At 38.9% G+C, this 103,457-nt stretch overlaps 9 protein-coding genes across 16 annotated transcripts; 4 read left to right on the top strand and 5 right to left on the bottom strand.

The window, feature by feature from the left end:
• Nucleotides 1-3,039: 3,039 nt before the first annotated feature.
• Nucleotides 3,040-11,619, bottom strand: mtfp1 (mitochondrial fission process 1). Its single transcript, XM_067484596.1, has 4 exons — nt 11,459-11,619; nt 8,049-8,176; nt 5,644-5,876; nt 3,040-5,084 (listed from the first exon to the last, which is right to left on the bottom strand). The coding sequence occupies exons 1-4, from the start codon at nt 11,526-11,528 to the stop codon at nt 5,018-5,020; spliced, it is 498 nt and encodes a 165-aa protein (XP_067340697.1). The 5' UTR covers nt 11,529-11,619; the 3' UTR covers nt 3,040-5,017.
• Nucleotides 11,620-13,210: 1,591 nt separating this feature from the next.
• On the top strand, nt 13,211-20,993 carry lman2la (lectin, mannose-binding 2-like a). Its single transcript, XM_067483719.1, has 9 exons — nt 13,211-13,434; nt 13,834-13,952; nt 14,944-15,061; nt 15,139-15,221; nt 15,361-15,393; nt 16,336-16,497; nt 17,455-17,569; nt 19,419-19,544; nt 19,643-20,993. Exons 1-9 carry the CDS (start codon nt 13,233-13,235, stop codon nt 19,783-19,785), a joined length of 1,101 nt encoding a protein of 366 aa, XP_067339820.1. The 5' UTR covers nt 13,211-13,232; the 3' UTR covers nt 19,786-20,993.
• Nucleotides 20,994-21,236: 243 nt separating this feature from the next.
• Nucleotides 21,237-31,128, bottom strand: wbp1 (WW domain binding protein 1). Of its 2 annotated transcripts, none has more exons than XM_067483720.1 (4): nt 30,911-31,128; nt 29,924-30,026; nt 29,336-29,503; nt 21,237-26,845 (listed from the first exon to the last, which is right to left on the bottom strand). In XM_067483720.1, exons 1-4 carry the CDS (start codon nt 30,971-30,973, stop codon nt 26,298-26,300), a joined length of 882 nt encoding a protein of 293 aa, XP_067339821.1. In that variant the 5' UTR covers nt 30,974-31,128; the 3' UTR covers nt 21,237-26,297. The 2 variants fall into 2 exon arrangements, with proteins under 2 accessions (XP_067339821.1, XP_067339823.1); XM_067483722.1 differs by lacking the exon at nt 30,911-31,128 and adding an exon at nt 30,789-30,898.
• An 8-nt stretch (nt 31,129-31,136) lies between these two features.
• Nucleotides 31,137-34,378, top strand: LOC137103409 (ADP-ribosylation factor-like protein 3). Of its 2 annotated transcripts, XM_067483724.1 has the most exons (6): nt 31,137-31,725; nt 32,987-33,130; nt 33,271-33,387; nt 33,504-33,554; nt 33,744-33,929; nt 34,089-34,378. In XM_067483724.1, exons 1-6 carry the CDS (start codon nt 31,723-31,725, stop codon nt 34,134-34,136), a joined length of 549 nt encoding a protein of 182 aa, XP_067339825.1. In that variant the 5' UTR covers nt 31,137-31,722; the 3' UTR covers nt 34,137-34,378. The 2 variants fall into 2 exon arrangements, with proteins under 2 accessions (XP_067339825.1, XP_067339824.1); XM_067483723.1 differs by lacking the exon at nt 31,137-31,725 and having other exon boundaries at nt 32,316-33,130.
• A 16,426-nt stretch (nt 34,379-50,804) lies between these two features.
• On the top strand, nt 50,805-62,081 carry pax8 (paired box 8). Of its 3 annotated transcripts, none has more exons than XM_067485149.1 (12): nt 50,805-50,910; nt 53,363-53,523; nt 56,224-56,365; nt 56,552-56,749; nt 56,883-56,959; nt 57,125-57,247; nt 57,619-57,788; nt 57,967-58,087; nt 58,314-58,553; nt 58,926-59,027; nt 60,136-60,225; nt 61,143-62,081. In XM_067485149.1, exons 2-12 carry the CDS (start codon nt 53,502-53,504, stop codon nt 61,211-61,213), a joined length of 1,356 nt encoding a protein of 451 aa, XP_067341250.1. In that variant the 5' UTR covers nt 50,805-50,910; nt 53,363-53,501; the 3' UTR covers nt 61,214-62,081. The 3 variants fall into 3 exon arrangements, with proteins under 3 accessions (XP_067341250.1, XP_067341249.1, XP_067341251.1); XM_067485148.1 differs by having other exon boundaries at nt 56,200-56,365; XM_067485150.1 differs by lacking the exon at nt 58,314-58,553 and having other exon boundaries at nt 56,200-56,365.
• Nucleotides 62,082-67,651: 5,570 nt separating this feature from the next.
• Nucleotides 67,652-80,358, bottom strand: LOC137103584 (PH and SEC7 domain-containing protein 2). Of its 2 annotated transcripts, XM_067484069.1 has the most exons (17): nt 80,051-80,358; nt 79,771-79,803; nt 77,730-78,406; nt 77,295-77,376; nt 76,845-77,163; nt 75,744-76,736; nt 73,503-73,583; nt 73,293-73,405; nt 73,139-73,197; nt 72,924-73,013; nt 72,778-72,821; nt 72,476-72,648; nt 72,283-72,353; nt 72,040-72,182; nt 71,802-71,946; nt 70,530-70,676; nt 67,652-70,442 (listed from the first exon to the last, which is right to left on the bottom strand). In XM_067484069.1, the coding sequence occupies exons 3-17, from the start codon at nt 78,249-78,251 to the stop codon at nt 70,155-70,157; spliced, it is 3,270 nt and encodes a 1,089-aa protein (XP_067340170.1). In that variant the 5' UTR covers nt 78,252-78,406; nt 79,771-79,803; nt 80,051-80,358; the 3' UTR covers nt 67,652-70,154. The 2 variants fall into 2 exon arrangements, with proteins under 2 accessions (XP_067340170.1, XP_067340169.1); XM_067484068.1 differs by lacking the exon at nt 79,771-79,803.
• A 1,068-nt stretch (nt 80,359-81,426) lies between these two features.
• On the top strand, nt 81,427-84,946 carry LOC137103585 (zinc finger protein 431). Its single transcript, XM_067484070.1, has 2 exons — nt 81,427-81,752; nt 82,012-84,946. Exons 1-2 carry the CDS (start codon nt 81,554-81,556, stop codon nt 83,631-83,633), a joined length of 1,821 nt encoding a protein of 606 aa, XP_067340171.1. The 5' UTR covers nt 81,427-81,553; the 3' UTR covers nt 83,634-84,946.
• Nucleotides 84,947-86,453: 1,507 nt separating this feature from the next.
• hcar2 (hydroxycarboxylic acid receptor 2-) lies at nt 86,454-88,638 on the bottom strand. The gene has a single exon (XM_067484071.1). It carries the CDS (start codon nt 88,614-88,616, stop codon nt 87,768-87,770), a length of 849 nt encoding a protein of 282 aa, XP_067340172.1. The 5' UTR covers nt 88,617-88,638; the 3' UTR covers nt 86,454-87,767.
• Nucleotides 88,639-92,523: 3,885 nt separating this feature from the next.
• On the bottom strand, nt 92,524-102,386 carry sapcd2 (suppressor APC domain containing 2). 3 transcript variants are annotated; one of them, XM_067484777.1, is made up of 7 exons: nt 102,289-102,386; nt 101,363-102,150; nt 97,935-98,068; nt 95,022-95,168; nt 94,442-94,543; nt 94,151-94,270; nt 92,524-94,052 (listed from the first exon to the last, which is right to left on the bottom strand). In XM_067484777.1, exons 2-7 carry the CDS (start codon nt 102,141-102,143, stop codon nt 93,924-93,926), a joined length of 1,413 nt encoding a protein of 470 aa, XP_067340878.1. In that variant the 5' UTR covers nt 102,144-102,150; nt 102,289-102,386; the 3' UTR covers nt 92,524-93,923. The 3 variants fall into 3 exon arrangements, with proteins under 3 accessions (XP_067340878.1, XP_067340877.1, XP_067340879.1); XM_067484776.1 differs by having other exon boundaries at nt 101,363-102,369; XM_067484778.1 differs by having other exon boundaries at nt 94,151-94,267; nt 101,363-102,366.
• Between the last annotated feature and the right edge of the window lie 1,071 nt (nt 102,387-103,457).

Raw genomic sequence — 103,457 nt, 5'->3', positions numbered from 1 at the left:
TTATTAACTAGTATCAAATCTACTTTTTTATATTCACAAGGTGCAAACGCTAAGGAGAGACATATTTAAACACCAAAATCCTCCACAATTTAATGTAATTGAGTATTGTATATAAGCTCATATTTCCACTATATGCCCTTTTAAGATTCTAATTCTCCAGTTCACAATATTTATTCAGGCAGTATTTTGTTACTTGTATTGGACTCGTAACAGATCAGTGCTAGCCCCCCATGACTCTGAACAAGATAAGCTGTTAAGATAATAGGAATGGATGGATGGACTCTTAAGTGTCAGTTTAGCTTCATCATGCGATAATTTTGCTTGTGAGCCTACATATATTATATAAGAACAAAACTAAGATGCTTGTTTTGGCTAATTTTTAATGCCTATGACAGGATGTTCGATCTGAAATGCAAACACTGAAAGCTACTATGCAGTAGCCACATAAACTGTGTATAAAACAAGGCAAGAGTGACATATTTATGTTTCCTTGTCCCGACTAAAGGCTTGTTTTTCTGCATCTGGCTGTATGGATATGAGTGTGGGCTGGGGGGGTGAAAGCAATTGAAAGGCTGGGAATTCCTGAAAAAAAAGCAGCAAGACAAGTGAGAAGGAGTGAGGGAGGTCTTTTAGCCACTTGTGGCTAAAAGACCTTCACAACCCAGGCACAAATCATAGAGGGACATGGCAATTGGAGTGACAGATGAACAATGCTCCCATTTTCCAACCCCCCGTGAACAGGCCTATCCATCACAGGAGGGGAGATTAATTCAATTCATCAGTTTTTTGTCTCCTTGGGCCCCCTAATGCCACCTGATATTGCTCAAGGGGGACTTATAAATGTTTGCGGATTTGATCCGAGCTTGCTTGCTTGACACTGAATTAAAACATTACTCTTTACTCTTAACACTACATTGGTTTTGCCAACAGCCTGCTTTCAAATTCTGATCGAGATTAATGCTTACGAAAAGGGAAATGTTTGTCAAAGACAGCAAACAAGAACACAAGCTGAAGTTTGCAGAGTAAGGAGAGCTGTGGCAATAAGGGAAAGGGTATTCACCAAATCTTTAATGGAAAGGGCTTTTGAATGAAAAGGCTGAATCATAACTGTATGGATTTAAGTTGTTTGAATTTTATCAAGGAGCAGATCTGATGTTGTCATATACCGTTTATACAATGAACCAGTCATAAAAATCTTTGTTCAACAAGTTTGAGCAGGTCCTCTCCATTTCTAAAATTCTATGCAGATCCACTCTGAGCCCTCCGATTGTATTAAGTGGTTTAGTATCTTCACATTTTGAAAGCAATACTCTCAAATACATAAAGGACCTGAAATCTGAGATACGTTACGTATTTAGTTTTTGTCAGCCAAAGCATGGGCTTTGTGTGGGGGTTAAACAAATATTGAGAATTTACTTTAAATTACCAGTGTGCCACACTTTGCTTAGCAGGACAGGGGCAACAAAGTGCAAAAAATGCCAGTGATGACCTCTAGTGGTCATCACAACAACAAATATAACCAGCATTTGTAATTGAACTATTAAGAACTGCAGTTTTGTTAAAATAAACCACTGCAACTGGTATGATAAACACTGAAGCAATTGAGTCATTAACCTTTTTAATATTAGGCACATTTTGATGTTAAGGGTGAGAAAATTTGGCAGGGGAAGAAACATCTTAAGGGAATACAGAATGTGCGTTTGACAAACATTTCCATTACTGCCCAGACCAACAAATTTCCATTACTACCAAAGGCTATTCAGACCAGCAACTAAATATGTTCCAACATGTATGAATGTTCCTGAACATATCTACACAACCACCAAAGAATCACTTTGATACATCAAGTTCATAAGGCCATTTAATATTTGGCTAAAAGCAACACATTCTACATTTTAAAAAAAGGCAAAAAGATGCAACCTTCACTGCCAGTGCTGGAATACGTGCTTATCAAGAGAAAACTTAACAAAAAAAACAAAAACAAAAAAAAACATTCCCAATACTATTTGAAGCAGTGTCAGTAAAGTATATCTTAACAGTTTCAATACCAAAAAAAAAAAAAAAAAAAAAGGCTGGTTTTCACACAAAATTAGTCATGTTAAGCATAACCCTCTTTTTGATGCTGATAGTGAATTCTGCCTCCTCTCCAGACACACAGGTAATAAGCCATACTCAGAGACCCCACTAAGGACACCAGCAGGACAACCACCACCAGAGCAATTTTCCACACTTCTGATTCTCCTTCAAGGCCTAAAGACAAGAGGAAATAAGAAAGTCAGCACAGAAGTTCCAGGATGGGCAACTTTAAAAACAGACCGTGATGAAAGCCATTTATGAACATTGCACAGGTATTTTTATTTGAAAGAAAACCTACTCACAGCCCACCTTCTTCCTTCATAACAAATGGTTCTAAAGTAGTCAACGAGTTCTGGTTCTCTACCATCTTTAGTTCAACCGTTTCCGGTGGGCTGTCAAGCCACGTGCTCTCCTCTGCTGCCATATATTGTTCATCAGTGTCATCGTACTGTAGAATGTCATCACCAAAAACCCACTGACCCTGGATATATTGAGGGATGCCTATAAAATGTTAATATGTGTCAGATATTTGCCTTGAAGAGTGGCATGAGAATAGGTGTGACAGGATTCTTTTAACTAATAAAGTTAAACCAAACTGGTAACTTTCAGCTACCAGACAGTAAATATTATAAAGCTTTTCTTACCTGACTGAGCACCCGATGTGGCCAAAAGAGCCAAAAACACATTAAGAAGAAACATGGCTACACTCACGACCTTGGATTTTCCTTGCCTTTTATGTGGACACCTCATCTGCACAATCAGCATCAGCTGTGGCCTCATGGCTTAATCAGGATAAATTACTGCAACTGGGCTCTGAAGTCACCTGGTCTGATAAGCACCATTGTATTGGTTAAACTGCTTTCATCTGCATGCAACAACAAGTTACTCAGGAAATGGAGAATTTAACAAGGACTTGACATGCAACTGTGTCAATATCAGGCAAACACACTACAAATTAAGACATTTCTCTTTATGTATTTTATTTCGCCCTTTTTCCAGTGTTTTAGAAACTGCTATACAAGGATTGCTGAAAACGTCCATTTTAATGAATGGAGTTTTAGGTCCAGTTGCTTTCACATTTGAAAAGAAATATCTTCACCTTGTAAACAAAAGTAAAAGGAAACGTTTGAGGTTTGATGAATTATTTTCAGTTAAGGCTGAAAATGTGACTTATAGAACCCAATTCCAAAACCACAGCAACAACAACAACAACAAAAAAAAAAAAACAGAAATGTTCAAAGAAATAAACAATTGTATTTCTTTTGCAGCATGCAATAATAAAAATACATTGACACAATCTGTAAAATTTGAAACAGATTTGTTTTTGTGTGTGTGGGTTCATTGCAGACATGTTGACATATCACAATATAAAAGTGGACTCTACACTATATGTAAATGGGTGACATTACCTAATTTCAACTTGCTTTCTATGGTTTCAATTAAGGAAGTAAAAGTACATTAATACTTTAAAACTTCCCTCTAACTTCCCTATATTAAAATAATTCTAGCTGAAAATCTCCTTCAGATGACATCACCCAGAGGATTTTATTTTCATCATTAGTTCAGATGATGTCATTTGGAGGAGCTCTGGAAAAGCAGGTTAATAATCATTATAAACTCTATAGTATGAGCAAAAAGAAAACCTAATCTGAACTTAAGGTTCCTCCAAGTGAAGTCATCTGTAGGGATTTTTAAGGTAAAAGTAGAGCGATTTTTTGATATAGGGAAGTCAATGGGAAGTTTAACGGCATTTATATACATGTACTACCCAAATTAGAACCAGTGAAGGCGTCCTTTAAGGTGCTTTTCCTGCTCTGACAAATCAAAATTTTCTGACATGAAAAAGGACTAAATGCTTATACAATGTCAATCTTTTCTTTCATTATTTTCCAGCATCTTTTAAGAAACACACACATTAAATTAATGTTATTGCTGAAATGGTACACTGGCAACTATTGTTACAAAAACTGGCAATGATAACCAATTCTGAAATGCTTGGTGTCCTCTTGGCCTTACCGTGAAACTTTGACCATCAAATTGCATTTTCTATCTGACCCCTTATTTTGTGTGAGACTTTTAACATTATGTAGCAACATAGCAAATTCCGAAAATGGTAGAACAACCTTTCTAATTTGCAAAGCTAATATATGTACATTGTGTTTTGTTTCCTTTGCATAGATCAGCTTAAGTTACAGTACATTATTTGGCTCCTCTAAGTAATACGTTCACGACTCCCTTTAACTGGCCTTCTCAAATATGTAGGAAGTGCTACTTTATATTCTATATTTAAATATACTGTGTACTATTTAGATAGCTTTATTATTATGCACAATTTGTACATCCACTTATTATAGTTCATTTTGGTGAGACTAATCCGGTTTCACAGCTGTACTCTATTACATTCAGTAATCTGGATCCAACTATGTAGAGTCAAAACCACTGTGATTATGCCAAAGATTTTTAGACTGAAGTGATAGTATTGCATATTAAGATTGTCTGACTACAAACTTATGGACACACTGTTGCTGCATGTTATTATACAAATATTTGTGACGTTCACTTCAGAAATACTTCTGGTGTGACAGGCCAAGGCCAACAATAAGGCAGAGTGAAAAAAAGAGTGAAACAATGAAAACATGCATCAGAAAACATCTGTTCCACGTACCGGACACCAGAGGTGTGGCTGTGCAGACCCAAGAAACAGCTCACAACTCTAGCCTGCCAGGGCAACCATGAGTCTCTCTATTTACATGATTATAGGAATCCTAACAGTACATCCTGCTAAATAATTCTTTAACAAGGAGGAATTAATTGTGTCAAGTTGAGTATTTATACATTTTCTATACTGTTACATTTCTGTTACAACATTTTTGTTTAATTTTGTTCCCCTGAGTGGTTAAAATGAAGACTCCGCTGACAGTCTCTCCTGCATGATTCTTCTTTATTTGTGCTTCTCTCCACCACTGTAGACCTTCCGAAGGCTAGAGTCCAGCAGGAAATCCACTGACCTACAGGTAAAGAAAATTGATGATGAGAAAGACATTTTAAACTTACAGGGTTAGAGGGCTTTTGTTTGAGCATCTGACACACACACACACACACACACACACACACACACACACACACACACACACACACACACACACACACACACACACACACACACACACACACACACACACACACACACACACACACACACACACACACACACACACACACACACACACACACACACACACACACACACACACACACACACACACACACACACACACACACACACACACACACACACACACACACACACACACACACACACACACACTAATTATTCCGTTTTTGTGATTGTTGGGGCCTAAAATAACTGATTTCATGACAGCTTTTAAAAATAATTGTTAGGGATGTTTTTTTCACATCATGATATGATGAGTTATGGAGTACAGCCTAATCTGGTAATCATGTAGCAGCAGTCTGGCCTCTTACATAAAAGGTTACACAATGGGCAAGTTATGTTATCTATGTAGAGTGCACATGCACACATACAGGAGAAGCTAATACACTTACCTGTCTATAGGAGTAATGATGAAGGGGATTGTTGAGAGGCCGATAGCTGTAGTGGTCCATTTACGGACAGGCAGGGGCCACTTGGTGGCTCTGCCCAGCAGGTACAGTGAAGCGGCACACACACGGTTGATAGTGAAGCCTGGGATCATCACAGAGGCGAGGGCCTGCCACACAAATGTGTCCACCACTGCCACTGCTACCCGTGTTGTCTTCCCTGGGTTGTCCCCATGAGCCTTGATAAAAGGATGAAACCCCAGAAATGAGGGCAATAACACTAACAGTTATTTCAATCAGGTTTTGTTTTGTTTTTAATAATCTCACTGAACGATGACTGTTTGATGGATACTGATCCAACTATTTTCTGTTACATCAAACACAGTAGATAAAAGTTGAAACCCAAAATTTACCTATACTATATATATATATATATATATATATATATATATATATATATATATATATATATATATATATATATATATATATATATATATATATATATATATATATATATATATATATATATAGACAAATAACCTTTTATTCTCACAGTCTGAAATAAATCAGACTAAATAGTTTTAGGTCAAGTAGGATTACCAACATTATTTCTATTTGCTAAATGCCAGAATAATGAGAGAGAGAATTATTCAGATAATTTTTATTACTTAGTCAAAGTCTGAAGTTTACATATACTATGATCACTATGCCTTTAAACAATTTGGAAAAGCCCAGATGATGATGTCATGGCTTGGAAGCTTCTGATTGGTTAATTGACAATATTTGAGTAAGTTGGAGTTACACCTGTGGATGTATTTTAAGGCACACCTCAAACACACTGCTTCCTTTTGTGACATCATGAGAAAATCAAAAGAAATAAGCCAAAATATCAGGAAGAGACTTGTGGACCTCCACAAGTCTGGTTCAACATTGAGTACAATTTCCATGCCTGATGCCTGAAGGTGCCACATTCATCTCTTTAAACTATCATATGCAAGTATAAACACCATTGGAATGTCCAGCCATCGTACCGCTCAGGAAGGAGACAGGTTCTGTTCCCCAGAGATGTACATGCTTTGGTGCAAAATGTGTGTATCAACCCCAGAACAAAAGGAAAACAACTTGTGAAGATGCTGGGTGAAGCTGGTAAGAGAGTGTCATGATCCACAGTGAAAAGTGTCCTGTACCGACATGGGCTGAAAGGCCAATCAGCATAGAAGAAGCCATTACTCGAAAAGCAACATAAAAAAAAACAGATTACAGTTTACAAATGCACACAGGGATAAAGACCTTAATTTTTGAAAACATGTCCTGTGGTCTGATGAAACAAAAATGTAACTGTTGGCCCATAATGACCTTCTTCACATTTGGAGGAAAAAGGGGGAAGCTTGCGAGCCTTAGAACACCATCTCAATTGTGAAGTATGGGGGTGGCAGCACCATGTTGTAGGGGTGTTTTGCTGAAGGAGGGACTGGTTCACTTCACAAAATAGATTACAATAGATGTAGAAATATTACGAAACATCTCATGACATCAGCCAGGAAATTAAACCTTGGGCACAATTGGGTCTTCTAAATGGACAATGACCCTCAGCATACTGTGAAATTAATTACAAAGTGGCTTAAGGACAACAGAGTCATCGTTTTGGAGTGGCCGTCAAAAAGCCCTGATCTTAATCCTATAGAAAATTTGTGGGCAGAGCAAAAAAGGCATGTTCGAGCAAGGCAGCCTACAAACCTGACTCCGTTATGCTAGTCCTGTCAAGAGGAATAGGCAAAACTAAGAGCAAACTATTGTGAAAAACTTGTGGAAGGATTTAAAAAACATTTTGAAGTCATACAATTTAATGGCAATGCTACCAAAATACTAAGGAAGTGGATGTAAACTTCTGACTTTGAAGAAAGTAATATTAAAAATCTCTAAAACATTCTCTCTCCCATTATTTTGGCATTTAGCAAATAGAAAACTTTTGGTAATCCTAACTGACCTAAAACAGGAAACGTTTAGTCCGATTTAATGTCAGTGAGGAAAAAAGGTTAAGTATCTTTTTAAAAATTGTAAGTAAACTTCTGGTTTTAACTATATGTAAAGTCTCTTCTTGAGACTATTTGTCTTTAGCTCCATACTTTACGTCCACTGGCTTTCATCATTTCAGGCACAAAGTGTTTTTGCTGAAGCGGCAAATAATATGCATTTGTAGAAGGAATATTTTTTTTCTATTTTCCAATAATGTATTATCTGAAATCTCAGATTTTTCTTAATCTATTCTAGGGCATCTAATGGGAAGCAGTAGCCCAAGTTGGTGTCAGCCTAATATTTCTTTATACCACATTCCTTATATGAAATAATGATAATGTGCTCAATTTGATTATCAATGAAGGCAACACATACAAACAGTATTATCTTACCACAGATGCTTTCTTCCCTTTGTCCACAGCATCAGCAGTGACATACGCAGTGGCAATAGCATAGCTGCCCCATACCAAACTCACTGGCACCAGAGCACGAAAGGACTCTCCGACCTCATTAGCATAGCCTGTTGGCATACATGCAGAAAGGCTGATAAAGGTAAAATTCTTGGCCTCCTAGAAATGCATAACAACTTTAGTCACCCCAGCTAACAGGCGCTAACTAACCCCTTCAGTGATGTCCCATCAGGGATCACTTGCTGACTGACAAAATTTGATGTGAAACTGTACTGCACAAGTGCATTCATGCCAAAATATACAAGACTCTAATAAGCCCCATCTTTATTCTTGACATTGTCCAGCTGAAAGCACTTAGCAGCATTTAGAAAATTATGCAATATCCATTCCACAAGGGCGAATGACCTAAATGTCCTTGTTCACTTACTAAGAAGTCACCTGTGCCATTCACCAGAGAACATGTAAATCACTAGTTAAATTAACTCCAGTAACACAGGGAGTATTATCTTTGGTTCAGTGGCGACAGAATCATCAGAGCGTGGCAGAGTCCAATTCTGCTGTTGCCGTTTATCTCTATCACTGGTACTGCTGGCAAAACTGTGCTACTGTGCAAACGGTGCATTTTACTGTGCTGCCAGTGCTAAGGAAAGCACTTACAACACACAAAAATGCTAAGAATCAAACAAACACAGCTTGGGGACAATTTTTATCTTCCCAATAATAGTGTTAGCCTAGATATATTAGGAACAATCAATGTGTGCAGCAGTTTGGAGTTAGATGCTGATGATAAATGCACGAGTGCAGGAGGCTCCTAAGTCTTTATTCTGTGCTTAAGGCAATCAATTCAAGATTTAGTGAGGAAACTTCACTGAATGATGAAGCTCTTTTTGAATTTAATGAATCCTCATAACTACCAAGTGAGAGTATCAAAGCATCCAAAGAACAAAACCTGTATGATTTAAACCTCCAGAAGCATCATTAGGTACTTTATCAAATGATAGCACCTATCATGGTTAAAGTATAAATAATACATACTGAAAAAGGACATGCACATGCATAATGATATAATAGTTAATAATGTGGAATTACTTCTGGTGCTGAATTCATCCGAAATCACTATCACATTACAGTTGTGCTGTTCAATAAATCAGCCAGGACTTTATCAAGCCTCAAATTTCTTTGTCATTGTCTTTATTGTTAGTTACAACTGAGCACCATGATCCCTGACATTATCTAACATACAAGTGATCCCACTAATTTACACTCAGTTTGTAGTATACAGATTTTATGCTTGGGGAAAAGAGAGCTTGCGCCGCCTCTCGTCCGATGACAGCTGGAATAGGCTCAAGCCATCTGCGACCCTAAACAAGATAAGTGGTTACAGATAACCACAGATATCTGTAACCGATAACAGATGGATGATTAAATTGTGTCCAAACTTTTCCATGCATTATTTGTGAGGTGAAACACACTGCACTTAGAGAGAATTGTGGATGGTCATCCAAAAAACAACACACTATTTTACAGAAACACACAAGTAAATTGAGTTGATTGAGTTTTACTTTAAGATACAAATAGCTTCATTAATCCTAAGAGCAAATAGCTTGTCTTGTTACAGCTGCTATCTGGTTTAAAAAAAGCACAAACATATATACAAATAACACATTTTAAAGTTAAAACAGTTTTAGAGGAAGAAACATTAAAGCCCCTTAGTTGTTGCTAATATTTCTCATTGCTGATACTACTGAAAAGCTGGTAAATGATATAATCCTGTAACAATTAGATTAATAGTAAATTAAACAACTGGAAATGACTCATTTGTGAGTACAAGGTGATAAGAGCCCTACAATCAAGTGTGATAAGAGGAGGAGATAACAAGATTATCTTCCTGCAGGGCATTTGCTTTATAATAAAATATGCACCAAGCAAATCATGAAGGTGTGTAAGAGAGACTACGTGTGTTAAGAAGATGCTGAAGGGAGAAGGAAAAAAGCAAACTTAGCAAAGTTTCAATAACACTAATGGATATCAAGAAAAGTACAAAGAGATAAATTGCTCCCTTTGCATTCTTCGATTTACAGCTTCATTTTTATTTTATCATTTAATATTAGATTTCAAATTAACCTACTGTAAAAACATCTACAAAGACATCAGAAAAGTCGGCCTATGATCCAATATGAAACCACTTTTTTTCTTAGTTTTTCAACAGTCAAAAAACACAATCATATCCAGACATCCTATACACTTCTGGCAAACAAACACAGCTGCATCACCCGTAACAAACCTAACCAGAAGAATATGCATCATCTATACTAATAAAATTAGTATAAAATGTTAAATACCTAAATGTGCCTTAAAGCACATGTACACTACTCTTTATTACCTGTTTTTAACTTTTTAACTATATAATGATTGAACGATAGTGTCATAACATTGCTCATATTCAAACTACAAATCACACTAACATGAGAGACAGATGGAGGGTTAGGGTTACATTTTTTTAACATGCTCCTCAGTGTAAGAACAGAGATATCAGGCAGTATTTACAATGCATGACATTAAATTACGTTCTTATTGAGAGGATAAACACATCCTCCGGACATTGAATGACCAAGGTAAGACATGGAAAAGCAGGAGATTAAGGCCTTTACACCACGGGATCAGATGCAGTATGAATGCACTTCAATGACCATTCATTGAGAGGACGACTACGGAACGAGTTGCCCTTGCACATTTGACAGACCTCATCCTTGCCTGTTTTTAAATCCCTTCTTAAAACCCACTTGTTTTCATTGGCCTTTGACACCGTCTGGGTTGAGATTATTTTATCTGTTCGTTATTTTATTCTGTTATTTATTGTTATCCGTTGATTGCACACGTTTTATTCTATTGAATGCTTCTTATTTTATGTTTTTAACCTGTACAGCACTTAGTACAGGTTAACAACCTAGCTGTTTTAATGCGCTTAACAAATAAAGTTACAAGTTTCAGGAAATCCATTACACAAGGTGACACAACACCGACGTAATACGTAAGTATTACAACAAACTTCAGGGAAAAGTTGAGTACTGCCAACCGAGCCGAACGTTCCACCATCGTTGCAAACCAATCGCAGTACACGAGTATGTTTAATCTCTATTATAGGGAGAATGTTTAGGAAACAGCGTGAATATCGACGTCCGCTTCCTGAGGTGCATTACGTCCTACCGTAACAAAATGTCCTTCAACACACATTTTGCTATAAATAGATCTTTAAGAAAGTGGTTAGCCAACCATGCTAACTGGTAGCTAGCTAGTGCACAACACCAGGGTCATGCTCTTTCTTTCTGTACAGTTTGCTCAAGAACCAAAGAAAAATGAGTTAAAATTGAAAAAATATATGCGTGAAATACCTAGGAAGCGGACCCAAGTGTCGCGATAAATATCAACGGTTTTGCTGGGTTTTTCTTCAGCGGGATCCATGCCTTGCTTCCTGCTTTCCTTTACGCCATACCCCCGGTGCTGTTACACAGCCGCGTTGGTAGTGTGTGAAACCGACAGACTCAGGAAATGTGGAGGGGCGTGATCTGAACCACAGCATCCAAGTGGCTGCAGAGATCTCCCGATGCTACAGCTAGACACACAAGGCGGCAGCATAAACACGACTTTATATTCTTTACATACTGTTCTTTGCTTTATTTTGCTAAGGTCAAACCGCAACACTCAGCACGGTTCACTCTAAATAAGACTTTGTGGATACAAAGGAATCTAAATAATAAAATAACATAATCACATCTACTATACTAACTTTGACATTTACCATTTTATTATATGGATAAATTGCTGTACTTAGTTGAGTATGGCTGAAATAAGTATCCTAACGTTACCACTTTATGACAGGGGACAATGTATCATTTAATAATCTTCATCCAGCATGTTCATCCTTCATGCTGGAGGTTTTCCAAATTATTGGAATACTAATATTGAACTTAGTAACTAAGTGTGCACTGTTTTTCCTGTAGCATATTACTTTTGTCTTATTTTTTCATTTTTCTGTAGCCACATTTTTTTTAATTAACAACAAGAATGCAAATCCACAATCCATGCAATACTGTAAGGGAGTCCTTGAGATTACACTTCTTACACTTGCAAAGTGCTAAGCTGAAAAAGCCAATGGCCATGGCCATGGTTTAGGAAATTGTTCTTATTTACTTATAAATAAATTTGAGTGGGCAGGGGTGTTTGTGTTACTAAATTTCTCACTCACCTCCATGCCACCTGCTCTCCCTGTGCTGTTAATAGCGTCATGTTCTCTTGCTCCCTCTCTCTCTGTATTCTGAATCCATCAAAGGGAAGGAAAGTAATATCAGTAAACATGATGTTCAGGAATGCCTCTGATCTGAATGGAGCTTGTCCTTCTACTCACTTTCTCACTGCCCTTAAATCACTTTTCTTGTTTTCTAAATCTGCCCAAAAACTGTTGAACGTCACTGCTTTTTCTCTTGCTTATGATAATACTCTCTGTGAATACAAACTGTCACAAAACAGCTTCAACATCATTCAAACAAACACTAAGCAATGTATTGTGAGAAAAGTTTGCTATAGTCTAAAATACAAATAAATGAATAATAAATTAAAGCTTCTACCATCTACTTAAATTAAAAATGGAGTTTAACATAAATGATTGATACTCAGATTTCATGTGGGCTTTCTGACAAATACAGACATTATTAGCGTAGTCTGTGTGCACCCATTGTTGGTCACTTGGTTAATGTGCATAACTAACTTTCCAGGTAATTTAGCTATGATTTCTAAATTAGACATGAGCTCTCCAAGAAACAGCAACATGTTTTAAAGGATTGTGAAAGGAAGCACAGTGTGAATGTTGAAGAAATGTATACTGAAAATATGTCCCCTACAAATAATGAGACTGTATTGGCTTTACTGTTGTAATTTACCATTACAAGTATTTGCTCTTATATAAAAAATGCTTACTATAACCCCGTTAAACTCTACTACACTGTTGTTTTAAATTTTGAGATATATTGTGAACGTTAGCTAAGAAGCGTCCAATAAAAAGCGCGCTTTCTATCTGACACTTGAACAGTCCAATAGGAGGGAGCCATGAAACACAGTGGACCAATGGAAGACAAGCTGACAGTGTATTGGGATGAGTCTTCACCTACGATGGCCGCCGCCAGCTGCAGAAATCATTACAGGGACTTTAAATTACCATTCTGTTTGATTTCCAGAGGGGAGAAAATGCATTTGAAAACATACTGGACTTTCGTTTTTGTTGTTCTTACTTTAAGCCGGTGTTTAGCCGACGATGACCACGAAATGGAAGAGTTTCTAAAGCGGGAGTATTCCCTTTTCAAGCCTTACCAAGGTATCTCCCCCGTTTTAGCCTACACAGGGACGAGCTGAGGGGCGAGGGACAGATGTTTCCAGAATGATGCATGATTGACAAAATACCACATGTGTTTGAATGCCTTTTCATCTTATTGTATTAACATTTCCATACCTCAGGTGGATGTTATCAGCCAAAGCAGGCGCTATAGAACTGTATATGTTGCATGTTTATTTCTTTACATTGTGCTTCATTACACACCTGTTTAATTTCTCTTACACATTGTTGTTTTGTTTCGAGACAAAGCAGAGTCGTTTAACCGCCATGCTTACACAGTACGTACGTGGTATGAGTCGTTTAACCGCCATGCTTACACAGTACGTACGTGGTATGTCAGCCTTTGTCATTATGATTATGGTGTTGTTGTTGTGTGCACAGGTGTGGGATCATCAGGCTCCTCCCATTGGGAGCTGATGGGGGATGTCATGGTAACCACCGATCAGGTGCGCCTCACGCCTGACATGCAGAGCAGGCAGGGGGCAGTGTGGAGCCGCTTTGTGAGTATAAGCTGTATATCTCCTGTTCGGTGTTCAGTGATCAGTAATCCATTTTTGCGATACATCAATAGGTTAGCCATATAGTCCTTGCTACTGCCTGTTTTCTTTTAATATTCAATCAGTTGATTCTAACTATGTGTTCCTACCAATATTTTAAAAGTTCTATTCCTATTTTTTATTACCTTTCCCAGTGTTTTTACCCACTTTCTCTTTCCTCTCCCTTTTACGAATGGAAACCACTGCAGCTCTTTAAAAACTTTCTACCACTTCTCCTCAACAATCACTGTTTTTGTTTATTCTTGGATCTGTCTTAGATATGTTTCATATTCTTATTTGACAAGAGTGGGATTGATTCTACACTGCATGTTACAGAATAATATTCACTTCGCACAGTTCTTTGTTTATATAAATCGAATTTACACTTTACCAACTTACTTCACTGTTTGATTATGCATTAAAGTATGCTGCAATGTAATTTATATGGAATCAGAGGCCTGAGATTAAATGAAATGATAAATGTCTGTTTCAGGTAATGTAGTCTCTCACATTAACCAAATTACTAGAATCAACATCACGTTACCTTAATGTGTTGTCTTTGCTGTGATATTTTCTTTGATGTTTTAATTTGCATTGTTTGCAGAGCACTTCACTCTCACGATTTAGCTTGTCACTAACAATGAGTGTCTACTACAAAACCCACAAAGTGCCTTACACAATTCAATCCTAGACACACACCACAACACAAAATTATATGTTCACAAATCTGCTGTATGTACAAATAAAAACAAAAGATAACTCTTACCTTGACCTGAACACAGCCTTAGCCTTAATCATCTCTCACACCCACTATGACCCCTAAGTTTAGGTTTATTCAGGTCTTCCTTCCTGGTTCATTGTGCCGAGAGCCCCATACCACCCGTCATATATTACCAAGTTGTTGGAGTGAACATTGCTTCTCAGTAGCTTCATTAAGCTTGTTGGTGTGTTTTAGCCTTGCCATTTGAAGGACTGGGAGATGCAGGTTCACTTTAAAATTCATGGGCAAGGAAAGAAGAACCTGAATGGGGATGGGCTGGCCATTTGGTACACTAAGGAACGCATGCAAAAAGGTAAAAGCTACATGACAAAAGTCTAAATGTACTTATGTCCCATGTTATTAATGCTCTGTATTCATCTTATTTTGCAGGTCCTGTCTTTGGAAATATGGACAACTTCACTGGCTTGGGTGTTTTTGTGGATACGTACCCTAATGAGGAGAAGTACATAGAGGTATGCTGTAGTAGTACTGCTTAGATTTCACCTGCTGGGTGAAAAGAAAATAGGGTTAATATGCTTGCAAATTTGTGTAAAGGGGTCATCTGTTGTTTTTATTGTTTTTCTTTTTTTGTGTGTAACTGTATGGAGACAGGCGCAGAAAAAGAGATACACTCCACGCACACAGGTAATCACTCATTTGAAACCCCACCCTATGTCTGACCTCATTATAGAGCCTCCATTGCCCTAAGAGCATGACACTTGACTGAAAACACACCTTTTATCTTTGAAACATTACTGTACTTGTGTGTGCGCTTGTAGTGTGTGACTGTGCAGTGTTTTTGTCTTGTCCCTGCATGGTTGCTGTGCGCTTGGTGTGTTTTTGTTATGTATCTGAAAAAGTGTAATATAAGTTTTACCATGATTGGGAAATTAACAATAACTTCAGCTAATGTTTATATTAAAAGAGCTATTGTAAAGTATAATGACATTTTATTCAACCAAAGTTGTTCCGGTGTCTTTGAATCTTTCCAAAAAGCTCAGATTGCATTCTGTCTACCAGCTGTCTATTTGGACGCTTAACATAAAATATTTATTATTGATGAGCCTCTACCCAATAACCCCCAGCCAATGGGAACACATCCTAATGAATAATACATATGCTCTCACACTGCTGCTGTGGCTATGATAGAGTTCAGTCATTTGACAGTACCAGGGTTCCCATAATCACCTTAATCCACCCCAAATCACTTTGTTTGTTTTCCATCATACAAGCTCTTCAATATAAATAATGAAAAAAGTGAAAAGCCAGTGTAAGTTTGCAAACATAAGCTCTTAAAATTCACAAAATGTAATAATACATTACATTAATGTAATAATTCTTTTACAGTATGACCTGAGTATTTTTTTAAAGCCTGGGTGTCCTACTTGCATAAGCATTATTGTCCTCTGGTTTAGTTTTTTAAACAAACAGTAGGCCTACACCTTTACCCTGGTTCTTGTCATCTAAATTGACAATACATTCTGATTATGACAATACATTCTGTTTTACTATAAATATTTACGGCATGTCTGTGCTGTAAACTAGAAGACAGTTTAAATTTCTCGGTTTTCCTTTTGTGACCACAAGAGGATCTTCCCATTCGTTTTGGCCATGGTGGGCAATGGCAGCATCAGCTACGACCATGAGCGAGATGGTCGGCCCACAGAGCTTGGTGGCTGCAACGCCATGGTGCGCAACCTCAAACATGATACTTTCCTCTTCATTCGATATGTACGCCGCAGGTTGACGGTGAGAAATGCATATTTTGATTTCTCCCTTTTGGTTTTCTAGGTAACTTTGCATTCAGATAGATATTAGCTATGTAACTCAGCCCTAAGTGAGAATCAAAGTGGAAAAAAACAATTCTAGACGGTGTCAGAGGAACTAATGCTTATTTGTGTCATTCAGCCTTGTGTGATTGAGAGGCTCATTTTTGGTTTATAACAAGTGAAATATACTAAATTATAAATCTTTAGGGTTGCACCAGTGCACCCATTAAACACTATTACTGATAATACCAGTTAAGTTAGTGTCTCCTTAGAAAAGGATTATAACTTCTGAAAAGGCTGGAGCGAATATTTTATTTTATACAGTTTGGGTGCATAGTCAGTCATAGATTAGATTATATTAGATTATTATCATATTATCAGGAACAGGACTGTTAAGAATAGTCCTAAAGTTACACAGAGGGTTCTAATTGTTTTGAACTTGGGCAGCCTTACAGATTGTTTCACAAGACTTTTACAGTGAAAGCAGTCTTTCAAAGCAAAGATAAAATCTGGGACAGTTATTTCTCACAAGACCTTTGTAGATAGATAAAATCAAAATTTTATTAGTAGGCAAAATCATTTGACTTTGTCGTAAAATGCAAAAATAAATTGTGTAATAATTCCTAGTAGTGACTCTAAGGTTAGAATAAATGGAAAGTTCTTAAGAGCGTGGACTGTTTACAGTATAAATTGTCTACTCATAGTTCAGGGCTTGTTCCAAGAAGTTTATTGCCCTAAACTATCTGCAGAACTTTTTGTTTAAAAAAATCATTAACTGAATCCACATCCAAGATTTGAGGTGATTCTAGGTTTTACTCAAAAAACAATTTTGGTAAATGATTAAATCTCCCTCCAGGCACAGAACTTAAAGCTAAATGCTAATATTCTGTGACCCTGTGAAAGTCACTGCAGCTCCCTGTTTGCCTCTCCTCTTCAGGTGATGATAGATATTGACGGGCAACATGAATGGAGGGACTGCCTGGACATACCTGGTGTGCGACTGCCCCAAGGCTATTATTTTGGAGCGTCAGCCCTCACTGGAGATCTCTCAGGTAAACAGCTTTTACTTGCTGAACACCACCCTGGTCATGTTGACTGCTGCACCATTATTTTTAGTGTTGTTTCCATTACAAGTTTCTGTGACATCGCAGACTGATATCATTACATCCAAAACTAGTGCATGGTGTGCAGTATTTATTGTTTCAATAGTCAGTTTCTCAGAAACGCCAGCGATTTCGGTGAATCTGCTGAGCAAACGTGATTAATATAAAAGGCACTTTTATATATATAATATTTTCACAAATATTGCAAGTTTTGTGATATACAAAATTTGGTTAGTATTTATCAGTATCCCTGCCAGTGCTAGTTAGTTTACACTTTTTAATGAATGTTCTCTCTTCCCCTAAATCTTATACCCAATGAGAACCTATAGATTTCCCAAGTCTGCGTTTTAAGCTTCTCAATTTTATCTTTTAATAGTTTAAAAGTCTGCCTGTTATATCTAAATCATCAGAACACCTGGAGCTCAAATGCTTGGCTTGTTTGCATCACTGATTTATAAAGGATGGGCAGTCTTTGCACAAAATACACAGATTAGTATCTAGTGTATTGTGCTATGACAAATATTAACAAATAGGAGCACAGAGGATGGTGTACATAAAAGTGTGTTACTGAGACCGAATTTCCACTTTATTTGCATTTTATTTAGTGTTTCATTTATCTGACTGCAGTGTCTGTAGTCAGATAATGTCTACAGTGATTTAAAGTCCACACCTAAGGATCAAACATTGTACTTTAACTGGAGTCTCTACTAAAATGCTGCATTATTTGTTTATATGTAAATTTATTTGTTACTTGGAGTTGAAATTTGCAGCACCTTTGTAATGCCAAATTATTCAGCTTTGTTTTAATAACTGAAAAACATGTGAGTTTTACTTTGGATAGGATGGGGTGACATATCAAATAGATTTCATTAATTTGAATGCAAATTTCTGAATGAGGAGAGATGGCTAAATAAAAAAATAAATAAAAAAAGATTAGTGCTTCCTCTAGTGTCACTTAAATGTCAGCTCCAGGACTCAGAACAGTAATGTCAGCTGTTGCTCTTTCCTTGGAGACACCTGCAGGTGTGTAAGCTTCACCAGTCAACAATTTGGGGTAATAGTGGCCCCCGCAAATAAAGACAATTAAATAAAACCGAAGGTAGTCAGATTATCTCTCTTTAACGCAGTGTGTGCATGAAAGGTGTTGAGTTAGCTAGTTAGCAACAGTCACATTCAGGAGCAGTACAGCATGTAGGTCACCTGTATTTTGGAAGTGTTCAAAGTGCAAATGCATTAACTATGGGTAGGCGTTTTTGTTGCAATGCTCCGAGTGTTATTCTTTACGTTTTAATATGTGTAAGGGGAAAAACTGTGTTGGTGATGTTCGTTTGATATTTTGTTGTTTTACAATATTAATAAATAATTCTATTTTTGAGTCACGTTTTGTTGGTAGTTCATGTAGAAAATAAATTGATTAAAATATTGTTATCCATAACACTGAGGGGAAAAAAACGAAAGATCACCCAGCTTCAAGTAAACATCAAAGTGGAAAACTATATCAATGTCAGAGGATGTCAGAGTGTCAGCCTTCTGTGATGGAAAAGCCCCTTTTTTTTTTTCTTTTTTTTTCTTTTTTTTTTTTTTTAACAGTACGTAAAATAATTTCAAGTTTGACAATTTGGCATTCCACGAGCTCTCAAAATACTAGTTCTGTGAGTGACACCTCTGAAAAGGCTTAAGCTATTATTTCATTTTTGTGAGAACTTTAAAGACTTCTGATTATTTGTCATGTGTTTGTCCTCCTACTTGTTTTCTTAATTTAGTAATATTTCTGATTCTGTTTTTTATTTTTGTAAAGATAATCATGACATAATATCCCTAAAACTCTATCAACTGACGGTGTTGAGGAGCCAAAAGGAGCAGGAAGAGGAGAAGGAGGATGTAATAACCATACCCAGTGTAGACAACATGGAGCTAATCAGATGTAAGACACACACACACACACACACACACACACACACACACACACACACACACACACACGTTATTGATGACTGACTATTTTTTTTTCTTGTCTCCTAGTGGGTCAGAGTGAAGAGGGGATGAGCGGAATAGCTATCTTCTTTACAGTGCTCTTCTCCATTCTGGGTTGTATCTTTCTCATTGTCATCGGTCTGGTGGTCTACAGCCACTGGAATGAGAGCAGACGTAAACGCTTCTACTAAGGAAGAAAACAACAAGGCCTGTGATTGTGATAACCACTTTGGTCTAGTTTGGGCCTAGCTGCACAAAAAGTGAGACGCAGCTTTCAGCCTATAGAGAACAACACTGCTTTAACAGGAGTTTTATCAGCTACTACAAAAAGCCATTCTCCAACTTTGCCATTGGTAGTGATGAAGGAGTAAGACGACTTCATGTTAAACTTTATCTTCAACCCTTGCCTGACACACACCAACTCGGCCTTACCATCTCCAGCTCTGTACTTGCAGTACAGTGTGTTCTTCTTTTGAGCAGCTATGTTTTATTTTGTGTTACTCATTTTGACTCCATGTACTTGATATATAGTATTCATTGCATTTTTATCCTGTAGTTATTGTAGCATGCATGACATTGGTTATATTTAGGCCATTACTAGTCTTTGTTAAATTTATGCTGGACAGTTTCATGTTTGTGTCAAGCTTACGAAGAACAGATCTCTGCCTCGTTAGTGCGTGTTCTCATGACAAAGATTTGGGTGTTTCAGGGAAACATTTAATTTCAATCCAATGGCTTTTTAATTTATCAATATTGGCTTTTAGAGGCTTTTACTTGCATTTAACACTTAATTTCCACAGATTTAATATATTTGAGAAAGTGGATCAGATTTTCTAAGATTCTTCTAAATATGTTTAAAGTAGGTACTTTTAAATGTCAGATGGACCTTTGCACTGAAGAGAGTGCTCAGGACTGTTAGTGATAAATTAAATGACTGCTCATTAAGACTGTCTTCTACTGACATTCTTTCCTTTTTACACTTATTAATGCTTATTTATTCATTTTTTGGTGTCTGTTATATGCACATAAGGTCAGCTATGTTTTTATCTTTAGTCTGTCATACAGTGTGTTTTTGCAACATGCTGGTTTGGCCTCAGGCTGCCTCTTATAAATCTGGGTGTTGTTTTTAACTCAACCTCATTATCTTCTATATATTCATGAAATGATTCCAAGCCTCATGTCTGCATCATATAGTACTTGTGCAATATAACAGAACTTCCTCATTTTATGTGTTCACTTTAACTACCGCCCTAACTTGTGTTTTGCTTGTTAATTTTTGTATGAAAACTGGGTTGCTCTTTTTTTTTTTTCATCCAGCAATTCACAAATTACCGTTTTATTTTGTGTTTTTTATCCTGAGCTGTTTTGAAATGTCCTATTAAAGGCTCAACAAGACCTACACTGACACAGTTTGTGACCTGTCTGGTAAGATGGTGCATGACAAAAACTATTTTTACATAAAACCATAAATCTTCTTATGCAATGCTTCTAGCTGGAGCACAAAGAAGCTGGAAAATTATCCATATTTTTTCAAATACATTCTTATAAAGTCTACTGAACAAAGTTCATGATCAGTCTTTTAAAACTTTCAGTGTATTGAGGCAATTCAGGACATTTAAGTCAATGAATGGCAGCATTCAAGTCTGTTGAGTGCCAATGTTTTATTAAAAAAATAAAATACAAATGATGACCCAAGAAGTACACAGCAGACTTTTTACCAAAACCAACTCATGTTTATCTGTCATTCAGTGCTTTCACTTTTTTAGTTTTTCCACCTTGCTCTTTTGGCTTGTTTTATGTTGTCAGGAAAATGAATAGAGTTTGGTGTGTGTTAGTAGATACCAGCTTCCTTCTCAACCTAGGGCACAACTCAACTTTGAACAACATAAAATTGCTCGACTAATAAATCTTAATATAAGTCTTGAGGGGTAGTTCTGTATGGGCCTAATGTGTCCTGCTCTAATGTAAGCTGTGATCTATGTTGAGGTCTTTCATATGTATGATATATAAAAAATGTAAAATTGAAGGAGCTGTAGTTGTATTAACTGAGGATTACAAGGCAGCAGTTAAGTATTTACTTAGTGAAAATAAATGAAGATGGAAAATGAAGAAAGTTGTTTAAATTGAGGAATCCAATACATTGAATTAGTGCAACAAAAATCAGGGATGAAAAAGCATCAAAGACATTAAAAAATAATTAATTCAATGACAGAAACATATTCAACTTTTCCTTCGGTTTACACAACTTAAAGTAGGAAAGTGTTAGTGGTTGAAGAAACGGTAAGGAAAAAAACAAAGAAGAGGGAAACAAAGTATAAACTATAATGGCTCTTAAACTAAAGCCTGTCAGCTGACATACATACTCTTCACATAATTGTGGTAGCATTACAAGTATATATTTTTGCAAATTTTCTTAAACAAATGTAAATACACAGACCAACCAAAGTAGATTACAGTACAGTGCAGTACCACAAGTACAGAGAGTTATATTGCTTGTACTGGTGCCCACAGCCAAATAACAGAACGTGAGAAATGAGTTGCAGCATATATATAACAGTAGGTTTATGTTTTTGCATAGCCTAGTTGAGCAAAGTACAATATTCTACAGAGATTTGTGATGTGGAGACAATAATCATGAAACCACTGCTTTGGCTTTTTGAGACTGGTGGGTCAAAAATGTATTGATTTAAAACTTGGCTTGTTCAAGATAACCCTGAGAGTTGCAACCTAAACAGGCCATCATCATAACCACACACACACACACACACACGCACACAACAGTGAAAATGTGTAGCAGAGATGGCAGCAATTCGTGATTGTATTACCTAGGTTGATTTTTTAGCGACACTTCTGCATAAGTTAATGTGCTGTCCTGTTTTCAAGGGTCTAACATGCAGGATGGTGTGGCTGAGAAAAGCGGCTACGGCGTTGGCTACAGTTTCTGTTACCAAGACAGAGCTTAGTAGAGTGTGGTATCCACAAAGAGCCAACGGAGCAAAGCAAAAACTCTTGTCGCAAGCACACATGCAACTAGTTACATAAGAAAGACTGATTTCCAACTGGACGGGGGGGGGTTGGGGGGATGTCGCATCATGCACCTCGACTGAGGTTACTAAACAACAGAAGGGCAATCTTATAGCCTATAAAACAAACATACACTGTCTTATACAATCAGCTATTCTTAAACACGACCCTCATCACAACATTGAAAGACATCAAAATCCAAACACCGACCATGTTCACATTGCTAATTTCTCATCATAGTCATAACAGTGGATCTGAGCAAGAGTGACTTTAAATGAATATTTAAAAAAAAATTATATAAATAAAATCAAAAAATTATTGGATGATGACTTTTATAGCCCTTAAACTCGGTAAACACGTTAAAACCAGGGAGGCATAGTTGTTTGGCAATGAAAACTATGGAGCTCCCATTCACTGATGCACAAAAAGAACCCCTAGCCACTGTTATTTTGACTATATATGTATACAAATAAGCAAAAATGCACCTTGGAGGTTGTTTTTAATCCTCCAAACATATATAGATAAATCACAATACAGTCACAGAAAACAAAAAAATGAAAATATTTTTAATCTTTTTCCTCATGCTTTCAAGTTAGTTAATTTTACAAACTAAACAATCTGCTCTTGACAAATTCCATCAGTGCCACAACTAACTACAGAGACACCATTTAAAATTCAAACTGATCACCTCTCAGATAAAACTAATGTAAGTAAGTACACAGACAATGTGACCGTTTAAATCGTGTGGCTTTAAAATGTTTAAAAACCACATCCTTTTGTGAGCACACTTTCTCGGAACAAGCCCAGATGCAATTTTATATTGATACAAAAGCATCATTTGAAGCAATCACGCTGTGAACAACAAATATTACCAGTCAAAGAAAACAACAGAACAAAATCACTTAACAAAATTGACTATAATAAGGCAGTAGCGCATCCGTTTTCAAATACAGAGGCTATATTTTTATTTGCAGCTCTATAACAAATACATTTACTCTCTAGAGATGCAGCAAGGCAGTTTGAGGTGTGTTGGTAAATAAAAAAACAAAGTCTTGAATTACCTCAAATAATGGGTGTGCATTCATGCTCTCAGTGTAATAGCTCTTCTGAAAAAGTCATTTTAGTACGGCTCCATATTTAAGCACTTGTTTGACAACACACCACAAGATCTTTAAACTTTTAGCTTGGATTATTAAGTGAACTTTACTGGCACTGACAGCAGTTCATTCTTTTGGTCTGACTCTATATCAACACATTTTTGTTCACCTCTTTTGCTATTTTCCTACTTTTAATAGTAAGAGCTCTGGCTCAAACAGCAGAACACATAAGCACAACCACAACCAGAACAGAGCTTCAGGCTATGCTATTTGTAGGAAATCAGAAACACTTCCATTAGGCCATGGAGCTGCATGGGCTCTAAACTTATATGCATTTATGTCCAGAACTGAATGTTATGTCTTTTTACATGTGTCCTTATCAGAGTATAAAAAGTGATGAAAATTAAGACATACGCCAAGCAATTTTAATACCTGAAAAAAATAAAATAAAATAAAATGGCCTCAAGAGGTATGTGTAAATAAATAAAAAGCCAGACAAATCTTTGAAGTTCAGAAGGTGATAACTGGTTTAAACAGCTGACCGTTCAGGGATCTGTACAATATTATTGCACCTTTTCATGATGAGGATAAAGGCCAATTAGGAGTAGTATTTTGTGACTGTGTGTTTGTGTGTGAAGCAGATTTACTGACCTGAGTTTTTACACTGCACCCATTTTTACACAGCATCAGAGAAAAAGTTGTAGAATTAAATATTATACTGAAGCCAAATAACTAACTATATAATTTTATTTTGCGGTGGTTTACCTATCCTACAACTCCCAATATGACTGCACTTAGATACATTCTGCACAGCATACTGGGTAAACAACATGCATGCACTTAGTTACAATAGCTTTTGCAGCCAACACCAACTAGACAGTAAGCAGCGCTACATCGACCTCTACTTGTTAGTGCACTTGCTGTCTGCTGCAATGGAAAATACCAATGTAAATCCATCACAATGCCGAGAGCTACAGGGGCCACAATGAGCCAATGAAGCACCAGCTGAAGAGCTACCAGCACTGCATAACAGTATAGCATGGCTAACACAATCAAATCAACACAATGAAACTGGATACAGGACATCTAAACTTCAGTCCAATTCTCTACCCCAACATCTGTGTAGACAGCCAAATAGCCAAACTGGCCCACTACTATTCTGACAATCAGATGCGCAAAGAAAGTAACACGACTTCTAGAAAATGCTATTTAAGTCAAATATAAACACAGAAATTCATGCCTCATGCAAAATACCAGTGCTTTTTATTGATAATCCACCTCAGTGCAGAGTATTTCAACCAGATGCTACACACTTATAAACACCCACTCACCAGCATACACTATCAGCCTCTCAGGGCCTTTGTTGCGTTTTATGATGACATCTATGGCATTTACTCAAGCACAGCAAGTTATGAAATAAAAGAAGCAACTATATCTTTCTTTATGAACATTTTGATGTAGTACAGTAAATCAAACATGCAAACATAGAGCCAATACAAGGCTTTTTATTATTTAATGATGATTTAAAAAAATAATTTGGTGGTATTGCCCTCTTGGCTATTAATATGCAATGAATGCAGTCAAAAACTGAAGAGCACATGCAAAAAAATTAAGAACTGATAAGAAGCAGACCCCACCTTTCCTAGGGTCATGCTCATATTTGACCAGAGGCCAATATATGGATATCAAATTGGAAAAACAGGGGTAGGACGGGGGCTGACAAAACAAGTGGTTGTAGCTCAGTTGGTGTGAACCAAGAGTGAACCATGATTTCTAGTTCCTCCTGGCTACATGTCAAAATGTCCTTGGGCACAGAACCCCAAGTTCCTCTCGTTGGGTCAGACAAGCACCTTGTATGGCAGCTGCCATCACTGGTGCCTGAGTGTTTGTGTAAATGTGTGAGTGTGAAGGATACAAGATGACATCACCATGCAGCTGTGCCCTAGACTACACAGCACTCACACAAACTCTCTCTCCCACACAAACACACAAAACCTTGGGGAAAACAAACTGTGTTTTCTATATGTTAATCCATTATCATTCTAAGTTACAAACAGGTTTGCCCTTGGCTCTTCAGCTCAGTCATAGTTGGGATTGAAAAAAAATCCCTCCAAGGTAAATGTCAAACAGAAAGATGGCCAGACATGTTGTGACCAAGGGGATGGAAATGTAAAGGCAGTGCTCAAGGAGCGGGAAGGACCAAGGGAAATAATCGTTTAGCTTGAGTAAGAAATCTGATCATTAATGCTGCCCTTAACTTATCCAATGATGTTCTCCTGCTTAACACACTAGAAAAAAAAAAAAAACACATGCCAAACAGGGCATCAACATGTGTCTGCTAGTTTCCCCACTAAGGTAAACCAAAGACAAAAAAAATAAGCCAGGAGTCCACACGATGCATTAATCATCTTCCTAATCAGGAGCCATTAAGAATTAGTTATCATCATCTTAACATCATGCCTGTGTGTTAGTTCAGAGAATTAAAACACAGACAGTCCCTGTGGTGATGATGATGGAGAGATTTATGTTGCCCAGTGTGATGCCGAAAGCCTCACTGGATTGCTGGTTAGTTTTGCTGTGGTTCACACCATATGATCTCCAGTGGTGGTGCTGGTGCTGGTGGTATGGCTGGGTAACTCAGATGCATGCTCCTTCTGTCCAAATGTCTGATGCTGGTGCCCGGAGCAACAGTCTCCGCTGGTGACCTTGCACATCCGGTGTTCTTCATCGCTTTCCTCCTCGAGCCCTGAGCTTTCGTCTACATCCAGCTGGCAAACACACACCTCAATCCCTGAGTCGCCGGTGACATGCCGACGCCTAGTGACTAGCTCCTCATCCTCCTCCTCTGCCATCAACGAAGCCATCGCAGACCCCTCATCAAGACGCTCCGCTTGGATCAGCACTGGAACTGCATCCGGTTCTGAGGATGAGCCTGTGGTGAGACTAGTCACTCTTGCATCTGTTTCAGGCAGTGGTTGTGGCATTGAGGCAGCGGGTGGCTGTGGCTGGCTCAGTTGTAAAGGACATGTTGGATGAGTTTCAGGAGGGTTTTCAGAATAAGGAGGAGGTGGCGTTGGGGGGTGACCTACCACCTCTTCGTAGTCAGGAAGCTTGCAGTCATTCCAGAATCCTAAAAGGTCAACAAATCAAAGTTTACATCTATGTAGTGTAAAAAAGAAAATAAATATATATTTTAAATAATTGATGGTTTAATGTTTTAGCGCTAAAATGGATGAAAATTTCCATATTAGATATATAATGATTGGTTGCACACCTGCATTCATGGTTCAAAACTCCTACACCCATGCTAATTATTTAAATGTGGCGTGGTATAACCCTTCTTTGACACAAAAACTAGCAGCTGAAGCTTTTAAGATACCAATACACTGACTTTTCTCTCAAATTAAAAGGATGGACATTAACAACCACAATTAACCACCAAGGTTATAATCGAATGTTTATTGAAGAATTTCAAATTACGCGTGTGTGTGTGTGTGTGTGTGTGTGTGTGTGTGTGTAATATTCACTTTTTCCACATTTTGTTACTTTACAGCCTTATTCCAAAATGAATTACATTAATTATTTTCCTATTAATTCTACAAACAATACCACATAATGACAATGTGAAAGGCAGTTTCTCCCATTCTTCTTTGCAGTACCTCTCAAGCTGAAACAGGGTAGATGAGGAGCGTTTGTGCACAGCCATTTTCAGATCTCTTCAGAGATGTTTAATTGGGTTCAATTGGGTTTGGGCTGTGGCTGGTCCACAAAAGGACATTCACAGATGTGTCCCATAGCCACTCCTTTGTTATCATGGCTGTGTGCTTAGGGTCGTTTTCCTGTTGAAAGATAAACCTTCGCCCCAGTCGAAGGCCTACAGCGCTCTGGAACAGGTTTTCATTAAGGATGTCTCTGTACATTTTGCTGCATTCATCTTTCCCTTGGTCCTGACTAGTTTCCCAGTTCCTTTCTCGGAAAAACATCCCCCACAGCATTATGCTGCCACCGCCATGCTTTACTGTAGAGATGGTATTGGTCAGGTGATGAGCGGTGTTTGGTTTCCTCCAAACATGACACTTGGCATTCAGGCCAAAGAGTTCAATCCTTTCTTCATCAGACTAAAGAATTATTTTCTCATGGTCTGAGAGTCCTTCAGGTGGGCTGTCATGTGCGTTTCACTGAGGAGTGGTTTCTGTCTGGCCACTCTACTATACAGGCCTGATTGGAGGAGTGCTGCAGAGATGGTTTTTCTTCTGGAAGGGACTCATCTGTCCACACAGAAACGCTGAAACTGTCACAGGTTGATCATCGTGTTCTTGGTCACCTTCTAATGCCTTTCTCTCCCTCTCGATTACCCAGTTTGGCCGGGCAGCCCACTGTAGCAAAAGTCCTGGGGGTTTCAAACTTCTTCTATTTGCAGATGATGGAGTCCACTGTGCTCATTGGGACCTTCAATGCTGCAGACATTTTTCTGTACCCTTCCCCAGATCTGCACCTCTACACAATCCTCTCGTGGAGGTCTACAGACAATTACTTGGACTTCATGCCTTGGTTTGTACTTTGACATGCAATGTTAACTGTGGGAGTTTATATAGACAGGTTTATACCTTTCCAAATCATGTCCAATCAACTGAATTTCCCACAGATGGACCCAATTAAGTTGTAGAAACATCTCAAGGACAATCAGTGGAAACAGGATGCACCAAAGCTCAATTTTGAGTGTCACTGCAAAGGGTGTGAATACGTTGTCATTATGGGGTATAGTTTGTGTAATTTTGAGGAAAATAATTAATTTAATCAATTTTGTAATAAGGCTGTAATGTAACACAATGTGGAAAAAGTTAAGTGCTGTGAATACTTTCTGAATGCACTGTAAATTGGAAATAGTCCCATAGTTCCAACCTGACCTAATAGTCAGTGATGTCCTGATGTCTGTTTTTCCTTATAGTGAATTGTTATATCTCAAAACCTTGTGTATGTTATTGTTAAAAACTTATTACAATGTTTCCCCATGATATGCCACTATGACAAGAGCTACAAAAGCAAAAGTTGCCAGAGTATCACTGTGTGATTAACTGTCTGTGCATGCTTACAGTACAAGTTGTTTTAACATTCTTGACATTAAGTCAAGCAGGTTCAATGCGAGTCTGACAAGTGCACACCTTGTTCCTCTTTAGTTTGTGATATCAGTGAACATGATATCAAGGTTCAGCCAATGTCCAGACCATGATCTGCCATATACATTTGCAAAGTATGGCAACATTGGAAAAAAAAAATCATCAATAAAATCCTAAGGTTACAACCAACTCTCTGGAAACTCGGGCTACTTCACAAAAAGCGGGACTAGCTACCTCAAATTTTGCTTAGATATCTTGCTCCAAGTGTTTATTTTGTGGGTTTTGTAATGAGGTTGTACTGAGCAAAATCTTTAGTCTGAAGTTTGGGTACTCCCCTAATAAATAAAACTGAGCATTGAAACTGCTAATATGAAGTCTACAGAATAGCTAGGCTTATATAATAACACAACAGCAAGTTATCAAAGGTTATGAAAAAAAAAATCAAATAAATAAATATTTAAGGTATCTTTAATGGTGCTACTGCAAACAGAAAGACTACTCACTTAGATTAGGTGGCGGAGGGGAAATGAAGGAGGTGGAGGCTCCCTGGTAGGCCATGAGGCTGATCTCACGTTGACGTTGCTCCTGCTGCAGACGCATTTTAACCCTCCTATGTCGGTAGGCACAGCAGCAGCTCAGCATGATGATGAGGGTCCATACCAGCCAGAACCCTAAGAGGGGGACAGTCTAAATGTAATCTTCTCATCAAAATAGGTATGTATTCTGGGGAACCAGGGCTCTATCAGACTCCTAATTTGAAACAGGCAGGAATTCTAAGATGTGGAGTTAGTTGAACAGTTAACTCGTACTTAGGCAAAGTAAATATGGCATCATATGATAAATCAACCATTCCTTTCTGCCATTAAATAGGTTTTGGGTTTCACATACTAGAACAAGCTGGTCTTTAATAGACTGAAGGTCATTCAACAACTACAGTGGTTGACCTAATTTAACAGTAAAGTGAAACAAACCTGTTAAAACACTACTGTGAGAAATCATTACTATAGTGTACTATACTATACAGTGGGAGGTAAGATTTTTCTGAATGAGATGTTGGGTTATTTAAAAAAAAAAAAATCAATACTACTTACACCACAGCTCATAGTAGTAGGTACAGCACTCTGTCTCTCCACAACAATAGCCCATCTCACATCGGTACTGCTCATTGTTTACCCCAAAACAGAACTCCTTACCCTTAAATACACACAAAAGGTGCACAAAGTGGAAGTCTGAGTCAATACTGTGTGACACAAGTTAGCAAGAGAAAACATAGCAAGCTCCTAACAGATTTTACAGAATCCCTTTAACCTTTCATTTAATTTGTTGCATTTGCTTATTACTGTGCTAATTTCTGTAATGTGACACACATATCTACACTGGCAGAAACACACAAAACCAAAATTTAAGTACAACACGGACCAAACTATGTGTTGTTTCACGAAATTAAATCTATAAAAAGTAGTAGAGTTGGTAAAACCAGCGGTCCGAACATTTCTGAGTACAATTAATTTGTTTTTTTAAAAAGTACGTTTTAGTCGCGGCGTTTAATTTAGCTCATTACAAGCCATCTTGTTTTAGTTTGCAGCAACTGAGGTCAACCTGCATGAAATAAGATGACAGTGTTACTGATTTATATGTTAGCCTGCTTACGAGCCATCGTGAAGGTTCAAATCATAAGCAAGTTGGATGTCTAATAAGCTGTTTAACTGTAAAACGAACCGGACAAAGTGAGGATGGCTTCCTTGACTGGTTGGCTATCAACTCTGAATAAATGGTAACCTTAAGCATTTAGCAACGGCTAACGTTAATCTTTGCTCAAACTATAAAACCGATGTCATAAAACAAATTCGTCTGACATTTCGAGTAAAAACACGTATTATTTTAAAAAGTTATCTCGCCAAAGATAAAATGAAAACTTTGACTAACTGACGTCATTATCGGTATACGGTAACGAACCTTGCTCAGTTTCCTTTGTGGTGGAGACAAAAAAACAATCGTGAAAAGGCCTCGTACAGCCCGAGAGCCGCGGCCTCAACTAGAACCATCCGCCGACCCGGGGAGCGCTAGTGGTTGCTTACCTGCACCAGACAGGTCCCGGTACAAAGAAGACCTACAATGGATCCCAGTGCTTTCTGCGGCATCTTCCTGGGTTGTCGACCGATAACCGGATAAGAATCATAAAGCAGTCGGTCAACTCGACGACTTGTTGAGGTGACTGCAGGCTGCTCCTTCAGCAGCCCTCAGACATGTTTATGTTTTTTCCCCCCTCGACTCACCAACACCACTAGCGGTAACAGAAACCCGAATCTATCGCTGTAGAGGGCGCTGCGGCTGCCTCAATGAAAACACATGATTTCTCATAATGTCGGTTCAAGTTCGGTGCGCAACATTACTACGTGCAGAAGGACGTCGATGAAGTTAAGTATTGTTTGATTTCAGTGACATCAAATATTATTAAAAACTGAAAAGTAGCTGATAAAATATGGATTCGTTATATTTCCTTTAATTTCTTTGTAATTGTTATAGCTTGGTAGTGAGAGAAGCAAAACAAAATTACAGATCACAGCTTTGTCTGTGCAAAATTCTGTAAAAAACATTTTCAAATTCAAAAATATAACCGATGAAAACAATCATAAGCTGCAGCCCCAATTTAGATCAAATAGCAAGAGAAAGATACATACAAACACGCATACACATTATTTGTAAGTATTAACGTGGTGCATTTTAGACTTTTGTTTCTTTCGACTTCGTTCTCTTGACGCACACCTGTCACGTTGTTTACATTGACGTCACCGTTTCCGAGGCAACTGAACTTGACAGCTGTTCTTCAAAGCAGCATAGTCAGTTAATCCACTCATCCTAGACAGAGCCCACAACACCTCAGGGAAAAATGGTGAGTTATCATGATTCTCAATCGTGGCAGGAATTTTACAGTGTATTTGCAATAAAAGATAAGTTGTTTCTGGACATTTGTTTACTTCTGTAGAGCGTTAGCTACAGCTGGCTGACGTTAACCTCGGGGAATACGCCTACAGCGTAAGTTTTTAAAACTGACATTGTTAGTGTGCAACAACACATTAATACTGAAGTTAAAGATGTAGGTTGTTCAAGAAGATATCTGTGTGTATTTCTGCATTTAATCAATGTTCAAACTTCTGGTTTGGCATTTTTAAATATACAAATCAGAATAATTTATGTGCAGACAAGGAATATTTTCTTTTTATAGCACTTTTTGAAGCAGGAGCTTGCATAGAGATGTCAAAATATCAAAACTGTGTAAAAACTATTAATTGTAGAAAGAAAAAAAGTGAGTTTTAAGATGACTTTTAAAGATTAAAACTAATTTATGCTCCAATTTTTACTGTATGTGTCAGTCTGTCTAGTGTCTGATCTGATCCAGTTTGGACGTGGTAGGCTACACATATTATAGTCTCAGAGGGGACTGACAGCATTTCCATACCAGAACATATTGCCAGGTAAAAAGCTTGGGACAAAGCCTTTTTCATCAGCTTCGGGACACAAGCCAGTCATGTCTAATCTTGGCTAACAGATTAGTGCTTTTGGCCCACTACATGTGTTAGTCACTGCATGCGGCTAACAGCAAGTTCTAGACGATTCCCTCTGTAGGGTGTTCAACCTCCAGTACATGCTGCTTGTTGTTCCTTGGCCACCAGGCTGGCCTCTGATACCTGGTGCAGGGGCGACTGTGGCGCAGGAAGGTAGAACGGTTGTCCACCAATCTCACAGTTGTTGGTTCAATCCCTGGCTCCTCTGGTCACATGTCGAAGTGTCCTTGAGCAAGACACTGAACCCCACCTTAGTTGCTCCCGATGAGTGTTGGCCAGCTGCATAGCAGCTCCCCCATCGGTGTATGAATGTGTGTTTGATTGTGAGTGTGAATGGGTAAATAAGAAGCAGTGTAAAGTGCTTTGAGTGCCAATAGGTAGAAAAGCGCTATATAAGTGCAGAACATTTAACATTTAGGTTGCACCGGGTGCTGGCCAGCTGTTTGCTTGAGCTCTAACCTGATTCAGCCAAAACCATGACTCTGTGACTAAAGAGTGAAAAAAATGCTATTCCCTATTATGACACCTCGGAAACTGCTGTCCTATTGAAGTTTACCTCCTTTAATGTGTATTCTGATCCACCTGCAGGGTCTGCTGTCCATTCTTCGGAGGCTGAAGCAGTCTCCAGAACAGGAGGTGCGATTACTGTTGTTAGGTTTGGACAATGCTGGCAAGACCACTCTGCTAAAACAGCTGGCAGCTGAAGATATCAGCCACATCACCCCCACACAAGTACAATTATACACACACAAACACACATCTGGCAGCTTAGGCAAACAAAGTGGTTCCCTTTACATTGTTATATATTTACATAGATAATTATTTTTATTTTTAACCTTTAAACATTAAGGACATATGTTATCTTTTGATAGGGCTTCAATATAAAAAGTGTACAGTCATCTGGTTTCAAGTTGAATGTTTGGGACATTGGAGGTCAGCGCAAGATCCGCCCGTACTGGAGGAACTATTTTGAGAACACAGATGTGCTGGTAGGTTCTGTTTGGTCCCATTATCAGGATTGAATTAATTCAGTATCCACAGAAAATAGTCCTCACTGTTTATTGTTTTATATAATTACGGCTTCTGTTTGTTTGCCTGTTTACAGATCTATGTGATAGACAGCTCAGACAGAAAGAGGTTTGAAGAAACGAGTTTGGTGAGATTATTTTTTTCTCAATAGTAGTGCAAGTAAAAATGGTAAAATAAAAATTTGATGTTTGATTTTAAAGTGATTACAGTCTGTAAATTCTCCTTTTGGGCATATTTTTAAATAAATTTAAAGGGTCCTTAAAGCCAAAAGTCAGTATGATCAGTACTGGTTTTCCATGTGTTTTTATCCCTCCAGGAGCTGGCCGAGTTACTGGAGGAGGAGAAGCTTGCTGCCGTGCCGCTACTAATCTTTGCCAACAAGCAGGACCTGATGACCGCCACTCCAGCCTCAGAGCTGGCAGAAAGTCTCAATCTGCACACTATCCGGGACCGCATGTGGCAGGTCCAGGCCTGTTCAGCGATCACTGCTGAAGGAGTGCAGGTTAATACACTACACACTGTCTGCAAACAAACAATATGCATACACCTCAGAGTGTACTGTGTATTATTTTGCCTATTTTGCTTTCTGCCAGTCTTAAAATATTGCTTTTAACCTCAAATCAGTTTAACAGCACTATCATATTGTCTGTTTTTCCCACAGGATGGCATGACCTGGGTTTGTAGAAATATAATGTTACGGAAGAAATGAAAAGATCTGTGAAGAACTGAATTTGCACTTTACATTTGACATTTCCAGCTATTTGTGCAGGACAAGGTGATGAAATGTGTTGTAGTTTTAACATCAGTCGGTCTTCACTAGGCAGTTTGAGAATCATTTAGAAACTGTCAATACAGAAATTCCATGCTTCTAACTTCTAAATAAAACCTGTCAATACATATCTTAAAATGTATATAATGTATATAGGCTATTTTAATAAAAGTACTGTTTCTGCGCACTACTTTTTGTTGTGTGATACTCTTGAAATGTTATGTAGATACTGAGAATATTTTGTGTGCCTGTGAGTCTTTCTAGTGAAAGCTAGAGGGCGGTCTTGTGTTAGTGTTTTCTCTCACAACCTAATACCCAATTATTTATTCCTCTACTTTCCATAAGTGATGTGGCATCTTGTGTCATATTTGATTTGTTCATTTATAATCACAATATTTTCTCTCACTCAGTACTCTATTGCCAACCTAGGAGTTTATTTTCCAGATGTCAAACTTATTCAAGGCAATTCACAAAGCAGGCAGTAATCAACAGAAAGCCTGTTTGTTGATTTATTTAAACTAATAATGTATTAAATTTGACTTTTACAAACAGCACACAGCAATAAAACTATCCCAACCAATCAAAAGAGCCAGAAGAAACACCTTATTTTCCTGCTAAGCTGCTTATAGTCATACTCAGTTTTTCTTTAATACAGAAAAAATGTTATAATTTGCAAAAAATGACCCTAAAACATGAACACCTGCACATGGACACAGAAGCAGACTTCAACACATCTTTCTTGCATACACAATAAACCATAAAAAAACACATTTGCCATTCAATTACTCAGTTTCTCACCTTGTTCACCATGATTTAACACAAGGCAATTGCATTTTCTGTCTATTTTTCTATTTTGTCTTTTGCAGCACATTTGCCACAAACCCCAGTAATCTGACCTGGCCGAGTGCTCCGCCGTGGTCCTATAGGGCATTTACATACAAACCTTTTCCAGGACTAATAGCTCTTCAATACAATTTGCATTTATATAGCCCCCTTCATAGCAACATGATTTGGCGCCTTTGCCTATGATAAAATAAACCTCCTCTTTTGGCCTTGAGTTACTGCCCTGCTGCTGCTACTGGTGTGTGTGCATGTGTGTGTCCCGTATGTAAGGTTGGCTGATTTTAATATGTCAGAGCTGCTTGATTTTTCTGGTAGGGGCTGAAACAAGTGCAGAAAGTCTCAAAATGGACCTCATAATGATTCAGCTAAGCATGGGCTTTGGTCTCACTTGATAGTTTGCTTTCTGTTATACAGTACATTTGAATTTTGTTGATACAGCACTCTAGGATACTTGACCACGGTCAAGAGTCCCAAGGTAAATATTAAGCCACAGTAGATTTTCTTGTACAAAAAACTTACATTGTTAAGTTAAGCATTCTCTTTAATTAGCTTTTACAAATGCATTCTTTTACAAGGCTCTATGGCGCATTCATCAAAAATAAAATAAATAAAGTAATGAATTAGGAAATGAAAATCTACCATGTGAGACAGGCAATAAAAGGCCCCCACTCTCCCTTTGGATTGTTTAATCATTAGCATCTAATACATGTGATTATCACCAAAACTGTAAAAAAAAAAAATTCCAATTACACACTGAAATAGTCAGATAAATCTTTACAACTGTATCTACCACTTCCATGTAAATCAGATGGCAAAGGCTGTAAAGTGCCTTTAAATCTCAATTGAATAAAATTGGATTTACCAAATAAGAGTGGATTGGAGAGACCAGTCCTAGTTAACTCCAGCTCTATCATCAGTGAGGTGAGAGGCAGTCAGGCCTGCAAAAGGCCATAAATCATGGGACTTTCCCAGCTACTCAGGCCAGTACGCAGGCCTCCCACACAGGGGAAACGAAGGGCAGAGAGTCTGATTGACTCACAGAGCCTGAGAGAGCTTTTGTGACTTAATTAAAGTTAAATGTATCTCACACACACTGTAATATGGCGCATTCACTTTGGTGCAGGGTTTTAGGATTTTTCTTTCTTTTTTTTACTTCAAATAGATCTGTAAAAGATACATGAAATACAGAGTGAGATGCACTCAGGGCAATCTTTGGGACCGTTTGTCCTGTAAATATGACAGCCGATAGAGGTTTTAAAATGTTTTAATTATGTCATGAGGAATAAGATGTAGAGGCGAATGCAACGTCTGAATCAGTCATAAACCAGACAACTACACTATAAACTCAACTCCAGTTTATGGAGTCCCATCAAATATGGTTCCTGAGTATCCAGGTCTCTCAGAGTGAAGAAGCTCTCCTGCCTTGTCCATTCAAGTGTTGACAAATGAGGTTTAGGTGCACATGTGCTTTAAGCTATGTGGCCAGCTCACAGACATGCTGTCTTTTGAGGGGAAACCGTGCCAGTTTTGCACTTTCCAAAAATATTACCTTGATATTAATGTGTGGTTTAGCCTGGAAAAAGTACATTATTAAGGAAAATCTTGTTTTAAACAGGGATGGCCCAGAGAAGTCCAAAGAAAGTGTGATGAATATAATGTCCCATTTTTGTCAATTCAATATACATTCATGAATAAACAAATAATAATTGGCAATAATTGCTGCACCAATTTCACCAATAAGTTTAGAGAAAAATGTTAATCTTGATTTACAGTATTATATGATGTTTCATATCCTCTTAATAGGACATAAAGCATCTAAACGTGTACTTTATAGTTAAATTCCTTTAAAACTTTGTATTATAGTAATGTTCAGTCTGAACTTTAATTCTGAGAAGTATAAATAGTGTTCACTGAGGTGTGTCTTTAGAGTAACAACAACGGTTCTTCTTTTGCCAGAATTTAATGTTAATGTCAAAGTAAACATAAAAAGTTTTTCTGCTCTATCGTCACATAAAACTCCCATGTACCTTCGTAATTTGCTATAATCACTCTGAATCTGGCCCATTGCTGTAACAACAATTAAAGTGTTGGGGATCATTTGTTTGGTTAGCACAGTGTCCCTCCTGCCTCATTCCCAGGCCAATCCTTTATGATTAAGCAGATAAGTGCTGTTACTAGATGATAAAACAACAAATGTCCACATTCCTCTCATAGCTCCTTTGATGCATGTGTGTGTGTTCCCTCTCCAAGCCCCCTTTACTATAATCAAACTGCAGAGTCATAAACAGCAAGGGATGGGGACTATAAAAATGATTGGGAGGCTCTATCAGCTGGGGGACAGGAGTTCACACCTCAAGCGGGTCGGCCCCAGCGAGGGTCAACGTGGGGGTTGGCTTGGTAGGGGGTCCGAAGCCCTGTTTGATGTTTCTGAGACAGAAAGCAGGGAGAAGGGAGGTTGTGTGGTAATACAGTGAGATGCTACCAAAAAAATACTTTTTTAGGAAAATCTGACCCAAGTCTAATTGTGTGAGGATATGGGATTGTGTGTCCTGTGTCAGGCTATGATGCATATTCGATCAGGTCTATGAGTTCATCACTTTACACCTGTTGTGGCCATCATATGTGATGGGAACCTCCAGACAATTTACCTAAACAGCATCTCACAATCAAGACCCATACCTGATACATTTTGCATGGACACCTTTGCATGAGTCAAGGGAAATCTTACTTAATCTTATTTTTAAAAACATTTGACAGTGTCTGTTAATGTTTCGTTACACACATGAATTAGGAATTAGGGATGTCACAGATAAACAGCTGGGTGCAAAACCTTCAATCCCCCTTTTTTTACATAGCAAAACACTAAAACAAAACATTACATACATTATGTTACAACATAACATTTATTGCACATTTAGTTAGTACAAATGTTCTTTCATAAGAAATTTATTACAGATATTCTTTAAATAATTCATCAAGGAGGAGTTTTGCAAAAACCTTTGCACATAATTTTCATTATTTTAATATTTTACTTTTTTAATACAATTGTTGATCATTTTTGTTACTTCTGATGATGAAAGAACATTTGTATTAGCTCAATGTGCATTAAGTATGTTGATGAATAAAGTCTTTGTTTTTGGATTTTTTTTTTAAATAAACAAAGACACTCTCAAGTCTTTGTTTGTGGATGAGTAAATAATTTTAAAAATATATCCAGTATATTGTTTTACAGTAACGATTTGTTATTTGATTCACTTCAAATCACCACAATTGGAAAACAATCATGTCCAGTACATAATAACACAGGTAAACTGTGAAAGACGTGAATCAATAACTGATTGATTGGTGTCTCACACTTCGCTAGCATGAGGTCAGAGGTCATACTCTTGACCCCTCACTGACCCTTGATTCCAAACTACACCGAGAGGAAATAACACTGTCCAACATCCTGAAATGCTCCCATGTTGGCTGACTGTCCTTATCATTTAAATAATCTGGTCCAATTCTGTTTTCTCTGTTTCTGTTTCCCCACACTCTCATCCCTCCCCAGCAGTCATAATTTGACTTTTTATCACCTCTCGCTCAAAGAGAGAACCAGCGCCATCAGTCATTACAGCACATGCTGACAGCTCCTCACACATGCATGGATTTTTACATTTGACTCCATCCAGGGGCTTACTTTACTGTAACCGATTCAATATTCCTCAAATGAGCCGACTGATTTATATACACGCCACAGTGGATGGGATGATCTATAGCATTGCCTTAATAGATTTCCCAGGCCTGAGAGCCTGACTAGTTTAGGGGAAAGGGCATAATTTGTGCAATAAAAACACAAGTATTTATTTGACTTTACTTATATGTTCCAATACAGGTAAAACTCTGTGGTATCCCTCATGTCTTAATGAATGCCTTTTGTGAAAACATTTTTATTCTTAGTGGCGACTAGCAAGGTTCAACATGAGATTTTCATAAACGCAGTTGCAGCAAACACTGTCTTAGCTAATTTAGAATTTTTGAGTTACATGTCAAAAAACACCAAAAGAACAGACATATTTTAGAGAATTGTAAAGACCTGGTTATCTTTAATTTAACAATGATCTAGCAGAGCCAGCCAACTCTGGTCCTGCAGCTGCTGTCTGGTTTGTTAACTAACTAACTCTGCACTACCCACTTCTGATTACCTGGATCAGGTAATCAGAAATAATTACTCTGTCTTCTTCCACTTCCCCCTAATATAAGATGGTATCTTCAAGCATGGCAAATTAGTCAGTAATGGTTATTTTCAGCTTAATACCAAAAATGTTCTATTAGCTCCTCTACCGACTGTTGTATTTATCACCACATGTTTAATAATTCCCAAGTTTTTGTCTATGTTTTCACAAATAATGCAGTATCAGAGAATGCAGATTAACTAAACTTTGGTATAACAACAAAACTGGTTAATTATATGTACAGTACAAAAATATATATTGCAATGTACAGACCCTTTAAGGAGTATTTGCCAATGAAAAGACACATGGACGAGTTGCTAATTACGCATCAGTGTAAAATAACAGTTTTAAAGAGAAAAGAAATATTAAACTTAAAAGAAACTTTTTTTTAAATGGGAATGAATCTGTTTTGTTTCTGTAAGACAAAATACCTGTTCATTATAGTAGTAGGCTATTAGTTTAATAAAAGTAAGAAGGAAAGTCTCTCATTAAGCTAACACTAGCCTAATTGACATTTAAAGTAACAGTATTAAAGCAAACGTTAGCACAACATTTTCTAATTTGCAGTATTTGTAAGTTCACATCGTTATTAAATAACATTTTGATTTTAATTCTCAGATAATATGTCAACCTTATGACCTGTCACTTGTCAGGCAATGGTTGGGCTTACGTGTATTAGCAAACAAATGTTAGTTTGCCAGTTGGCTTCATTAGCTAAAGCTAGACATGGCAGTTAGCCTAGTGTAAATATTCAACAACTGATCTTCAGGTATGAAATAACTGGTATTGTGCAGCACTTTTTAATTTAGTAAACACTAACTTCATAAAAATGCAAAAAAATCTTGAAAGATAAAACAACAAAAACAGCTTTAGTGTTTCCAAGCCCCAAAGACACCTTGTGTTTAAATAAAAATAATGCGTGTTTCCAGTGGCAATATGATTAAAATGTTTATGTTGATGTTTGTATCATATTATAAATACATTTCAGGAGAATGCATTAGAGAGGTGTGTATTTATGCACCAATTTTTGCTCTGTTCTGTCTGACAAACTGAGAATGTCTGCCAGAAAAGAAAAAGGAAATATTGTGCGTGTTTTTATTTTGTTTATATCTCCCTTCATTTTATGGCTTTCGCTCAAGCTTTTCACAAGCACCAGAGAGGGTAAAAGAGAGGGAGCGAAAAAAAGTATTCTCAATTTCCTTCTAAAAAGAAAATTCATTTGCAGTTGCTAATGTAATGTCATTGTTGTGTTTACTGAGCGTGGATGATGTATAGGGGATGTTGCATTGAGTGAGACTGCTTAATGATGCATAGAATTAAGTCTGTGGCTTTCAGCTGAGCTCCCCTCTCTCTCTCATACACTCCCTCTTCCACCCTCTCCTTCTCTTTCTCACACACACTCTCTGAATCCCTTTTCCCTTCCTCTTTCCTCCCTCCTTTTTACCTCTCTCTTCGTTTAATCCCCACCCTCCTCCTTTTCCCACCACCACTCCAGCTCTCTTTCTCTCAGATGCAGGCTGTCCTGGACTGTTGGCCACACGTTGCTCTGTGCTCCGTTGCCTAACTCCATCAATCACTACCAAGGGAGAGAAGAGAGTGTGGATAGAGGGGGGTGATAAAAAGAATAAAAATAAGATATGGCTGGGAAAAAATGGGTGCACACATTGGATATACACATTGTACAGGATGAGTTTTGCAAACCTGGAGGGACGAGAACAAACGAGTGGGAAGGGCACCTCTTGCATTTAATGACCCACTGTGCACCGTGCCAGTCCAAATAACTGCCCGAGTACAGTCTGAATATATGGAAGCAATTTTGTTATTTCTGGCTCTAGCTCTGATTGTAACTGTAAGGGGATGATGATGATAATGATGATGATGATGATTATGATGCCATGATTTTAGTGTTTCTGTGAACATTTATTACTAGATTGAGATGACTACCTGAGTAGGATGAGAGCTGGGTGGAGGACTCTATTTGTGGATGTGTGGCTTGAGAAAGAAGAGATAGCTTTTAGGTTGCTAAGGAAACAAATTCCTTAACTGATCCAGTGCCACCCTCGCTAATGCTCTTGTAACTAAAACCCACCTGTTGTTTTACTTCTAAAATGTATGTGCATGATGGAGCAATGGATACATATTCATATTGCGTCCTTAGAAAGAGTTTTTTTGACTTTGGATTTGCTCCATTTTAATAAGCATTAAAAATCTAATATCTATGATCAATGAGGGTGTTGAATCTTATATGAATATGAATAGAGGTTCAATACATTAAATGCATTAAATATGTAGTTATTAACATACATACAAACATAATATGAGTTGTACAAATCCCCTTTAACATAAAAGGCTATCACAGAGGATCACATGACATGTTTAAGGGAAATAAAAAGTGTCTGATATAAGATTCCTACAGATAATATTTGTATTCACAGTTCACCTGTCAAAAGTGTTACTGGTTGTGTTGATGAGTTACTTTTTCTAGAACTTCTTGCACACTGTGCAAATGTGTTTTATAGTTTCTGTTGCTGTAATGTTTTGAAACCACAGCTATTGATGTGTAAAGTAAGAAATGGCCATTTTTACCAACAAAACATGTCGCACTAGGTTTACCTAGATCACACGTGTGTTAGTGTATACTGAGTCACTAAGAACAACAAACAGTGTGAATGAAGACAAATTTGTCTAAGAATCTTTTATTTGCAAAGATATAGTTAAACGGGGCACCTGCTGGTCTGTTGCGGTTTTGTCCTTGCAAAACTGTGAGTAGTATTTTTGGTAGGTTTATCACAAAATCTGATTATTAGTCAGAGAAAGTTTTGTTGGGTGTATTGACTATAATAAGGCACCAAAAGACAGCAAAGAAAAGTGAAATGATAAAGAAATGAAAAACTTTGCAAAGTTTGGAAACTAATATCTGTCTTCTGTGGAGCTGTTTATTAATAACCTACAGTGCCCATTTTCCCTAATGTAGAAACATGTCACCCAGTGTAATGGTGTGGCTCAAATACAGTATGTGTTTTTAATGGTTTTTGGACAACAATGGAGGTTTATGGCACAGCCAAACGAGCTAAATCGATTCCTGGATTTATGAACCTTACAGTGTATAGACACAATATTTTTGGTTTTTGACTAATATATATCTGGATTTATTCTTTAACAACAAAGTGACAGAGTTTTGACAGGCAAAGTGTAACATAGTGCCCTGACCCTCCAGTGTGCTTAGCTAATCTAAGTTGAAATGCAACTGAAAACTTTTTACCACCTGGAAATTATGATTATTTGATACAAACAATAAAATGGGATTCACTAGCTTGGAATTAATGGCTAACAATAGGAAAAAAAGGTTAAAACGATGTAAAAAAAATGCTACTACAACAAAAAATTGTTGTAGCAGTGGTTGTTTTATTAATGTAGTCATTACAGCCAGAAATACTGTGTGTTTGCATTCATGTTCATGGGAAAGTGTAATAATACAGCATACAATACTACAGTATTTTAAACAACAATGTGGCAACAGTGAAAACAAAGGTTTTCTTAGTTTAGTGTGAAGGACGTGGACTGGGCTGCTGTGAGAAGTCTACCCATCCTTCACCTCTACAATGAATTTCAGTGCCACCCTTGCTAATGCTCTTTTAGCTGGATGAAGCATCTTGCGGAAAGCCCTCCCAGGAGAGAGGGGGCTGTTAAAGCAGCATATTAATACCCATGCTTTGGGAATGATGTGCAACAATCACATATGAGTTTAGTGTTCAGGTGTTCAAATATTGATTGTTCCAATTGAGACTGAATTCAGACATGTTGGCCCCGAGTTGGCCTGTTAAGAAAAATACAGTACTAAACAGCTGTCCGCCAGTGTTTTGTTTGTGTGTTGATTTTGCAGTTTCTCTCTCCCTTCCTACTCATTCATCTCTCTCTCTCTTTTTCTCTCCCTCACCCACTCCATTGCTCTGTTGTGATCCAGCTGTCCACCCCATTCATCATCCCGCCACTCTCTCCCCACAGAATTATTATTTCTTTGATGTGTTACTAGTTGAAAACAAATCCATTTTTCTGGCCATCAATTTATCATTTGGAACAGGGGAGTCACACTTGAGTTGTAGGGGCAACCACATTTTCCCAATTCCAACCTGTGCTGGGTACTGTGGGCATTTGTGTGCACGTTCCTGCTTTTGTGGACATACTGTATATGTACTAGTATTTGTTAGAGGGTCTGTACATGAAATGCATGTATCCGGTTGTGATCAGAGCTGGAATCAAAGAGGTAAAAAGATACGATGGGAGAAATTAGAGAGAATTTGCAGGAAGTAAGTCAGAGTAACAGAAAGATATGTGTGTGTTTGTGTGTGTGTGTGTGTGTGTGTGTGTGTGAGAGAGAGAGAGAGAGAGTGAAAGAGAGAGAGAGAGAGAGAGAGAGAGAGAGAGAGAGAGAGAGAGAGAGAGGGTTTCCCTCTTCTTCCAGTCACCCTCCTTCACCTAACGTCTGTGATAATTTATCACTTCTCCTAGCTTGGCTGACAAACTATTTGCAGGAAAATGAGTTTTTCCGCCACGGATTTGTCCTCCGGGAATAGAAAGGGGAGCTGCTGTGTTTTTTCCATCTCACATACACACATACAGATGTATGGTAGTTCACATGCACACACGCACACACACACACACACACACACACACACATGGACTGAGGTCTTCAGTATTTATTGGGGGGAGGGGGAGGTGGTTAAGATAAATGAGGTAAATTAATAGAGTCACTGAGGGAAAAGATCTGCTTCCGCACCAGCAGATCTGCAACTGACACACAAGAGATGAGCACATACACCCAAACCACCCAGCACTACCCTTCACTCTGGTCCTCCCTCCTTCACCTGCCATGCCATCTTTCCCACTCTCCCTCCCTCTCTCACTTTGCTCTCCAGTCCTCCTGATCCCTCGTTTGCCCTCCCACAGATGACAAATGTAACAGTCAGACAAACAGCGATCAGGGCCATACAGCATAATGTCAGCTTAGATCAACACTGGGACAAAAGCAAATATCACAGCAGCCACACTGCATTACAAGCACTCTGTCTGCGCACGTGTGTGTGTACATATGTGTGTGTGTGTGCCGTTATTATGGCAGCTGGCCCAGGTCACTGGATTTCAATCTCACTTTCAACCTCATCAACCAAGATATTGACAATGTGCTTGACGGAGAATTACACGACAGTAAAAGCCTAATTACATTGCTATTACCCTGGGCTATCCATAATCATCAAACACGACGCATCAGTGGGACATCACAGCAGTAAATCTGCAGGCGCTCTCTTCGTCTTTCTGAATGCCAGTTAGCATTACACTGTTAACATTTCTTTCCACTTTATCGCTGGCTGACATCACAGAGAGCCAAATATACTGAAGTCAGCCTCTCTTACATTATATTAGTCCACCAAATACAACATGTACTGTATAAAAATACACGGACTGCATTGAAAGCTGAAAATCTGAATGCATTTTTATTCTTACCCACCTCAGTACATTATGTGTAGCATGATAGTAAAAAGTGAAAAACAAAATAGGAAACACACATAAGCTGCTAAAGCCTTTACTTTAGCTGTTCACTGGATCAGCATCGTTAGAGATAGAGGTTAGACTTTCTTTGGTTTGTCAAATAACTGTGTTCAAACAAATTGCAATACACTCTACAACCATGACAGTGGATCTATGAGGCTGTCTTCAGGCACGGCTGTACTTTGAGCTAAATGCTGTACAATGTTTTACTTGTTCATCATTTTAGGTTTTAGTTTAGGGCAGCACGATGGTGAAGTGGTTAATCGTTTTGCCCTACATCTAAAAGGTCCCTGGTTTGAATTCACCAGCTGGCTGCAGCCATTCTGTGTAGAATTTATACGTTCTCCCGGTGGTTGCATGGTTTCCTCTGGGTACAGACTTCACCTAAAGTTGATGGGAATGTCATTACATTTGCAGGTATTAGTTAATAAAAGGCACAAGTTTGACCCAGTGGTGGTGCTACATAAAGGTAAATGCAAAGTTCTTCAAAGTTATAGGAAAGACCATTTTCTTGCAGTTTATTGAATTGTGGAAGAGAAATATACATATTATGTTTTTGCTAGGGCTTCATCTTCTGTGACCACGAATATAAATTTCACAGCAAATTATTCAGTAGTTATTTCAGTCTGCAACAAATTGGTTGTGTACAGACAATCAAGTTCCTAGCGTGGATAAAACTACATATTTCCCATTTAAACCTGCTTCTATTTACTGTGCAGGCAATCCATGTGGCTCAATTGCAAATTATTGCTCACATTTAATCTTTTTATAATGCTGGTTTACGTATGTTTGTAAGTGACAAGTATCCACCTCTGGACAGAGGTGCTGCCACTGATTGGGAATTAGTGCAAGATCAAAAAATTAAGACACTGAATTCACATGAATTCCAGTCACTCGCCTTGTCAGACATTGTATACAAATCAGAGTCTGAGAACACGTAAGTAAATAGACCTGATCTGATTTGAAAGAATCTGATTTACTTTGTTGACAGTACTCTACAAAAACAATTGACCCACTTTAGCAGGTAATGTGAATGAAGCCTATAATTTCTGCTGCCACCTCAGTACAGAAAAGGTGGATGGAGTTTTATTTGTTGCACTTGCAGCAGGGATATTTGAAAAAATTCCAAAAAGCATATTCTACTCTATAAAACAGTCACCACTAAGGCTGAGAGAGAAAAAATGTTTTGGAATCAACCTGCTAGCGCACGCTCCAAATGGGCTCCCTTTTTACAAGACAAAAGTCTAATTTGGGTGAGTTGGTCAATAATGTTTTGCCAATTATGAATCTGGAGCTCTTCCCTACATAACAAAAACTTGCACTTGTGAACTGGCACTAATGTGTCTTGTGCCAAGTCTATTAACCAGTTTAATTGGAAACAAGACACTTGTCCAGGAGCTTAAACAAAGTGTTTTAGTTTCCACACTGACATTTACTCCAGCCGCTAATGCAGTTGTGCTGTGAGGTTTTCTGCATTGCGGCTACACATACTGTACAGCTCTGTGAATAATGAGGCTCTTTATGCCCATTTGATTAACTCTGTTGCCCATCGCTACACTTGCAAGAGAGACACCTGTGTTCCCATGAGGACACCCAACACCACACCTCTCATAACATCACAGCCAATTGCCAACTTTGTAATGCCCATCTCCATGGACACCACCTCTGACTGACAGGCATGAAGATAAGGTCCACCAGTCACTCTGATCCTCAAAGTCCTCTGCAATTACTAGTGTGTGTCCATGGGGGTGCATGTGTGCGTGTGTGTGTGTGTGCGTGTGTGTGTGTGTTTGTGGTGTGCATCACCCCCACTGATCTCATTCATGTAAATCATTAAAGTAACGGCTGCACATTTCTGTAAAGTCTTCCACTTTTCCACTTTTTTGAGGGAATTTAATCAAAATGAGCAAAGTAAGAGTATCGGTAACGCACAAGGAGACTGAGCTGATTAAAAATGTATGGCTGATCGATAGAAGATTAAAAGACTTCACATCGACCTCCAGTGCAAATTGCATGTGGGTTAAACGCTACTCGCAGGCCAAGCCTCTCTGTCTGTACACCCTGTATGCCTTTGTAGGCCTCACAATAGCAATCATGCTGGGATTTTGTGTGGAGCTTGCTGGCAACAGTTATTAGTGCCCCCCAAAAAACTCAAAGAAGGAACAGTCAAGAAGATTTGGGGTCCTGGGGGGCAGTCACCAAGTAGGATGGGGGTAGGACAGGCTGTGGGGTCAGAGGGCAACACCAAAGGGAAATGGGAGGCACAGGGGCAACAATGGACAGGGCTGGACTAGGACAGACAAAGGTGGAGGGAGGATGGACAGTGCACAAAACACAGGAAGATGAGTAGAAATAGATGAAGGGACAGAATGGAGGGATGCCAAACCAGATGGTAAAGGCTGGTTGGAGAGAAAGCACTAAAAGGATGAGGGAGGAAAGCTGAAAAGCCATTGGCAACACTTGCATCATGACAGTAAGAGACAGAGAAGCTCAAAACCTAAACATGACTGCATCTCATATGGCAACCCTGTAGATATGTTCAGATGTAGGGGCAAAACCTCAGGAACTTCTTTCCTTCTTTCAGAATATTTGTGATTTTAATAACTTGTTTAACAAACCCATTAAGCAATTTGAGTGAATAAACATAAATTCATAAATACATGTCCATGTAGTCGAAATATCAGCGTGGGAAAACATCTTAACCAAGAAACAAGGCAGGAAAACACACGTTTCCACACTTGTGCACAAGGAAAATCATTGCCCTAATGGGATCATCAATACTGAGGTGTTTCTCCAGCTATTATGACCTAATTATCTGGCTCATCTCGACTCGCTGACCACAAAGAGACGTGCGCTCGCTGGGCTAGATTTATAGAAGTTGTCATTAAGTGGACGCTTTTTCCCCGGAAAGCATTCATCTTGGGGGGGCGCGCAAAAGGAGCGGGAGGCGGCGCGTCGCTGCGGAAGCGCGCACTGCCAGTCACACTCCAGCTCTGAAAGAGGGTGGGCTGCTAACATCTGTTAATAAATGTATGTTAAAATGAAGATGTAAAATTTCTGAGAATTGTGGTGTGAAGTGGGTGAGTGTGTTTTATCATTTACCTTCAGTGGTTCTTACAGGAACAGACTGTTTTTCAACCTGTTGATGTGCAGGCATGCAGGCTTCTTTGTAAAAATGTTATTAATCCACAATGCTTTTTGTACTTTTTATATACCACCCTAGTATTTGTACTCCCTTTTGTGTTTTTTTTACGTTCGTTCCAAGTTCAGGGATGATTTTTCCATAAAGCAGAATCTAAACACTATACCTGAAACCACAGGGCCGTCAAAGGAAAAACCAACTGTTTGAAAATGCTATAAACAACATAACATTTTAGATGCATGTTTCATCTTATCAGTGCAGTCGGAAGTGTTTACCCTGACCTTTTACCCTCACCTCGTGTTTCCACCTGTCCCCGCAGGTTACGTAGATATCTTGCGGAGACACAAACTTTGCTCTGAGAAGTAAATCCGGAGATCCACCCGTCAACAGGACACACCCGGAGAGAAAAGAAGAAAACACTGTAAACATGGGAGGCAATGTTTTTTTTCTCAATATACTGTAGCTACTCCTCAGTCTCAGCCCCGCGTTAAAGACTCATTAAATTTATATACCAAATATATTCCACAAATTATTAAGGACTAGCCCCTTTCCATGCTGTTGTCACCATGTTACCTCTAAATAAACAATTTGCTGTCCGCATAATTGCACATAGGTTATTTTAACAGCCTACAGAATATGAGACTCGTGGTTTTGGGGGATCCACAGAAAACCATTGGAAGCCGGGAAGTCAAGTGCGTTAATTCACTAAACTAAAGTCTACTAAAGTGTGTTTAGTAAATCATTCATCATTTAAGAAGAAGAAGTGGGAGCTTGTTTAATTTGAGCACCATGAGGGCTGATGAAGAAAACGTCAAAACTGATTTTAAAGATGTTGAAGGCCGTTCAATTATTCCTATTTCGCATTAACATTAAAATCAACAAATGTAACAGCTTCAATACAAAGCACATTTTAGCTGTTATTTTCCAGAATTCGTTGCATCGTGTTTGCATCACCAAAGCTTTTTTATTAAGCAGCAGTTCGTCTGGTGTTGGAGCTCTGTTAAAAGCAGCAGGTCTGTATAAAAGTGTTAATAAAAACAACAGACTATGAGATTTATTTTAATTTTACACAGTGAAAGGAGATTAAAAATTGCCCAACAGTCTTATGTCCTTTTGGATTTCTTTCCGCTACATTTTGAACAACATTATTGCTCCTCCTCTGGTTGTCAGGATAGAGGCTGAATTTGTTGTTATCAATTAACAAAACTTAACAGCTGCCGTGTAGCTTCAATGACATCCAGTCAGTACAGCCCACATGAAAATGAATAAACATTTTGAGGGTTTATTTATAGCGTGAGGAAATCACCAAGATGCGACAGTTATTACGTGTCAACATCGGGTTTTATCGTCAGTGTCCGGATTTAGGGCGTGTATGAATTCTGCCCCTTGGCGAATGGACCCATATAATTGAGCGCTATTTTAATTCACACTATCATCTTGATAGATACCAATCTGTGAGTTTTTAAGCCCTCGTTAAACTCTCTGTAACCTCTCTCTCCTCTGCAACTTCTCCCTCCAGGCATCTGCGCTCTGGTCACTTCACAGAGAACCGTGTCTGTTTCCATCTAATATTATTCCTTTAGTCTCTTAACAGTTTTATTTATTTAAAAACAGTCGTTTCATTGTCTTGCAGAGCCACTGATGTAGTGACAGAGGTTTGTGAAACACCAGGAGTGAAGTGACTTCAATCACAAACTGACGAGATACGGACTAAAGTTGAATGTACCATCGCCTGTAATTCTTCAAGTGACTCTGCTGATAAAGGGGGAAAATGTCTAAAACTATCGGTTAATTCTGGCAGAATTACACTAATCATTGTAACTTATTTGACCTCTGTCTACTTTTCTTTCTCCCACCAGAAGTACATCCGTTTCTAAAGGAAAAAGTCCACGTGGTTGGATAAACCAGCCAGAGGACACGGAGCCATGGATGACTGGCATTATAGGTGTTCTGTTTGTTTTACAGTACTGTGAGAACAACATCAACAGCGTTTTAACACAAGGAGGGGGGGTGGGGGGTCCTGACATCCTGCTGTGACATCACGCGTATGCAGAGCCTCTTTTACGCAGGGTGTAGATAGTACAATCAACTTATCGCGCTTACCAGAGGCTTCGAGTCTGTTTCATCCATGCAGAAACAGTGCAGTGCAGTAATGTTCCTTATGTTCACACATGAGCACATACATAAGAAACTTATTCACTATAGCAACAAAAAGCCAGAGGCTAAGGATAAAATATGACATTTCTCTGCCCTGGACATTAACTCCACACTTTACAAAAAGAAGCGTCTGTGGCTCATACATGGCCCAACAAGACTGCGTTATTTTTGGAGGTGAGATATGACCATACATGAATTATAAAGGTAAATGGGCTATTGCAAAATGCCTCGTTGGTAATTTCGGACCAGAATTTGCTTTTATTGGTAATTTAATAAAAGCTGCTCCTGAATGCTCGTGATGCAGCTTTGGAGCATATTTTGTGTCAGTGAATCACCTTTCTGCGCTAAACTTCCGCTTTATTGCTCAGTCAGGTGTTAGTTTACCTGTCAGCAGGAAAGTGTGACGGATTGCTGCAAATCAAGGTCTAAACTGTGGAAGCGGCACTCGGATCATTGGAAACGGTGACACACGCCCGGACACAGTCTAATCCAAAGAGGGACTACTGACAAGTGTTTCCGTACAGTCACTCAGTGGGTGTAATGCCATCAAAACACATTTTTTAGGGGGCTTCTCTTTTCTTTTCTATAAAACCACACCTCCTCCTTCTTCTCCCTCGCTTCTCGTCCAATGGCTGCGGGGCTCCGTCCTCTGCGCAGCCCCGGTTGGATAAAACCTGGCTCAGTGTCGTCTGCACACACACAACACAACGGCCCAGAGGCACACCGTATCACACCACCAGTTCCCCATCATTTGGATAATATCAGAATATCTGCCGGGGAACATTTTTATTTTGTGCTCTCACAAAGAAAGGTAAGCTCTCGTTTAAATTTCTTGTGTGATTTGTGAATTTCTGCAGCAGGAATGTGGTGATCCGCAGTCCTGAGAAGACAGCGAGCTGACACATTGAAATGATCTGAAACGCTCTGCAAATAGCCATAGACAGTGGTTTATGCTCAGGATCTGCTTTAGCGATGCATAAAAAACACGAGGCATAAATAATAAAAGCAGTTGTTATAACCCAGGTATATGTAAACAAGGTATGTGTGAAAAGTTTTTTGAAGAACAGGAGAATAATCATTCAGACTCGCCCGCTGGAGATAGAACGTATTGCGTTGAAAAGGAGTCCTAAAATATATCCAGAGTAATATTTATTACCTTACTGCTTTCATGCATTATAAATGTGTAATATTTTTTAATATAATAACCAGAACATGTGAGCGCAAAGCGCGAATCTGTTCGTGTGACAGAAAAAAAGATGTGAGTGTAACGGTGACAAGCATAAATAATACAGAGTCAGATTCAGTAATTTACGTATTAAATAAAACCATAGAAAAAAAACCCTGTTAAATATTACATTTAGCCTCATGTAAAAATCTGCATCACATCCAGGTTAAGTGCAACATCCTGCAGGAATTCATTATTATATCACGTTAAACTACAGGCTGTAAAACATCAGTTTTTATTAATAACGATCATAAACAGTTTTTAAAAATGTAGATTATTTGTAAAAGTAATAGTTATGTATCAGTTTCAATATGGCCAATGATACAAAGTTTTTATATTCATATTAAAGTTACACGGAAACATTTAATAATCATGGATAATATATGAAGTTACTTCATTTCAAAAAAATTGTTGTCTCTGTTTAAAAAATAAGACCTCAATTATTCCGCTAATAAACTATCAATATACTATAATACTTTAACAAACGTTCAATTTTTGTTGCAGTAAATCCCAAAGACAAATTAAGTTGTATCTATATAAAATTGTACACACACACACACACACAGAGAGAGAGAGAGAGAGAGAGACACACATGCCATGTCAAATAAAAGCTAAGAAAAAAGCTGCCATTAAATTTTAAATTAAAATACATTGTCAAGTATATCAGAAGGACGACTTATTGGGAATAACATGCAGTATTGAACCACAAAACTGAATTCAATCCAACACATATTAGGCTTATTTCTTATCATATCACAATGAGAATGTTTTTGACAACAAACTAAAACTGAATCAAACCATGCAGTGCACCTGGACTTTTACTGTCGTTCATCCCATCTAAAAATCTCTGTGACACTCTGCTAATTATTGGGTTAATTTTTAAGTGCCCCCCAGCACGACACAACGGCTGACTCGATTAAATGCACTGTAGCATTACACTGTTTCACACATTTGAATTAGCAGTTTTTGTTTCCCCACTTGTGTCCTGTATTACTTTTCACAAACCAAACACCACAAATTGTTCTGTTAAACGTCCTTAATGTAAATCTACAGCACAGCCATGTCTCTGAGGCTGCATGTCAGACAAATCATTGTCTCCCTTTATTAATATATCACAAAAGGTTTTGTTCTGGTCACTGTGAACTTCGCAGAGCTGAACGTCCTCCTGCTTGAAAACACACAGTTCATTCTGCAAAGCGGAACAGATGGAGCCTGTAAACAAGCTGGGCAAAACAACTGCTAGCCATCACATTTACAACAGATTTAACATTTTTAAATTAACATTTAAGACCCTAATGATTTGTCACATTTTGTTTTATTAATAAGGTCAATTCTGTTCAGGAGGAGAAGCCACTTGATCTTTATGACAATTGTTTTAGTGTCTGTTTAGAGATTATTGTGATTAATGAGTATTGTGTTGTTGTTTAATTAAGGTGCAGTTTAATAGTAATTTTCTATGAAAACTAAATTAAACATTTAAAAAAAAGCTCTAATGAGCTCTAAAGAGTTGATTCACTCTCTTCAGTATTGTTAATTCTTCCGCTTAAATCATTTACATTTCATTATACTGTGTGTGTTACTACTCAATGTTGTTATTCAATACACACAACAATATACACTAATAATTATAAGCTGATTAATGAGACCAGTCAAACTTTTTAGAAAGAGGTTAATGAATAGAAATTTAGAACAGAAGCAGCCACCTGTGTTTGCTTTCAGGCATAAAACTCTCTTTTGTGTTCTGGAAAGATTTATAATAAATTACAAATTTACAGAAACACAAACACAGGTGTGTTCTATAAGGTGTGTGTGTAACTTCTTAACTAAATGAGCTAAATATATTTTTAATGCCACTCTGCCTCCAACAGGCTGTCTCTATGATAAACACAATCGCTCATGAAGATGATTTGAACTCATAACCAGAGAATCATAAAGACACACACAGAGCAGCATTAACACCAGCTGAGTATTTGTTGTGTGAGCTCAGTGGCTTCACCAAACCACAAACAACCCGTCTGATAAACCCATGTCCTCTCAGAGCGTGTGGTCTGCGGCACACTCAGAAGCACACTCATGCCAGACGAAGCGGGCTGAGGAGGTAAAACCACTTTAACTGGGACAGTGAGGAGGAGAAAGTCACGTTCAGCTGCTGGAGCAAAGACCAAAATCTCAGGGATATGTCCAACAACAATGGAAGAGGTAAATACACAGCACAAGCTGGATTGCTCCTGGCACACTCCTGAATTTCTTCTGCTACTGGATCAACAGTTTGAACCTGAACTCACCTGACAGATGTGAAAAGAAGTGTTTTTGTTGGCTTTTTTTATGTCTGCATGTTTTCCCCATGAAAACAGTGGATTGTCTTCATGTCAGTAGCAAGTTCACATCTGATTTTCTTCTTTTGTCTTGCTCTTATGTAGCTCTGGTAACACTATACTTTATTTCCTCCTATTAAACATTCAGTATAAAAACACTTACTAAACAGTCTGTAAGATAAACTGGCTGTGAGCAGATTAAAGTAGTTGTGGACGCTGCTGTAGAAAGACATGATTGATAATAAAATAGAGAAACACAGGCACAGTAACACAACATGTCTTCACTGGAAAAGTTTAAATGGTTGACATTGAAACTAACCTATATTATAGCTTTCCATCAGCTATGAAATGTATATTGCTATCAATATAAAATGGGAAATTACAGTGTTATACTGAGACCATGATGTTCGCAAGTAGGTGAATTATTCAAAGTCATGCCTCTATGTTTGTCATAGCTGGTGCAGTCAGTAATATGAAAACATGTTAGATACACCGTGCACTATTTTGTGCACGTTTATTATCCATTTGTAGACATATTTGAAAACTTTGACATCTTCGCTCAACTTTACGTCTCAAAATAAAGTCTCATTAGTTATGAGCAAAGTTTGCGTGTGTATCGTGATTTGAAATCTCAAATGGGGACTATAGTGTGCAGTGTCATAGAGCGGTCCTGTTTTCTCTTTTTAACTATTGAAGGAGTCCGTTGTTATTTTCCTCTGGTTGTTGAGCAGAATATTAAAAAGTTAATTGGATGACACTTAAAGCTGTTAAATATAAACGTAGCACAGTCTATCTATCTATCTATCTATCTATCTATCTATCTATCTATCTATCTATCTATCTATCTATCTATCTATCTATCTATCTATCTATCTATCTATCTATCTATCTACTATTTTTCCGTAATGAATCCGTGCTTTGTCTTTTGCTGTGCGCGCCGTGCGTGTGCGCATGCCCGCAGGTTGATGGAGCTTGGCGGGGAGATTTTTTTTCCACACTCTGCTGGCAGCGTTAATAGAGGCTCCCCCTCCCTCACTCGGCCCGGTCCGGCCGCTGTTTGATGTGGAAATGAAAGCTGGGAAAGGGCTGAGAGAAAGAAGTGACTCAATGGGTTAAATTAAAAGCAATGGTGTACTTGCAGAGTCACCACCGTGCAGTCTATAGAGAAGATAGCGGAGGCGGCCGGTGATCTACCCCGGGTTGAGCTGCAAAAATAAATAAATAAATAAAAAACAACAAAAAAACTTTATCCATTTTTATCCATTATCCATATTTCACATATAGAAAAATTAGGCTTAATATTGCCTGCAGTAAAACATTGATTTCACAATATTTTCATCACAATGTGGGATACTAATAATAGATTATCAACTTAATTTGCTTTACATTAATTATTATCAGTATATGTGTCAAATATATTAGTATAATAAAGCAGTGTATATTCACTATACCGTTATATAGATATGATTTTTTTTCCTGTAAAATAAAGACATACAGTTTGCTTCACAATAAATGTTATTACAAATATTTTCTATAATTTAAACAGATTCAAGCCAGAACACTTTAAATGTATGGTGTTTTTTGGTTTTTTGTGAGTTTGTTTTTCTAACTAGGGGAGGTATTAATCTCTGGGCAGAAACAATCCAAAACCTTCAGCGTTGCCAGCTGAGTCTCATGCCTCAACCCAAACAACAAATTACTGGCATATAAATGAGAAAAGCCTGTAGGTGTTATTAAGACAGGGTAATTAGCCTGTAAGTACACAAACAATCATCCATTTTAAAGTATGAGCTTTGCAGTTTATGGGGGCATAATTTAAAAATCTAAAATATTGTCTGTTATGTCAGGCTTAACACATGCTGAGTAACACTATAAATGTTCTTCCATTTTTGTATGAACAGTTCAGACTCAAATCAAGTTATAAAGCCAATAAAAATCAACAGGAATGACACTGAAAGCTAAAGAAACGTTCATCTAACTTCATGTAATAAACAAATGAACTCCAAAATGCGATTATTACCATCCTCTCTGTAACTTTTGTGTAAACGTTTGTGTTTTTTTAATGGCTTTCTCTTGTCCTTTGTCCTCCTTAACTGCCACAGTTTAATCTTCAGCCTGTTAAAAATGATTCGTGCTTTTAGAGAAAACATTATTTTTGGGAGAAATAAATAACCACTCTGTGTTTATTTCAATTACTTATTCTAAGCCAAATCCAGCACCTCTACAGTGTGAACGCATCATAACACGTTAAGCTCATTTTTGCTCACATTTGGCAACTTTAAAAAAAAATATTAAACTTTAATTACCCAGCGATCAAAACCGGCAGTTTTCTATGGACAGATGTTCTGTGGTTGTGCAAATGTTCTCTCATCAGACCTGATGTTTTTGTTTGTGGTGTGTGTTTCTGTTTATCTGTGTGCATATGTACAGTGTAAAATGTCCCCAAAAGAGCAAACCATCCCTATTTTTTACGTTTCTAACTGCAGTGTGAGGATGTTGGCTTATCTCTTGTCTCAGGTTCCTTGACATTTATGAGTGTTCATCCCCCCTCCTCCCCCAGGTCATGGGGGTCTTAACCAACTAGGTGGAATGTTTGTTAATGGCCGTCCCCTTCCGGAGGTGATCCGGCAACGCATTGTGGACATGGCCCACCAAGGGGTTCGGCCCTGTGACATCTCCCGGCAGCTCCGTGTCAGCCACGGCTGTGTCAGCAAAATCCTTGGACGGTGAGTATTCCATCCAGCACTCACTCACCTTCCTGTTACTGTTAAAGGCTCTGGCCACGTGCTTTGATCTCTGAAAGTCTGTTTCCACATCTGCAACACTTGATTAGGAATCAGCCAAAGCCTAAAGTCATCAAGAAAGTCTTCAGTTCTTTAAATTAAAAGCCTTTTCATCATGCTTTCCATCAGCTACTACGAGACAGGCAGCATCAAGCCTGGTGTGATTGGTGGCTCCAAACCAAAAGTGGCCACCCCAAAAGTTGTGGACAAGATCGCAGAATACAAGAGGCAAAATCCCACCATGTTCGCCTGGGAAATCAGGGACCGACTGCTGGCGGAGGGAGTGTGTGACAGTGACACAGTGCCCAGCGTGAGCTCCATTAACAGGTGAGAAACTCTAGTGTTACAGGCACAAAGACACTTCCTGAACTTCTCCCTGTCCATCTTTACTTAGTATTGTTATGATGTCATTATGGGAATTTTGAGATGATGTTGATTTACTGTTGTTGTTTTGTTTCAGAATAATTCGAACAAAGGTCCAGCAGCCGTTCAATCTTTCTCTGGATGGAAAAGGCCTGAGTCCAGGACAAACTTTAAGTAAGTTTACATTCACAAGCACGAAGGTTGTGTATCATCAGCATCATGTTACACTAAGGAACCGAGGTTAAAACTCACATCCCTGTGGAAACAGTCATTGGGATGAACAGTATAATTTCTGCTCGCTGTCTCAAATCTGTCTGTCTTTGTTGGTCTCCCTCACAGTCCCTAGTTCGGCAGTCACTCCTCCTGAGTCACCACAGTCAGACTCTTTGGGCACCACCTACTCCATCAGCGGCTTGTTGGGTATCCAGCACAGCACTGAGGGCAAGAGGAGCCACGACGATAGTAAGAATTAGATCAAACGAATGAGACGACACACATTTTGTTACAGTTCTGTTTGAAAGCAAATCTATCAGATGAGTATCAGTGTGAATGATGGACAAGACAGATACAACTGAGGTCAATGTGGCTGAAAAGCATTCTTTTAGAGTAAGACACATGAGAACCAAATCTCATAACTCTTATTGTTGCCCTTTGGCATGAAAGAGAACCACAATATGTTTAGATAGTTGCTAGTACCATTCTAATGCTATTTTAGAATATTTAATAATGAAATATTTTTTATTGGCAAAATTTGGGAACAAAAACCTTGAAAGTAAAATTCGCATTTTCGCGTCACATCTTCTCCCTTCTCTGTGCTCCTTTGCTTCTCTTAGGTGATCAGGAAAGTTGTCGGCACAGCGTGGACTCTCAAGGCAGCGGGGGCGTACCAAGGAAACAGATGAGAGTGGATCACTTCTCGGCAGCTACGCTGGACTGCGGGTTCGATCGTCACCACTACCCTCCGGACTCCTTCAGCTCAGCCTCCAGCAGCAAGACAGAACAGGTAGAATCGGTACTTCAGTATGTTTTCATGAGGCTATAATAATTTTTTCAAACACAGTTCTTGGTCTTGTTTTCTTTCCTTTTCTTCTCTTTCTGCCTTTGTTTTTTTTAACTTGCACACATGCACATTTTCTCCTTCAACTTACTTCTAATAGCTAATCACTGTTTGTCATCCCCAGACTTTGTACTCTCTGTCCCTCATCAGTGGCAGCCTGGATGAGGCCAAGACCGGCCTCTCAACAACCAGTTCCACCATTGGACGTAATCTGACAGCACACCAGAGCTACACCATGGTCACCGGTGAGACTCTTTTTGTTAGATTGTGCCCTGTAACCACTCTCAAACACATGACATAAATATGAGCACAAATGCTGAGCACAACCATCATCATTTATTCACATCGTAGTTTACCATGGACATGAAACACCTCACTCGTTTTTTGGGGTTTTCTTTGGGCAATTCACTCATTTTTACCATTTGTTGTCATTTTCTCACCCACTTGCACACTGGCTGTAACCCCCCACAGAGCCCCTACAGTCCCTGCCGCTCTGTCTAAAACAGGAAATGTCCCCAGAAGTGACCAGCACAAGCTCTTCCCCAAATATGACAATGTCCAACCTGGCATTTGTGGAGCTGCAGGCGGTGCAGAAACCTGTTTCTGCTAGCAGCAACTGTAGCAGCTCCAACCATTTCCCGAACACCTTCAACTCATTCACCCATCATGCACCAGTTTATGGGCAGTTCAGCAGTCAGTCAATCATCTCAGGTAATGTAGGCATCAACATCCTTCATGTTCGCACTCCCAACATGTGTGTTTCAGCTTCTGTCTTTTTCTTTTAGCTCATATCGACACAATATCAGCTAAAAGATTTTTACTCTTTACAAAAAAGTAAAAACGTGCCATCACAATTGTCTAAACCCAAGTTGTGAAAACCTTTATATAATTATTAATCAATTGTGTACTTTGTTGTCATAGAAACGACCAAATACCACACATTTGTATTATTGAAAATTTAACAAGTTACCGTGGAATTAGTTGCATTTTATTAAATTGGTGGCAGAACAAAATGAAACCTCAAACGGTAGTATCTTGCAGCTGTTATAATAATAATAGTCTTGATATTGACATATTTTTTAGGCCGTGACATGGTGAGCTCCACCCTGCCAGGCTACCCACCTCACATCACCTCCCCTGCACAGACAGGATACTCCTCCTCTGCCATCACGGGCATGGTAGCAGGTAAGGAAACCCATACATTACCAACACAATGCAAGACAAAAGAAGATTTAAAGAGGAAGAAAGAATCAGAGGGGAATACATGAGTCAAACAGGTGAAGAGAGGGTGATGGAGGCAGGAAGAGAAAGAAAAGCCTGTGATAGAGGCTTGTAGATTAACAGGGAGACAGGCTGAGTTAATGAGTAGCTCTGCCAGGGTGGTGAACTGCGTTGTGTGTGCGCCGGTGCACACGGGCCCAGGGGGTACGAGGGACAGGCCGGGGTTTCCGCCCTGCTGACCACCCCTCCCACGTACCCAGACACCTCTGACCACACATCGCCATGGGAACCAAAGGGGCCCAGGAGGGAGATGCAAGGATGGGCGGAGGGGGTGTAAAGTCTGTGTATGAACGAAAAGGAGGAGGTCTTTGTGGTGTGTGTGTGTGTGTGTGTGTGTGTGTGTGTGTGTGTGTGTACATGCACATGAAACGTGCAGGTCTCCATGTGTGTGTGATGTGCCTTTTTTTATTTGAAGTCTGCCCTCCGAAGCGCGAAATGAGAGGGTCTGATTTATTATTTTTCTGGTGGGCTCGCTGTGAGGAAGCGTTGATACACAATTACTGAGTGAAAGAAGGTGGGGGGTTTAGGACAGGAGGAGGAGGTGGGGGGCTCAGGGATTTATTCCAGGCAACATAATTACCAATTAGATATTGGAATGTTAAAAGAAGGGAAAGAAAGAAAGAGGAGTGCCAGAAAGCAGGAAGTGTGGGAAGAAGAGAAGAAGAGGAGGAGGAGGAGGGGGTATTTCAGAGGGCAGAGGCTGAGCGATGCGAGGGGCAGAGTGCTCGAGAAAGAGGGCGTAGAGGCGAGCTCCATGCACGCACCACTGGGCCGAGGGATTTTCACCCTCAGCCCTCCACCTGCACCACAGATTAATGGTTTACAGGCTGCGCTAACTGTTGGTGAATTATGAGCTCGGGCTGAGCAGAAGCTGGCACCCAAACAAACAAACAAACCTTACAGAGCTCTTAGCAATGTCTCAGCTTTGCCTCTTCATGCCACCTTCATTGTGTTTGTGTAGTTTTATCTGGATGGGAGTGTTTGATGAAGTTTTTTTGTTTCTTCCTTACAGCTGGTGCAGACTACTCTGGTCAGTCGTACAGCCATTCACCGTACACCACGTATAGTGAAGCGTGGAGGTTCACCAACTCCAGCATACTAGGTGAGTGAGGGTGAGGAAGAGGGTGTGTGTACTACATTTATATTCTTTGGTTTCTGCTGCCAACCTCATCCAGCTAGCAACTTATCTCAAAATGTATTTAGTTTTACTATAAGATGCTGAATGTGACCTTCAGAGTAAAAGACAAATTATTTAGATAGTGGAAGTATCTGCATAATCTTGAAAACTCATAAAAGTCCCCTCAGAGTATTGAAGAACTCACATCTACTGACCTTATGATTCACAAACATTTTTCCATGAGTAGAATTTAAATGAACAGCTGCCAGGAAGTGTCGTGCAAACTACCTCAGTCACATGTTATATATAATGCAGTTTTCGTCCTTTGTAGAAACCATAAGTCACATTATTTACTTTGAGCTCTGTGCTCTGTGGCGTTAACATTAATTGAATTTACTCTGATTTGTTTAACCTTTATTTGACCAAACATGTTCTGTTAATGATGGAAACAACAAAACAAGAACAGATAAAAAAATACTGAAAGACTGAAATCAACAGGGATGTTCAAATGATACATTGTGTACCACAATGGAAATTGTTTTTAAAAAAGGATATAATTCTTTGAACAATTCATTTATGTTTTTTAATCTGGCAAAAATCTAATGGGGTCCTGTTCTACCTGTTCCTAAGAACCAAGTGCAGATGCCAAATCAGCTTACGCCTTTCTTTTTTTCTTTAGCAGAGATTTGGTGGTAAAAGTAAAAACAAAACTTTAGATGAGGGATCCCCCCGTTTTGTAGACTTTCAAATTGTAGCCAAATGAATTGACTTGTAAATCCACTAGGAAGTTCATTTTCAAAGACATGTCAGCCTGGTTTTAGTAGGTCAAGATCCTAAGTCAAGAGAGAGGCTTTGAATTTGTAAAACATTCTGAATTCCTCCTTGTGCATCTACCCCCACAGGTTCGCCCTATTATTACAGCTCAGCCTCCCGCACCGCTCCACCTTCTGCAGCCGCCTACGACCACCTCTAGTCCCTGCTGACAGACTCTGTCAGGTGCTGGTAGATCTGACTGGATTTGGATTAGATCTGAGGAACTTTACATAAGATGACACATATGATTCCAGCCCAAGGCATGAAAGTCAATACAGGACATGAACTTTCTGCTGATGAACCAGCACCACATTTTTTTTGGGGGGGGGTCTACCCACATCTACTTCTGCGATATTTATTTGTCAATGCTGACACCATTTGTCAGGATAACTTTGGGTCATGCACGTTTACATCGCTGATACTGAAGTCCTACCAGGGCCCGTTTCCAGAGACTCAGCCTGATGTCTCACGTCAAGGTGCATATTTTCAGTGTGTAGAGCTATTCAATGCTGTATTGGCCAAAGACTTTCTTTCTCGCACATCCACTGATCCAGTGAGTAGGGATATGCAATGTCTTTATACTGAACTATATCTGCTTTTGTTTACACTGTTTTTTTTTCTATTGTGAATCCTGTCCGAACTTTACCAATTAATTCTTTTGCTTGATCTCTGTCTGCCTGCTAATTAATTTTGTGATTTGTTTTCACTGTAAATTCAGATTTTAAGCTCTTTCCTGTAGTGAAAATAGACTGATGAGTGAAACATTAACTCACAATTGCAACAAAATGCCCACAAACGCCCTTCAAAGACAATTAGCATACCTGTCTAGCAATATGTACATACTGTAAATGATGAATTACTTTTACTCAGAGAATGATGACTGAGGGGGCTGATGCTGAATTGGCTACTAAAACCAACAAGGCTTGAAATACATTTGTTTTGCGTCAATAAATTTACTTTGTTGTCATGCTGATGTTCTGATGTTTGGTAAGAACTGTGACTATTTTTTTCTTACACTCCTATTAATATTATTGCAGATGTAAATAATGAATTTCTAAAGAATTATTTTAATTAAAGCATGACTAATGCATTACTCTTTGCTCTGTTGTCTTTTTTACACTGCGTAAATGCACAGTTTACTGTAGCTCTGTATTAAAGTACTGACATAAATTCAGTTTAAAAAGTACTTTTACCAGGATAAAACTTACAAGGTACAAGATACAAGACAGTTTTGTGACTGTGATTTCTTTAGTTATGTTATATTATTATTCTGATTTCTATCCTATGCTTTCATGCCAGTAGTCAGCTGCTGTTGCTCTTTTCTTTTTTATTTATTTTTGCAACTCAGCGTTTTGAAAGGACAAAAGCAGTGATCCTGAAAACACGCACATCTGTTTAATTTCTTCTTTTTTTATTTTCTGGATCATGTAGTTTTATTTGCAATTATTTCGTCCCTCTTTGCAGCCTCATTACTGCATGGCGTTAACGAGGCCACGGTTCGGCGGTGCCGCGGCCCACCTGGTGCCACCGCGCGCGGGATGATGGAGAGTGGAGGCCACGAGCTCTCTGAGCGAGACCTGCAGCGCGTGAGACTGCGCGTTTAGGCGCCCGCCGGGAGACATTTAGCTTTACACAGGATACATAATGTAACTATGGTTATAGCTATACACAAAAAACATAGAAGATACTATGACATGATGAGTTTTACTTTTAGTTTTGTGTATTTTTTCAAGAAAAAGAACTTTTACTGTCGAAGACATTACGTTTACAATATGAAAATAGTTTAAAGATGGATCCACCGAGCTTCTGATCATCATCTTCCTCAGAAGGATAAGTAACCATGAAAATAAATGTGAAAAGAATAGTTATAAATGTATAAATATGATTAGGCTAATAATGTAATTATGATTTTTGTAATAATTGGTTACATTTATAAAATCATATATTTTAATCTGTGGTTTTAAAATTTTCATGAGTATAAATATATTTATTAAAAATATTTATAAAAGAATACATTGTATGCACTTTTTAATCTGTTATTGTTCTTATGATCTATTGTCTATAATTTCAGTTTTTCTTAAATTTTGTTTTCGTTTACATATTGCATGTCCATATTGGACCTGTTAAAAAAAAACACATTTTTATTTAATAGGTTTTGTTGTATAGCACTTTAGAAAATATTTTAATAAAAATTTTCTCTAGTGAGAAAAGTAACTGTGCAGCTCAGCTGGAGTCAGTTTTTCGGTTTAGGCTGCTTCAGTATCATTAGACCGCTGTAATCTCTGCAGTAATTTTTAGTTCATAAACATCTGTGCAGTTCATGGCCTAATTCATCGCAACCTAATTACATAACTCTTGAATTGGTCTGTATAAGTCTTTCTTCTCTACCCCGAGGTAATATGAGCTGGGTTAGAGCATTGTCTCCCTCCTGATGAAGATCTGCCCTGACGTGTTTACAGTATTCACTCCTCTTTCTCTCCGTCTCTCCAAGCCTTCACTCTGCTCACGTTTCACCATTTTCATCACTCACCTCTTTACACGCCACTTTTTGTATCTCTCTCCCACAGCCACACTACTGTACACACCGTGTATCGCCCTGTAAACTTTAAACAATAGCGGCACTTCATCCCATTGTTCCCCAAGTGGCTTGGCCCACTCCAGACAGCCCATCAACTGACTGGTCACTCATTCTTTCCAGTACTCTGCTCAGGCATGCAGATACACACACATCTATATACATTCATACATACTGAGGGGCTTTTAAGTGGGTGTGCCTCACAGGGATGAGTAAAAACCTTTTAACTGAAACCAACTTCTGATATCTCAGCCAGCTAACAGTCGGCCAACGAAGTAACAGCAGCAGGCGTTAAACATTAACAGCCTCGCTGCCAAAAGAGTTAAAAACTAAACATTATACTGCAACACACAAGACACAGCAGAAATAACTCCTCTCTGTCTCTCTCTGGACCTATTAGTGAGGGGGTTTCGGGCCACAGTGCTTCTGGTAATGAGCCCAGCAGCACAATACGGGCACCGGGCCGGAACAGCTGAGGGCAGACCAAGCTGGCAGGACGGGGCGACAGGGACTTACTACATTTAACACACAGCCATAGTAACACTGTGTCCGTGTGTGAATGTGTGTGTGAGAGATGGGGAGACAGACCAAGAATGTGTACCCGTGAGTGTGTTTTTGTGTGTGTGGAAGAGAAGGCATGTGCCCATTACCATTAGTCGGACAAACCCAAAGACAGAATGGGGGCCCCCTGGAGAACTCGCTGCCAAAAAGGCAGCTGAGGAGTGTGTGGCAATCAGTGGGATGACGGGTCGAGGTTGTCCTGCGCCAGTCATCTGGAAAGTTCTTCACTTATCTCTGGGCCGGAGACACTGGCCAACCAATTCAGCCTGGCAAATAGGTATTATGTAGGCTGACAGAATTTGTCTGTCTAAATGAGCTGCAGAACACATCATTGTTTTAAACTGTGAATGGCAACGCTGCTGTGTCAGACCATCCCAGTTCAGGCTTTTTTGTGGCCCTCAAGAAATCCCAGATTGTGCAAGTGAACCCATCACCTTGTTTATTAGTTGCTCTGGACAAAGCTGATTAAAGGCTGATTATTCTGATGATTTTCCTTTAAAAATCATCTTGTCTCTCATAAAAATTTTAGAGCTCTTTCCAGTTTGACATTCTCCTGTGTGCATTTCTCTGTGTTGATACCAACGTCTAATTGTTATTTAGCTTTTAACAAGAGTTCAGTGGAGCATCAGCTGTCGGGACCAAAGTGGTGGACATCTCTATTCAAGTGTTTGTATAAAGACACTTTACCATCATGGCCCAGAATAAATGCCCTAGTACACCTGAGCAGACTTCAAATAACAACTTCTTCAAATTTCAAGATGCTATCTAATCTCCTCCACCTTCAACCATAATGCACCTGGAACAAATGTAGCAGTCAAACAGAGTGCGGTGCTCAAACAGAGGCTGTTTCTGTGTAGCAACATCGGGAAGGAAACACAGCTGCCCTGTGTCAGACCAGTCTATTAAACCAAACACAGGGCCTGAAGGCAGGAAGCTACTATTGACTGGGAGACATCAAGGAAAACGCACCTTTCAAAGCACACACACACTGAACAATATGCACACACCGAGGTGGATAAAATCTGCCAGGTATCAGGTACTGCCCTGAGGGAAAGGGCTGACCTGCAGAGGCCGGGGGAGTCAAACACACAGCTGACAAATGACTAATTCAAACATCACATGTGCATCTCGATTATACCGATTTATCCTCGACCTGCTTGCAGCAGATTAAATATTACTCAGTAAAGATGGAGGAGATTAGTTCACAAACATTCTTGCTCTGCTCTACATGTTCTATTAACCCATGAAGTGCCAACTTTAACCCGTCAGGTATGTTTGTCCTGCATCTGAAAAGCCACTGAGTTTGTGCCTGAGGAGTGTTGTCACAGGCAGGAGTGTGTGTGGAAGAGGAGAGGGCAAAATGAGGTCATGCGTTGAAACACCCTTAAGCAAGGCACTTGCCTTTACTCTTTCAATAAGAGGCTCCTTTTCTACAAAGGTCAGCATTACTAAAAGCTCCATGAAGAGCCAGTTATGGTGAAACCTAAAGAGTGATTCATGTTTGGAATGGCAAATAAAATGGATGTCTGGGTTTGAGTCTGGTCATGAGGAAAGCTGCACTAATGAGAACTGTCTTGGAGAAAAAAGGCACTGAAGATGTTTGTTTTCGGTGCTTCGAAATATCGAGTTACCACAATGGAAGAACATCAGATCCACTGAAAAGGAAAATTACACTGATATAACAAACCAAACAAATTGACTGTTTTTGGGGTTTTTTTGACAGTCAGAAAGTACAAAAGTGGATGTTGGATAAGAGCAGGAGAGTATAAGAGTGGACTGAATGTCCGAATGAAAGAGACAAATGGAGTCTAGTGCAAACTCTAAATCCATGAAAGGACCACAGAGAGACTTCAAGGGCCCTGGATGGAAGAGCCGCGACAACAGCAGCAGTCAAGAGCAAAGAATAGAGACAGAGAAAGAGAGGAGGGGGCGGACACCAAGGAGGACACAAAAATGGTTATTTTTTTCTAACAGCCAGACTGGGGGAAGTTATGAGTTAACGCAGATAAGAGATAAAAAGTAACAAGTAGAGCGTGCGAGGCGTCAGGAGCAGATGGAGAATGCGCGTCGGGAGGAGCATTGTGGACAGGATGAACGTGAGAGTCTGTAGTACAGTTTATGTTTGCTGGCAGTGTTCGCAGGTGTTTGTGGCTTATGTTTACCAAGTATTTCAGGGCCAATGTGGATATTAAACAATTTTCAAAGCAACAATGTGTTTGAGATAGAAGGGAAAAATGCAAAAGTGCAAAAGGTGACCTTCAGTGTTGTGTCTTTTTTTTTTTGTAGCTTATGCTGGACAAGCCCCTAATGATCACAACTTGAGCTCTTGCCTTTTTAATTACCCATCCAGGCCTGACTGAGTCGCACAAAGCTTTAGAATGGGGTGGCGCAGACGGAACAAAAACAGCCGGATTCCTTGGGAAAGATGCCCTCTGAACCCAGCAGCTAATGCAGCCCCTGCTGCTCCAGCCGGTCATTATTGTTGAAGAGGCAGAGAAAGATGGCACTCCAAAACAAGGCCACCACCACCATCGCTGAAGTCATGGTCCACAGGCCATGTGAGAAGAGCTTACGGTCAAGAGCTCCGCTGTGACGCCAGCACCAAACAAGCATCTTCAGTGCAGATTGTATCACATTATTTAATATTTCAACTCAATGTGGAAAACAAGGGCGGCTAATGGCTGCCTCTTGCTGTAAGGTTTCGTCACAGGCCTGAGAGCATGTAGGTTAGCCGAAATGGCGTGTTGGGCCTCCCCTTCTGCCCCTCTGAAGGTACTATGATGGCCCCAGGCCCCTGTCACTCATGTGGCCCATCAGTCACCTTCATCTTCAGAATCTGACTTTATCTTAATGAGCTGTTGTTGTTCCTGTGAATGAATAGAGACTGTTTCCATTCAGAAGACAACAAGATGAGTATTATCACGTTAACTATGCAACACAGTTGATCAGTCTGATCTCTGTCTGTCCAGGAGAAAGAAATTTGCGGTCAAGGACCTTCAGGTCTAAATAAATGTTTGGCGCCTTGATGCAACTGGGACTTCCAGACAGGATGGTGTGCCCCTATGTGTATTGTCTGTGCTCTTCATTGCGTTTACTATTGTCACATCACATTCCTGTGTGAGGAACATGTGTGTTTCTGTGTGTAACTGTTGATTATGTGTGTGTGAGAGAGAGTGTGTTTGCAGGTCAGGGGGAGCTTAATTCTAGATATCCTGCTCTTATTGTTGACCGCCACAGGTCGACTGATGCTCAACATGTCAGGCTGAAAGAGGACAAAATGAGGCCCGTGCCACTAAAAACACACACACATAAAGACACACACACCCACTGGCTCCACTAGTACACATCCAGTGGTCTGTTCCACATATGAGTTTAGGGTAATCAAAGTTTTGTGATCCCAAATAAAAAATTCCACACTTTTCTTTTGGATTTTTTGGACATTGATTCCACATTCAACCATCATTTTGAAAAGCACAAACGGCCATATTTTATTCACAATAGAATATAAACAACATATCAGATGTTAAAATTAAGAGATTTTACCATTTAATGCAAACATATTGGAAGAGGGGCAACAAAGGCTGGAAAAGTAATTGCCACAAATAAAAAACAAATAAAGGAGCATTTGACAACTAACTAGGTTAATTGGCAGCAGGTCAGTAACATGTTTTCAGAAAAATGTTCCTCATTGTAAAATTGCAAAGACTTTGAAGATCCCACCAGCACAGTATATAATATCATCAAAAGATTCAGAGAATCAGGAGGAAGCTCTGTGAGCAAGGGACAAGAGCAAAGGTCAAAACTTGATGCATTTGATCTTCAGGGCTTCAGGCCTGATTCTCTACTGGACATCACTGCATGGGGTCAAGAAAACTTCCAGAAACCACTGTCTGTGAACACAGTTCGCTGTGCAATTTACAAATGTAAGTTAAAGCTGTATCATGCAAAGAAGAAGCCATATGTGAACACGACTGGGAAACGCCGCCGTGTTTTCTGGGCCTAAGCTCATTTAAAATGGTCTCAGGCAAAATGGAAAACTGTTCTGTGGTCAGATGAATCAAAATTTTATATTCCTTTAGGAAACCATGGACACCATTCACTGCGGACTAAAAAGAAGAGGGACCATCCAGCTTTTTATCAGCGGACAGTTTAAAAGCCTGCATCTCTGATGGTATGGGCATCAGTGCCCATGGCTAGGGCAGCTTACACAACTGGAAAGGCATCATCAATGCTGAAAAGTACATAGAGGATTTAGAGCAACATATGTTCCCATCCAGACAATGTCTCTTTCAGTGAAGGCCTTGGATATTTTAGCAACATACTGCATCCATCACAACAGCATGGCTACGCAGGAGAAGAGTCCGGGTGCTGAACTGGCCTGCCTGCAGTCCAGACCTTTCACCAACAGAAAATATTTGGTGCATCATAAAACAAAAAATCCAGCAACCAAAGCCCAGGATGGTTTAGCAACTAGAATCCTGCATCAGACAAGAATGGGACAACATTCCTCCCCTAAAACTTTAAAAACTGGTCTCCTCACTTTCCAGACATTTACAAAAGAGGGGATCCTACACAATGGTAAACATCACCCTGTTCCAACTTTTTTGAGATGTGTTGCACACATCAATATCAAAATGTTAATATTTTCCATGAAATGTAAAACATTTCTCAGTTTCATCATGTGATATGTTGTTTATGTTCTATTGTGAATAAAATATGGTTGATGAGTAAATCGTTGCATTCTGTTTTTATTTAAGTTTTACACATCTTCCCATCTTTTTTGAATTGGGGTTGTATTTTAAATGAGATTTGTGTGATCACCTAACACTACATTTATGTTAATTCTGGTGCAGATTTAATGAACAGGTCCACCTTTGTTAGGAAAATGGACAACAAAAATGTACTTACAGTGGTATCAGTATTCTGATCTCCTTTTGCATTTTACAGTATTAAAATCACTGTGCACCAAGGGAACACTCAAACCTCATCAGACTTTATGGCTTGGTTTTTGTGAGAGCTTGCAGTGTATACTCATGTCTGTGTTTCATTAATATATGTCTTGTTGAGTTGATTTGCCAGAGGAATTTAGAGCAAAAGAAGAAAGATTTTTAAAAACATTTTATATTATTTAGTTGAAAAGCTAACCTTTCACATGTCTCATTATATTTTTACATACATTTCAAGCGTAATCCTTCTTCCTTTTTGTCAGTGTCACATCTTGGTATAAAAAAAACATTTCTTTATCTCATCCTTCAGTTTGTAAATCGCAAAGCAATACCAAAGTGAATTTTTTGTAGCTAAATTCAAAGGCAATTTTTTAAAACTTACAGACACAGTAACATTTAACACCAGACTCACCTACGTTGGATGTTAGGGACAAATAACATTTTTATTTTTCCGCAAAGAGAAAATGTATGTAACATTTTTGAAGTGAATTCTTCATATGAACAAAATATTCACTGACAAGTCATCAAGAAAAGTGCAATTTTGATACTTTAAAAACAACTTAAATAGTAAGCAGCACATTTTCGCCGCTGCGTTTGATCAGAGATGTCCTGGACTACAGCACCCTCTTGTGGTTTACATTTGAAAAGGCACATTTTTTCCAACACGTGTACCACACAACAAATTAAACCAATTTCTAGCGTCTGTAGCCGTAGACCAAAAATATAAAACTAAATAAATTAGGTCCAGACATTCTGAGTAACTGAACAAATGAATCAAGGCTCCCTTTCTATCTCAGAGCACTAAAGAGTGAGGGATTCCCTGAGGTTTATTTTTGTGAAAGTGCAGAAGAAAAAATAAAAGCGAATAAAATGTGAAAAGGCAGATTTCCTATAAGGCTTTTTCTCTGCTCAGTTTTTTCCACAAATTATAAAATACTCTGTCAGCTTGCAGTGCAATGTACAAATCTGCATTTGTAAGGGCAATAATAAAACCAGTCATGTTATCAAGTAAAAACCTTTCAGGCCTCTTTGTTCCAACGAGGAATGATAGCCTTGCGATATGTCCTCCTTTCAGAGATATTACGTTTGACTTTGATCACTGTCGGATGAGCCACCTCCAGCTCAAGAGAGGGACTGGAGTGGGATTTTTTCAGGCTGCCTTCCTCCTCTTCCTCCTCCTCAAAATTATCTGCACAAATGGCTTTATCAAAGAGGTTTAGCTCTGCTGGGCTCAACACAACGATGTCTGTCTTTGCCACACTCTTCCAGGCCTCCAGCATCTGGATATAGATCTCATAGCGACTCATCTGCAGGGTTTGGAAAAGGGACACAGGGTCACTTATTAGTTTTTTACACTTACGTCCACATACTTTCACATACAGCACTTCCTCTACCTCATGCTGCAGGTACTCTGCTCTGACGCGTTGTTCCTCCAGCTCCTTGGCTTTGGCTTTTCTTCCCTCTGGAGCAGTTTCCTGCAGGTATGACAAGTCTGCCTTAAATGACTCGAGCATTCCTCCATGAGACTGAAGCTGACGCTCCTGCAAAGGGATTTTCACAGATAAGCTTTTATCCACTGGTTTAACAACCTTTAACCGCATAAAAGCTCCACCTTTAACAACAACATCCTTTGACTCTAATTTTTCTTTTACTATTGCTTAAAAATCTTTTTTTTTTGTGGAGTAGTTGTAGCAGATAGAGAGAGAGAGAGAGAGAGAGAGAGAGAGAGAGAGAGAGAGAGAGAGAGAGAGAACTTGCATTTCTACTTGAGTATTAAGTACTGTGTTTAACATTTTGCTAGAAGTTGTGCAGCTGCAGACTTCTCAGAGCGGCCATGTTGACCCTTGTCCTTCATGACACCGGTATTAATGTTGTGACTGAGCGGTATATATACAATATTAGATGAATTGCCTTTCTGTTTGTAATGTTTATCTGTCTGAAGTGTGTAAAATAAACAAACACAAAAGTTTCTAAAGTGATATAGCTGTCTAGAGTATCACACATTGTAGCTCTCTACTGATCAAAGGTACCCTATCGATTTTTTTCACCTCTGCCCCTCAAGCCCACCACGGGTATTGCTTGTACTTTATTTGGTTTTGTATGACCAGTGGCCTATGGAGGGTAATGTTGGTTACCTTTGTTGGAAAATGCTGTAAATTAGTTTTAGCTAGCTATTTCACTCATCACTCAATTTTCTCTCTACTTTTGTTATGTCACATTAGCATTTATCAGTATCCACGGTGACAACTCGTTCAGCAAAAGTTAACTTTTGTATCACTTTAATACGACAAAAGAGACGATTAGAATGGTATTAGTTTCCCTGTTATTATAGTGAAAAGCAAAACGGAACCAATTTTGATATCAAGAAATTAATGTAAGCAGCTGTATTTTAGGGTCAGAACTAATTTTTACTTTTCCTAATAGAAAATAATTAGTCATAACACAATAAGGGTTTTATACTATACTATACTATAATAAGTTGATAAAAAGTTGTATATAGTCATGAATGTCAGTCAGTCAGTTGAACATTTTTACTTCATTGATACACATTATACAACCGAGCAAAACTAAAACTCTAAAAAAACAAAATTAAAAACAGCAAAAAAATAGTAATTTTTTTGTAGGAATTAGAAAAAAATCAAAGCCTTCAGAAAATAAAAGTGTACCAGAGTGTGTGCAGACTGCGAGGCAGGGAGGATGGGCCTGAAGAACTTCCTTTGAGAGCCAACGGCAGAGGGAAATGGAGGCGAGGAGTGAAGAGCTGAGACCAGGTTAATTCGGCTTATCCATGAATTCATCTCTGCTTTGGATCTGAGAGGGCAACAAAAAGTGTTCTGACACTGACTGCAACACTTGTTGATACAAATACAAATACATGTGGATTGCAGCTGTACAGTAACTTACGAGGCCTGGAAGAGAAAAACCCTCCAATCCGCAGTCTGCAAACGGAAGACGTGCGGCTTCTTGGTGTAATTAGCTGCCTGCTCAGCCAGAGAGTGATGCACACTTACCACCTCTTCATTAATTGGCTGATTCCTGTAATCATCCTGACACACAAATAACATGGAAAATTACAGAAATCTATTTATAACCACAGATGATGCAATTTGATATTTACATAATGAAACCAGGAAGTGAGTTACTGACCTTCTGTAAGTATAGTACCATTCCTCGCAGCACTCCATAAAAAGTCTTCCAACCTCTTTTCCCCCATGGAGCTGCAAGACAGAAACATTCAGAGAGTGTGTGACAATTGGTAACAACAGCAAAGTCCTCCATGATAAATAACAGATACAGGTGACAAACAGTCAATCCATTTTTGCTTTTGTGTGTCACTCACTGCGTTTGCCATCAATGTCGGCATGGAGCTTCCTTTGGAGGAATCCCTGTTTGACTACTAAGGCTGTTTTGTCATGAGGAACATCCAGGAAGGGGTTGGCTTTAGAGCGTAGGGGTACCTCATCAGTAGTATCTTCTTCCATCAGCACAGAGCTCTTCAGCTCGGCGTCATCACTTCAAAATAAAAAATGATTATATGTGATATTATACTGAATATATTAGAGATATGGTCAAGGAAGAGTCAATGACAGAGATCAGAGAAGAATCAACTGGCAAGTAAGAATTTGAATACAGTCCACTTACACAGCCCACTGCAGTGGTTCATTCTTAATTGAATTGTAAAAACTCTAAAATGTAGATGGAGAAGAAAAAAGTTAATTACATTTTCATCAAAAACAACTTGTTTTCATTTTATAAACTGTTTCGTCAAAACTTTAAACAAGCATTACTTTCAGGAGATCCTTGCTGAAGTTTTCGCCATCATTCATCCCATCCAGATTGGAAACAAATTTGGAAGATGACATGGGCTTTCCTCCATGCTGTTAATACACATACAACCATCACAACTACATTTCTCACAGAGATCTGCTCATAATACATTACTATATCAAAACTAAATTTATGATCATATCATTCATCTCTTTTAGTCATAAATGTTTCCCACCTGTCCATGCAAGTCAGTGTTGAGAAGCATTAAAGCACATGTCAGAGCCAACGCTGCACCTGAGAATATGAAATAACTGCATTAGTGACGTCTGTCATTTGTCAGTGCCGTGTCTCTGAGAATGAATCACAAATATCACGCTGCTGACACACACCTGAAGAGGAGAAGGAGTCGGGGTTGCACTGATGAAAGCGGCAGGTGAAGTGCTGAAGCACACGCTCTCTCTCTTGGGTCTCTCCTATCAGAATTACCACTTTCAGAAACGATCTGATAGAGAGAAAGCAAAATGAAATAAAAAGATTATGATATGTTTCATGAGTTTATGTTTTATGAACTTGTTTAGTTCCATCTTCAAAATTCTTACCTTAGGGCATGATCCAGGCTTTGGCCAGTGAAGTCAAAGAATTTAAGATATTCCTCTCCAACAGCATGACTGAAGTTATTACTGAACATAGAAAGGAAACACTGTTAATGTTATTATTTTATCAAAAACCACATAATCTATTTCACTGTCCAAATTGTTTAAGTAACTTCTAGAAAGTTCCCATGATGGTGGAACGAGCTACCAAACTCTGCACGCTCAGCAAACTTACTCCCGAAATTCAATAAACTGCTGAAAACAGAACTCTTCCATAGCTTCTTATGCATTTAAACCTTTCCTTTTAACTTCCGTTCCGCTTTTTTTTTAACTTGCATCTCATGAAATGTAAACACTTTTCTGATAGGAGTTTGCTTTGATGTTTTTTTCTTGACTTAGATTTTTGCTTGCCTTGTACATCACTTGTAAGTCGCTTTGGATATAAGCGTCTGCTAAAATGACTAAATGTAAATTGTAGAAAGAAATTAATATATTTAGCAACATTCAATCTGGCTAATCACTGTAATCTCACTATTCTCATTTTGCTTTACCTGAGTGCAGACGTAGATGTAGCTAACATGCAACCGATGAAAGCAGTGGTTTGGCCATTATGTAACAGCTTTAAACAGTTTTTTAGAAAATGTTTGTTATTCTTTACCTCTACTGCCTTAATCCTTCACCATGTCTCATTACTCACTTGTATTTGCCACCTCTTACCAATGATAATGATGACACCCAGTTGTATGTCCCACTTTGTCACAAACATCTAACCAATCTGGATTTCCGAAACTGCTGTACTGTTGCCATCAAACACCGAATTGCTTTCAATTTTCGGTTTTACTCACATGAACTACCAAAGAAATCTAGAAAATCCTGTTATTCCATTTAACCAAAATGTAAACTTTAAGACCAGGAAGGAACTGTATTTAAACTGTATCAAACCATCATGCCATAAATAGCCAAAAGCCAGATGACAGCAGTCTCAGCTTTAACATTTAATCTTGCTATAGCAATGCACAGGTGTACTGCAGAACACTGATCGCCTAGCAGTAATGCTGGCTCTGGTCAGTGGTGAAACAGGCTTTAAACCAAACATGCAGCAACAGCATCTTTCATTAGACACTCCATCTCTTGGAATTTGTTACTGATTTGTAGCTGAGATGCTCCTGATTACATCACTTGTTTTTTTTTTTTTTTTAGAAAACGCCTCTAAAGCCAAAGACAACAACATGTAACTTTTTTCATAGACTAAACAGCTCTTTTTGTGACAAGTCAACTGATCTTACAAGCGAGTGTTTACGTGGAATAAATGACAGAGTTCTCTATGGAAAAGAGAGTTTCACACAGTCTTTGAAGAGGTGAAGTTGTTGTATATCTACTGTACATGAATCATTGTAAATTTGACGTAATACAAGTCAGATTTTCCAGAAGTTTAAAGAAAAACAGCCTTAAAATATCTTGTCAAATATATATCTTAATTACATCTGACAAATGCTTGGCCCTAAATCATGTAAAATCTTGGTTATCTATAAATTTAGGTTCTTTAGTTGAACTGATATTGTTCCTATGGTTGGCATATGTGCTGTGTGATTTGAGAGAAGTGGAAAGTAAGTCTTTTTGTTTTTCAAATAAAAATGAATGATAAATAAAGACCCGTTACTTTTTAACTTAAATTTCCATGAAATAGCTTGACAACACAAGCTTGTTTAATTGTGATGTGTTAAAGTTACTACTTTTGTTTTAAAATTCTGAAAAAGTAAAGTGCTTAATTTGTCATTATACATATAAAGTGTACAATGAAATTGCGTCAGATTGTCAGATGAAGGTTTAGTCCTGAGCACGCCGCCGCTATACCTGACGTCATCCCTAACAGACGTTATTAGCGAAGAAAAAGAAGATATCTGAGTTCACTATTAAAATATACTTAATTTTGCTAGATAATGAAGATCTAATTATGAAAGTAACTTCTCTATTTATGGAGAAGTGTATATAAAGTTTTTTTTCAATGTATAATATCTTGGAATTCGTTCAGCCATGTAATATCAATATAAATTATCCACAGCCAGTTCTCTGATGACACACTATTCAGTGATACTGTCCTTGACTTTAACACACATCTGAACATGCTGACTTCTATATCAAAACAAAACCATCTGCTTCTGGCCAGCTATTTAGCTGCAGTGTTCGTAATACTATCACAATTCAGTTATAAAGAAAGATTTAAAGAAATACTTAATATATGCTTACTCTTTGTCTAAGTGCTTCACTACATTGACACGTTGGATCCCATCCAACTTATACAGCCGTTCAGCCAGGCGGCAGGCCATCTGTCTGTCCACCTCACCTCCATTCATGTGAAGTACAGCTGTCGCAGGTGGGCTGGCTTCATCTGCTTTTGCCAGAACTGTTTGTACATCTCCATCCTCTCCTGCAACTTCAGCTTGATCTGATTTTTCAACCTTTTCGTCCCCCTTAGTAAACCCCTCTGTCTGCTGTGTGACCTCTGGCTCAAATGTCTTCTCTGGTCGCACTAGCTGCTCGGACCGAGTTGACACATCAGCCGTTTCCAGTGGCTGCTCATTCTGCTCTGTTAGTGTCTCCATCTGTCCTTGGTGCTCTACATCTTCGGGTTCTCCAGCTTCAAAACAAGCTCCTCTCTCCTCTGACTCGTCTACTGTCTCTGGAGTTTCAGGATGTATAGATTGCTCATTCAGTTCCACCTGTGGCAATTGATCCAGATGTTGCGACAGCTCTAACACCCCAGAGCCTTCAGAGTATTGTTCCTCTATTTGGTGTGACACTTCTGTTTGGATCTGCTCTGACTCCTTGAACATTTCAAGCTGCTCGAACACAGAGTTTCCAGGTTGTGGTGACATTTCTCTGTCCTGCAAATTCATTTGATCACAATCTTGTTTCTCTAAACAATTTGTCATCTCCAGTATCTCTTGTGAGTGTTCTGTTCTCTCTGTGTCCTCAGCTGCTTGTATTGATGTGTCTTCTTTGTCATCCACAGTCTCGGACTGTTCAGGATGCATGTTCTGATTTACATCTATACACATTTCTGGGTTGTCACTTTGACCTGTGGGATCTTCATCTAACTGTTCTAATATGTCAGTGTCCTGTTCACTTCCTGAATGCAGACTTTCTTCTGGAAGCTCTGATTGTAGCACATGAATTAGTTTATCTGGATTTATAGTAAGTCCAGCGTTGTTTATTTGTAGTGGCTCACCAGAAACATCCCTACAAAGAGTTGTGAAAACATGTAATGTAGTTAATGTTATAACAGCAAGACTATAATGTTAGAACACACTTCCTGTTCCCCTTTCCCTATTACTCAATGATACTTACTCATCACAAAGACAACTTTCCACAGCCCTGGGGACACTGGTCACACTCTGTTCCTCTTCTACTTCATGTCCCTCCTTGCTTCGATCTTCATTCTCAACGCCATTTGCTGAAGTTAGCTCTTTCTCTGAGTTTCCTTCTTCAGTCAGCAGTATGCAAGGCTCCTCCTGTTCCTCTTCTAGTTTTAAATCTACAAAACTGTTTGCCTCATCATCTGAGTCTTCACTCTCCTCGAGAGAATTAATTAAGTCCAAAGTTTTAACAGGCTCTGATGTTACTGAGCTTCCCTCCTCTTCTTCTAAATCTGTGCAAAGTGGAATTTCTGGAAGATTAAGCAGAAATGGGTGAACATGCAGTTAGGCCAGAACCCAAGTGAAATTTAAATACCCTAGGCCATTAATATTGTTTGCTATTTTAGACCGAGATAAAGGTGTTACTTTGAGTAATACATACCATTTTTACAGTATAACAGCTCGAGTGTTGAGTCTTCCTCTTCCTGTGTCGTCGGTTCTTGCACATCTGCAGCATCACATGGCTGGAAATTGCAACACAGGCCACCGATTGTGAGCATGAGTGTGAGAAAAACTTCTGATCGCTTAAGGGTTCGTGAGTGGGAAAGTTTACTCGGAGCCACATCTAACCAACATTATGTCTGTTTTATTCCCCCCAAGTCTGCTTAACTACAGTAACCCAAACACGTGTATCTAAAAGAGATATAGCCTGAGGCAATGAGGGAAGTGTGTCAAGCCCAAGCTGATGCAAGATGCTATTAGCGACACATGAAACTATATCTTAAAGGCGTCAACAGAGAAAACAGACAAAATTCCTAGTTATAGTAGCATGACCACATCACACCTTTTTATGAATTTCTAATAATAAAGTACCTACCTTAGATCCGTTTTCTGTGCCTTCTAAATCCGAATTGCGAAGCTGTGACCTAAACCCATCTTGTTCCTCTCTGTCCGCCAGTATGAAAAGCTCAGCATTACCATCTGCACATGAATGAAGTGGGAGGGAGGTGGGGGTTAGACTCATCACGCCACACGATTTCAGCTCACTGGCCAAGCTGCTGTCAGTCATAAGTGAAGGCGTCTCTTCACCAAGCATGTCCCACTGCACTGTGGCAAAGGAAAGTGCACTGTTGCAGGACACGGGGTGTACTGGCCATATTACTTGCTCCCACTGTTCTTGTTCTGCCTCCTCAGGAATCTCCCCTACTGCATGTGGAAAGAGAAAAAGTTGATCTGTCCCATGTGGCTGGTTTATCTGCATCCCTGGCTCACCCAAACCAATGATCTCCTGTTCTTCATTGATGTACTGGTGGTTCACAGAGATCCAGTCTTGCTGAGGCTGTAGAAGGACTGAAACAGTATTTTCTGGTGGAGAGGAGCACAAGTTTTCCTCCTCCATTGGCGTCTCAGCTCTGTTGTTGAGGTTTTGGTGGGTTTTGGTGGAAGTTGTAGCTGCAAATGTTGTCTTGCTACAAAAAGTCTTCCTATGCTAGTCGAAGGATGCTCATTTTGTGTAGGTGTCTAAATATTAAAGCCTTAAGCATGATCACTGATCTGTGAGAAAAGAAAACAAATTCATTAATTTTTAAAAATATTCAACCACACCCACCACTTAACGCAACAAGAAATGTTTCCTTTTAATGTAGGTTGGGGAATATGTTTCTCAAAAACTCTCACGTTGCATGAAAACAAAGCAAAAGAGTTCTGTTAAATGTCACATTTAAAAAAACCTTTTAGAGAACCTGACTAAGAGGACCATCTGATTACTGACATTAATGCCTTTCATACACTCTACTATGTTGGTTGTACTTTAGAGAGATGCATTCACTTATCTTTACAGTGGCCCTTTATTCTATATAGATCTGTGTAAGAAAAAAATAAAAATTAACACAAAATAGTCTATACACCACCTGCACATCAGCATAATCCAGTTTGAAAACCGTTTTGTTCTGGTTTTTGGATGATCCTATTCCTATATAAAATATAATATCATTGCATGGTATAGCATATAGTAAATGGAGTGCCACTGGCTTTAAGTGAAATGTCATAAAAGCACATTTGTACTTCCTGACCACAGACACAGAAAATCAGTCATGCAAGAGACAGAGAGGTAGAGGTGCATAGTGTGGATTAAGCTGAGAGGGAGGGGGTGGGGTTGAGGGGCTGTTTCTAGTGAGCAGTTTAACCGTCTGTTGTGTTTATCATTTTATCACCACACTGTGCTATAATCCTGGCTGATGGATAAAACTGTGTTAGAAAGAAGTTTAAGCTTGTAGTGGCGGCATGCTCTTGATACAAACCACGGGCGTTTCTCCTAACGAGGCCAGAAACAAAACATTGACAATGTCTCATCCTTATTTGTGCTGTCGCAGGGGGTGGACAGTAAAAATATCACTCAGCGAAGCTTATACTTTTTTCCAACTTTAACATTTGATTTGAACTCAAGTTTATCCATCCCTACATGTCTGTGTGAAAGTTTCATTCTATAAAGTCTGTGCTTGTCTTCATTATTCTATTCATAACATGCAACCAACATCCGGGACAGATCGTGGCCACATTTCCTGTGTGGGTGCTAACTTCTCAGTTCCTGTCGAGGTGCAACAAGTGCTTCAGCACAAAGATTTAAAAAAAAAAAAATCATCTGTGAACAACTATACTGTGCATGTATTAGACTGACAATTTGACTAAATTTCAAAATAATTTAAACCATTACTACTTAATCTCTGTGAGTATGACATATTTTGGGCAGCACTGTGGATAATTAAATTCTCTGGAGATTTCTACAATGAAACACTTTTCTACCTCATAAAGGAGAAGAACAACAACAATAAATAAAAGCATACTTTCCAACAAATGTAATATTACTTAGACAAATTGCAGCCCACTCTAAGAGGAAAATGTCTAGAGAAGTTACTTACAATATATAGGAAGTTTATACAGCACATCACAATCTAGAGAGAATGGTAAACATATTAAAGGAGAAGTACAAATATAGAACATACCAGAAAGGACTAAATAAATTGAGGAACACAAACATTCGGAGCAAAGTGAAAGGTGTGTAAGTACTTGCATAATACAGTGTCTAGTATGTCATTCATTGCTACCAATGAACATGGCATTGACATAAATTTAAAAATTCTCAAACCTCAAAGAACTTCTCATAAGGAGAACTCTTTTCTACAGTAAAGGATGACTTACCCCCTCCAGGCCCTTTAAAAAACATCATATGATCAGCCGGCATATGAGGTTTTAAGTCAAGTCTTGTGGGAGAGTGAGACCAACCACTGCGTTATACTGGGTTTATACTGCTGTCAAAGAGCTGTGCCTTCACAAATACTCCTCAGTTAGTGTGTCTGAACCTCCTGAGCACAACAAACAAGCCTCACATCCGCCCTCTTTCAGCCAGGCACTCTTTTAGGTTGTGGTGTTGCATAAAAATGCATGCATGTCAGAAGTCCTAGTCTGGATTGGGCCCTCCTTCTTTTTCTTCATGCTTCCTGTCCATTTTAGATACATTACACGTCTGTCTCCTCCCGTTGCGTTCGCCTCTCTACAAATATGGCAGGGGAAAATGTTTTTATTTAGAAAAGTGAAAGAAGGGCAAACAGCAGCAACGAGGAAGAAAAATCACACTGTGATTGGCAAATGACTTAAGAGCTTAGAGACACCTGAGAGGCCCCTGCTTACACCCACTGCCCTGAAGGCATGTAAGCACAAATACCGGTCAGGTGAGAGGAGTGGCTCGTCTTCATTCCTGCATAAAGCACTAGGGATGTAGTAAAACCAGAAATAGTACAGATTCACTGTGCACTGGCTCATTCTGCTGGCTGGATGTCAGACTGTGGGCAGAAAAGCCTGTTTAGTACAGCATTTTTATGGCTTACCTAAAACATCATCACTGCATTCTTTTCAGTAGTAGTAGTAGTAGTAGTAGTAATAGTATCTGCAATTGTTTTAACTATTTTATTTCACCTTTAATTAACACAATAGAAAAGCAACAACTTAACCTACTGTTAAATTGCATTGAGGGAAAACAAACATTTAGCATTTTCATTCAAATTAACGTGTTGCAGTAATAGTTTACCATACAAAGCAACCAATAACATAAGACAATAATGAACATAGTCATATTAGGTTAACGTAGTCAATCTTTACTACTTAAGCATTATTAGCTTTACCTTTCATAGTTTCAAAGTGAACTGTAACGGTTCCATTAGCTAGCATGTTTAGCATTAGCTAAACATTACCGTTAACATTAACTAAGCAGCAGCATAAACTAACGTTTCAGTTTGTGGGAAGCTAAGGTTTTAGTAGCTAATTTAGCAGTTGAAGTAATACCAGTAGTATTAGTCACAGTACAGTAAACTGGTAGTGCTACTGTTGTTTTGCAGTTTTTCTTGCTGTGATGTAAACAACTTTTATCATCGCGGTTATATTATGTTTATAATACTATTCAATCATCAGGCTAATGCTAACGTTAATCTTGTTCAAGGACCCGGCTACACCCCGCCGTACCGACAGAGGCGCTACACGCCTGTAAGCTGTTATCGAAATAAGCCCAGCTTCTCCTCGCCGTCCGCTTCGCCCTTTGTTTGTTCCGCACACGGCAGCAAAGCTGCACACACCCACTCTTTTCAGATACTTTGAACCGTGTACAAACCGTTTGTCGGGCTGTCTGCAGTCGCAGCCGCTCGGTTTATTATGGCTACTTCAAATGCCCTGAAGGTCTTCCTGGAGTCGTCTCTGAATGAGATCTTTAAAGCGACAGTGAGTGATATACTGGACTCAGTGGACCGGACTCTCTCCGAGTACCAGGGGACCATACAGAGGATTGAGTCTGAAAACGAGGGCCTGAAGCGGCTGCTGTTTGCACAGAAGAGCGCAGAATCTGCTGCAAGAGGTACACTTGTCTACATTTAATAAACAACCGAGGTGTTTGTTGTGACAACGATCAGTGGAGCATCATGCAGACGTTGACCGTTTGCCCCGCAGTCTCAGTAAATTGTCTGTGTCTGTTTGGTTTTCGAGACACAATAGTAAATCAAGGGTATCAGAGACAGACGTCAATAAGGCTGGTTTGCCTTCACTTAAAAACAAGGCTGTAGATATGTTTAAGAGCTGCACATTTTTTAAATTATACTGGCTTTGTATTTTCACAGATGCATGTGAACAAGATGCCACAGAAAAGTTTTCAGAGTGGAACACTCATCCCATCGTCTCCGCCCATGGTATGTTCAAGATGTCCATACGCAGCAGTGACAAGAAGAACTGCAGGAGGAGACATAAAGACACGATGACAGAGACTATAACCTCTGCCCCTATCTTCCTCCAGACTAATCATACAGTAGAACAATCATGTCTGAACACATTAGAGGTATGTGTGCCCACACAGAGCCTTGTGTCTATAAAGTCTGAGTCTGGCCTGGATGAATGTGGTGCTATTGACCTTTCTCAGCCTTCATCCCTTCTCAATCTGACAATGAGGCCATTAAAAAACGAAAGCACCGACATTAGCTGTGACAGTCATAATGCATATGCAACTCTGGTGCCATCTTCAGGCCATGAAAATTATCCTAGAGGCACTGACAGTGAAGTAAAAGTCACCATTGTATCGGACAGCTACATGCAGGATGGACAGTTCATTAAGACCGAGGAGGAGGAGAAGCAGAATGGAGTGTTGCAGTATGATGGCAGTGACAGTTTTCTTAAGCAGGACTTGAGATATTACCCTACAGCAATAGAGCCTGAAAAAGCAGGTAGACAGATTGTGGAGCCAGAAGCGGATACACATAATGAGAATGACTCACATGTTGTTCCTGTAGATAAGTTTTTGGAGATTCATGACAACCTTTTGCGCTGTCCCATCTGTCCCAAAACATTTAGTCGAGCAGCATCGCTCAACATCCACATCAAGACTCACAGTAGTGAGAAGGCCCACAGCTGCTGTTACTGTGGTAAACGCTTTGGACGGGCTGATCTCCTCAAATCCCACAAACGTACCCACACAGGAGAAAGGCCCTACAGCTGCAACATGTGCAGTAAAACATACGCCCATCCCAGTCAGCTCAGGATACACAAACGTGCGCACACAGGTGAGAAACCGTATTCCTGCTCGCACTGTGGGAAGCGCTTCAACGAGCATAACCAGCTCAAAGTCCACTTGCGGACTCACACTGGAGAGAGGCCTTACATCTGCCAGGAGTGTGGCAAAACGTTCAGCAATGCAGGGAACTTGCGTATACACGAGAGGATCCACACCGGTGAGAAGCCGTACTGCTGCGCTTATTGTGGGAAAAGGTTTAATGGCTTGGGTGACCTCAAAACTCATTACAGAATTCACACTGGTGAGAGGCCCTATAGCTGCGAGCTGTGTAAGAAAACCTTCAGCCAGGCGGGACACCTCACCATACACATGCGGATGCACACAGGAGAGAGACCGTACAGCTGCAATGAGTGCGGCAAGAAGTTTACGGTTGCCAGCAGCCTTAAACTGCACCAGAGGACTCACACTGGAGAAAAGGAGTACAGCTGCTCGTATTGCAACAAGAGCTTTAGCAGGTCTGGCCATCTGAAGAGACATGAGCTAGTCCACACCAAAGAGAAAGTCTACCTCTGCAGCCACTGTGGAAAGACATACACGGACCAGTCTTCCCTTAAAAAGCACCTGAAGATGCATGCAGCCAAGGAGCAGAAGGAGAATGAGGGAAGCACCAGTGAGGCTGAAACAAACCCAGCCCAACCTTCAGCTTCGGAGACACTTAATTCCCAGTCTACAACCTAATTGAAATGAGATTGTGTTCAGACCAACAACAGGCCTGTTTAAGCTCCCACATTTATTTAAACCAAGACACTCTGTTGGTGCAGAGGGCTCTGGCAAAACTGAACCCTGCAATACTGCATTGTCTTGTAATGCATGATGTTGGTCAATCAATTCCATATATGCACACATTCGTAGTTCTTGTAGATGACTTTGTTACATGAAAATTGTATTTCTACTGTTTATCTCATAATTGTCACAGCGGAAGATAAAATAGTTGGTGCTACAATATCTTTCTATCTGTGAATATTATCAAACACTGTGCAGATTTTAGACACTCAACCATTTACTTTATCTGGACTGACTGTACCACATATTCTTGCCTGTCGGGTACATTAAATAGCTGACCCTCAGCAATGCAGCCCCCTGTGCTGGTATGAAGTTTGGCACTGTGTTATTGTGAGTAAGAAGTTGATCTTTTTGTCATACTACTGTGCCAATGATCCAGTAGGGATTTAATAACAGAAAACTGTGTGTGATGTTTGTGTTACAGTGCAATAGAACCGTTTTCTGATCTTTGATGTGACTTAGATCCAAATATTTAGCTGTACTGTATGCTTTTATCTTAATTGATGAACTCTAATAATCCTTGTAGGTTTCTTTCTCAGAGTATACTGGGACACTAAAAGACCAGTTTGTCACTTGAACTTGCTGTACATTACTGGAAAATTGATAAGGTCTTTATGAAATGCTTTTTTAGAAAAAAAGGAGTGTCTGTCAGAGCATTATTTCAGTTGACCCCACTGAATTGTCTTTTGAGTAATCTCAGGTCCAGGTTTAAGTCTTGACCTTAAGCATCAGTGTAGAAAACGTCTTGCAACTGTAACAAAATAACTGATGTAGATTTTCCATTATACACATATATACACCTAGTAGTGTGAGAGCTGCAGCTCTGTGATTTAATGCTGTATATAGCTTGTCAGCAGTTCGATCCTTTAAACTGACAAGAATGTATTCATGTAATAATGTTACTGTTAATAATATACAGTATCAATTAACAGGCTTTCAATACTAAATCATTTTTTGTGAAGCCACATTGATCAGAAAGACAATTAGTCCTCTAGGTGACTTGTTTCAGGTTGGTCATTCTAATAACAAGAAACAGAATTCTCTTATCATGACAAAACGCATACAAGAGCAACATTTCACGTTGATCACACGGTTACTGTTGTTGCAGCTGATTTATATGCCTTCGTAGCAGTGTTTAGCTTCTAGGACTTTATTGTGACTTATTTTTGTGTGATGTATGTATAATTAAAAAGAAATATTAACTAAAACCGTGTATTATTTTTGATTTTCTTATTATCAGCATCATTTGTCATATTTCTAAATATATTTTTGGTTTGAAACATTGAAAGTCAAATACAACAGTGTACAGACTAGGACCAGGTTGCCTGTGCGTATGAAGTTCCCAGGCTTTATGTACACCTCTAATGCTGAACAACAGCCCGTAGAACTGAAAGATGGCCACGTAAAGTCCTGCAACCTGACCCTGACTGGAGAAATGATGCTGAGGCAGAATGGATTGTCATTGTGTACTGTACTTTAAATACATTTTGACTTCTAGTACACATACACACCTATATTTCATTACAGATTTTTCTGAATTGCTAAAAAACTAAACTGTCAACTTCCAAAATCGATTTATCAAAAGAATAACTTTGTTTTCAAAACCTTTAACAATACTTACCTCATTAGACACTGTTTTCAAATCCATTTCCACTTTTTGTGAAACTTACAACACACCACACATTCTGTTGTGGTGACCCCTGAAGGGACAAGAAGGGACCTGTAGTTGTGTATGTCCTGACAGTGTGTTATCATCTGTTCACAAGTGACAATCGAAAAAGGATCAGGCTAAATATTATGAAGATGCTAACGCGGTGAGGCTTCTACATGCATGTGACCACATCACATTTGATGAAATACCATGATAAATAAAGCATCCAGTATAACGTGAGACAATTTATCTGCTAAACAAACCGAAACACTAATATACACCTAAATCCTGTATTTTTCTAATGAAAAACACAACAGAAGTTTAATGTGATATTAATGACAAAGGAGAGAAAGTGGTGATAGAGGCTTGTCTTACACCTGTCACCTTTCAGAGGTGTATGAAATGTACACCAACCAGCACACAAGCATCCTTCCACTTGGTTAGCATTGGAGGTCCCCCTCCCCATTCATTTATATGTCACCATTGAATTGAATTGCATATAATTATCATGCACATGCCTGTCATGGCATTTTTTGTTAGGCAGAATGACATCATACATCTTTCATGAATGAAATCTGAAGAATTTAGTGCTCAGGGTTAAATCTATTTGGCAGTTTCTGAATTAAATACAAGCTCACAATTTAATATACATATACACTATCTTAGATTATTACAGTTTTTCTGAATTTTATAATACAAAAGGCTATTGTCAGAGCAAAAATTCCAATGCCAAAAGTCAATCTCAAATGTTTACCTATTTTTTCAACATCCAAAATAACCCCTCCTAGTTGGAAACAGTTTTCCATCTGATTCAACTTTACTACAAAGCGCCAAACACATTCATACTGACAAATCACTATGTTCACAGTGGTGCCCTTTAGAAAAGTGTAACAGGTGTTTTCATTCAAACAGTTAATCTTCAGTTAATTTTAAAAAATTTGTTTAATACCAAGTGTAGAAAAGAAGAATGTTGTTGTTTGAGAAGCTGAAACAAGCACATATTTGAAACATAATTACAGTTTTCCCCAATTATAAAAACACATTTCTTGAAACCTCCACCCATTTTCTCAAAACCTTAAACACAAATTCAGAAATTTAATTTACATTCATAAAACTCCAGACTTTTCTATCACCCACTGTATCTATCACCTCAACACCAGATATCGTGTGTTCAAAACCAAACAATGTGTTCAGATCATACACACAGCAAGTAAAAATATATTCACCAGAGCATTTGCTAGACACTATATAAAATATTCTAGGTCAAAGAATCCAGCGCATGTAAGTACAGTAAAAGAAAAGGTTTATTGTAAATACAATTAGGAAGAAATTATCGTAGTCAAAGTGATATCTACATTCAGTACTTTCCTAACAAAAAAGAAAAAAGAAAAGCACATTACTCTACAAGGTAACTATAATTGAGATTCATTTTGTCTTTGTACAGGGTTTCATCCACATCAGCGACAACACTTTAACTTGCCAGGCAACGAGGGGAAAACCCTTTGGTGTGTGCAATCCAGCCTTGACAATACTCCACTGATAAATCATTACAGGCAAGTTCCATTGCCTCCAAATAACTTTCCTTGGTGTAGGGCTCTTGGTCATAGACCTTTCCCCACCACGCAGTGAAAAACTCGTCTATTGGATTCAGGAAGGGGCTATAAGGTGGAAGGAAAACCTTTATTAAGCACAAGTTGTTGGTGAACGAGTCATGTATCAGGGCAAAACAGTGAAGGATCACATTGTCCAAAACTATGTCCTATACAGGATGCTCCACTTCTCACATGAACACTTCCTCTCTGTTTGTTCCTCTCCATTGTAGATGGATACACATGTGCCACCTGTGCAGTCTGAAATGACCTTTATCTTGCCTAATTTGTCATTAGAAACGTGTGTTCAATTTTGACTTGTGTAAAAGTGATGCTGTGTTGGAGTTGTGGTCATATTTGCTGCCAGTGCTTTGCAACAAAAGTGTATCACAATGTGAAATGTGCTTAGTGACTGAGAATGTGTTTAGATTTTAACAAAAAAGACCAGATGAGTTTTTCAAAATATGTCTAAGTACATGAACAGTGTTTATGGTTTGGTCAGAAGAGTGTTTGATTCAAAAAATTAATTTAGGCCACTAAGAATTTGGTTCAGAGAATGGCATTTAGTGTTTTAGCAAATGAAAAACTGTAACATGGCCTAAACCATTAACTTATTTTCTGTGGCTACAACTAATGAATCATTCATTCATCATTTAGGTGCTAGTATCTATGAATTGTGGAGAAATACAAGCAGACAAACAAGAACATGTTTGCAACAAATTAATAAATTAAACACAGCAAACTTACATGTGTCTCTATTGCATGTGGGCTGTGCTGGTCTGACAGCAGCTATGGCAGCTTTTCCTTGGACAGATAGAGCAGAGGCTGAATGCTGCTGCTGAAGTCCATCAAGCCAAAGGCAAAATAGTGAATATAGCACTGAAACACTTCAGGAGAGAAGCAGTCCTGGAACGGGAACAGCGCAACAGGGGGGAAGTAGTTTACCACTATGATGGCAAGGATGATGAGGACCATCTTGAAGGCTCTCTTCTTCACAGGATGCATCTCATCTCTGCTTGGCCCAGACTGACGCAGGACCCAGAGAATCGCAATGTTGCAGTAGACCATGAAGGCAAATGCTGTGAGGATCATTGCTGTGAAGACTTTCTCAAAGTGAGCAATGTTGCCTACACATTTTGCAGCAGCATAGGCCAGAATGATCAGCCAGACCACCATGGCCACGAACGCTCTGTGCTGGCGGTCCTTGAGGATGGTGAAGGTGATGGGGTGTACTACAGCAACATACCGGTCCAGGCAGATGCAAGAAAGGAACAGTGGTGAGGAGTCTTTCATGCCGTAGAAGAAACGCAGGATGTACCAGTTGCTGCTGGTGGAGAGGAAGATGATGTTGGCCAGTTCCAGAGGTGGGATGAGACAAAAGAGTATATCTAACACTGCCAGCTGAAGGATGAAGATATCTGCAGTGGAGGAGTCTCTCTTGTTCTTGTGGATGAGCCACAGCACCATGAAGTTGGCCGGGATACCCAGGAACATGTTAATGAACTGCAGGCTCAGGTACCAAATGAGAACAGCAGGCATGTTTTTACAGCTTTGGTACACTGTCATATCACCAGTGGTCAAGTTTAGGGTTCTGTGGGAGATGAAGAGCAAGGAGGAGTTGATGTATAAAACATCCATGATAGAAAGATCAGAGTGTGAAGTCGTCTGAGGTCATCAGCGAGAGGAACAGAAATCTGTCAGAAGAACGGGACAGATGAGACAGACAGGTACAGTATCGCATTCAGGAGTTAGGAAATATTTTTTATTGCATGAAAAAAATGTATAGTGCAACAGGTTTAACACAGCTTTTAAAAAGCTACATTTGAGGTTGTGGATGAAATAATTACTTATCGGAAACTAGTTTTTGATTCCACAGATTCTGCAGGTCATTAATTAAACTTTACGTTAAGAGGCTAATTAACATTTTAACATCTATTAATTTATCTGTCTCATCCTTGGTATGGTAATGGTATTTGTTCTACACTGAACACACTATTAACGGGCCTGTTAACTAAACATCATAAATCATAACGTCATCCACAAAAGGACACACACATTTCCAAAAAAAAAAAAAAAAAGACAAAGGGTGGAGGTAAATAAGTCATTCCAGAGGTCTTTCTCCATTGTCTGATTCAGGCTAATATTATCTGTGACAACGATAATTGTGGCAGATATCATCCGTTGATGTTAAAAACAGAAGAATTGGATTGAGACAGATTTACTGAAGTCTTATGTGCACATGGTGCATGTAAAAGAAAAAAGCATTTGACATCAAATTATTATAAAAATGATTCATATTTAATGTAAGATTTCTGGGTGGCGAAATACATTCCAATGTTTATTGGGAAATAGGTTAAATATAAACGTCAGATATTTATTACCAACTTGATCGTTTGACAAGTCTACGTTTATTAAGTGAAAAAAAAAAAAATCCTGAAAATGACCTGCCCAACTTCACCAAGAGACAGAAAGAGAAAAATATTAAAGGGACAACTTCAGCAAAACCTTCACAGTCTAGTTTTTAACTGTGAATCTGTCATATTGGTGAATATTATGTTTGACACTAGACAAAGAAAGATAATCAACAGGATTATTTCTAATTATTTGATTAAATATTTGAACATGTAATAGTCAATAATGTCAAACCAAGGCAGCAGTGCTAACCACACCATGCCGCCCTGTAATACATTATTTATAATAATAAATAATTATAATACATTTCTTGTATATTTTAAAAGAGAGGTTGAGCTGAAAAGCCTGATGAGACAGTAAATCATCCGGTAGAAAGGACAGGAACAGCTGTGTGTCGTCAGCATGATCACATGATAGGAAAAGCCATGTGAGTGGATGATGGAACCCAGGGATTTGGTATAGGTGGATAAAAGAGACTTTCAATGTAATTTCCAGGTCATTTTCTTTTTGGAGCAGTCTAAGCATGTTTGGTGGGTTTTCTCGCCTGTTTAAGCAGGAAAATGGGATGGATTTATTATCCATCACTTTTTTCTTCACTTGTTCACAAAGTGCTCAGAGCTTCCTCTAGTAGTTCAGGTTTCAGGGAAGCATCTCTTTGTCTGTGTTCTTTTTAGACAGCTCAGTCTGCAGGAATGCCACCTCCCGGTTTAATTTCTGAGCAGTTCTTTCATCTCTTCAAGCTCTTTTAACAGGAAAGTCTTTACTTAGCAAGGTTTTCTCATTTGCTTATGTGTCTCCACTCTTAAGTTCATGCAGGCTTGAAACAGAAGATCGCTGCCCAGAAGGATTTTCTGCTTGTAAAATGATCTTACACTAACAAAACATTAAAAATGTGCAAGAAAAGCTAATTGATGGATGGAAATATTCAAAAAATCTGAATGAAGATCTGAAATCTTCTTAACTTTAAATTTAGTCAATTTATTCTTGTCAATCAATGAAGTTCTCATCAACATCACACTGAAAGTTTTGCCTCGTCTTGGATCCAGGCTCACAAATACCAACATAGATGAGCATCTTTTATAGAAGGATACAGGCTGATCAACTGTGAACATGTGATTTCCTTTTGCTCGACACAGTTAATTCAACAAAGCTTTGGTTCTCTGAATGACAAGTGGTAACTGTTATAAAAAAGGTTGTGAAGTACTAACATATTTGAGAGAAGAGAAGATGTCTACTGTGCTCAGAAGGTGGTGATCTCAGTTGGATCCCAGTTTAATAAAACACATTTTAGAAATTGAGAAAAAATGGAAAACCTGATCTTGAGAATAAAGTAAATAATTAATCATGCATTTAAACAACAAACAGTAATTTGTTAAAACCTAAATGAATGAATAAATGGAAAATGAATGCTCTTACCTTTATACTTAGTGGTCTTAGGTATAATAAACTGATATAATTTACCCTTAGTGGTCTAAAGTACATCACTGAATCAGCAGGCACATCCAACCTGTTTCCTTTTCGCACCCCTATTTACCTTTATGATGTAGGAAGTACTGTAGCACGACTCTCACAGTTCTTTGTTTGTCCAAGACTGACATGTAAATGTGCAACCTGGCTATAAATAGTGTCCTGCAGATATATACTGCAATATTCTGCCGACAGAATATTTAAGCAGTCAAAACATGGCTACAACTGTAAAATTCATGCTGTACGTGAACAAGTTTATGCAAAATGACACTCACCCGCTCAACAAGATATAGAAGCACCTTTCTAAAGTGAATGTGACTCCTGTGAGGGTCTGTCCCAGTGTGATAATATACGAGTCCTCATCTCAAAATGAATCATAAACATCTTTTGAAAGATGACTTAAGACTTCAGGGATCCTGCTCTGTCTGATCATCCAATCGCAGTATCGAGACAGGGGCGGGGAAGCTGAAGATCTCCCCCTGGATGCGGTGATGTCTTTACAGGCCCCTGTGCATCCATCACCGCTTAAATACTAACAAATTAATTCATTATAAAACAAGGTTAAAGATCAGCAATTGAGTGACACATAAGTGTATAAGGAAGTTTGGGGAAAATTATTCAAATATGAAAGAGCTTTGTATAAGACGGGCTTGTTCATCCATTCACACTGATTGGCAATGATGCAACTAACCAATGGTGCCTGACGGAAAATCGGCAGTAAACAACTGATGCAACAGTCCAGAATATCACTTCTGATTCAATTCAGTGTAACAAAGTGTAATGTGTTACGTGAGGCTGACATGTTTCAAGATGTTTGTCCTTCACTTCAATTGGCAGAAAACAGACCTGCCACATATACTACACATAAATCATAAATTTGTGTTTTTTGTTGCATTAAGTTGCTTGTGGCATTTTTGTATTGTGTTGTTTGAGAGTTACAGAATGAAATCTGAAGTGACCTTTGACCTCATAATTAAGACATAATTATTCATTAGTGCAGTGACTAAACTGTCATAGTAAATATGTTTTACTTTGTGAGCTAATTATTTAACTCATCACATTCTCATTATGTTGTATTTATGCTGTGTGTTGTTTTCTGCATGTTTGTGTTTGAACAGCTTGGCAGGCCATCTGCTGAAACTAGACCTAAGTTTGTTTACTTCAATATGTGTCTGTCCATGAACCTTTTTGTACTGGTGTCAGTTTCGCAGCAGATGGGTCTCCCTCCTATAAGGTAGAGTATTCTCAGAGTTTGACCAAATTCTGCACCAGCGCTGAAATACATGTTGCAGCAGGCAAAGCTGCTTCTGCTCTAACAGAGCCATTTTACAGAATACTAGAGCTTTTTGAAGTTGAATGAACATCATTAATTCATTAATACATTAATTTCACCCCATACAAAAAGACAAAAATTCAATGGGTATTTGGTATAGTACAGGTAATTATTTTAGTCCATAATCTTCATTAAAAAAACAACTCTGCTTTACAAAGGTGTACAAAAGACTTAGACTCGCTGTGTAGATATTAAGTCCTCATCATCCTTAGTATTGACGTAAAAACAAAAAAAGATCCTGGAATTTTTGTTTTTCCTTTTACACGAATTTTAAAACGTGCTTATATAAAACGTAACCCAATCCATTATTAACATTAACGAACCAAAAAAAAGTCAGCATTATTTGGTCATATTTATTTTTTTACATTTCATCAGAAGGTGGAGTATTCTCAGAAAGGAGAAGGGAGAAGGAAAAAAGCAGCAACAAACATAATCAAGTGGGAAAGAAATAGTATGCAACTATATTATGCACAGACACTCAGGCAATACCATAAAGATCCATAATAATACTACAATATTCTTTCTACTGCTACTGACTAACTAAATGTCTCTTGTAACTTGTGAATATAGTAGCATCATAACTGCAACATCCACAGTTCATGTCCCTGCAAGCAGACCTTTGTTGCATTACATGCCTTTCTCTCTCTCTCTCTCTATGCCTCGATTTCCTGTCTCCCTATTTTATACCATGTCCACTATCAAATAAAGATATTATGCCCAAAACTAATCTTAAATAAAAATAAAACAGACAAGTTTCAACAAATCTCAGATAGATATTTTATAGCTGAGAATGGGACCCATGCAAAGAATCCACTGTAAAGACATAAGGGTGTTGCAGTACAAGGTAGCCAAAGTAATGATTTGTTCATGAACATCTGCTCTTTTAAAGGCAGACTTCTCTCCCTCGACATTTCATTGGCTTGTAGCCTGCCCTCCCATCTGTTTTTTAATCTTAAAAAAAGAATAAAGTTCATCCTAAAATTCATAAAAGGCCCTAAAATTCAACATGCTACCATTAAATAGAGTAAAAAAAACAGTTTTTTCCTAATGCTTAAACACTAAATCCCAGAAGGAAATGTCAGGTAAACATTATCAGTTACATTAAAATGAAGTAAAAACTGAGAGACAAGGAGAAAGTGTGTCTTTTAGTATATTTAGTACCAAATTTTATAAGAAAATGTAACTTATAGGTTACAGCATGCTTATGGCATTTGTTTCATATTAACTTGTAAGAATATGGCATTTTTGTCCAATTTCTTTTTGGACCAACAATAGTTTTTTTCTACTGCCTGTGCAGTGGAGCAGCAGCCGTGTTTAGAAAGTGGAAAGCACTGCAAAGTACAAAGTGATGAGATTTCATGAGATCTGACTTATTTGACATTTTACAGTAATTTTAGTGTAAATGGGACAGTTTATGTAGGAAACGTTAAGACAGCAGAGCCTTTTAGCTCTCAGGGCAAGTCGTTTTGGTCAGTATTCCTCGGAGCGTTCACATCACTGTAGTGCATGGTTTGGTTTGGGTGGAGTGGTCACATTTTGCAGGTTAGGGTGTTGGCGTGTCATGACTAAAAGGTGCAACACTGCCAAAAAGCATTCAGTTGGGTAAACAAAGTGTTGGCTTCAGTCTTATAAAAGCTCACCCCAGACCAGTGCAGATAATGTCAACATGATGTCTAGTTGTTTCCACATTGAAACATAGTGAGGTTAAGTTGTTGGGTGGAGTGTATTTGTTTTCAGATGAAGGTGGAGTCTAGGGTGCTAGTGTCTTGCACACAGCGAGCTCGAGCCTCAAAAAGCTGTTTAATTAGTGCTGACTTCTCCTGCTCCAGCTGGGCAATCCGCTCGCTCTTCTCTGTCACCTCCTTATTAGGAAGAAGGAAAGAAAGGAAGTGAATGACAACCATACACTGACAGGATACATTGGTTTCTAACTATATGCAGTTTGTGGACTGTCTTTAACCTGTGTGAGAAGTCTGTTCTGGTCCTTCAGTCTGTGGATGGCTTGCGGAGGAGCTGGAGCGGGAGGCTGGGAATTCATTGAGGGTGTTACAGTCTGAATACCACTGGAGGGAAATGACTGCTCGGAAACAAAGAACAACCAGTGTTTATTTTAAAAAATATAAAATTATTATATTTCACTAGGTTTGGATGAGGACTTCTCTGAATGCTGTTTTGATTAACAATTACTGTTTTTTTAATCTCCTATTTTACCAGAACATAGTAACAACATTTGTTAGCAGTTAACACTCACCATTCCAGTGGTGGAAATAAGGTCATTAAGACAGCGGTTTACTTCTTGCAGTTTGGGAATCAAAACATTCATGCGACTCTGGCTGGCTTCTGTGAACAAATCCTGAAAGAGACAAAAAGTATGAACTGAAGATTGTAGTCTGAAAGGTCTCATGGCAAAAAGGCACAATAAACATAAATAAAAAAGGGTAAATATCAAAAGAAAATCTACTTTTAAAAAAATTACTGAATTACATTTTTTTTTAAATAATTACTTGCGTATTTTTACTAATCATTAACTTATCAGTCTAAGCAATGACAAAAAAAAGAAGTAAATTTATACAAAAATACAAAATAAATAAATAATCATAATTTCTCAGTGAAGAGAGAAAAATCTAGAAAGCCTGTTTTATCTAACCAAAAGTCCTAAACACAAAAGTATATTCAGTTCACAATGACAGAAGACAAACAAGTTTTCACATTTGGTTTATTTCTCTAGGAAATAACTTTAATCTAACCTGGAGTTTATATGTGGGCCATTTTTTTAACCTATCCCCAAGCAATGAAAATACAACTATTAAATATACAGTAGTGGAACTGACCATGCAGTGTGAACTCTGGCCGACCTGTCGCTGTCTCTCTGTAACATTATGGATTTGGCCCTGGTACCAGTCTCGGGCCCGCTCCACCACTTCCAGGCCGGCGAGTAGAGAGTCCTTCTCCTGTTCCAACTCTTTCATTTGCTTTAACTGTGAGAGGTGAAAGTAACAAAGGAGGGTGGGTGGGGTCAAATAAAGGGTAAAAGACAAGATAATTTATTTATTTTTTTTATTATTAAGAACAAGCCAGATATATATATCACATATAGAACCCATTTAAATTAAACATTTAATTTTCATATTTCCCACACAATCACTAAGAGAGCATGGATCATTGGATCATGGATAAGAATTAATCATTGACTGTCTATCCTGCAGGTTGCAGGATAGACAAACCACAATTTTTTCACAAGAGCATCTGCAGCAAACTCAGTTGTGCCGGGCAAGACATGGCGGCATACCAATTGTGCCGAACTCCACTCCTAAACAATGTTTAGAGGAGCAATCAGCCTGCTGTCAACCACACAGCAACGTAAGAATGGGGTAAACAGCAAACTCACTTTAACTATGGAGAAAGAGAGAGAAGGAGAAAGAGAACGAGAGAGAGGGGGAAAGTGTGTGCGTGTGTGTGTGTGTGTGTGTCTCCCAGCAATGCTGCATTGAGTTGTGCTGACCAGGCTGTCCATGCAGCACACTGCCATAGTCCAGGCCTCATTGCTGGCATTCATTCACCTGGTGTGTCATCTTTTTACCACCCTTTGCCTCTTGTGCAGCTCAGTACATTCCACTGATCACACGCCAGGATACATGTTACAAAAGGAAACTACCAGAAGATAATTTGTTTAACCAAATAACTCAAACTCTGTTTACCATATTTGTCCCATTTCCCACAATGTGGAAAAGAGAATGGAAAAGGACTATTTAGAATGAAGCACCATGATCAGGCTGCTTAAATGTACAGGAGAGAAAAAAATAAATAAAAAGAAAGAGAAGATAAAATAGCAATTTAATGTGCATGTATGTTTGCTGTCTGCATGCCCCATACAATAACATGACAGCCTTTGCACAAGCTGATTAGATTTTAAAAAAATAATAGAAAATAAAATAGCAGCCTTTAAACTTCATCCAGGAAGCAGCACAAAATGGTTAAATACCATTAAAAGCCAAAGTTCTAAAATAGGACAGTGGGATACATGTCCAAAAAGACCGAGACAGTTTGGGACTGCAAATGACAACTGTTTATGATTAGTCAATTAATCAACTGACAACTTTTTTCATATCCAACAAAACCATAAAGCTCCACAATACTATAACAAAACAGCTGACAAAGGACAGGAAAACACTGCAATTCACAACAAATAACTGCCAGTCTTAGCTGATAATCAGCAGTGATTCAAATCATTAAAGTTCTGCCATTCAAATAATCATTTGATTTAGTCCAAACTCTGGAGGTGCTACAATAAACAAACATGTCCCGAAGATTCTAAAATTTCTAGGAGTTTCCTGTTTAGGATATACCAATTTTTAAGATGCCTCTCTCTTCTACAAACACGTCTCCCTTCTTTTCTCCCTCTCAACCTACTCACCCAGAGAAAAAAGTGCAGGGCCTTGCTGCTGTAGAGGCTACTGCTGAGAGGAATGAAAACAGTAGTGTAGGCAGCCCACACAGCTGTCCAGGCTGGGCCAGGGCGGCCAAGAGAGTCTTCTACTTCTACCAGGCCCCTGGGCCCAACCCGGCTCACTACCATTAGTGCAACAGCGGGCCAAGTTGGCCTGGGTGGGAGGGATAGAAGGAAGGGGGAGGAGAAGAGGGGCAGGGGGGAAGGGAGGGAGAAGCAGGGGAGTCGGTCAGTCAGCCTCTCGAGACACAGGGGGAGAAGAAATGGAGATGCCGACACAAACAGAGAGAAAGAGGTGGTGAGCTGGAAAAAATGAGAAATGGTGAGGCAGGGGGAGCAACTTAGAGTGGGAGCACGCATGAGCTCCAGCCCGGAGTTGGGAGGGGCCGAGTGAAGGGGGAGGAGGGCAGCATAGGGATGGGAGGGGAATGTAGATGCCAATAGAAAGTCAAAAGGAGTCTGCACTAGATTTATTATTTCACCCACCCCTTTTCCTGGTGCCTTCTTACTTCATTTATTGTAGACATATAAAAAAAACATAATTAACATACATATGTATGTACACGCACAAAATTTTTATAAAAATATTGCTACATAAAATGGTAAATAGTTTGATTTGTGTAACCAAGAGTCAAAATCAGCCAAAGTTATTCATCTTACAAACATATCAGAAAAACAACAAATCCTTACATTTAAGAAGCTAGAACCAGACAATTTCTGGTACCTGCAAAACTGTGAAATCAATTAAAAGTGTTGATAAGTTTATTATTATTTTAACAATAAGAGGTAATAACTTTTCCAAATATCGACTAATCACTCGCAGAAAAATCACTGAACAGATACAGTCATCTGTCACCTTACTTTTTTGACTGAAGAGCAAATCCACAGTTTTGATCACTGCAGTCAATAAATAATTGTTTCAGTAATTTATCAATGAAAAGACATCAATTTGACACTTTCCTACCCTTTAATTGTTTCTTATAAAACAAAACAAAAACAAACAAAATGGTTAGGGGCAGCAGTAATTTGAATAGTGGAAACAAATAATGATAACTTAATGATCCGATGAACCAGGTGGTTTTGGGTGAGTCCTCATCAGATCACTAAAGTAAACCCAGAAATGGTTTGTTGAGCAACTGTTTATCATTACAAAACTATTTGTGCTATGTGTTAAAGGTCGTCAATGAAACAAGCAAAGCTACAGTCCACCTTTATTTAAAACAACAACAACAACAACAACAACAACAACAAAAAAAACACTCTGTAGAAACAGTTTCTGTGTGTGTTGTATACCAACCATTCCATAATCCACTCCATTGGATATGGTATGTCGCCTCTGTTCTTCCCGACTCCGCCCGTGTCTCCTGGAGCCACCAGTAAATCCAGTTGCTGATTCACTCTGAGATCTTGGTAAACTTGATTTCACAATACCTACACAAATACGAAAAAGACACATTTAATCAGTTTCAATACAACGCTGTAGTTTGGAATTCATTCTGTAATTGCTGGAATTTTAAATTTGGTCCATTAAATGTAATTGCAAAAACAGTTCAAGCAAAAAGTTCTTCAATCCCTTATTAAAATATTCAAATATCACTTACTAAATTCAATTAGGTTATTATAAATGCTTAAATGTCTGTGGTGGACTACTATACAAACTTTGTTCATGCCTCAAACAAACAGACAAAAGTTGATAGTTTGGAAGGTGAATCTGACTCAGCAAACACACAAATGTATTAAATGTTCAAAGTCATTCAAGACCAGTATAAAGGTACATTAAAAAGAAGAAAATAAAAGGTGTATCAGTAACTAAGTGGTTCTGTTATGTTTTCTAAATAAATCCCAAGTGGGCAAATATGTGAGTTTATAATTTCACAGTTAAAACCCACTCAGATCTGTAGAAGGTGAAGGAAAAAACAAAACAACACATAATTGCATTTTGGTTGCTAGTGACTACCACAGGAGGGAGCTTTACTCTAAAATGTTTCTGTTATCAACAGGCAAGACGACTCCATCACATGGTGAATGAGAAATTCAACACAGTTGAAAGCAAATATGGTATCTGGGCTAAAAATATAGAAAATAATGTTATTCTGAGAAACTCTAAAATTAGACCTTAAACAGATTGTTAGGATTTCCATTACTGGCAAGTGAGATGGTTGGAAATTGAATTACAATGTAATAAACAACTTTCAGCACTACCACATTTTTTTGCATTCAAACAAATATGGAAATTTGATCTTTGATTTCATGTCAACTCATCAAAGCCTATCTGCTGATAAAGGTAATGTGATAGGCATGTTCCAGAACAACTACTAAATGATCAGTGGTGAGACAGTTTGTCAGCTCTTGTGCTAAAGACCAAACTGTAAATTATTCAACACAGTTTTTAAGTATTCCAAACATGACTGGGGCCAATCACCAATTAAAAGGTTAGTGGTTCAGTTCCCAGCTCCTCTGGTTCCTGTGTCTGAAAGTCTTTGCCTAAGGCGCTGAACCCAGAGTTGCTACTAGCATGTGTTTGTGTTCATAACTTATAAACTAGTTTTGATTAAAGTCTAATTTACTTTGCATGCTTCTCCTTAAATCTCTGTTCTGTTTCTGAGGTTTTCTATCAGATATAAAAAGAATGATAAGAATGAAATCTGATGAAGAAGATTGTCTTTATCCTCTCCAAATTTTTTCCTTTCGGCTGTTCCCTTTCAGGGGTCGCCACAGCGAATCATGTGCCTCCATCTAACCCTGTCTTCTGCATCCTTTTCTCTCACACCAGCTAACTTCATGTCCTGTCTCACTAAATCTATAAATCTCCTCTTTGGTCTTCCTCTAGACCTCCTGCCTTGCAGCTCCAACCTCAGCATCCACCTCAATCTGGTGTCCCCGACTTTATTAAACATCTAACACTTTATCCTCTTCAAACTGAATTTTTTAAATTTGCAAAGCATCTCTGGCTGTTTGGCTGTGGAATTTGTCAGTACGATTTCCCTGGTATCAACTGAGGTATTTTATCATTATCAAGTTTTATATGTAGAGCACCCATGCTGACCTTTCCCAAAAACAAGCAAGGAGCAAAAGAGTTAGCTAATGTCAGGAATTTGTGGTCAGGTCCAGGGTGTTGGGGAGGATTTCACTGACGCAGTGATTCAGTGAGCCCTGGTCTTTCCTGCTGTAATCTGGCCTAATCCAGCAGGGTTTGGCTGCATGTGAAGGATTACTGCACGGACACTGATGTCTACATTACACAGCCAAAAGTATGTGAATATATTACACCCACATCTAACTATTGACCATATAATTTCACAAAAACATGCATTTACATTTTCTTCAACACCCTTCATCCCACAAGACCTTGGAATATGGCTGCTGGGATTTTCAACCTATCAGATTCAAAAGTATGCAAAATAACTTGTAGTGTATCTGTTCATCTACAATCTATGTATTATGTATCTATGTGAAATGGTGTAAGCATAGAAATCCCCAAGGGCTCAACACAGAGACTGTGAGAATGTCACTTTGATAACTCCAGACAGGCCTGGCTGTATAGAGATCAGGCAAACTTGAACAAACTCTAGTTGAGTGAAAGTGTGTGCGTGTGCATGTGCGCGTGTATATAGAAGAGAGCAAGTGTAAGGACTCTTATATGATTGTGAGAGAAAGAAAGACCAACAGCAAGTCTGTATGCATGATAAAGATAATGAGCAGGCAAACTAGGAAGTCCTTGCAGCGGTTTCTCCAACCTACCCTACATTCAGCACATCAGGGAAAAGCACATACATATAACTGACAATCACTTCCCCACCAGTTAAAGGGCCATGACAGGGATGACTCTGTGCTCCCTCCAGTATGCACAATCTTGTGGTCGAAAATTCTCTACAGGAATTTATGACACAATCTCTAATCTGAGCTAAGGTTAACAAGAGCAATTATTCAACCAGGCAACCATAATTGGGGCAGGGGGCCTTAAACAGAGCGTACAGGCTATGACCAAATAGATGTCCAATAATTTGAATCAGAATCAGATTTATTGGCCAAGTATGCTAACACATAAAATTTATTTTCTTCGGTGATTGGTTGCTTCAAGGAGTAACAATACAGACAATATGAAAATGATAAGTAACATACCAGTGGGAAAAAATAAGTGTGATATGAAGGAAAAAGTTGCCATTTTACCTCTCTCCCACAGAATGTCAAGCATTAACACGCAGGCTCTGCACACACTGGCCCCTTTTGTGTGCTACATGGATCACTACATCCAACTAAATTATAAAATGAGATAAAGACTGCAGGACTACAGTTGAAATCTCACTTCAGCTCTGTATGCAATCAAAGGGCATTCTGATGGGAATTTGGACTCAAGGGTATTCTCCCCTATAGGTAATCAGGGATGCAGTAGCTCCCTTTAACTCTAATACACATTTTTTGTGTCTAGGTATGCTTCAGTTTTAAGACCAGTGAAGCGAGAGCGGTGGAAACTGAGGCACAAACAGAAAAAGCAGCTTAATTAGAAAACCTTTATGTGGAATGAAGGTACTGGGATTCATATGCAAATGAAAGCAGCCTTTTATTGACAGTAGCGCTTCAATCAACAATAAAGAAACATTTAACAATATTTAAATGTTGTTAAATGTTAATTATTATTATTTATTTTTTTTGCATTGATGGATTTATTAAGGGATTTATTGAGCAGACTTTAAACCATTCCCTGGCTTTCACGGTGCCACTTACTTTGTTCTTGGAGCTGTGGTGACTCCAGAGCCAGTGACTCTATGGACCTGACCCGGCTCTGTTGGGGCTGTGTTTGCTTGATGGCAAGAGACGGATCGTTCCTGTAACACGCGCCCTCCGGAGCGACGGGTATCCGCTCCAAACTCCGCCCGGGCCTCTCGTGGCCAACGCTGAAACGCGCCGGTCCACATGCAGGGTACCCAGTGCTGTCTTCCGGCCTGATCCGGTTGTGCAGAGAGGAGGCCCGGTGTTGCTGAGTGTTGGTCACGTTGCTCGGCCCCAGCGGACGGACCTTGTTCTCAACCCGGGTCCCGACGCTGCATGTGGACAGTGGGGCGGGTTTGTGGGACTGCTTTTGGTTGTGCTGTGGGTGCACGGCAGCCTGGGCCTTGAAGTGAGAGTTGTTCTCCGGGTTGAGCATGGAGTACCGCAGCCCCGCAACGAACCGCTCAAAGGTGAGGCAGCCATGCGGTGGAGTGACTCTCCTGAGGCAAACCAGAACCCCGCCGGGAAGTTCCCGGGTCTCTGCGCCCTGCCAGCGGCTTTCGATCTCGGAAATGTGAACGTATCCACGTCCACCATCATCTAAAATGTCAAACAGCGTCCTCAGGCTGTGCAGGAACGCTTTGGGCAGACCATCTGTTGAATACTCAGTCTCTTTAGGCTGCATTTTAGCAGTTTTGAAACCCTCCGATTTGTCTTGAAAAACTTCTTTTCTCTGCCCAACTCTGCCGTAAACTGCCGACGTCCCGCAGCTCTGGTCAGTCGCTATCAAAGCCATAAAGGATCTGATAAAATCCACACACCTATCAATCAAAACACGCCAACACAAAGTTGGCTAACTTGACATATACTTACTGTAACATACTCAATAATAAGATAAATAATCGTTTAATTACTCAACTAAAATACACATATATTATTACTTTTTTTTCAGGCTGACATCTTGCTGCTTTTGCCGTTCGAGCTTCGATGCTCGCTGGTCCACACTTTTCCTTTTTCTACCGAGCACCTCCCTTCAAACGGCTGTGCGCGAGCGGCCCGGAGCTTGTCATTGGCCGCGGCGTGCACGAGCTCAGCGATGATTGGCGGAGGTGTGAGGCAGGCTCAAGTTTGAGTTGCACTTTTGTTATGAGACGTTATTCATAAAGCCTGGATTAATATAGGTCCACACATCATCCTAATCAGAAAGAGCTGGGTAAACTATCAGTTTACAGCCCCCACACAGAAACCCTTTGTTTTATACTAATCAACCATAAAGCTCCTCTCATAAATACGTTTTCTGTACATTATACTCCACTATGTTTTATGGTCAAATTATTGCAGAGTTTGACTCTACAAAGAGTTCACATTAAATCTTAAAGTCCTTTTTCACAGTTTTCAATTATACTTTTGCAAAAAGCCACTGCATTGAACTATAAACATGGCCAGGGTTTTGCAATTTGGGACAGTGAACTTAAATGGTAAAAGTAATATAATAGTAATAATATACTCTATAATATTTTAATTTCACTTGCAGTATAGTAATGCACTGAGTCATCAATGTTTAAGTTATTTTTTTACGGCGATGCAATGAAACTGAATAAAGAATCAATGTAAGAATGTGCATCCTGTGCTTTATTTTTTACATGCCCTTAATTTGCCCCTAAAACCAACTAATACAACTTAATGCAAGAATTAAAAATAAACCTCTATGGGAAAATATATGTGCATGGTTCAAGTTTTCTGTTGTGATATGCAGTATGTTATTTAAATGGTAACAAACTGGTCATTTTTAGCTTTTGTAACATTTGACCCTTGATCCTTAAATTAGGCTAAAAGACAAGTACAACCTAAGTAACAATTTACAACTAATAATCATATCTTAATGAAGTGGTATGTGTTTCTTTACTACTCAAAGGATCCTTTCATAATGGGTTAATGTCAGTATTTTCTCTCAGCACTAATGCACCAACACAATCAAAAAACACGTCAAAAGAATTTCTGTCACTTTTCTGACACTTGTTCGTGTTTCTCTAATTTGTCGATAAGTCACTCTGAGAAACCCTCAGTCTCTTTATACATCCATACCTGTATCTGATGTGCCCAGACTTGA

Source organism: Channa argus, chromosome 18 (genome assembly GCF_033026475.1).
Source record: "Channa argus isolate prfri chromosome 18, Channa argus male v1.0, whole genome shotgun sequence".
NCBI classification, from domain to species: domain Eukaryota; kingdom Metazoa; phylum Chordata; class Actinopteri; order Anabantiformes; family Channidae; genus Channa; species Channa argus.
Note: the sequence above shows the minus strand (reverse complement) of the source record. Positions and strands in the feature narration are given on the sequence as shown.

Excerpts from the sequence above, each read along its gene's own strand:
- mtfp1 (XM_067484596.1), bottom strand. The coding sequence starts at position 11,528 with ATGGATCCCGCTGAAGAAAAACCCAGCAAAACCGTTGATATTTATCGC. Across the intron at positions 5,877-8,048 it reads AAGGGAAGAAAGCATCTGTG|GCTCATGGGGACAACCCAGG; the intron begins GTAAGATAATAC and ends CCTTTTATCAAG. Across the intron at positions 5,085-5,643 it reads ATCATTACTCCTATAGACAG|GTCAGTGGATTTCCTGCTGG; the intron begins GTAAGTGTATTA and ends CTTTACCTGTAG.
- lman2la (XM_067483719.1), top strand. The coding sequence starts at position 13,233 with ATGGCCGCCGCCAGCTGCAGAAATCATTACAGGGACTTTAAATTACCA. Across the intron at positions 13,435-13,833 it reads CCTTTTCAAGCCTTACCAAG|GTGTGGGATCATCAGGCTCC; the intron begins GTATCTCCCCCG and ends TTGTGTGCACAG. Across the intron at positions 19,545-19,642 it reads CAACATGGAGCTAATCAGAT|TGGGTCAGAGTGAAGAGGGG; the intron begins GTAAGACACACA and ends CTTGTCTCCTAG.
- wbp1 (XM_067483720.1), bottom strand. The coding sequence starts at position 30,973 with ATGCCGCAGAAAGCACTGGGATCCATTGTAGGTCTTCTTTGTACCGGG. Across the intron at positions 30,027-30,910 it reads CCGGGACCTGTCTGGTGCAG|GGTAAGGAGTTCTGTTTTGG; the intron begins GTAAGCAACCAC and ends TGTGTATTTAAG. Across the intron at positions 29,504-29,923 it reads CTACTACTATGAGCTGTGGT|GGTTCTGGCTGGTATGGACC; the intron begins GTAAGTAGTATT and ends TCCCCCTCTTAG.
- LOC137103409 (XM_067483723.1), top strand. The coding sequence starts at position 32,963 with ATGTGTATTCTGATCCACCTGCAGGGTCTGCTGTCCATTCTTCGGAGG. Across the intron at positions 33,388-33,503 it reads TTGAGAACACAGATGTGCTG|ATCTATGTGATAGACAGCTC; the intron begins GTAGGTTCTGTT and ends GCCTGTTTACAG. Across the intron at positions 33,930-34,088 it reads TCACTGCTGAAGGAGTGCAG|GATGGCATGACCTGGGTTTG; the intron begins GTTAATACACTA and ends TTTTTCCCACAG.
- pax8 (XM_067485148.1), top strand. The coding sequence starts at position 53,502 with ATGTCCAACAACAATGGAAGAG. Across the intron at positions 56,960-57,124 it reads GAGTCCAGGACAAACTTTAA|TCCCTAGTTCGGCAGTCACT; the intron begins GTAAGTTTACAT and ends TCTCCCTCACAG. Across the intron at positions 58,088-58,313 it reads GAGCTACACCATGGTCACCG|AGCCCCTACAGTCCCTGCCG; the intron begins GTGAGACTCTTT and ends AACCCCCCACAG.
- LOC137103584 (XM_067484069.1), bottom strand. The coding sequence starts at position 78,251 with ATGGAGGAGGAAAACTTGTGCTCCTCTCCACCAGAAAATACTGTTTCA. Across the intron at positions 77,377-77,729 it reads GCACAGAAAACGGATCTAAG|CCATGTGATGCTGCAGATGT; the intron begins GTAGGTACTTTA and ends TGCAATTTCCAG. Across the intron at positions 77,164-77,294 it reads GCTGTTATACTGTAAAAATG|AAATTCCACTTTGCACAGAT; the intron begins GTATGTATTACT and ends TTAATCTTCCAG.
- LOC137103585 (XM_067484070.1), top strand. The coding sequence starts at position 81,554 with ATGGCTACTTCAAATGCCCTGAAGGTCTTCCTGGAGTCGTCTCTGAAT. Across the intron at positions 81,753-82,011 it reads CGCAGAATCTGCTGCAAGAG|ATGCATGTGAACAAGATGCC; the intron begins GTACACTTGTCT and ends GTATTTTCACAG.
- hcar2 (XM_067484071.1), bottom strand. The coding sequence starts at position 88,616 with ATGGATGTTTTATACATCAACTCCTCCTTGCTCTTCATCTCCCACAGA.
- sapcd2 (XM_067484777.1), bottom strand. The coding sequence starts at position 102,143 with ATGGCTTTGATAGCGACTGACCAGAGCTGCGGGACGTCGGCAGTTTAC. Across the intron at positions 98,069-101,362 it reads ACCACAGCTCCAAGAACAAA|GTATTGTGAAATCAAGTTTA; the intron begins GTAAGTGGCACC and ends GTATTTGTGTAG. Across the intron at positions 94,544-95,021 it reads GCCAGAGTTCACACTGCATG|GATTTGTTCACAGAAGCCAG; the intron begins GTCAGTTCCACT and ends TGTCTCTTTCAG.